Source organism: Prionailurus viverrinus, chromosome C2 (genome assembly GCF_022837055.1).
Source record: "Prionailurus viverrinus isolate Anna chromosome C2, UM_Priviv_1.0, whole genome shotgun sequence".
Lineage (NCBI taxonomy): Eukaryota > Metazoa > Chordata > Mammalia > Carnivora > Felidae > Prionailurus > Prionailurus viverrinus.
Window position 1 is genome coordinate 73,051,637 of NC_062569.1, and position 144,179 is coordinate 73,195,815.

Genomic DNA, 144,179 nt, shown 5'->3' on the forward strand with positions numbered 1-144,179 from the left:
ATTAATTTCATGTCAATGAAAATACGCCCAAAATAGTTACATGATATTTTAGTAGTCTTCAATGAAGCCTAGGGGAAAGAAAAAAAGAAATCAGTAGCTAAAGGCCTAAGTTTGCCAGGAATTGATACAAATGTTTTTTCCTCAATCCCTACCAAAGTGTTATGAGGTAGGAAATATTATTTTCAACAGTTAGTAGGAAATATTATTTTCAACAGTTCAAATTTTAAGGAAAGTAACTTTCTCAATGTCACACTGTTATTAAGTGTCTGTGTGGTTGAGCCCAGGATTGATGGCCTCAGAAACTCAGCCCTTCATGACTTGACCCTACTGCCCATCTGATTGACCTTAATTTCCTTTTGTTTCCTGGTTTACTGTTAACTTCCTGTTTTTATTCTACTTCTTTTTCTTCCTGTACCCCCTCTTTCTTTCTTTTACCATGTTATGAATGGAGAAACACAAGAGAATAAGTATTACTTCATTGTGTTGGGGAAAATGTGTTATGAATATCCTAGGCATTTTACATTATTTATTTTCAAATTCTTTAGGGTATGGTCAAAAGCAGTAGAGTCCTAAAGGATTTTATCAGTGAGGAACTGGTAGGAAATTGATGACATACTCAAATTGGATCATTCAAGTACAGTTTTAAAAAGAGACTATTGGGGTGCCTGGGCGGCTTAGTCTGTTAAGCGCCTGATTCTTGGTCTCGGTTCAGCTGATGATCTCACAGTTTATGAGTTCAAGCCCTGCATTGGGCTCTGGGCTGTCAGTGTGGAGTCTGCTTGGGATTCTCTCTCTCTCTCAATCTCTCTCTCTCTCTCTCTCTCTCTCTCTGTCTCCCTGGCCTCCCCTGCTTGTACTTTCTCTCTCTCTCAAAATAAATAAATAAACTTAAAAAAAATTTTTTTTAAAGAGACTATTGTAGAGGCGCCTGAGTGATTTAGTTGGTTAAGGGTCTGACTCTTGATTTTGGTTCTGGTCATGATCTCACAGTTCATGAGTTCGAGGCCTGCATCAGGCTCTGTGCTGACAACACGGAGCCTGCTTGGGATTCTCTCACTCGCTCTCTCTCTCTGCCCCTCCCCTGTTCTCTCTCTCTCTCTCTCTCTCTCTCAACAAACTAAAAGAGAGAGAGAGAGAGAGAGAGAGAGAGAGAGAGAGAGAGAGAACCTATTGTAAAAGTGCCCCCAGGATATAGGGAAATTACCATATGAGATAGTGCAGTAGGAATTGGGTTCCCTCGCCACTGCAAGGCCTGCAGAGCAAGGGGGATGTGTGGCTTCCAGAACCTGGAGACTAAGAAAGCTCTGTGGAGAGGGTCTGACAGGCACTCTAACTTCAGTCAATAGATGCAAATGTATGTTAGATGGTGGAACCAGTTCCCGAATAGCTCATGGCCCTTCTACCATCTCCTGCGGGGGTTCTCTCTTAGCAGCAAACACTCAAAGCTCAAAGAAAAAAAAAGCCTGTGAGGCAGCCTATGCAGGTCAACCTCCCTGGTTGCTGCTAAAGGTTGCTAATCTAAAGAAAGAGTAGAGAAAGGGTCCAGCAAAGCAAACAGAAAATATCCAGCAAAAGGTCTAAATTGTGGTGAAAAGAGGTAGTGCATCTTCTCTAGCTGGGAGTAATTCCTTGTCTATCAAACGCTTTCATTTTTGCTAATATCAGAAGTAGCTTGCCCTGCTTAATCCCATCAAAATTAATGTAATTTCTTTGTACAAATTGTAATGACATTAAATATTTTATCTATGCCTGATTAATTTATCATTTCTTTCATGCATATCATTGTTCCTAAGTTTTTGCAATGTGTATATTTTATGTATGCTACTGCTGAACCATCAAAAGAGTATGCCTGGGCATCCTACATCAGCTGGCTAGGCCCTGGACAATATTGAGGACTGCTATGGTTCTCAGATACTAGCCTCAGGCAGCCTGTACTACACAATGTTTAAGAACAAGGACTTTGAAGCCAGACACTGCTACCTGCTAGCTGTATGATGTCGGGCAAATTATTTCTGCCTATGCAACCTATTCATAAAATAGGGAGTAACAATACCATCTACCTCAAAAGGTCATTCCAAAGTTTGGATGAATTGACACGTGCAAAGTGATTACAGCAATGCCTGACACATTATAAGTACTGGACAAATGGTACCTTTATAATCTCAAAAATGAACATTTCTGGTCTGACACAAATTGACTGGTTAAAAGGAGACTATGTGTTAGAGTAAAGATAGATTAGTATAAATTACTAATTCAATTCTAAAAGCAACTCAAAGTGACTTTGAGACCACATAAAGAAACATCGAGGCAGAAACCATATTAAATGACCAATCTGCAAGCAAAAACATAATCCCAGAAACCAATTTTGCAGTATGGAGCCTCACATCAAATCTGCTTTATGTTTAGCTGACTGTCATAGTCCCCTTATTCCACAATACTTTATCAAGTATTTTGGAGTCATCCCAAGTGACTGCAAGTCAAATTGTTTTCCCCCTGGATCCTCTTACCTGATCTCATATCTCAAATGTCTTAATGAGCCACTTTCCCTCTCTATGTCTCTGGCTCTGCTCTGATTTCATTTGATGCCACTTTATTTTCCCTGCTTCTGGGGACAATGCCTTTTTCGCCATTCCTGTTCCTACAGTTCTCTACTTAACTTAGCCTAGTTCACACTTAGGGCCCTGGATTATTCTCTCTAGAAACCCATAGCTTTATCAAATTTATTCCTGTCAAACAATTTCTTCCTCATACAAAATGGTTGCTTTTGAGTAGTCATTTTATGTACTTGTCCTTAACTTTCGTAGAACCAAAAATTGAAAGCACAGAAAACATGTTATCATAGGTAAATGAAAAAGTATTATTAGTAATCTAACAAGCTCAATGTTTTCCAAATTATAGGCCATGACTCATTATAGGGTCATAAGCTAAGTTTAGTTGGCAGACTCTAGAATGTTTTTAATTAAACAAAATACAATGAAATAGGATGGGATAAAAAAATAGAATTTAACCATAAAATAAGACTATGCATTCTTTCATGACTTTGTTTTAGTTATTTATGTGGATATATGCTTGGTCACCATGCAAAATGTATTTCTTACTCTGGTTCAAGATGTAAAAACTTCGAAAGCCACTCTAATATGTCTCATTTACTTGTTTATTGCTTTAAAAATGTTCTCAGTCTTAGGCACCTGGCTAGCTCAGTCGCTAGAGCATGCAACTCTTGATCTCAGGGTTATGTATTCAAGTCCCGTGTTGGGTGTAGAGACTACTTAAAAATAAAATCTTTAAAAAATAAAAAGAAATAAAAATTCTCTTAATCTTTTCTATAAGAACATTTTTGTGTTTCCAATTAGATTGTAAGCTGGTTGAGGGAAAGGACTCATATCATTTACCTCTTGTATAACAGCCCCACAATTCAATTGAACCAACATTACTGAAAGCCTTAACACATACAGTATACTAAGTATCCAATAAATATTGACCATCTTGACATCTACATAACTGAAGAAAAATGAAAGCATGCTAGCTGAAAATAAATCTATAAATGAAATATCCAATTATGGTAAGTCTCCAACTTATTTATAGAAGACCCACTACCATTTGTTCAATAGCATTAATTAAATTAAATGAAAAAAATTTGCCAAATACTTTTGCCAGACCAGGCATTTTGTTAAGTGTTTAAGGTAGAGATGTGATTAACATATAGTCCCTGCTCCCAAAGAGTTCATGATCTATAAAGGACATGTATTTTGATGAAAGAAAATGGAATTATAAGTGTTAAGTATTAGGTGTTTTTCTCCCACAACATTCTACTGACATGGGTATCATATTCCCATTAAAAATTTTTTTAATGTTTTTATTTATTTTTGAGACAGAGAGAGACAGAGCATCAGCAGGGGAGGGGCAGAGAGAGAAGGAAACACAGAATCTGAAGCAGGCTCTAGGCTCTGAGCTGTCAGCACAGAGCCCGACACGGGGCTCGAACTCACGGACCGTGAGATCATGACCTGAGCTGAAGTCGGACACTTAACCGACTGAGCCACCCAGGTGCCCCTCATATTCCCATTTTAAAGAAGTGGAAACATGTTTAGAAATGTTAAAGTATTACTGCAATTTTAATCCCTCTGAATTCAAAACTCATGAATTTCTACTAAGATTTTTATGTGACTTATTTTGCCAAATCCCAGGATATGGAGATGCATTTATTAACTAATCAATACATTTTTTGAGTGCCTACTATATGCTTATGTTCTAGAAAGAAGATAAACATGTGGAAATTTAGTATAGAAATTAACTACCAAATTTAAGGAATCCCACAAGGTGGACAAAGTCAGTTGCCAGCGGGATGGACTTTATGAGAACTGCTATAAAAATCAAGTATTACAGAAAACTGCTGTAGAAGTCAAATAATTCAAGTTAGGTCTGGTTACACACAGCATTGCAAAGCATTTCAAAGAAGTCATAGCTCTCATATCACAAAATTGGAATAGCCCTGAGAAACACTGCTTGTATGCCTCCACCAGATCCATTCATTCTAAAATGTGTAAATCTGAACCAAAATGAGAATACCAGCATCAAGTAATTAGGGTTTACTGCAGTAGTTAATTTTCCATAATGTTACAAAACTAACAGTTTCCTCTGTGGCAAGCTTACAATGAAGTCTAAAATAGAGAAGAAATAAAAGCAGAGTTGATCATGAAGAGACAGGTGGTCACACAGAGTAACACCCTACTCTGTCAAACAGTATTTCGTTGTTATAGGATTAGAAATACTTCCATCGGGCAGAGATTCCTTGCTTACTGTATTACATAGTAGGCATTGGTGGCAGCCCTCAGGGTACAAGAGAAAGTTGGAGGAGAGGAGATTTAAACAGCCTTTAGGAGTTTATAAAACACATCTCATTTTCTCAGAATAATCTTGTGTGATAGGTTCTGGCAGAGATCTCAGACAATTTGGCAAGACTGTGAAGCTCCAACCTGATTTTTTTAAATTGGTTCTTTCCTTCAGTGGTATTCATACAAGTGGCTTTATAAATACGTTCTTAAAATAATCAAAAAGTATTTTTACATACTGGATTCCTTGGTAATACCAAAAATCCTTTACGTTTTATCACAAAATAATAATGTGTTGATGATTATTGATGGTGGAATGGGTCTAAACTTTGTCACTGTCTTATTCAGTAGGCTTTGAGACTTCCTGAATAACTTAACATTTTACATTCTTCGTTCTCTTGATTTTAAGTTGACATGTAAGAAAGGCCTAAACTTTTGTGTCAAATGTATGTATTTATACTTTTTTAAAATATACCTAAGCTCCATTCACATTGATTCAAGGGATTAGAATCCCACCTTAGCATCCTTAGTATCCTTAGCATCCTTAACATTTTCCCATTCTTTAAAGTGGGGTTAAAGTTATTCACCTAAGGACCGTCTATTTGTAAAAATTAATTACCTGTCAAATGTCAAGTTACTGAAGGTTTGCGGATGTGTCTTTAAGCATTTTCATTACACAGCCGATCCTTGAACGACATGGGTTTGCATGGCACAGGTCCACTTCTATGTAGATTTTTTTTCAATAAATATATCATAGTACTATAAATGTATTTTCTCTTACTTATGATTTTATAAATAAAATTTTATTTTCTCTAAGAGAGCTTACTTTATTGTAGAATACAATATGTAATGCATACATAAAATATGTGTTAATTGACTGCTTATGTTATCAGTAAGGCTTCCAGTCAACAGCAGGCTGTTTGTAGTTAGGTTTGGGGAAGTCAACGTTATATGCAGATTTTCCAATGTATAAGGAGATCGGCACCACTTACCCCCTTCTTTGTTGCAGGGTAAACTGTAATTCCCATATATTCCAATTATAGATGTATTATGTAATTTCCTACTGTGAGATCTCAGCTTAAACCTCACTTCCTCCAGGAAATAATACATTGCCTCTCCCTATGATTACATTATGATGCCCTGTTTTGTGCTCTAATAGAACCCAGTCCTTTCCCCATCTGGAACCTGTCTTATTCTATTGTAATTCCTTGTTCAGTCACCTTCTTGCCTGATAAACTGAAATCTCTTAGAGAACAATGACTCTAACCATCTTTCTCATACTATTATATCATATGTGTACCTAGGATAACATATAACACAGTAAAAGTCTAATAAATATTTGCAAGGTGAATGGAAAATTAAAGTTGGAACTCTTTCTCCCTTTCATAAAACTTTATTTTCATCATTGAAAATTATTATTTAAAAAAAATAATGTTTTTATTTATTTTTGAGAGAGAGAGAGAAAAAACTAGTGAGGGAGGGGCAGAGAGAGAGGGAGACACGGAACCCAAAGCAGGCTCCAGGCTCCCAGCTGTCAGCACAGAGTCAGTCACCAGGCTCGATCTCGTGAACCATGAGATCATGACCTGGGCTGAGGTGGACGCTTAACCAACTGAGCCACCCAGATGCCCTGAAAATTATTATTTAAAAAAATAATTTTACTAGTAATGCAATCCCCTAAGATTGTGATCAGTTTACTCTTCCTGTAATCCATTTGTATGAACATTTTTGCATGGAAAATGCAATCGTAATAGCAAAACAATCTTAAAGTGCCTCACAACATATTTGCCTAGAAAACTGGTGTTTTTGAATGAGGAGTCATTAAAATGAAATTCTGAGTTATCACACTTGTTGAGTTGTTATGAGTTAATTACATATTATTCTCAAAAAATGTCATCTTACTAAGGACATCCTTTTCCCTAAGAAGATAATTCTTAGTAGAGAAGAAAATGTTTCTATTTTCTAGCCATGGTAGAAAAAGAATTTACAAAGCAAGATCAGAAAAAGGAATAAAATAAATCCATAGACAACTTTCAGAAAATAAAATTGTAATAAAATATCAAGATTCATGGGTGCATTAACAATTTTTTTAACTTCTCAAGCCATTTCCCAAGTGAAGTTGTATATCTTGGTCTTTCTCATGATGAATACCAAGGTTATCTTAGTTTAAAAATATAATGTGAGCTATGAATAATAGTAGTATGGTTTCTATTTTGATATTAAAGTGTATGTACAATGTAATTAGTAAATTAGAGAATTCATACGAAATTGGAGATCCAAGTATTATCTCCTTTTTTCCCCCTTTTCTCCCACTGTTTACTCTGTGGGGAAAGGAGGGGTAATTCACATAATATAAAAAATTTTGCTCAACATATACCCATAAAAAGAATATGAGAGTCAAAGAAATTAACTGTATATATGTATTTTTGCTGTTTATATACTTGATACTTAACAAATGCTTGACATATTGTAGGGGTGCCCAGGTGGCTCAGTTGGTTGGGTGCTTTCAGTTCAGGTCATGGTCTCATGGTTCATGGGATTGAGCCATGTGTTGGGCTCTGGGCTGACAGCACGGATCCTGCTTGGGATTCTCTCTCTCCCTCTCTCTCTACCTCTTGCACACGTGCACATGCACATGCTCTCCACGTGCGCCCCCCCCCCCGCCCAAAGTAAATAAATATTTTTTTAAACCCTATATTGTATATATCCCAGAAATGTTTAATTGATAAATGAAGAACAGTTTTTAAAAGAATTAGTTATTCTTTAAGATCACATTAGACTTTTTAAAAATTCTTAGTCTTCATACAAATGTATTTGCTTACATTGCTTATGCTAACTAAAACATCTAATAATACTTGTCAGAGGAAAAAAAAACTTATTATGGATAAGAACCTAACTTTATTTAGTGAACTAAATCCAATACAACTTCTATATCCCCAGCTTTTATGGTTTCTTAATAGAAATGTGTCATTAGAAGAATTACTGCAACTCCGTTTTCTTAAATCATTAGCTTATTCACAGAGAACAGAATGAAAACTCACCAAAGAAAAACAAACAAAACAGTTAAACCAGGTCAAAAGATTCATCGAATCTAAGACAACCAAAAAAGCTTCTGTTTACCCTCAATTAGAACAGATGTTTTCTTTCCCATTTTTGCTTAACTGAATCTACCTGATTAAATGTTCTTTATATAGAAGTATCTTTTTCTCAACATCACCAAGTATAGATTTAAAGCAAAACAATTTTAATCAAATTCACATTCAGATTATATGGGCTCCAGCCAATTCCTCTTATCATAATTGACCAGAACTGTGGTACTGCTGTGCTTCATAGAGTTTTAGAATAATTTTCTTTGATGCACATTTCATATCATTATGAAGTGATATGGCCTGTTTAAAAATATGTCTTATAAAATCATTTACCTCTCCTGTCTTATTAACTCTTGAGAGTATTGAACAGTAAATATTTGGAAGTTATTTATTTCCATCTTTTTGGCTTTGAAATTTTCTTTATATTGGAAATTAGAGAAAACATAATATTAAGTTTCCATTGTGTTTCAGGAGTGCCTGGGTGGCTTAGTCAGTTAAGTGTCCAACTTTTGATTTCAGCTCAGGTCATGATCTCATGGTTTGTGAGATCGAACACTGCATCGGGCTTCACATTGATAGCACAGAGCCTGCTTGGGATTCTCTTTCTGCCCCTCCTCTGCTCTCTCTCTCAAAATAAATAAATAAACTTAAAAATTTTTCAGTGGTGTTTCAAAGTAGTTTTATTTATCCCAAATATATATATTTAAATATGTATATGTGTCTCTCTGTATATGTGTGTGTATATATACGTGTGTGTGTGTGTATTTTTTTTTTTCCAGTAAGCTGTAGGCCCATTGTGGGGCTTGAACTCATGATCCTGAGATCAAGAGTCACATTCTCTACCACCTGAGTGAGCCAGGCACCCCCCACCAAATATATTTTGAAAGTACTACAAAGTATACATTCTCTGCAGTTATGGAAATTGTAGAGTCAAAATTAGCCAAAGAAGTTAAATCCAAAATACAAAGAATTTTATAGTAAAATTGGAAATGCCTATCATTTTTTTTTGTTTGAAAATCATCTTTAAAATTTTTAGATACAAGCACCTGGGTGACTCAGTCAGTTAAGCATCTAATTTCTTGATTTTTGACTCAGGTCATGATCTCACACTTCATGGGTTCAAGCCCTGCATCACGCTTTTTGCTGACATTGAGGAGCCTTCTTGGGATTCTCTCTCTCCTCTCTCTGCCCCTTCCCCTCCTCTCTCTCTCTCTCTCTCTCTCTCTCTCTCAAAATAAATAAATAAACATTAAAAAACTTTAGATATATCATGTATTCATAAAAGCATATAAAAAGCAGATCTTCTAGAGAACAAAATCAATAATAGGTTGAACTCCATAAACCTATTCGCTTAATAAATAAAGCATTACTAGTATCTTAGAAACCCTTTTTAAACTCCTCTCAGATTGAAAATCTTTCCTTCTCCCATCTCAAGAGGTAACTGCTATCCTGATTTCTCTGTTAATTAGTCCCTTACTTTTCTTTTCTTTTTTTTTTAATGTTTATTTATTTATTTTGAGAGAGGTGGGGGTAAGGGCAGAGAGTAAGAAAGAGAGAGAATCCCAGGCAGGGTCTATGCTGTCAGCACAGAGCCCTACGGAATGTAGGGCTTGAATCCATGAACTATGAGATCATGACTTAAGCTGAAATTAAGAGTTGGGTTCTTAACTAACTGAGCCACCCAGGTGCCCCTGCTTTAGACTTTTTAATAGCAACATTGGAAACAAGAAGATACTTGAGCAATGTATTTCAAATGTCTGAAGGAATATGATTTCAACTTAAAATTTTATAGCCAGCCAAACTATCATCATCTATGAAGTAGGATAAAAATACTTAAGATACAGAAAAATGTAGAAAAATTTACTTCCCCACATTCTTTCTGTGGAAGCAACTGAAGATTATGATCTTTAAAAAAAATGAGATAAACGAGACTCTAATACAGGAGAGCGGTGAAGTGAAACCCTAGGATGTTGGTGAAGGAAGACCTCAGGATGATAGCTATGGGTCTGGTGAAGAGTATAACCAGTTCAGTTTAGAAAAAGTTAAAAAAAAAAAATCCCTGAGAGATACTTTTTTAAGACAAACCTGTTAGAATGGCTTATTGTGAACGAACTTGTTGAAATGACATTTAAACAATTAGTGAAAAGTTCGGGATTGAATTGCTGATAAATAATTAAAACATTAAGCAAGTTAACAAAATAATTTAAAACTCCAAGAAAATTAAAAAAAAAATTTTTTTTTAACGTTTATTTATTTTTGAGACAGAGAGAGACAGAGCGTGAACAGGGGAGGTGCAGAGAGAGAGGGAGACACAGAATCTGAAACAGGCTCCAGGCTCTGAGCTGTCAGCACAGAGCCCGACGCGGGGCTTGAACTCACAGATGGTGAGATCATGACCTGAGCCGAAGTCGGACGCTTAACCGACCGAGCCACCCAGGTGCCCCTCCAGGAAAATTTTAAAGTCATCCTGGGGGTGCCTGGGTGGCTCAGTCGATTAAGTGGCCAACTTGGGCTCAGGTAATGATCTCATGGTTTGTGAGTTTGAGCCCCAAGTCAGGCTCTGTGCTGACAGCCCAGAGCCTGGAGCCTGCTTTGGATTCTGTGTCCCCTTTCTCACTGCCCCTCCCCCTCCTCTCAAAAATAAATAAACATTAAAAAAATTTTTTTAAGTCATCCCAGAAAACTAACTCTTATTTATCTTATGGCTCACCCCCGAGTATATGAATATATATTATATAAGTATAACATATACTATTATTACATAATATAATATACTGATCCAACCTAAATTCCAATAAGACTAAAGTAAAAGGATAACAATAGAAAGTGTGCATGTGCTGTGGCGGTAGTAAAAAGAAAAGACCTAAGGCCTCCTTTTCCACAATGGGAAGTCAATAGCTAATGCCCACATATTATCTGAGATACAGAAGATAGCTAATAAGTTATAAGTGGTTATCTCTGGGAAAGGGGAAATGATTATAAATGAGAGTGGGGCACTGAAGTTTCTAAAATTCGTTGAGAACTAACTGATTCTTTAAATTAGATATAACTTTCAACAAAAAGAAAAACTTACAAGAGAAGATATATAATTTTTCAAAAGAAAGAAAGTGTATCCTATGTGCTTTGCATAGAATCCAGGACTGAAAAGTCTGAGATCTGGTAATACCAGTGAGGACTAAGAAAAGTAGAAGTATGTTCAGAAGGTCAGTAGACAATACCTGGTTCTCAAATTCAGATTCCTGTTCTTGGCTACATTATCAAATCCTTTGTCTACTTCTTTTTTTTTTTTTAAGATTTTATTTTATTTATTTTATTTTTTTATGTTTATTTATTTTTGAGAGAGACTGAGTGTGAGTGAGGGAGGGGCAGAGGGAGGGAGACAGAGTCTGAAACAGGCTCCAGGATCTGAGCTGTCAGCATAGAGCCAGAAGAGGGGCTTGAACTCAGGAACAGCGAGATGATGACCTGAGCCAAAGTTGGATGCTTAACTGACTGAGCCACCCAGGTGTCCCAAGATCTTATTTTTAAGTCTATATCCAACACGAGGCTCAAATCCACAACTCTGAGACCAAGAGTTGCAAGCTCTAGAACTGAGCCAGCTGGGTGCCCCATTCGTCCACTCTTAACCTGACTTCCTCCACCATCTTTTGAGGCAGTTCTTATCATTTAACCCTTGTGCCCATTCCACCTTAATTAGCTTGCTAATGGTACTAAGATATGATAATTTGGCAGTTCAAAACATGAACAGTTAGAAAGACTGAATTTGAATTCTAAGCTGATTGGTTAACATCTCTGAGCTTTGGTTTTCTCTTCTGTGAAATGAAGAATGATAATGGCCACCCCTCTAAGGGCTAATGAGAAAATTAAGTGAAGCAATACATGTAGAAGAGCTGAGTATGGTGTCTGGCATGTAATGAGTGCTCAGTTATTATTATTAAACCCCAGAAGCACTGTTAGAATCAGTACTGATTAGAGTATTAAAATTACCATTTTTGTTAGAATCAGTATTTGATTTTATTTTTAAAAAATATTTATTTATTTTGGGGCACCTGGGTGGCTCAGTCGGTTAAGCATCCAACTCTTGATTTCAGCTCTTGATTAACTGCTCAGGGCTCTATCCCATGAATTGTGAGTTCATGATCTGAACCGAAATCAAGAGTCAGACACTTAACCAACTGAGCCAGCCAGGTGCCTGGAGAATCAGTATTTTAATTTAAGTGTGAGACTCATTTATTTGAAAAGACTAGGGGTTCTTTGTGCAGTTTATTTACTTTTATTTTTATTTAATGTTTATTTATTTTTGAGAGAGAGACAGCATGAGCAGGGGAGGGGCAGAGAGAGAGGGAGACACAGAATCTGAGGCAGGCTCCAGGCGCTGAGACAGAGCCTGACACTGGGCTTGAACTCACAGACTGCGAGATCATGACCTGAGCTGAAGTTGGACGCTCAACCGACTGAGCCACCCAGGTGCCCCTGCTTTTTACCTTCTAAGAAGAAAAGTTCCCTAAAAACAAGGACCATCCATTTATAGATGGTCCATCTATAAATTGCATTCACTCTTATTTTACTTTCTCCTCAAAAGCTTTCCTAGGAAATCTCATCCGCTTTCCTAATCTTAAATGCTAAATATTCACCATAGGCTCCCAAAACTTAATCTCTACCCTACACCTCTACTAAACCTTCACAGAGTGTTTTGAAAACATCTCAAATGCAGTATTTCCTGAACAGAACTTATCTCCCTCCACAAATCTCCCCTTATGTTCTAAATTAATAGCATCATTATGTGCCCAGTTGCCCAGGTAAAAGCTAACATTTATCCTTGAGTCTCTCATTTCTCATCATATATCTAGCTATTAGGTCCCATTGCTTCAACGTTTTAAATGTCTCAATTTTATCTCTTTTTCATCACTCTTATTGCTTTTATTTGGGTTTTATTTATCTCTTATCTAGCTTGCAATAGCCTTTTATCTGGTTTCTGTTTTTACTGTGATTTTTAAATCTATGTTCCTCTCTACTGATAAATTTTTTCTTAAAACCCAAACGTAGTTAAGTGATCACCCTATTTCTGAACTTGTGGTGGCTTGTTCATTATCTGACTCCATCATCGCCATTTATCAAACATCTAAAATATACCTGACATTCTTCTAAGTTCTTTGTATATATTATTTCATTGAATCCTCATATCAATTCTTTTGGAGTAGTCATTTTCATTCCAGTTTTACAAGTGATAAAACCAGGGCACAGAGAGGTTAAATAATTTGCCCAAGGTTGTAGCTAGTTAGTGGCCAAGCTAGCAGTTTGACTCGTGTTTTTACTTTACTTTACATTACATTACACAGCTGCCTTTCAGAAATACAATAATTCCGAACCTCTTAACATGGCTTACAGTATTCGTCCCAATGTTTACTAAATTTTTATTTAGTAAATATTTATTAAATACCAAGTACAGTTGAGTATAAACCAAAAACTTCCTTCAAAGAGCTTACAGGTTGGTAGAAAATAATATGAGTGCAATATGTTTCAATTAAGTGGCATAATACAATGACATAGAAATATTCCCATATTCTAGGGGCGCCTGGGTGGCACAGTCGGTTAAGCGTCCGACTTCAGCCAGGTCACGATCTCGTGGTCCGTGAGTTCGAGCCCCGCGTCAGGCTCTGGGCTGATGGCTCAGAGCCTGGAGCCTGTTTCCGATTCTGTGTCTCCCTCTCTCTCTGCCCCTCCCCCGTTCATGCTGTGTCTCTCTCTGTCCCAAAAATAAATAAACGTTGAAAAAAAAATTAAAAAAAAAAAAAGAAATATTCCCATATTCTATGTGAACAAACTAAAAATCTTTAACTGGACTGAATGTTCCTATTTCACGCAGTTGGTCATTTTTCACATTGTTCTTGGGTTTGGAATGTATCCTTCTTTGACTACATGATAACTCGTGTCTTCAAGGTGCCACTTAATTGCATTCCTCCTTGGAATATCCACTTTACAGGGGCAGAGTTGTAACACAGTATGTTCTGTTGAATCGTCATTGCTTATTTATGGGGCTATTCTCTACCTCAACCCCCAGACTTCACCCACTGCAGAGGCCAATAGCTAAGTAAGTCCAGGCTGTCCTGTGCTTCCGGCCAACCTACGAATTAGAGTTTTCTATGACCTCCTCCTTGGGTTCAATTAATTTGCTAGGGTGGTTCACAGAAGTCTTTACTTAGGTTTACCAGTTTATAATAAAGGAAATTATAAAGGATACAGATGAAGAGGTACATAGTGTGAGGTCAGGAAAGATCATGAGCATGGGAGCTTCTGTCCCTGAGGAACTAGGATGCACCACCCTTCCAGTATGTGGATGTGTCATCAAATCTCCTTATTCAAGAGTTTTTACAGGGTCAGCTGTGTGGCTCAGTTGGTAAAGGATACAACTTTGGCTCAGATTATGCTCTTGCGTGCAGTTCATGAGTTGGAGCACATGGTGCTCTGTGCTGACAACTCAGAGCCTGGAGCCTGCTTTGGATTCTGTCTCCCTCTCTGTCCCTCCCCCGCTTGTGCCCTTGCTTTGTCTCTCCCTCAAAAAATAAATAAACATTAAAAAAAAAAAAAAAAAGAGTTTTTACAGAGCTTTAGTTTCCAGCCACTACACTCTTGTCCTTCCCAGAGGTCAGAGGTGGGGCTGAAAGTTCCAACAGCTCTAATCTCTTAGTCTTTTTGGTGACCAGCCCAATTCTGAGCCAGATAAGGGGTTCCATGCTAAAACACATTAGCATAAACTCAAGAGTGTTCAAAAAGGCTCCATGTGAATAACAAAAGACACTCCCATCACTTAAGAGATTCTAAGGAGGAGAGAGAGACAGAGACAGAGACTGATTAAAGAATTACCTCACAAAACTGTAAAGGCTGGTGAGTCTGAAATCTATAGCTTGGCCAGCAGAATAGAAGTTCTGGTAATTTTGAGTCTAAAGGTCTTATCCCATTCCTTTAATGGGTGTATATTATTTAATTTTATGGATAATTTTGCTCTAATTATTGCTGTATGAAGGGTTAATTTAGCATTGATTTTTATTTCTTACCTTTTTTATTTATTTTTTCTTAATTGTGACCATAAGTTCCTTCCTCCAATAAAAATCCTTATGAACAATCTTGCAACCTTATTGAGTAGATCTGTAGAATAAATTCCTACAAATTGAATTGCTGGCTTAAACGGTATGATTAATTTAAACATTGAGACCATTGAAAAATGTCTCCAGGGGTGCCTGGTTGGCTCAGTCGGTTAAGCAATCGACTTTGGCTCAGGTCATGATCTTGTGGTTCGCGAGTTCAAGTTCCTTGTGGGGCTTTGTGCTAACAGCTTAAGCCTGGAGCTGGATTTGGATTCTGTGTCTCCCTCTCTCTTCCCCCACCCCCCTACTTGTGTTCTCTGTCTCTCAAAATAAATAAATAATCTTAAAAAAAAAAAAAAAGAAAAATGTCTCCAAAGAAGTTGAACCAATTTACACATTTGTGTACCAATATGACTCTTTTCCAAATTTTTTCTAAAATGTTTCATCAAACTTTATTATATATTTATACATATTTATTATTTCTAGAGAGTTATATTATTTATAAGTCATTATTTTTCAGAGATGGAAAAAAGTGGTATCTAGATGTATTTCTTTTGTTGAGAGTTTTACTTGAGTTTAAATATGTATTGACCATTTATATTTAGTTTTTTTTGCTTTTTTTTTTTTTAAATTTTTTTTTCAACGTTTTTTATTTATTTTTGGGACAGAGAGAGACAGAGCATGAACGGGGGAGGGGCAGAGAGAGAGGGAGACACAGGATCGGAAACAGGCTCCAGGCTCTGAGCCATCAGCCCAGAGCCCGACGCGGGGCTCGAACCCACGGACCGCGAGATCGTGACCTGGCTGAAGTCGGACGCTTAACCGACTGCGCCACCCAGGCGCCCCTATATTTAGTTTTATGTCAAGTGTTCATGTCCTTTATCCATTTTTCTTTGGGCTTATTTGTTTCCTTATGATTTGCAAGAGATCTTTGTTTTTTTTTGTTTTTTTTTTTAATTTTTTTTTCAACATTTATTTATTTTTGGGACAGAGAGAGACAGAGCATGAATGGGGGAGGGGCAGAGAGAGAGGGAGACACAGAATCGGAAGCAGGCTCCAGGCTCTGAGCCATCAGCCCAGAGCCTGACGCGGGGCTCGAACTCACGGACCGCGAGATTGTGACCTGGCTGAAGTCGGACGCTTAACCGACTGCGCCACCCAGGCGCCCCAAGAGATCTTTGTTTAGTAAGGAATTCAGTTATTTTCCCCCTCAGGCTATATTTTGACTTTGTTTATGACAAATATTTTCTTTCCATTGAGAAGTTTTAAATGTTCATGTATTCACATTTCCAAGTCTTTCCCCATTGGCTTCTGGATATTTTGTTTTGGCAGAATCAGTCAAACAATAGTTTTTAAACTATGTACTATATTTACCTGTTATTTACCATAATTCCATGGTTATTTTTACCCTTAAGTTTTTGTTTCAACTGGAATTTATTTTGAAGTAGTAGAGTAGAAATGTTAGTAGTCTAGTATCATTGTGTCTTAACATTAATAAAATTTTCTTTCTCACTCACATATAATTTGAACTAGAAAATGACAGAGCTGGGGCACCTGGGTGGCCCAGTTGGTTAAGCATCTGACTTCAGCTCAGATTATCTCATGATTTGTGAGTTTGAGCCCTGCGTAGGGCTCTGTGCCAGCTCAGAGCCTGGAGCCTACTTTTAGATTCTGTTTCTCTCTCTCTGCCCCTCCCCAGCTCAAGCTCTGTCTCTCTGTCTCTGTCAAAACTAAATAAACATTAAAAAAAAAAAAAAAAAAAAAGACAGAGCTGAACTTCAGAAGGGCAATCCACATTCAGAGCCTATGCTCTTGATTTTATTATTTGTAATCTAGTCTTTTTTGCTTTAAATTCAACTTTACATTAGGTTAGGGCCGTGGAGAGGAATGAGATTCAATTTCTGACCTGCAAAATAAAACTTATATGGTGCCTTTCTTCTTTCACTCTAGTTGCCAATATCATAATAAATAAATTGAGGCATTATAATATGAAGACAATTGAACTCGATAGTTAGGTTTAATGTAGTTTTCTTTAATATTTGTCCTTATACTCAATGACTGATAACATATATTGTGATTAAAAAATTAAAAATGCCTGTGGAGCAAAAGCTAAAATATTTTAAACTATGACCCCTGAGTCTTTCATTAGCTATTTATGATATAGGGCACAATTTATCTTGGAAACTATTGGTTGAAATATTAAAAGTTATTTCACACAGTCTTTTTTTTTTTAAGTTTATTTATTTTTGGGGGCTCCTGGGTGGCCCAGTTGGTTGAGCATCCAACTCTTTTTTTTTTAAATTTTTTAATTTTTTAAACTTACATCCAAATTAATTAGCATATAGTGTGACAATGATTTCAGGAATAGATTCCTTAGTGCCCCTTACCCATTTAGCCAATCCCCCCTCCCACAACCCCTCCAGTAACCCTCAGTTTATTCTCTGTATTTACGAGTCTCTTATGTTTTGTCCCCCTCCCTGTTTTTATATTATTTTTGTTTCCCTTCCCTTATGTTCATCTGTTTTGTCTCTTAAAGTCCTCATATGAGTGAAGTCATATGATTTTTGTCTTTCACTGACTAATTTCACTTAGCATAATACCCTCCAGTTCCATCCACATAGTTGCAAATGACAAGATTTCATTCTTTTTGATTGCCGAGTAATACTTCATTGTATATATATACCACATCTTCTTTATCCATTCATCCTTCAGTGGACATTTGGGCTCCTTCCATACTTCGGCTATTGTTGATAGTGCTGCTATAAACATGGGGGTGCATGTGTCCCATTGAAACAGCACACCTGTATCCCTTGGATAAATGCCTAGTAGTGCAATTGCTGAGTCATAGGGTAGTTCTATTTTTAGTTCTTTGAGGAAGCTCCATACTGTTTTCCAGAGTGGATGCACCAGCATGCATTTCCAGAGCATCTAACTCTTGATTTTGGCTCAGGTCATGATCTCATGGTTTGTGAGGTCAAACCCTAGTCAGGTTCTGAGCTGACAGGATGGAGCCTGCTGGGGATTCTCTCTCTCCATCCCTCCCCAGCTCTCTCTCTCTCTTTCTCAAAAATAAGTAAATAAACATTTAAAAAATAATAAAGCTATTTATTTATTTATTTATTTATTTATTTATTTTAGTAATCTCTACACCAACGTGGGGCTTGAACTCATGATCCTAAGATCATGAGTTGCTTGCTCTTCTGACTGAGCCATCCAGGTACCCGTATTTCACAGTTTCTAAATCTTTGTTTCTTTCTTCCTTTCTTGAGAAAGGAAAATTCACAGTCTCAAATTAGTTGGGTTAAAATTATTTTCCAGTGCAGTACCTTGAGAAGATTTAAAATGAATATAGCATGTTTCCATAACACATTTCATTAATACAACTCAAACTAAATATAGTGCCAAAAACTTGATCAAAACTGAAATTCTTAGTGTTTCAGTAGCTGTGTACATACAAAGTCTCATTGGGTGCATACTTAATTCTGTTTTGTAAATGTTTATTTAGGGGCACCTGGGTGGCTCAGTCAGTTGAGTGTCCAACTTCAGCTCAGGTTGTTATCTCATGGTTTGTGAGTTTGAGCCCTGCGATGGGGTTGCTGCTGTTAGCCTGTCAGCACAGAGCCCACTTTGGATCCTCTGTCCTCTTCTTTGGCCCTTCCCAGCTCATGTTCTCTCTCTCAAAATCAATAAACCATTAAAAAAAAATTTTTTTTTAATGGTTCACTTGTTTATTTTGAGAGAGAGAGAGAATGAGAATGGGTGGAGGGAGCCAAGGGGAGGGACAGAGAGAGAAGAGGGAGAGAATCCCAAACAGGCTCCATACTGTTAGCTCAGAGCCTGACCAGGGCTTGACCTCACGAACCATGAGATCATGACCTGAGCTGAAATCAGGATTTGAATGCTTAACCAACTGAGCCACCCAGGCACCCCAATTCTATTTTTTTTAATGTTTATTTATTTCTGAGGGGGAGGAGAGGTAGAGAGAGAGGGAGACAGTTTTTGGTTTTAATTTTTTAAAATGTTTATTTTTGAGAGAGAGAGAGAGAGAGAGAGAGCGAGCATGGCCAGGGTAGGTTGCTGCCTGTGTTCTCTAGGATTTTGATGGTTTCGTATCTCACATGTAGGTCTTTCATCCATATTGAATCTATTTTGGTGTATGGTGTAAGAAAGTGGTCCAGGTTCATTCTTCTGCATGGTGCTGCCCAGTTTACCCAACAGCATTTGTTGAAGAGACTGTGTTTTTTCCATGGGATATTCTTTCCTGCCTTGTTAAAGATTAGTTGACCATATAGTTGTGGGTCCATTTCTGGGTTTTCTATTCTGTTCCATTGATCTATATGTCTGTTTTTGTGCCTATACCATACTGTCTTAATTACTACAGCTTTGTAATATAGCTTGAAATCCAGAATTGTGGTACCTCCAGTTTGTTTTTTTTCCTCTTTCAGGATTGTTTTGACTATTTGGGGCTTTTGCAGTTCCATACTAATTTATAATTTTTAAAATTAGAAATGGTACTACTTGCCAATGTAGAGACTTTGGAAAACAGAAAACAGGAAGAAAATTGATCATTTATGATGCTACTGCTTTAAGATAACCAATGTTAATATTTTGGTAGAAGTCTTTACAATGTATTTTCTTTACAATTTTCTGTACAAAATTGATGATATTTAACACATGATATTTAACAATCTTCTTTTTATTAGTATATTATAAACATTTTCTCATATTAATAAATATTACTCTAAAACTTCATCTCTAATGGCCACAGAGGAGTCCATGGTATAATGCTTGAAAAATGGAAATATTTTTGTGAGAATCAAGTGATTTGCTCATTCCAAAAGATCCAGATATGCAAAAAATACAATAATTATAAAATTTATGGCTATCATAAGTTTCCCTGTGGAAATATACACTAATAATAAACACACACTATATTTTAAATGTGATTATGCATGTTGCCTTTCTTTTCCTTTAATGATTTTTTTTACTTTTACTTTTTTCCAGTTTTATTGAGATATAATTGACATCCTTTCCTTTTCATGACAAACGTCTAAGATGATGAAAATAGATCTATTCAAAATTCTAAACTTTGTGTAATATTTCATTATGAATATAACAAACAGGGTCACTGATGGGGATTTGGAAATGGAAAAGGGAGGACTTCAATCCTAGTCTGCTACTTAGAACTTGTGTGATCTTAGATAAATGTCTTTGCTGTGAATCTCAATTGCTTAATGGAAATCATAGGTCTACCTAGCAGGAGTAGTAAAGTGTTAGCGGCAACGGGTCGGGGGTGGGGGCAAACTCACATGTTTTTAGCATGCAAGTCCTGAAGAGGACCAACTTTTATTCTTCAAAGTTCAGATAATATGGAATGCTTTAGTTTGTCTCCAAATGGAATTTTTGCAGCCCTACCCAAAGTCATTCACACTGAGAAGTAGAAGAAAACAGTGCATAGTTCTCCAGAGTAAATTACATCTAAAGACCAGGTGAGAATGACCAGAAGAAGCTACCATAATGCACATTCCAGACTCCTAGAGCTAGACATCTCAACACCAAGACCCCCTGGCTCCAAGGAATGACACCTGCTTACTCTGAGAGGAGATGTAGATCAGAACTCCATTCTCAACAGGACATGTAGATCAGAACTCCATTCTCAATAACCCCTCCAGCACTCTCTCCCCAAACAAAGATGGGACTCCCTCCTTTCCTTTCTGAGTTTCCTGGATACTCACTCTGTCAATTGCTCTCTCTATATCTTCAGTAAACTGCTCTCACGTCCTGCTGGCTTACATTTGATTTCCATCCTATGTCAAGTCAAGGACCCTTTTGGCTGGTCCTGTGGGACCCCCTCGGGGTCCTTCAACCTGGCCTGCTGGTATCAATATGATCAGCAATTTCAATTCTACATATATTAATGAATACATACATCTATACAATAACTTGTACAGGAATCTTCATTGCAACATTTTTTCCTAATAGACAAAACAATGTAAACAACTCAAACGTCTATCAAAGGATGGATGAATTAATAAAATGATGTTGTATATCCATACAATGGTATACTTGACAGTAAAAAGGAATGGATAGTGATACATGGATGCTACAACATGGATGTAACTTGAAAACACTATATAGGCTAACTGAAAGAACTCAGTCATAAAAGACCATGTACTATATGATTTCATTTATACGAAACGTCTAGATTAAGAAAATCTATAGACAGAAAGTTAGAGATTGCATAGTGTCTGGGACTTGTGTGAAATAGGGGGGTGATTGCCTACAGGTACAGAGATTCTTTTTGGAGGGATGAAAATGCTGTAAAATGGATTGTGGTGATAATTGCACAACTCTGTGAATGTACTAAAATCCATTGAATGGGACACTGTAAATGGATGAAATGTATGGTATGTGAATTATATCTCAATAAAGCTGTTGGAATAAAAAGCAAACTAGGGCATTGAATTTGAAGGATCTTAATAGGATGATATTAAAAAGTGTTGGGCAGATGAAGCCCTTAATAAATGGTGGCCATTACCCATTGATGAATTCAGTTTAATTACAGTGTCCTCACCATAATTAACATTGTAAAAAGGTCATTTTGTACAGTGCAAACAATACTGAACACTTATATATTGTTTTCCTTCTGAACATTTGGAGATGTAGATGCGCCGATGAAAGGTTATGTACATTTAAGACCCCCTGTCCTAGAAAGGCTGGGCCCATGGGCGTTTCTTTGAGAATACAGTGTCAGCAAAGCACCCTTTTTAAAGATTTTTTTCTGTCAGAATGCTAATAAGACACACACATAAAAGAGTCCTAATATTTTTTTCCAACGGCCTTGCTAGGGGAAAATTTTTTAGTATGGTTAAAATAGATACCCAAAATATCTCCGTCATAATGCTTGGTAGAAAGCCATACAAGATGATTCTGCTTTGATCCTTTTCGTGGAAGTTTGCAGGATTTGCGGAAGGGGAAAACATGGTCTCCCGCTCGGAACTAAGTTTCTCCGCCTACTTATAACAATGGGTACTAACCTAAACTCTGCTGCAGGTTGTACACACTTCTGACCCAAAACTAACAGCTTTAGCTTGACATTTAAGCATTTGAAACGTTAACAGGTGGAGGGAGGATTCAGGCGAACTGTCAGGAGGCGTGGAACTGCGGAATTTGAGTCAAGGGAGGGCCATCCGGCTTAAATAAAAACGAGTGAGGTGAAAGAATTCGGAGAACATAGGTACATTTTTATGCTCCCTGCTCGGCCCAAAAGTTGTGCCAGTGGACAATTGGAGCCCCCAAAGTTGCCCTTCCGTAGGTGAGGAAGCTACTCCAGGGCTACCAGCACTTGCAAGAAGTTTAGGGCAGAATGCCCGAGCCCCAAGGAAAGCAGATGCGTGGGGCAGGCGGCGTCAGGGAAGCTCACGCCTGGGCAGCTGGAGGCACCCACTGGCCGGAGCGGGCAAGCCGCGGGCACTGGAGGGCGGGGACATAGGGGCGGGTCAGCAAAGGTCGGGCGATTGTGTCGGGAGGCGAACGGGGGCGTGGGCGGCGGCGGGCGGAGCCCAGGACGAGTGATGTAAGAAAGCGAGGGATCTCACTGGGAGAGTCGGGGTCGTTGCTGTGAGACCCCAGGGGTGTGGGGCGGGGGATCCCAGTCCCCGCCGTGTTTTCCCCGCCCCTCCCCCCGCCTCCTTTACGCCCCTCCCCCCTCCTCCCCTCTGGTTGGAAAGTTTCTAGAATCTCTTCCCAGCGGCCTTTGCGGTTCCAACATGGCGGAGCTGACGGTGGAGGTTCGTGGCTCCAACGGGGCTTTCTACAAGGTACCTACCCTTTTGCCGCTTTGTCGGGTGTTGTGGGGGTTAAGTCAGGTTTGGGAGAATGCTGGTGGTCCTGGAGAGTGAGCTTTGGGGTCGAAAAGGACGGCCAGGCCGAAGCCCGAGGCTCCTGGTTTCCTCGCTTCTCCCCCCTCCACCCGCGGTTTAACGGTCTCGGGGGCCCGGGCTCCGTTATGTTTTGAAACAACACGTCGGACACCTCTTGTGTTTTTCTACTTATGGACCTTCTTCTTGGATGCTAGTGCAGTCCTTGGCGGGCCGGTGAAGAGAAGCCCAGTCGCTGCTCGGCGGCGGGGAGCTTCCCGGGAGTAGGCCTGAGCGCCGGGAGGTTGGGGAGTCGTGAAAGGAGGTGGTGGGATTGTGTGGTCACAGCAGCTCCCCCGCCCCTCGGACTGAGCCGAGCGGGAGCGCGTCGGCCCGCTGCTCCGACCCCTCCCCACCCCTTTGAGGGGGGGTGCGTCGCGGAATCTTAAGAATTCACCTTTGTTTTAGGGTTTTGGGCTAATAAACTTTAGTGTCTGATTGGGAAGCGGGTACCGAATTGAGGGTTAGGATCGAAGGGAAAACAGGAAAACCTTTTAATGTGGCGGGTTGAAATATTTTTGCGGCCTGGGAATTTGGGCGGCGCCTTAGCCCCTCTATTACGGAAGAAAAGGTTAGAGTTAGAGGCTTTAAAGCAAGATTTAAAAAATGAAATCGATAAGGGAGACGGGTGGGGAGGTGACTAGTTTCTTTATATTGCCCAGTGTTTTTGGAAAGAAGTGTTGATTTTTTTTCTTCCCCACGAGGTTTTTTGTTTGTTTGCACTGGGAGATGCATTATTACGGGATCGGGCTGGAAAACAGAAGAGGAATTCGAGAGTAGAGGAATTTAGTGGGGGCTTCCAGTGCAGGGGTCACATAACTGAAAATGAAATCCTTACAATTTAGTTTTGCCAATATAAAGGTCCCTTGTCCCGATTCTTTCTCCAAAAGTATACCACCACAATGTTTCGAGATCAATACAAAATCTCCCCAGCTGTTGTCTGTCAGTCAATCTCACTAAGCCAGGATCTCAAATGTTTGAGAGTCCTGGCTATTTTTATGAAGGGCCTTCTCCTAAAACAGGAGTATTGTGCGTACGCAGAATGCATTCTCCCAGGGTTTCATTTCGGCGTACCTTTCATCCCACAGGATTATGTTTTACTTGATGGTCGTAATTTCCTATTTCAGCGTTGTTTTCCTTTTGTAGTTTACTGATAAGCTGTGTGGATTTGGTTTAACTGTCACGTGGTAATAGCATGGTGGGGAATCGCAGTTGGCGTCTAAAGGATCTCCCTAAGCTTTTTACAAGTTTAAGTAGCCTTAGGTGGTCAACATGAAGTGAAAACTGCCTGGTGGAAAGGAGTCTTTTTGCTTGACTAGATGTATTAGCAGTTAAGATTTAAAACTTGGTGTCAGACAAGACCCAAGTGAAATTTGAGTAGATATTTCATTGACTTCTGTTATTGAAATCTAGTGGTTGCCTTCTCAGACCCTAGATACAATACAGTTGTGACACAGTGCACAAAGAATGGGCTTGCCATACTTCTGTTAAGGGTAGGTAAGGTTCATTGTTTTTTGCCCCCCCCCCCCCCCGAAAAGTTTCAGATTCCTACTCTTTGGTGATACAATTGTGTAATGGAGGTACACTTTTCTTTCCTCTTGGCAAATTGAAAAATAGAAAAAAGATTTTTTGTCTTAAATCATTTCGCAGCATGTAGATGGTAGAACATTTCTTGTTTAGCCAAAGTATTGTGTTGGTTGCTAAATAAGCTGTTTTTCATTTCTTATTTTTATTTTGTAAGATTCATTATGTAAGGTCATCAGTTTACTAAAACTTTAAAGATTGTTTTTTACAGTCTTGAGTTTTTCATAGTTTTTTAAAAATTAAATTCACAATATTCCCATTTTGGAACTCTATAGTATTGTGGATTCTTACTCATACTCTACAGATCTACTTGATTCTACTTAGACTTTGAGTCCAATACTTATTTTTATTTCATAAATAAAGGTGGTTCTTTTGCAGAGGTTGGGAAAGATCCTAGCCACATTGTACCAAAATAATTGCACTTGAACATACAGAATTTTATGTCCTGTCATAATCCACTTGTACTTTGTGGAAGCTGAGATCTTTAGAACTCTGAAAAGAGTGGGAATGGTGAAGTGGAAGGAGCCCTGGATTTGAAGTTAAATAGATGGGAATTCTAGGTCTCTACTTCAGTTTACCATTATCTGCCATTGGACTCGAATAAATCTTGAGTCCGTTTTCTTTTGTGTAAAATGAAGGGTCTGAAGTAGTTCAGATTCCTAATTTTTTTAATCCACAGAATTGCCTACTTGGGGAAAAATTGATTTATGGCACAAGCAATTTAGTATTTTTAAGTATATGAGTTTTTAGGTTAATTTGCATGTGGTAAAATTCACCTATTCTGGTACACAATTACATGAGCTTTGGTAAAATGTTGTGTAACCACCATCAACATTGAAGAGAAAGAAGAGTTCCACTGTGCCCCCCAGTCTTCCTTATGCCTCTTTGTAATCATCCTGTCTTCTCACCCTCAGATCCAAGGGGGTTTTCCTGTCCTCATAGTTTTGCCTTTTCCAGAATGTCCTATAAATAGATTCATACACTATGCTGATTAGTATTTTGAGTCTGGTTTCTTATATTTAGCATAGCAGCAGTTTAATTTTAAGTAAAATTTGTTAATTTAAACAATAATAGTGGTCAGTGAGGGCATTTTGAAAACAAAAGTTGCCTTGGGATAACAACTGTTAACATTTTAGTTTATTGTTTCGTAGTGTTGTTTTTTTTTTTTCTTTTTCAATGTGCAGGTGATTCTGATTTTCCTCCTTTTTTTCCCTTGCCCCCATATACACACACAGCTGTAAATGTTGTAAATCTCAGTAGAAGAATTTCAGAGTCCTGGGTTTAGTAGCCAGTGTCACCATTCCTTGAGGCAGTGTTCTGTAGACCTTTATTAAAAATTTTCTGGTGGAACTGAAACTGCATTTTACAAGTTAATTGGAATCAGTGAAAAGCTGAAGATGTGACCTAAAATTAGGATCGTTTTTTTTTTTCGGTAAAAACCCCAAAAAACAAAACACGTAATATGTTTTGCATCTTGCCTTTTTTTTTTTAAACAAGTGGATCTATAGTTGTTAAAGAGATAAAAATCTTGATACATTAATGGAAGATATGTTAATTAAGTACCTGATAGGGGATATAATTTTATATAAAAATTTGTGTTTATAGCCTTTTCTACCTAGAGTGAGACATCTTAGGGTTTATACTACTGGCCATTTAAGGAGCTTTTCTAAAAAAATATTTAAGATAGAATTTACATTTTATGATTGTTAGCGTATTTATAGAGTTGTGTAAACCTTATCACAACCTTACTTTAGAACATTTCCATTACCATCCAAAAAAAAAACCTTATGCCCATTTGGAGTCATTAAAATGCTTTTTAACTGATTTATTATATAAATGGGCTTTGTAATTGCATTGCAACTTGCATAGCCATGGGCAGAATATCATTTAAATGGAAGTTGAAAGTAACCCCTCAATTCCTAGCTGATGTAAAGGAAAGTTTCCATGGTGTTCCAAGCAAATATGTAATCTCTAAGATGGCTGAATGAAATTTCAGGCCTTCTTTGTAAAATAATTACTTTCAGAGCTCTACAATTTCTGCTTTTACTAATTGACTCCAAATTTCATTTTGTTTTTTAATTGTAAGTTTATTTATTTTGAGAGCGGTGGGGAGGGGCAGAAGAGAGGGAGAGAGAGAATCCCAAGCAGGCTCCCCACTGTCAGCACTGAGCCTGATGCAGGGCCTGAACTCCTGAACCTCGAGATATGACCTGAGCCAAAACCAAGAGTCAGTCGCTCAACGGACTGAGCCACCCAGGGATTCCTTGACTACAAATTTCAAAGCAATGCAGTGTTTCCAAAATTTCCCATTACTTTACCTTAATATTAAAATGAAGTTTGAGAGAGTAAATTAGGCAATAGGTTTATTAACATTAATAAATGTTGTAAAACCTATAGAACTTTAGTAAAGGAGTTTTCTGGGAGTGTACTGATCTTTCAAAGTTAGTTTAGCATATTGGTTTCTTTGCGCAGATTAATAATTTGGGAAAAGATGGTGGCTACTTTTTTTTTTCTTTTTTTTTTTTTTTTAAGTTCATTTATATTTGAGGGAGAGGGGGAGAGAGCGCATCCCAAGCAAGCTCTGTGCTGACAGCACAGAGCCCAGTTTGGGGCTCAGTCTCACAAACTGAGATCATGACTTGAGTTGAAATCGATCAAGGGTCACATGCTAACCCACTGAGCCACTCAGGCTTCCTGGTGGCTGATTAATATTAGGGAAACTGTTAAATTAAAACCCTACATTTCCAGATATTTTAAAGATTTTTAGTTGTACCTTTTTTTATTATTAAATTTAATACATGTACAAATGGGGTATCTACACAGATGTGGAAATTCCAAAGATTGTCCTAGTTGTTTTCAATGTTTTAAAATGTCTTTTTAGGGGCGCTTGGGTGGCTCATAAGTGTCCCGACTTCGGCTCAGGTCATGATCTTATGGTCTGTGGGTTCGAGCCCCACATCGGGCTCTGTGCTGACAGCTCAGAGCCTGGAGCCTGTTTCAGATTCTGTGTCTCCCTCTCTCTCTGACCCTCCCCCATTCATGCTCTGTCTCTCCCTGTCTCATAGATAAACGTTAAAAAAAAAATGTCTTTTTATTAAAATGTAAAAGAACTAAGATTTAACTGGAAAGGCCACTTAATTTTTAAAAATTAAACTTAAATGCTGTCTGTAAAGTTTTGATAAAAGCAGTATGTAGGGGTGCCTTGGTGGCTCAGCTGGTTAAGTGGCTGACTCTTGATTTCAGCTCAGGTCATGATCTCCCTGTTGTGAGTTTGAGCCCTGAGTGGAGCTCTGCTTGGACAGCGCAGAGTCGGCTTGGGATTCTTTCCCTTTCTCTCTCTTCCTGTGTGTCTCTCCCTCCCTCCCTCTCTCTCTCTCTCAAAAATAAACATAAAAAAAGTAGCATGTAAGTATAAAAAACCTGAAAACAGAAAAGCAAAAACTGAAAAAATTTTATCTACCTAGAGATAAATCATCAAGGCCTTGGCTTTATGTATTAAGAGGAAACATATTCTTTTCCATTTTTCATGCACCTGTACATTTTCTGTAACATCAGATTCTTGTGTGGGTTATTTTAAATAATAGTTTACTACAAGTGCCTGTTATTTGCTGGATAGTCTATGAAGCTTATATGTATTTTCTGATTTTTTTTTTTTTGTCTCATAGGCTCCATGAGGCATGTGTTTTTATTCCCATTTTATATATTAGGAAACTGACAATAACCCATAACTTTGTCCAAGACTACACTGTAGCCGAAAAGAGATTTAAATCTAGGGCTTCTCACTTCCGGTGCCTAGTTTAGTGTGATATTAGAGGATCTTCAAAGGAAATCTCAGGGTAGTGAGCTTATAATGTATTTTAATTAGACAAGGCAGACACTTGATAATTCGAGAAGTGAGGTTTTACCACAGTGTTAAGGATGTAGCAAACTAGCTTTTTAAAATTTTTACGTTTTTTATTTTAGAGTGTGTGTGCATGGGTGGGGGGGAGGGGGCAGAAAGGGAGAGAGAACACCCCAAGCAGGGCAGGCTCCATGCTCAGCTTGGAGCCCCACGTGGAGTTTGATCGCACTACCCCAGGACATAAGATCTGAGCCCAAATCAAGAGTCAGATATTCAACCAACTGAGCCACACCCATGTGGCTCATTTTAAAAAAAATTTACTACTTTTTTTTTAAGCAATCTTTACACCTATTGTTGGGCTCAAACTCCTGACCCTGAGATCACCATGCTCTTCTGATGGAGCCAGCCAGGTGTCCCAAACTAGCTTTTTTTTTTTTTTTTTTTTTTTTTTTTTTTTTTAAGTTTATCTTGAGATCTCAGAGTGTGCTAGCGCAGGAGTGAGGGAGGGGCAGGGGGGTTGAGAGAGAATCCCAAGTAGGCTCCACACTGTCAGTGTGGATCCTGATGAGCTTGAACTCACAAACCTTGAGATAGTGACCTGGGCTGAAGTCAGAGACCACCCAGGTGTGCCCCCCCCCCCATTTTGTAAATGTATGTTTATTTTGAGAGAAAGAACTCCAGTGGGGGAAGGAGGGGGGGGGTAGAAAGAACCTCAAGCAGCCTCCACACTGCCAGTGCAGAGCTCAGTGTGGGGCTAGATCTCTTCACCAACCGTGAGCTTATGACCTGAGCCTAAATCAAGAGTTGGATGCTTAACCTACTGAGCCACCCAGGAGCTGCCCTCTTTTTTTAAATAGTGAGAAGAGCAATATTTGTTTCATGAGTGACTCCACTTCTTGTACTAGGTGGTTGTTAAGACCTTTTTTCTTTCTTTCATCTGCAGTATTAGGCAGTTAGATTTAACAGTTTATCAAGTGGTCTCTGCTAGGTTCATTTAGGTCTCATTTAGCTCCTAACAAAGCTACTGTTTATTGGCACTCAGGCTGTCCATCAGACTGCACAGGTACTTTTCATGAACTTATTTCATTTAGTCTTCTTAATCACAGTGAAGGGGAGATAATGTTATCAACACCTGAGGAAATGAGACCAAGTGAATCCAGGTCCATAAAATTAATAGACTGATTCATGGTTCCCACTGGTCTTTCAGACTTCATTAAAGTGTGATTTTTAAAAATACACATAATTTTATCACACATTAAAAAAACCCAAAATGTAACATTAAAAAAAACCCCAGAATTTACTATGGATGCTAATTTCTACAAGTTTGCTGTGCTACAGTACACAAGTTAATAAATTAGAAACATTCACCATCAGGAGCTTTAAAAATCTAACTGTAGGGGCGCCTGGGTGGCGCAGTCGGTTAAGCGTCCGACTTCAGCCAGGTCACGATCTCGCGGTCTGTGAGTTCGAGCCCCATGTCAGGCTCTGGGCTGATGGCTCGGAGCCTGGAGCCTGTTTCCGATTCTGTGTCTCCCTCTCTCTCTGCCCCTCCCCCATTCATGCTCTGTCTCTCTCTGTCCCAAAAATAAATAAACGTTGAAAAAAAAAATTAAAAAAAAAAATCTAACTGTAGTAGCCCTTCAAAAAGCTACAACCTGCATTTAAAAAAAAATTTTTTTTTAACGTTTATTTAACGTTAAAAGAGAGAGATGGAGCATGAATGGGGGAGGGTCAGAGAGAGGGAGACACAGAATCCGAAACAGGTTCCAGGCTTTGAGCCGTCAGCACAGAGCCCAACGTGGGGCTCGAACTCACGGACCACGAGATCATGACCTGAGCCGGCCGCTCAGTCGGCCGCTTAACCGACTGAACCACCCAGGCGCCCCTACAACCTGCATTTTAAAAAATATTTTCTCTACAAAGAATGTTATCAGCTGTATAACAATCTGTACAACTTTTATTGAGCTGCACTTGAGTTCACATTCTTAGAACAGTCGGCTGAGTACACACCCACTCTACACACATCATTACAGGATAGCCAGTTATTCTTTTTTTTTCCTCTTCATCTTCATTTTCTTCCTCTTCATCATCTTTGAGCCTGTTGGCCTGCCAGGGCCTTTCTTTCTTTTCTGCCTCAAAGTGTGATTTTTTTAAAAGTACAAATATATAGCTTAAGAAACTATCATTAATTAGATACAGTTACTAACAAGCTATTAATACATATTAATACAGTTGGAGTCCGGAACTAATTGAGAGGATTCCTGGAGAAATGATTCGATCTGCGCCTTAACATTACAAAAATTTCTTTTCAATATGATAGCCATAAGCCACAGGGCTGAAGTATGTTAGTGCGAATTGAGATGTGCTTTAATTGTAAAATCTATATTGAATTTCAAAGAGTATGAAAAAAAGGTAGGACATCACAATTTTAGAATCTTGATTACATGTAAAAATAGTATTTTGGATATATTGGGGTAAATTTGAAGTTAATTTTGCCTGTTTTTTTTTTTTTTTAACTTTAGTATGGTTACTAGAATCTTTAGATATTTGCCTCAGATTATAATTTATGCTAGACAGTTATGATTTAAATATACTTTCCTCTCCTGGCTTTACATTATTCCTTGTATGAAGTATCTTGGGAAATATTTTAAATGCTTCCTATATGCATATAAAGTTGACCTTTTAACAACATGGGTTTGAACTGTGTGTGTCCACTTACATATGTAAATATTTTTGTTGTGATTTTCTTAACATTTTTCTCTAGCTTTACTGTAACAAGAGTATATATAACATAAAACGTATTAATAGACTAATTGGTAAGGCTTTTGGTCAATAGTAGTCTATTAGTATTAAGTTTGGGGGAATCAGATAATACACATGGTGGGTACCCCTATCTCTTGGTTGTTCAAGGGCCAACTGCATGAAACTTACTATTCACATTTTCTTATTCACATTCAAATTTTCTTACGACGTGGCACCTCTGGGTAATCTGGCCACATAGTGTTGAATATTAAAAGGCTTTAGAACATTCTTTGGTGGATGTTTAGGCAATAATAGATTTTTGATAGCCCTGTTAAATTTCCTAGTACCAAGTCTTAAATACCTTGAGCAAAACAAAATGAAGCAACACAAAGGGTTGCTTTGTTGATCTGAATGTGTATATTTAAATGTACAATTCTTAGGGGTCTGAATGTGTATATTTAAATGTACAATTCTTTGGGGCGCCTGGGTGGCTCAGTAGGTTAAGCCTCCAACTTCCGCTCAGGTCATGAACTCATGGTTCGTGGGTTCAAGCCCCACCTCTGGTTCTGTGCTGATAGCTCAGAACCTGGAGCCTGCTTCAGATTCTTTGTCTCCCTCCTTCTCTGTCCCTCCCCTGCTTGCACTCTCGCTCTCTGTCTCAAAAATAAATAAACATTAAAAAAATTTTTTTAAATGTAGAATTATTTTATTTGTCCTTATATTAAAAGATGCTGAAAGCTGTGGCAAAATTTGGCCAACATTAAATCTCAGTTAATTATCAGTTGTTTTAACTTGTCTCCTTTAAGCCCCAGCATTTTTTGCTTAGCCTTTTTGGGAGAATGAGTAGCAGTCTCCCCCAGTAATAATTTATGAAGTTTGTAGTTATTGTTGGCAGAAGCACATGCATTCCTTGTGATCTCTTCAGGGTCAAGAATTTCTCTCAGGCTTCTGTATCTCCACCTTTCTTAACATTAGCTAATTAATAATAGTAAAACTTTTCTTCTTTCTTTCCCGTTTTGTAACCTTTTGCTTTTATAGTTTTTCAGGTGGTAGGATATTTTCAAGTCTTAAATTTTCCAGTGACTTGAGAATGTGTATTTAGTACATAGTAGACCTTCCTTATGTGTTTGTTGAATGAACAAGTGATTCAGTCATTCTTGGCTTCAAGACATTCTTTGATTTGTTTTTAAACTTAGGCAATAATAGCATATACACAAAATTGACTTCATCATTTCTGATTTTGATTCTTCAACTTAAAATTTTTTGGGGGGGAGGCATCTGGTTAGCTTTGAAGAGCATGCAATTCTTGATATCAGGGTCTTGAGTTAAAGCCCCATGTTGGGTGTAGAGATTACTTGAATATTAAAACTTTTTTTTTTTTAACGTTTATTTATTTTTGAGACAGACAGAGCATGAACGGGGGAGGGGCAGAGAGAGAGGGAGACAGAATCGGAAGCAGGCTCCAGGCTCTGAGCCATCAGCCCAGAGCCCGATGCGGGGCTCGAACTCACGGACTGCGAGATCGTGACCCGGGCCGAAGTCGGACGCTCAACCAACTGAGCCATCCAGGCGCCCCGAATATTAAACTTTTTTAAGGCTTACGTATTGATCCTTGTTGAGTTCTGATGTTATCACTGAATTTTATGGATACATAGAACTATAGGGAACTTCAACTCTTTGCAACTGGAAAGGTCACAATAGTTTTGGGTGGCCATGTGGAACCAGTAAGTGATTCCATTTTCTTCTCTTTTTTTATTTTTTTTTTCATTTATTTTTTGAGAGACCTAGAGAGACAGAGCCCAAGTTGGGGAGGGGCAGAGAGAGGAGACACAGAATCCGATGCAGGCTGCAGGCTCTGAGCTGTCAGCACAGAGCCCGGTGCTGGACTCGAACTCACAAATCATGAGATCGCGACCTGAGCCGAAGTCGGATGCTTAACTGAGCCACGCAGGTGCCTCAAGTAATTCCATTTTCAAGGAGAACTGTTGGGTATTATAAATTTGTGAAATTAACAATCCAAGAACATTGTGGTATGTAAGCATTAGTAGGTATTTATGCATCCTTAGGAAATTCTCATATTGTCATTTTTTAAAATTTTTATTTTTTTTAAGATTTATTTTTTTTATTTATTTATTTTTTTTAATGTTTATTTTTGAGAGAGGGAGTCAGAGCATGAATAGAGGATGGGCAGATAGAGAGGGAGACACAGAATCCAAAGCAGGCTCCAGGCTCCAAGCTGTCAGCACAGAACCCAACACGGGGCTCGAACTCAGAAACCACGAGATTGCAACCTGAGCCAAAGTCATTGAGCCACCCAGGTGCCTCATTGTCATTTTTTTTTTTTTTTTTTTTTAATTCAGAACTCTTAAGTGCTCAATACTAAGGAATGCTGGAGGTTTACCTGAAATAATTTTTTCCATGGTAAAATTTACCCCATTATCCACTAATTTAATGTATAACGTATTTAGTAAATTTGCAGACTTTTATCTGTAGAACATGTATCCATTGATTTGAAATGATGTCCATTTCTAGATTTACTTATGTAGGTTTAAAAAAAAAAAACATTTTTTTTATGTTTAATTTTGAGAGAGTGAGAGTGAGAGCCGGGGAGGGGCAGAGAGAGAGGGAGACACAGAATCTGAAGCAGGCTCCAGGCTCTCAGCTGTCAGCACAGACCCTGATGTGGGGCTTGAACCCTCGAACTGTGAGGTTATGACCTGAGCTGAAGTCGGGCACTTAACCAAATGAGTCACCCCGATGCCCCTTCAAAAAAATACTGTTTGAAGTTAAATTTGATTGCAGTATCAGTCTTGAATGGTTGTGCCTGATACTGGAATCAAATTACACTTCAGATCTTTTAGGTGTTGTAAGCATCAAACTAGTTAATTAGAATGCAGAATTGAGATCTCTAGAGATGGAAAAATTAAAAAGGTGTATAAATGTGCTGTATGGAAAAAGTGCTGGTTGACAAAGTGTTTTAAGATATGTTTCAACTCTTTAAAGAATATTTATACATATGTATACATATACATATGTATAATTATACACCCATTCATTAAGTATTCATGAACTTGCTTTAAGTTTTTTTCCTTGCTTCCATTTGCCACTTAATCTCCTCTCATTCACACTCCATTTTAGGTAGCATAACCGGAGCGTATCGTACTAGATTTTTCTCTACTCCTATAATGGTGCATAGATAAATATCCATACACGAATGTAGGTTTGTTTTTTTTGTTTTGTTTTTTTTTAGTATTGCTCTATGTAAGTATGATCTATTTTGGCTGTTTTCACTTGGAGTGTAATTTATTTTTAAATGGTCATATAATGTTCCATGGCAAGAATTATGAAATCCAGCCATTCCCCAGTTAATAGACACTCACTTTGTTCTCACATTTTTGCTACTCCACATGTTTCCATTGGATAAGTTTCAAAGAATGGGATAGCTTGGTGGAAGAGAGCTTTTTTAACTTTAATAAATGTTAACATTACTTGCCACAGGGCTTGACCCTTTGTATTTCCTCTGTCAGTAAATGTAAATGCTTTTCATTACATCCTTGCCAGAAAATTGGTTCTATAATCTTTAATTTTGGCCAGTCTCTGTTGGACCTAAAGGATTATCATATCGGAACTTTGATTTGCAGATTTCTATGTGAGAATTTTAATGTTTTGTTGGCCATTTGGATCTGCTTTTCTGTAAATTGTTCGATGTTTGCCCATATTCCTGTTGTGCCTTTTGTCACTTTTTGAGATCTCTTAGGATTCATTTATTGTTAAGAGTGTCCCCTTCTCATTTAATTCTTGTTGACTTTTTGGTATCTCTGGGTTGTAGAGAAGTTTTATGTTTTACATACTGAACTATTTTTTTCCTCGACAGAAACCAGAGTTTCTAGTCCTGGCTAAACACAGCCTGTGTCAGGTTTATACATATAATTTCCTAAATTCTTTTGTGGTGTTTTCATTTATTTTATCTTAATTATAAGACTTATGTTTGAATATTCATAGGCAAATGTGTTAGTACCATGTATTAAAAAATCATCTGTTGTTTTAAAGGTTTTTTGTTTTGTTTTTGCATGTGTGGGAATTATGAGGAGGATGTCCAGCATCCAGGAGAGCTGGGTCTCATTCAGGGTTGATAGAACATCCTGAGAATTGCTGCAGAAAGTCTTCTGGAGTGCTCTGGGAAGACCGTAACGAGTCCTTGAAGGAGGATGTGTGACATGTTTTTGGCAAAAATGCAGCCACCTAGGAGTCTTACCCTTACCTTACTGCCCTGGGCCCTCTTGTTTTACCAATCACATAGTAAGTAGTGTATCTGCGACCCAGTCTTTAACAGCTAAAGCACTGGGGGCACCTGGCTGGCTCAGTTGGAAGAGCATAGGACTCTTGGTCTCAGGGTCGTGAGTTCAAGTCCCATGTTGGGTGTAGAGATTACTTAGAAATAAAAAAATCTTAAAAAAACAAACCCAAAACAGTGAAACCATTGCACTCTAGTCTTTTTAGCAAGAATGTTTTCCCCCTTCCTTAATGAGGTCTTTTTATATCTGTTACCTGAATATATAGTCCAGAAACATAAAATGTTTAAATGTGAACTATTATATTACTTGACATAAAAGCACTGGGAGGAAGGTTTTTAGATGGTATTTTTTTAGGGAGAGGAGTAGTTTTAAGTACTTCTGGCACACCTTTGAGTGCGTGGGAATACCTTGATTTAAGAAGCTTTGATTCCTTCAGCTTACAAATTGAGACATAAAAAATTACTTAGATGATGACCTGTATTTGGGAACCTATTATCTAAGTCAGTTATAATCTGATAGAGTTTCTCATCTGAATTATATAGAAGCACTATTTTCTTTAATTTTTCCGAGGTTAGTGCATAGCTTGTACCATTCTAGATGCATGGGAGAGAAGTTCATCACACATGGTAATGCTTAGTGAATGGATTGTATGTATTCTCTTAATACCCTGGTTGAGAAATACTGTGTGCTATATTCAGTTGCCTTATTTTTACCCTTGTAAAATGGATCATAACATGTAGAGTGCAGAGCAGGACAAGAGATGATTCTGATTGTTGACATGTTGGTTTGAGGTAGGAGAGTGAGCTAGCAGCAGAGATGACCTGTACAGTTGAAATTGGGGTTTAGAGTCCAAGGAATAGGTTACTTTTCTGTACACAGATTTGGTAAGTTCGTGGGAGATATGTACAATTTCATTGTATCTAAAGTGGTATCAGTTCTAAGTGGCATTAAGAAATATTGCCAGTTAATCTTAGTGGATGTTGATGTTTATTGAAAGATTATTTATTAAAGTTTATTTATTTTGAGAGAGTGGGGGAGAGGCAGAGAATTCCAAGCAGGCTCTGCGCTGTCAGTGTAGAGCCCCGTGCATGGCTTGAACTCATGAAACGTGAGATCATGAACTGAGCCGAAATCAAGAGTTGGACACTTAACTGAGCCACCAGGCACCCCTTTATTTATTTTTCAGTATTTTATTTTTAAAGTAATCTCTGCACTTAACGTGGAGCTCAAACTTACAACCCCGAAAGAGTTGCATGCTCAAGACTGAGTGGGCCAGGGCCTCCTGAAGGGTTTCTTCAACATTTGAATGCATAAAATGGAAGGAGTAAGCAAATTAAATTGGTTAAAGTATCTTCACATTCAGGTGGTTGTGTTTCTACTTACAGTATCTTCCTCAGTGCCAAAGAGAGCATTGATGTTGCAAGCATACTTTAAAAAGAACTCTCCTGTATTAACTCCAGGATTTTCTTGCAAGAATTTTCGTCCACTCTGTAAGTTTTGGTGTTGGTGTTTTCTTGATTTTATCAGAAGGTGTCAACAGAACTACCTTCTGGTAAGAAACCTTAATCCTTGCTTTTGTTGGTTTGCTGAATGAAATGCCAAGAGGTTGCAGTCAAGTGCCACAGAAAATTGCAGGCAAACCGAGTTTGAGGGTGTTCAGTGACATTTATATCCTGGCTGCCATGTGGCTATCTGCTGTTCTCTTAAGATGCCATCAATTTTAAGATGTATCCTGATTTCAGAGAGATTAAATTAGAAGTGAAGAGCTAGGAAGGTAGACTGGGGCCAGACAATCAGTAAATAAGTAGGTAATTGATCGAGGGATAACAAGTGATCATCAAATCCATGGGGGTAGTTTTTGGGGGTGGTGGTGGCAGAGGAAGACCTGAGGTGAATTTTTATATGCTGTCAACTTTTCCTTTCTCATGGGTTTTGTTTTCATAATCCTATTTATGCACAGCAGTAACTTTTACTGATGTAGCTGGGGAAATGGAGAGTTAGCACAGAGGAAACAAAGGATCTAAGAAACTGAGCCCAGTGCCTTTAATACATAATTTTTTAATCCACTTAATTTTTAGAAATACAGTATTTTGTCACAAATTTGCTTATAATTAAGCCATCAGCTGTGATGTTTTAACACATTGGAAAAGGCATCCAGAAATACAGAATTAAAAAATTTTTTTTTAATTTTGGGAGAGCCCCAGTTTGGGGGGGGGGGGCACAGAGACAGGAGCCAGAGGATCTAAAGCGGGCTCTGTGCTAACAGGCTGACAGTAACGAACCTGATGTGGAGCCATCCAGTTGCCCCTAGAAGATGAGTTTTTAAATTCAGCATTTACAGCCTCCTATGGAGTGAATTTGGGGGCTGTGTGCATGTGGTTTCAGCTTCCCTTTTGCAAAAATGAAGGATCTGGAAGGGCTATAAAAGAAAAATACATTTTTTTTTTTTAGGTAAACTTTATGCCCAATGTGTGGCTTGAACTCAAGGTTCCAAGGTCCAGGTGTGCTCTACTACTGAGCCAGTTAGGCGCCCTGGTAGAAATTTTATCTTCAGGATTATTAGTTAACTTTTCCACAGACAGGGTCCCTGATTCATCTGTCCTGATATTTGACTGTATTTATAATCTCATTCTTCCCATTCCTGAAGTAATTCATACCATGTTTTTTTCTGTTTAATCAGTAGGATTCACCCCCTACACCCTCCCATGACTACCTTCATCAAGTTGAAAACTTTTTCAGCTGTAGTGTTTTCTGCCTTTTAGGTAGATAATTCTGTGCACCTTGTTCTTTCCACAGACAATTTACGCTCTCACCTCAAAATTGCTAAATACATTATGCAAATATTAAAAAAAAATGAGGTTACTGTTTATATTCTGATATGGAAGGATCTGCAAGATAGAAAGGAGAAAAGGGAAGTTCATAGGAATTGACAGTAAACATAAGATTTTAAAGAGGATTTGTATATTATTGAAATTACAACTTTTTCTGTGATTACCCCTTCATATAGTTCATACCCATTGTTACTTTTGCTTATTAGCTTTGTTCAGCTTTTAGCTCACTTGACACTTATAAATTGGGAATTTAACTCTGCTGTGTTCCATCCTCTTCTACTCTTTTCATGTGATGATTGTTTACCTATTTTAGCTTTTAGGTATTATAAACTTGTCAAACTTTTTGTGGCTTTTGGGTTTTGTTTATTTGGTTAGAAAGGCCTTCCTTACTCTGAAGTTAAAAGTAACTTGTGGTTTGGGATCTTTATTGATTTAAAACACTTTGAGTCTTTCATCCATTCCATTTTTGGTGAAAACATCAATTTCATTTTTTTTCCAATAATTATCCAGGTGTCCCAGTACCATTTAAAAACAATCCATTCCTCCCTCTAATTGTAATTTCCTAAGTGACTTGGACCTTTCTGGAATCTGTTTTCCTTTAAAATGTGTTTTCTTTTGTCTTGGTTATTGTAGCTTTAAAATAAGCTTTACTATTTGGTAGGCATGGGGTGCCTGGCTGGCTGAGTCCACAGAACATCTGACTTTTGATCTTGGTCGTGAGTTTGATGAGCCCCACGTTGGGTGTAGTGATTACTTAAAACTTAAAATATTTGATTGGGATAGTGTGTTATCTTTACTTCCTACTCCCACTTGTTTCCTTTTTGAGTGTTTCCTTTCTTTCTTTTTTTTTTAAACAGACTTTGGTGTAATTTTATTAATATTAGCCCCTTTTCCCCCAATGGAATCACCAACTCTCAGTATTTTAGTGGGGTCTCATAGAAGGGCATATTGAAAATTTTACAATATCAAGATCTCCTATCAAAGAATGTGATAGGATTTACATTTTCCTGAGTATTCTAGTTATGTTCATTAGTTGAATTTCAAATATCTGTACATTTATGTTGTTTTAACTGTGGAGGCATACCTAAGATTATATTTTTTCATTGCTACTGCTATTAGAATTTTTTTGTCTTTTATTTTCCAGCTGTTTTTTGCTTTATCTAATGCTTGAATTGTTGAAATTTAAAGAAAAATTTATTTTTGAAAAATCACTTCAGGCAGTTCTATAGCTCAGGGATTCTTGCTGTTCATCGTGTCCCTTATCTCAATTTTATACATGGTTCATGACATTCTTAGGTTTTTACTATGTAATGTTCTATTTGTTGTTTTACTATGTAATGTTCTATTTGTTGTTGGGGATAGCATTTTAAAGATACATATGTTTTTAATTTTTTTAAGTTTTTTTTTTTTTTTTTAAGTTTATTTTGAGAGTTGAGAGAGTGAGCAAGCATGAACAAGGGAAGGGCAGAGAGAGAGAATCCCAGGCAGGCTCTGCGCTGACAGTGTCCTGAAATAGGCTTCGAATTCAAAAACATCATGACCTGAGCTGAAATCAAGAGTTGGATGGTTAACCGACTGAGCCACCCAAGTGCCCCTAAAGATATTTCATCACATTTTAGATGTGGTATACTGCCTTGTTGCTTATTAATGCTATTTTAAATTACAGTTAATAGTGTTACATACAATCATATAAAGAGACCATTTTGTAATGATGAATCTTCCATGTTTGCATATCTATGGGAAGAAAAGAAAGAAATCTCAAAGGTTTTGTTCTGAGAAATATGGGTCCTGGGCCAGATGAATAGTGAATAGGAAGAGAGAAACAAATCCCCAAAGGTTGGACTACAATACAAGGTGGACAGAAGTTGTGAAGACTTAGTCATAAAGGCCCCTACTGCTTTGTGCAGAGAAATGTGACCTTTGTAATTCAGTGTCCCCTGACTCCCAAGATTTTGGCAAAGACCCAACCCTGCCATTTTGGGTCTTGAGTGTATAGGGACCTAGCATCATCATTCTGGTGACTTTGAATGTACAGAAATAATTTCAGGAGTGTGGACTGAGTCCTGAATTAAATGGACAAAGTTTCATAGAGATCTGGCCATTAGAGGTACCTTATCCTTAGAATCTAGAGTTTGGGGATTAGAACATGTTTCCTAACTGTTCATCACAGCCCAAATACATTTTAAGAACCGGGTTTTAAATTCTTTTTTTTTTTTTTTTTTAACCGGTTTATTTTGAGTGAAAGAGAGCCAGTAGGGGAGGGACAGAAAGAGGGAGAGAGAGAATCCCAAGCAGGCTCCTTGCCAGACTCGGGGCTCAATCTCGTAAACAGGAGATCAGTGACCTGAGCCGATCAGTGACCTGAACTGAAATCCAGAGTAGGATGTAACTGACTGAGCCACCCAGGTACCTCCTGGGTGTCCAATTCTTAATCTGCTTAATCTCATGATTGAGGGGTATTAAGTAATTAGAATAGGTGTCTAGAGTTGTATTTTCTCTTAAAGTTTGTGGAAAATGTGCATCCAAATAAAGCTGGTGTTGGTGATGGAAGTAAAGGGGATGGGGCTGGAAAGAGATGAATAAGCATTGAATTTTAGATAGGATAAAAAAAGATTTTTACTGTAACGAAGGGTAGAATTTCCCCAGTGGCTTGAAGTTCTTATTTGAACGAATTCACTGTGTAAACTATACAGAAATCTTAAGTGTTACTTAGTGAAACATTCTAGACTCTGAAAGTGGTTTGTGAAGGACCAGAAAACTAGTGAAAGTTGGAAATATGACTCATTTCTGATGGCAAGATGTGTTTTATTGTCATATTCGTGAACTTGGAAATTCAGTTTCTGAAGTATTCCTTACAGATGTTATGGGTATTAATAAAGAGGTTTGTTGGTAATGTAACTATGAAAGTGATGACCAAAATTATTGCTGAAAGTGGATGTGTGGCTGAACCTACTAGAAATAAAGAAACTGGCTAGGCTGTCATTATAGCATGGTCAGATAATCAGAAGTGGAATGTTAGCTCTTAATATTAATTAATTAATTAATTTATGTTTATTTTTGAGAGAGAGAGAGACAGAGCGTGAGCAGGGGAGGGGCAGAGAGAGAGGGAGACAGAATCTGAAGCAGGCTCCAGGCTCTGAGTTGTCATCACAGAACCCGATGTGGGGCTTGAACTCAGACTGTGAGATCGTGACCTGAGCCAAAGTCGACGCTTAACCGACTGAGCCACCCAGGCGCCCCTAGCTCTTAATTTTTAACTTTGAGGAAGAAAGGAATAAAAAGATCTCCAGAATTGCATGGCTGGAGCTTCTATAACACTCTTAAAAGGAATGTATTCTGAATTTTAGGCCTCATATGAGGATATTTGCATTGAAATGTCCCAAAGTACACAAAGCAGGTAATAGACGTTTGAAGCTGGAGTGAGAATCAGGGCCAAATACAAAATGATGCAGTTAATTGAGTAGCAAACGTGAGAAGAGTGCACTGACCTTAGATTTATTAGTTACCTACATTCTGTGATAGGTGAGTCTGCATTATTAAGGAAAATGTTTTTGTATTAAGCCACATCTGTTACTCTCTCCTTTTTAAAGAATTTCTGTCTGTAGTTCCAAAAGTTTTCTGTAGTACTGATCTTCTTGCTTTTCGGTTTTTCCACTGCCAGTTTGTTTCAGTGTTGGGTTTGCTAATTTGCTTAGAATTATGTCTGATGTAGTAAGTATTCAATGTTAGTAATTGTTGGTTTGATTTTAAATAACTGACATTTCCTCTTCTGTTTTGTAAATTTCTAAAGTTTTGTTGTAATGTTTTCTCTTTATTGTCTTTATTCTTGTGTCAGTTTACGCCTTAAAATTCCTTTAGTACTATTTAATGGACTTTGGGAGGAAGATGAGGTCAACAGGATATGTTCATTCCTGCTTTGCTTTAAGCAGGTACTGCAAGTGTGTTCTTTATTTAGCTAGTTTTTTAGTGGACATTATGGAGTTTAGTGTGATAAAAATGTTTTAGAAAATTATTTACTGAATACCTTGTGGTTCAAAGTGTGTGTGTAAGCATTTGACTAAGGCTGAGAACTTTGCAGTTCTGTGTGACAGTAATATAAAGTATCATTTAATGTCAGTTGTAATCATACAAGTGCCAAGGACTGCTTTCCCAAGGTGTACAGTCGTGGAGCAAGCGCTTGAACCATTATTCTACACCTAAGTCCTTTGCTTTCTTGAATGTCCTCGGACAGTTTCTTTCAGTTGCATCAGTCAGATGACGATAGATTAAAAATACTCAACTAGAAAATGACTCCTGATTTTTATTAAGAATCTTTATATTCATCCCAAAATGGTTTTGCGACAATGTATTTACTGTAGCCCCCTGTTTTTTTTTTTTAAGTGAAGGAAGATGGGAAGTTAGGAAAAAATGAAATTAAATTAATGGGAGATTAGTATTCAGAATGAAGTCATGCTTTTTACTAACAGTTGATTATAATTTAATATTTATAATCATAATTTCACCAAGTACTATGGTGACTATTAAATGTTTTAAATTCTCATAATTCCATTCTGTGCCCCAAATGGGGCTTGAACTCATGACCCTGAGATCAAGAGTCACATGCTCTACTGACAGAGCCAGCAAGGCACCCCAGTATAACCTTTGATTGAATATTGATATGCTTTTGATAATGTTTTTGTTTTTCACAGGGATTTATTAAAGATGTTCATGAAGACTCCCTCACAGTTGTTTTTGAGAACAAGTAAGTTATTTTTTTTAAATCGATACAGACCTTGATTTTAACGATTGGTTGTGCTAAACTGGTGTTTGCTTTTGGATATTCCTGTTGCCAGTGAAAGTGATTTTGCTCTTGGGTGGGGATCTTTGGTTGTTTGATCATCTTATCCGTTCAAGTAATTCTAGTTTTGGTGACTTTTCACCATTTTTCTGCCCACAGTGTACTTGTCACTTTTTCATGACTTTCTTTTTTTTTCCAAAACAGGTGAACAGGAATCCGTATTTTTTGTAAAAATAGGTGGCACAAATGGGATTATGCAATGCTTAATTCTTAAAATCCAAGAATGTTGAAATGATGTAGAAGGCCTTTCACATGGCTACTGGTAGTCAGAGTTGAGTATTGGGCTGCTTTTAATTTAAGCTGGATATTAATAAGGAGTAATAATCAGTTTTATAACTGTTGTAAGATCTAGGTCATGTAGTTTTAAAACTTGGTTAGGAAGAGCTATAAAGGAGCATTGTATAATTAAAGGTCAGAAAAGAAATCTTCAACTTCCACTTTTTAAAAGGTAGCTGCCCAGCAGCTGTTGTCATGTAGAAACAAGTGTTGGAATGATTTCTGCCTTTAGCAGCTGCCATTTAGACTGTAATGGTGAAAAGAAAGCACTCAAAAATATTCCTTATCTCCTGATGTTTTGCACAGCATTTGCACCTGGAAGCTATAGGAATTCATGTGCTGATGTACCTCCCAGGCATATGAATGACGTATTAGAACTTAGAGTAGGAATATCCACACAAAAAATGTGAGTTAAGCAACAGCTAAATTTTTAGTTTGAGAGAGCACACGTGCGTGTGTGCAAGTCAGAGGGGCAGAGAGAGGGGGGGAAAGCGAGAATCCCAAGCAGGCTCCACTCCCTCAGCCTGGGGGTTGAACTAATGAACTGTGAGATCATGACCTGAGCCCAAATCAAGACTCAGACACTTAACGGATTGAGCCACCCAGGCACCTCCTAAATTTGTTCTAATACAGTATTTGCTACAAAGATTGAAAGTAAACTTTTCCCAGGTTTTAAGATTGTTGTATGAATTCATTGCAGAAAACATAAATTCTGTGTAAGAAAATCTTTTATAATTCAGGCATGACAAATAATTGAGTAATTTTCTGTGTTTCTGTGAACATGTACACATTATGCAGCTAATATTTTATAATCTCTGAAATTCTGTTCCTTGATAGATCATTTACTTGTAAAATTGAGAGAAGTTGATTGCACTGCCGTTTATTGGCAGCAGTGTAGATGTGACATTATTTTGAGTCTAAATTACTACTATGAACTTAGCCTATTTCATTTTTAGGATAACGTATGTATTCCCTTAGGATGAGTAATTTGGATGGTGATACATAATTACTATTAATGTTAATTTAGAAACTTCAACAGTCTTGCAAAGTCTGTTTTACCTCAACAAACTCATTACTTGGGAAAATAATATGAACGAAGCTTGTTTTTCCTTAGGGAAAGCTAAATGATTAACTTGAAAAATATACACCTCTAAGCATAGACTGTATAGTTTCCATATTAGGGGCTTATAGAATAATCTATTCTAAAATTGTTAATTATTTTTCTGATCCTTCAGCTGGCAGCCAGAACGCCAGGTTCCATTTAATGAAGTTAGATTACCACCACCGCCTGATATAAAAAAAGAAATTAGTGAAGGAGACGAAGTAGAGGTACGTATTTTAAGTTTTATTTTCTTGTGCTTTTTTTTTGTTTTGTTTTAAATATCCTTGTAGGAAAGTCTCTTTAGCTGATAGAGAATAAATATAATTCCTCTTCTCTATTCTTCGTATTGTTAATTGGCTGTGTAATATAGTAGTGCTTAAGTTTTGGAACCAGAACAGGGATTCATTGTCTCAGCTTTACCATTTTTACCTTTGTGGCCTTAATTTTTTTTTACCACTAAAATGAAAATAATTTGGGAATTAAACATGGTAGTACATTTGTATTGGTTTGTATAAAATCTGACACAACTGTGTGGTGTTGGTTGCTGTTTTCCTTCTTTTTGCTAATTACTTGAAAATTCTCTTGTGCTTTTTTTTTTAGTGTCTTTGTAATAGGTATCCTTTAATATGGTGAACGTTAATATCGTTGGTACATAACTGTGAAATTTTGTATTTAGCATATTGCTTTGTTGAATATTTTAGAAATGTCCAGAAAATTTTAAAAGTACAGAAAAACACAAAGGACTAAACAGGAATTGCTGCTGAGAGAACAAAACTGCCGTTAACCATTTTTGTCATTCCCAGGCTCGCTCTCACCTATTCTTAAAAATAAAAGTGGGATCATATAGTATTGCTTCTTTGTATATAGCTTTTTTTTTTTTTTTTACACTTAGTAGATTTTAGATGTCTGTCTGAAGTATGTTTGTGTTGGTTAATATGCCTGATGTTATGTAAAATGAAACTTGGAAATACTTGTCAAATAGAGGTGTTACGAGTTTGTTGGAGATAGAAATTTGTGATTTTCAAGAAATTGACATAATTCCTTCAAGTGCTCTAATACGCTGAATATATTTCTCACAGGGAGTTGGTTTGATAATACCGAAAGAATTTTCAGGTTTCCTTTGTACCTAGTTTATGTAGGGGGGGGGTAGGGAAACCAGAGGTATAGGAGAACCTATACAGATGAAATAGCTGTCTAAATGTTTTTATAAGCACTTACCAGTACCTACTCTGTGCCAGACAATGGTCTGAGCACTTTGCACATGAATTCATTTAGTTATTTGCCTTTTTTTCCTGTAATTTTTAATGGTAAATTTTGAGTTCCCATTAACTGTAGGTGTTATATACCAGGAAACCAAAGAATTATGGCACTCCTGACAGCCTGAAAGCATTTCCATTCTAATATTCAGCCTAGATTTTAATTACTTGCTCTAAGTTTGTGGGGGCACTCTTGTTTTTGGTAAATCAAGGCATGTTGTAACTTAATTGTGTCTGGGCACCATGAGCCTGCTCCCTAATGGTATAATGGTATAGGTTTCACTTCACTCACTTTTTTCTTTTATAGTTCACTTCCAGCAAAAGTGGGTACTAAGAACTTTTTTATAAGGAGATCTGTAATTGTAGTCTTGGTGTGTGTATTTGTGTCCTTTAGGGAAATGTCATAGATGGTATGGGATAACACAGGGAAACAAAGTGGCAAAGTGATTGCTAAAAATTAAGGAATGTGAAGTAGGTTACTGGTGGGTAGTACTATGAACTGGTAGTGGTGATGCTGCTAATTACTACTGTACCTGTTCGCTTGGACTTCAGTGAAAAAATGTTTTTCTCAATACTGTATCCTTTCCTAATTATCCATCCCTAATTAGGAATGGTAAAAGAGCTTGATTTATTTTCAGTTTTCAAATTTTATTTCTGTTTTAGAAGTTCTTCCTTCTGGAATTCTGGTAATTAGGAAAAGCAAGGAATGACTTCATTTTTCGAAATGTTCTAGAATTAGGAATGTGTGGTGGTTGATTCTGAGATTAGTGCTTTTCATACGTTTTGAATTGTTGGTCAGATACTCATTGATAGTGTAAAGGCTCAGATTTAAGGAAAAACTTGGTGGTGTGCTCACAATGTTGTTACATTGCGCTTTCCCCCGTCTCAGACTTAAAAGTTCCTATCCAGTTCTGGACGTCTTTTTGGCTTGCCTCCCCAGCAGTATACAAAATACTGGTGTAGGAGATGGAATGAATTGGAAATTGATGATTGCAGAGTATTTTATTTCACATTGTGTTTTATGGTTCAGTTGGTGAAATTTGCTTCTTAAATTGTGAGACTCATTATCTGAAATTAAGATGTTCTTGTCATTTTTTCCACTTTTGAAAAATTTGAAAATTTATGTAAAGTTAAAATTGATATTCTACCCATGGATTTATTGGCTCCCCCCCCCTTTTTTTTTTTTTTTGCTATCATTAGTTAGGAATCTGTCTACATGACCTGGAATGTTTAGGAATTGTGGTTATTGGTGCTTTATATTTTGAACCAATTTTTTGAAAACTCCACTGTTTTTTTTTAATTTTTAATTAAAAAAATTTTAATTTTAGTGTAGTTAACATACAGTGTTACATTAGTTTAGGTGTACAACATAGTGATTGAATAGTTCCATGTATTACTTGGTGCTCATCAAGATGAGTGTACTCTTTATTCCTTTCACCTATTTCACCCATCCCCTCTGGTAACCATCTGTTCTCTATAAGAATTTGTATTTTGGTTTATCCTCCTTTTTTTTCCTTTCTTTTGTTTTATTCCACATATGAGTGAAATGATACGGCATTTGTCTTTCTCTGACTGGCTTATTTTGCTTAATGTTATACCCTTTACCTTCGTCCATGTCACTGTAAATGGCAAGATTTCATTCTTTTTGTGGCTGAATTGTATTCCATTGTATATGTTCTGTGTGTGTGTACTACGTCTTCTTTATTCATCAGTTGATGCACATTTAGTTTGATACATTTTGATGCTTCCATAGTTTGACTATTGTAAATAATGCTGCAGTCAACATAAGGGTGCATGTATCCCTTCAAATTGGTGTTTTTGTATTTTTTAGGTAAATACCCAGTGTTGTGAATAGTAGGTTGTAAGATAGTTCTATTTTTAATTTAAATTTAAGTAAAGTGTAATATAAGAAATGAAATGATACAGAATTATATAAAGTGAAAAGCAGACCTTCCCTCTTAGTGTGGGTGTGCTTGTCTGTTCACCATATCTTAATTATCATTTACCAGAGTTGTGTTTCTCTTCAGCTTTTTTATTTACATTTATAAATAATGTTTTCTTTTAAGTTACAGAAATTGGGAATACATTATATTTGTGATTTCTGTGTTCAGTTAGGATATAATTGGACCTTTTCATGTCTGCATATACAGATTTACCTCATTCTTTCTAAGCACCCCATCATATTTATTAAGATAGGTGTATCATAATTAGAAGACACTGAAATTGCTAAATTGGAGGCATGTATATTTCAAATTTTGATGGTACCAAAATGTACCAATTTTGTCTTCCAAAATGCATTTTTGGGGGCGCCTGGGTGGCGCAGTCGGTTAAGCGTCTGACTTCAGCCAGGTCACGATCTCGAGGTCCGTGAGTTCGAGCCCCGTGTCGGGCTCTGGGCTGATGGCTCAGCCTGGAGCCTGTTTCCGATTCTGTGTCTCCCTCTCTCTCTGCCCCTCCCCCATTCATGCTCTGTCTCTCTCTGTCCCAAAAATAAATAAACGTTGAAAAAAAAAAATCAAAATGCATTTTTGATTTACCACTTACACATTGACTAACACATAAAGGTGTTTGTTTCCTCATAGATTGGCCGGCTGGGTTGTTATTAATTGTAAAGTTTTATAAACTTGATAACAGGAAGGGGATGTCTTTTGAGTGTTCATTTCTTTGATCACTAGTGATATGGAGCTTCTTTTAAATTTATTGGCTTTTAGCCCTTTGTTCTATGAATTGTGTGAGTTTTTTTGTCCATGTAGATTTTGATAATAGAACATTTTTGTATTTTATGTAGGTTTTTGTGGTATATGTGCAGTCAAATGCTCTACCCCTGAGCTATACCCCCATTTTTGTGTTATATGTTGTACTTTCTCCCAGTCAGTTAAAAAGTGTATTTAATGCCTTTTGCCACAAAGTTACAATTTATTCCAATCTGCCAATTTTTTTTGGTGTGGCCTTCAAGATACTTTTAGTATTTTTTAGTATTTCTACAGGTATGGTCTGTTCTTTTTTTTTTTATTAAGGAGTGTTTTAATTTAACTTCTCTAACTTAGTACACAGTATATTTTAGTATATTGATATATTTAAATCATCAGCCACTGTTTCTGCTAGTCACATATCATAAAGCAGTAATAATAGCTGATGCTTGTATAGCACTAACATGTGTAATATATGAATAATTGGTTTTTTAAACAGATTATCTCAGTTTGACATAACAGTCTCTTTAGGGCCTCTTCTAAATGCTGTGAATACTTTATTAAATCTTTCCTGGGTCGTATAGCCTGAAGGTTGGGAAGCTGAGAACCAGTTTCAGTTTTTGTCTTAAGTGTTATTCTCTAATATATTAATTATGCTGTATTCACAGGGTGTTGTCAGTTGTGTGCCAGACTTGCAACTCCTGTTCTTTTGCACCTTTGGGAACCTTTCCTTTTTGCAGAAGGGAAAGATCACTTTGATTTGGCTGTCAGTAATGAATTAGAACAAAAATGATCCAGGAGAGAGCTTTTTGTGGAGCTTTTCAGGCATTTGTTTAAAGTTCAGCCATCTGAAATTTTCATTCTTGTCAATCAGGAATGGCTGAATATTGACAATTTCATATGATTTACTCTAAAATATTTCTGTTATAAAAATGTTAGTAGGCTACTTGAGGATTTACCTTTCCAGTCAACCTGAGGCTGACGTGGAATTAGAGAATGTAAATTAATGTCATTGGTCCAGTGTTGTCAAGAAAACACTATATGATTTATAATAGAAAGATGATTTTGAGAGGTCTACAATTCCAAGCTTTATTTTTAAGCCCTCTTTGTCACTTTCTTTTTTGACTTTTAAGAAGCGGTGACATAGGTTTTAAAATCCTTACAGCATTTAATACAATTAAATTTTTCATTAAGTGATTGTTTGCTTGTTTGATTTTGCTAACTTAGGATTGCTAAGAAAATGCTCAGCTTGTGAAGTTGGAGGTAATGAGAAAACAGATTTTTTTTTTTTAGAATTCCTTAAGATGGCTATATAATGTGAGATATTGGAAGTGCAGTAGAAAATGTTTTTCCCCCGGTGATTTTACATGTGAAGTTTGTCTTTATTATAGATACCTGCCTTGTTCAGTAAGTTAATACGTGAGCTCACACAAACACATTACATAGAAAGTCTGACATCTGAGGCTAGTGTATCATTTTACAAGGTTTTTAAAGTTTTCTTCTTGGGTTTAACATATTTGATTAAAAAAACCTTTGTTTCTCTTTCTTTCTTTCTTTCTTTCTTTCTTTCTTTCTTTCTTTCTTTCTTTCTTTTGAATTGTGATGCTTTTTGTTTGAGATAAGAATTCGCACATTTTTGTTCTTGTAGCATAGGACTTTTCTCTCATTTTATGGCAGATTGTCAGGCTTTGTTAATACTTTAATAAATGTTGAGATAGAGGCCTTGAGAGAAAGTAGGTAAAGGTAATAAGAATACTTTGAGATAGGACACTCCCTTACCTTAAAATTCTTTAAATTCAGTATTTTAGGGGTGCCTATGTGTCTCAATTGGTTAAGCATCTGACTCTTGATTTCAGCTCAGGCCATGATCTCACAGTTTGTGAGCTTAAGCCCTATATCAAGCTCTGTTCTGACAGTGTGGAGCCTGCTCCAGATTCTCCCTCTCTCTCTGCCCCTCCCCCCTTTCTTGCATGTGTGCACGTTCTCTCTCTCTCCCTCTCAAAGATAAATAAAAATGTAAAACAATTAAAAAAAATAAGTATTTGACTTATACAAAAGATGCAAGATATGTGTAGTTTCCATTGTACCTTTATTTAAAACTATTTTTTTAATTTTTTTTTGGGAGAGAGAGCAAGAGCCAGGGAGGGACAGAGAGAGAGACAGACAGACAGACACAGAATCTGAAGCAGGCTCCAGGCTCTGAGCTGTCAGCACAGAGCCCAGCGTGGGGCTTGATCCCATGAACAGTGAGATCATGACCTGAGCTGAAGTTGGACTGACTTAACGGAAGGTTAACTGACTGAGCCATCCAGGCACCCCTCTGTGGTACCTTTAAAAAATGTCTCCGTTTGATTCTTGGAACCAGTCTGAAAATTTTACCTATTTGTAGTCTTTCTTATAATACCAAGTCTGTTGTTAGTCTTAGTGCTTGGGAAGTGTTCTTAAATGTGCTTCTTAAAGAAGAGGTGAACACACTCATCTTTATTATGTGGGAAATGGATATTTTCCAAGACTTAACTCATTTGTTAAAAGTATCAGCAACATAGATGAGAAAATACTATTGTATAGGTAGATAAGTCACATTAGTGTGTTCTAGATGTTAAGCTTGTTTTTCTAATGTACATATTCCATTTTTTCATAATAGATTATGATTGTAATGAGATAGCGGATACAGAGGAATAGTACTCAACAGATACATCTCAGTTATAAAACCAGCTGCTGTGATTAAATATTCAGTTTAGTGGTTAATATTATTTAGAAATTTTCTTTATAATTCGGTGAAATTAATAAACATTCTTTATTTCTGGTGTTCATATTATCTTTATTTGGTTGTGACTTTGAAAGGGATAGTTGAACGTTACTATCTTGAATGAACAGTTGATTACGTTAGGATCCAGACTGAATTCCATTTAAATAATAGTTTGGTAGTGTGCTAGAATTTGGAGACCATTTTGTAATAAGATTTGACTTGGAGTTGTTTGGTAGCAAGAACCCTGAAATAGATTTTTGGAATTTGAGTCTTCATATTCTATCCTTCACTACATGAAACTGGACTTTTTCAGCTTGAGTACTGTTGTGTGTTTAGGTCTGTCACAGGTGCTTTTTGATCTGCCTTTTTTTTTTAAAGATCTTCCTTGGATTTGAAGAAAGAGAATATTAAAAACAATGAGGGCCATCGCTTGAGAGTGTGATTTGCTCCCTTGGAATAGTTTGGGAATTTAAAGTCTGAATAAAGGGAATTTCTATGAGGTGCTTCTACTCCAATGATGTAGTCATAAATATAGTAGTCAACATCTGAGACATAGTATAGTAGGTCACAATAACAATGCTGGGTCAGTAAAGTGATTTTTTTTATTGTATGGAATACACTCTTCATTTTATAAAGAATGTGATTGGACCCACTGCACTCAGGTGGAGCCAAATTCATACTGTTTGATTCAAGCTTCAGGGACTTGGATTTAGTTGGCTTTATGTGAGTTGAGTGGCTTTGTCTTTCAGCGGTAAACTTACTAATGAAGCTTACAGAGGTAGATGTTAAGTATAGAATGGAATCCAGCATTTTAATGTTCATGAGAGATAAAGCCTCAAGGCAGTTCAGAATGGTTTATTCTCTCTTTTGGAGGTAAACTCAAATAGGAAGCCAGATTCCTAGAAGATTGTGTTTTGGTGAAAACAGAATTAGAACAAGGGGATTAGGTAGATTAAAGACCTATTTTTGTCAGCAAACTTTTGAGGCACCCATTCACTAGATCACCAAGAGATACTCCAGTCTGCTTAGCTGAACTGCCTTTCCGAGATAGTACTTGGCATGGACACTTTCCCTCTGGTTCTTAGGGTTTTCTTGTAATCTGCAGCGTTTTGGGGAAAATGGTCATCACTTCCATTTGGGTCCAGTGGGCCATTAAAACAATTTTTTTTTAAGTCATTTCACATATAATTTCACAGAAGTTAATAATAAAAGGATGCTGAAAGTCAACATTAAGGATTTTAATGAGCATTTAAAAGATAGCAAATTCAACTTTTTTTTGATGTTTATTTACTTGAGAGAGAGAGCACGAGAGAGTGCACGGTGGAGAGGCAGGGGGGGAGAGGCAGAGAGAACTATAGAGATACAGAATCTGAAGGAGTCTCCAGGCTCTGAGCAGTCAGCACAGAACCCGATGCAGGGGTTGAATTCAGGAGTGGTGAGATCATGCCCTGAGCTGAAGTCAGACACTCATCCGACTGAGCCATCCACGCACCCCAGCAAATTCAGCTTTTTATTTCGTATTTTTTGGTTTTGATAATACATCTACCTAAAGTGAGAACAGGTCCCTATTGCTCATCAGCTCATGCATATGAACCCAGAATAAATTCATCTTACAGATACTAATGTCAAATTTAAAACACATCTAGTAAGTTCTGGTTTATCATTTCATTCTAGTTCATCTTATACTTGAATTATAATTATAATTATATAATTGTAATTATCAGAATCCAATACTCTAAGAATATTTTGGAACTTTTAGTAGCTTCTAATTTTATTGAACAGACCATAGTCATCTTTGTGCTACAGTTATACCATTTTCATATTTAACCGATTGCATTGACTAATCCATTGAATTTTTTCATGTCTTCATCATCTGTTTCTTTCTCGTTATCTTTGCATGCACAGCTGTTTTGGCATTTTTCCATTTATGAATTGTATGGTGTACATTTTGGTGTGCAAACAAAAGATGAAAGAATATGGCATATGGTCACATGTCCTTTTAGAAAAACAGAATGGTCCCCAGTCTTGTCTCAGGATTTTGTATGATGAAGTCCAATTTGAATGATTAACTGGATGAGAATACTAAATTTCCTTTTTCTCCTTAGAAGTGTATTGTTTGAGAATATTCATCTAGGTTGTTGTCATCTAAGGGCTTCATATTGGGGAGATTCTGCTTGTAATTTCACATTCATCATTTGAATCTAGGGTGCTATCTGCATCAGTCCTGATTCCTCTGAAGTTATGAAAGTTCTTCCTCTGTAAATTTTGTCTTTACAGTTATGGGTGGGAAATTAAAAATTCTGAATTCTTAACTGTTCAGTGAAAACCAAAGGCAGACTGCAAGAATGGTGTCTCCAGTCTTTTTATACTTTATTCTTGAAAGACTATGCAGTAAAACTACAGGGTGATGCAGTAGTAACACTATATTTCACTGTTGTGTTCTTTCAGGTGATACCATCATTCTTTTCTTTAGACTTTTTTAAAGCACAATTGGAAATAACTGATGAATGATGGTGAAGTAGTAAAGTGTTTCAAGATCCAGAAGAAACAGGATCACTAGATTTCCCCAGAGAGGTTCCATTGGATACATACAATAATTGCAAGATAGAATGAGTTTTGTTTTACTCTAAAGAAAGTAAAATTTATTTTTTGGAGACCTATAAGAAAGGATAAAAGTTGTGATGAAGTAGATTTGCTCATAAAAAATGTACAGGTAAAGTTAAGTCCACTGGAGCCTGACTGGTATATAGGTCTTCCTTTTTTCTGATCATGGTGCACTGTGAAGTTGATCATGAGGTTTTGACTTATTTGCATTCCCAGTATTCCCCCACTTCAAGATTACTCTCAGATCACCTCAGTGAAGCTTCAGGCTTTCCAACAGTATTTGCATGTTTAATAGTTTGCATTTAACCCACATATGGGTGTTATCATTGGTAGGTTTTCTCTACAGAGGCATCCTTAGTTCATATAATCAAGACTTTTGTGGGGTACTTCTTGGTCATCTGTTCCTCCAGCCTCCCCCCTCCACCCCCTGATTTCCACGTATTGAAAATGATATATCAAACAAGATGCTGTATCATAATAACTCTAATCCCTAATGGAAACTTCTCTAATGTGTTATGTTAACAAACTACTTGATAATTACAAATACAGAGCATATAAGGTGATTTTGTTGTTGTTGTTGTTGCATAGGATGCTTGTAAGATACTTATGTACCCTGCTTAGAGGTACTAAATTTAGAATTTATTGTTCAGGTGAACCATTTGTGCATTTGATTCAGGTTCTTCAGCAAGGAATCTAAATACCGTATCCTTGAAGGAATTTTAAAATTGGGTTTCTTTTTGAAAACAGCTCTTGATTTCAACATTATTAAAATTTTTTAAAAATGTTTTTATTTATTTTTGAGCTAGAGTGTGAGTGAGGGAGGGGCAGAGAGAGAGGGAGACACAGAATCCAAAGCAGCCTCCAGGCTCTGAGCTGTGAGCACAGAGCCTGACGCAGGGCTCAAACTCACAGACTGTGAGATCATGACCTGAGCTGAAGTCAGACGCCCAACCGACTGAGACACCCAGGCGCCCCTGATTTCAACATTTTAAAAATAGTTATCAGATTTCAAATACATCTTTAATAAGTTCTAGCTTATCCTTGTGTCTGATACTTGCATCACCACAACACAGTGCTTACAGATGAACAGTATTGACAGAAACTGAAAGAACTCTGTTTCACACTGTGTTAAACTGTCTTGTAAGAAGAATTCTTCAACGTTTATTTATTTTTGGGACAGAGAGAGACAGAGCATGAACGGGGGAGGGGCAGAGAGAGAGGGAGACACAGAATCGGAAACAGGCTCCAGGCTCTGAGCCATCAGCCCAGAGCCCGACGCGGGGCTCGAACTCCCGGACCGCGAGATCGTGACCTGGCTGAAGTCGGACGCCTAACCGACTGCGCCACCCAGGCGCCCCAAGAATTCTTTAAAATACTTATGTTTAGGAAACTCACAAATTTGGAATTAGATTTCCAAGGAGCCAAATGGCCCAAAAAAGGGTTCATTTTTGTTTTTCAGTAGTAAAATTTAACTGTACATGACTCTTTTATTAAATTATTTGTAGCACACTAGTTTCAGTACAGTGACATTTTTGATTCTGGAGTTTCATGGGATTTCGCATTTAAAATAAGTCATTGTTGGGGCACCTGGGTGGCGCAGTCGGTTAAGCGTCCGACTTCAGCCAGGTCACGATCTTGCGGTCCGTGAGTTCGAGCCCCGCGTCGGGCTCTGGGCTGATGGCTCAGAGCCTGGAGCCTGTTTCCGATTCTGTGTCTCCCTCTCTCTCTGCCCCTCCCCCGTTCATGCTCTGTCTCTCTCTGTCCCAAAAATAAATAAAAAACGTTGAAAAAAAAAAATTAAAAAAAAAATAAAATAAGTCATTGTTTATAATGTTGAAGTCTTTCAGAATGAAGGATTCTTCATTCAAAAAAGATAAGGACCTTTTTTTCCCCCTCTTCTTAGGTGTATTCAAGAGCAAATGACCAAGAACCATGTGGATGGTGGTTGGCTAAAGTTCGAATGATGAAAGGAGAGGTAAGTAATGTTAACACTTGCATTGTGACTAGTTTCTAGGGAAATAACCTCAACTCTTGGTTTCTGTAAATGCTACTTCAACTCTTAGTTTTGTTTCTAAATGCCTACTTTATAAATAGTTCATCATACATTTAAAAAGTTCATCAGACTATTAATTTTTATTTGTTTTCTGAACTTGCAAACATCAAAGCTGCTCTCCAGGGGTGCACTTCAGACATGTGAGGACACCAAGGTTCATGCTTGTAAGAACATATAATCTAGTTTTAAGGCAAATCAGATTGACGTAACTAAGCTGTACTTAGTATTTGTGCCACAAGGGGGAGGGTCTACTGGTTAAGCTGAGCAAGGCAATTAGAATTTCATTTAAAGCTCATTATTTTTGTTCAGATGGGATTTTAAAAGTATTTTGATGTCTTTTAGTTTTATGTCATTGAATATGCTGCTTGTGATGCCACTTACAATGAAATAGTCACATTTGAACGACTTCGGCCTGTCAATCAAAATAAAACTGTCAAAAAAAATACCTTCTTTAAATGCACAGTGGATGTTCCTGAGGATTTGAGAGAGGCGTGAGTAGTTTTGTTTACTACTGAATTGCTTTGTGAATTAAGAGGATTTTTTAGTGCTACAAAAATCTTTTTTTCCCAAATACCCAATCAGAAACTTCTGATAGAAAATCTTTTTAATAAACAAAAGTTTTAATGGGTAGTGTCGAAATGAAAAACTTAGTTTGTGTTATAATTGCCTTCTGAATTTAATCTATTATTTAAGTCTTAAATATGAATTCCTCTCTAGGTGTGCTAATGAAAATGCACATAAAGATTTTAAGAAAGCAGTAGGAGCATGCAGAATTTTTTACCATCCAGAAACCACACAGCTAATGATACTGGTAAGATAATTCCATATTTTAAGGTAGTCAATGGATATTTCCGGATTTTATAATTAAGTATTTCAAAAGATAAAAGCTAACTTGGTACAATAGTGAATTTATTAATCCATGTGGGAGAAAAATTTTTACAGCTATAAAATGTTAAATTCTTTTGTGGAATTAGGAAAAAATACGACATTCTTAACAACATGAAATTATTAACGTGTGGGATCCTGGATCCTTCTGTCTCTACCAATCATAATTTGAATAGCAGAACTAAATAATATGGGAATTCAGAAAAGAGTAAGATTACTCGTGGAAGAGGGTATGGTGGGTGAGGAGAGAAGTGTAGTAGTTGAGAATCAAGGAAGGCTTTATGTGGAAGCCCTTTGTATTATCTTGAAAAATAAGATTTTTTGAGTGATTAATTTGTTTGTTGATAGTCTGCCAGTGAAGCAACTGTGAAGAGAGTAAACATTTTAAGTGACATGCATTTGCGAAGTATTCGTACGAAGTTGATGCTTATGTCCAGAAATGAAGAGGCCACTAAGCATTTAGAAGTAAGTGGGTTTACTTAAAAGATTTTTTGTGTGTCCCACTTAGTTTCATAAGTATATTATTCATAAGTATATGGAGTTCCTGGCTCAAACTACTTGACTGTTAGGTAAGGCAACTTGGGACCTGTTCTGTGGCTAATACCAGGAGTCATTGTGTCTATAGAACAATTGTTTTTTGTTACTTTCCCCAAATATAGCCTTCTGTTTGCTAAATGCCTGTTGAGTTTTTTGTTACAACTGAGATAACAGGTGCTAACTTAGAAACACATTAGGGATGTCCAGTAGAAAACTGTATTGCTAGTTTTTCTTTATTCTGTCCTTACCGTTTTTTAGTGACCTGTCAGCTATCAGTCATAACACACTTCCATTAGTAAGTAGTTCAGTTTAATAACTCTTATGTAAGAGGAGAGGAGGACACATAGCATGTAGTTTTAAAAAGAGCCTGTTGTTGGCTTTTCTATCTTATCCTAAGGTACTCCTCTCTTTTCACCTACTCTTCACTGGCCCACTGTAGGAGAACCCAACATACTTTCAAATCTTTTAGAAATTGACGTTTGTTTAGGACAAATTTGTGCATACCCTTATTAATTTAAAAGTTCCAAATAAGGATATGTGACTGTGTTGTGAAAAATGAATCCTCTGAATTGGGGAACTCGTTGTATCAGTAATTCCAGAACATTGTTTTAGAATTACTATTTTCTGTGATCATGACTAAATAGGCTGATCAAACTCTTTTTTCCCCCTATTACATGATGCCAAATGAGTATCCTTTATATATTTTTTCTTAGTTCTTTTTTTTAATTATGGTAAGATCCAACATAAAATTTACCATCTTAGCCATTTTTATTTTTTTTTAGTTTATTTATTTTGAGAGAGAGCCTGAGTGGAGGAGGGGTGGCAACAGAGGGAGAGAGAGAATCCCTAGGAGCTTGAACCCACAAACCATGAGATCATGACCTGAGCTGAAATCAAGAGTTGGATGCTCAACCAACTGACTGAGCCACCCAGGCACGCCTCATTTTAACCATTTTTAAGTGTGCAGTTCAGGAGTGTGAAGTATGTTCACATTGTTAATCAACCAGTTTCCTGAACTTTTCATTTTGCAGAACTGAAACTATACCCATTAAACAACTTCCGTATCCCCTTCCTCCCAACCTCAGGCAACCACCATTCTACTTTTTGTTGCTATAAATTTAACTACTCTAGAAACCATGTAACTGGAATCATACAGTATTAGTTTTTTTGTTAACTGGCTCATGTCATTTAGCACAATGTTCTCAGTCCACATTGTAGCATGTGTTAGAATTTCCTTCTTTTTTTTTTCTTTGAGAGACAGAGAGAGAGCATGAGCAGGGGAGGGGCAGAGAGAGGGAGACAGAGAATCTGAAGCAGGCTCCAGGCTCTGAGCTGTCAGCACAGAGCCTGATGTGGGGCTTGAACTCACAAATTGTGAGATCATGACCTTAGCCGAAGTTGGGACGCTTAGCACCCAGGCACTCCTAGAATTTCCATTTGAAGACTGAATCATTTTGTATGCATATATCATTTTGTTTATCTGTTCATTCAGTTGACATTTGGTTTACTTCTACTTCTTGACTGTTATGAGTAATGCTGCAAACCGATGTGTAAAAAACTACTTTTAATCTTTTGTAATAAGTTCTAACATACCTCTTTTACTAGTGCACAAAACAACTTGCGGCAGCTTTTCATGAGGAATTTGTTGTGAGAGAAGATCTAATGGGCCTGGCAATAGGAACACATGGTAGTAACATACAGCAAGCTAGGAAGGTTCCTGGAGTTACAGCTATTGAGCTAGATGAAGATACTGGCACATTCAGAATCTATGGAGAGGTAAGCTATTGTCTGACCCCACCTTGGGTAACTTAGAGCATAACTATTGTTTGATTGCATTTTCTCTGGAATTTCAGTTTCCCAGTGATAAAATACTTAAAAATCAGTCAGCCCAAGTAATCATTACATGCATGGAGGTGGGTTAAAGAGGATATTGTGTTATATGGGGCAATGAGAGATTTACTGAGTATTTAATATGTACTGTTTTCTGAAGTTTCTTAACCCAACTGCCTCTGATTTTAACTCCCGATTTATGTGCATTATAAATAATGCACTTTGTTTTGAGGGCTTCCTACATGTCAGGCGCTGGTATTTATAAATAGCATGTAGTAGAGGAGCCTTTTTCTTTTTCTTTTTTTTAAAATTTTTTTAGCGTTTATTTTTGGGAGAGAGTGCAAACGAGGGAGGGGCAGAGAGAGAGGGAGAGACAGAATCTGAAGCAGGCTCCAGGCTCTAAGCTGTCAGCACAGAGCCCGATGCAGTGCTTGGACCCACAAACTGCAAGATCATGACCTGAGCCCAAGTCAGATGCTTAACTGACTGAGCCACCCAGGTGCCCCAGGAATTTTAATGATCATAATCAGTAGGTGCTTTTTAAAAAATATGTCTGCACAAAAATAGCTTTTTAAATAATTTCTTATGTTGAGAATGAAAAAACTGCACAGACAGTATAGACAGTGTGAACAATTTGGTTATTTTAAACTTCATTTGTTATGAGAGCGTATGAGTGTGAGACGGGTGGGGGAGCAGAGAGAGAGGTTGAGAGAATCCCTGGCAGTCTCCGTGCTATCAGTGCAGAGCCCAGTAATGGGCTCGATCTCACGAAGTATGAGATGATGACCTGAGCTGAAATCAGGAGTTGGATGCTTAACCCACTGAGCCACCCAGGTGCTGCCCCATGAACAATTTGTTTTTAGCATTCACCTGAAGAAATTGAATATGCGAGTGTAGAACAAATACATTTAGGATAAGGTTAAAATTTGGCTAACATGATAAGTAAGTTTAACTCTTGCTGTTTTATTAGGAGTTTAAAAGGGCTTAGAAGAGATTTTTTTTTTTTAAAGAGATGTTCTAATACACTTTTTCCTAGGCTTTTTATAATTCTTTTTTTTTCTTAAGTACTTCATGAATTTCTTGACTTAAAATGTCACATTGATGGGCTGAGCAGAATCTTGTACTAGAGCATAATAATTCAGAACTTCTCATTTCTTTGTTTTTATTTTGGGTTGGGGTTTTCTTCAGAATTCTTTTTTATGTTTATTTTTTCTTCGTTCTGCAGAGTGCTGATGCTGTAAAAAAGGCTAGAGGTTTCTTGGAATTTGTGGAGGATTTTATTCAGGTTCCTAGGAATCTTGTTGGTAGGTACTTCTAACTATTAAGTAAGTTAAATGTTAGTAATTATATACAGTGATTTAATGGAGATTTAATGTTTCTGATAACCATATTTTATAGTTACGGGAACATTTGATAGGGGTACTTTTCATTTTTTAGTAACATTGTGTGTGTCTTGTATCTCATTATCCTATTAAAAAAGTAAAGGAGTTTTCTTCTGTACAGAGTGACTCACTGATAAGATCCATGATTTTTATAACAGTTTGTCATTAAGTTTTTTAAAAGCCGTTTCATCCCTTGGGCTTTATCTTCTTATTCACTTAATGCCTTTTTATCATTCATATGTCCATCAAAGTTGTCATCGTAATTTTTGAGAAGGTGTTTGTGATATTTCTTTTGTTTAGTGCAGAAGAAAAAGTAAGAGTGGACTAACAATAGGGTAATAAACTTCTACACAGTCGGCCCTGAATAAATAATAATTGGTTGTTGCAAAGGCATAGAATAAGGTAAGAAGTCACGGGCAGGAGAAAAGGATGGTGATTGTGATAGGAGGGGAGTTTTCACTACTAAGTTTCTGACACCATTAATGAAAATTATTGTACCCATGGCTTATTAAGATAGTGACAAAACTTTGAGATTCCTCCCTCGCCCCCAAATTTTGAGTTTGAAGCTGTAAAGGAGCTTTATAGTTTGGGATGATTGTTTAATAGCTTTGGTATTAAATCCTCTACATCTGTGCTAACTGTCCTTTTTAAATGCTATTTAGGACAAATGGGGAAATTTTTGTCCTGTATTAAATAGTGATTATCCTAAACGTTTAATACAAAAATAAGCATTCACAGAAAGCAGAGATGTTTAGAGGAGGGGCTTGAGTTTTTGTCCACTGTTGTGGTTTCTTGACGTTACTGAAACAGAGCCCCTTGGGCTTCATTTATATTTAATTAGGCCTGTTATGCCTTTAGGAAATGATTTCTTGCTATAGGTGTTCTATTTTTCAAATACTGTTAAAAAAAAATTAGCTGGAGAAAATATTTAAAAAGATGTTTGTTTTGACCAGTAACAAGTTAATATACCCTGGGACAAAAGTCTACAGCACAATAACTTGGGCAGTTTTCTTTGTTTTCAACTATCTGTTTGCTTCTAGCTCTGCCTAAGCATTTGGATAGGTATGACATACTGCTGATTAAGTTAATTCCATTTTATTTGTTTTTATTCACTGTAGATTGAACTGAAAAGATGAGTTTAGATGTTAAAATTGAGTCTAAGCTTGAAGGGTTTTGTATAATTCTAATAAACAATACACAAAATATAATCAGATGTTTATTGTCAAATGAAATCACCTTCAAAAAGCTGCTTTTGAAAATGATTCCCTGTTTTGTTTAAATCACAATTATTGACATCCATCAGCACTAACATTGTGGTTAGAACATAATTTAACTTTGGTTTCTTCACTTGTAAAAATGATTTGGCTATGAGTGTGTGCATGGGAATCAGGGTTTTTTCCAACCCAACAAGTATGTAGAAGATAGCCTTGGTCTTCTAGAATTTGTGGTAGTGTTAATTTTGAGTAAAAATTCCTGATATTTCAGAAATAACAAAATTGGATATATTTGTAGTTCTCTGGTTCTTTTGTTTATTCATTTATCTGTGCAATGATATGAGTATGTGTCATGTCTCTTTTTTTACTCTGTCTTGGTTGGCTTTGGTGATTTGGATTCTTTGGGACTCTTCAGAAAATATATATTAGCAGCAGCTCTTACATTAGTGAACTGTTACATTAGTGAAATACTCAGATAGTGTAAAGATTTCTTCATTGTTGTGTATAATAATGCTACGTTTTGCTTCAAAATGTGTTATGGGTGAAGCAGTCTTTTGAAAAATAGTAAATTCTTAGTCAAAGTGAAAAAGAAAAAGTGGACTGAGGAGTAGAAGGGAATGAGGACTTCTTGGTGGGTAAGTTCAAGAGAATTTCCTTATACATTCAGGTTCCAAGAATTCTAGACCCTGATCATTCCCACCCCTCCTAAGTCAAAAAGAAAAATACTATGTGGTCATTGATTTAAAGTGAATTGAAACCTTTCGCCTCCTGGAAGCCTTCCTTAATCACTTCTTTACTCTGTCCCTTCAGCATTTATGCTCAGTGCTCAATTTATACTACAGGTCTGCTTCAGTTTGTCAATATGCTTTGGAATTTAAACTGTGGAAATGATCAGTTAAAATATTGACGGTCTCTGGTGGGACTAAATAAAACTTGCAGGTAGGTCCCTGCCACAGACCCCAGAAGGGTGATGGATGTACACTCACCAGTGGTATAGTTCATAGAAGGAAGGGGCAATGAATGATTCTGGGGGAGGGATTATGATATATCAATCTGATTTTTGTTTTTTCGAAAAGACATTTGCTTATTTTTAGCAGGGTCAAGGATGGAGTTGCTGCTTGAGCTTCACTGTGTTAACAATGAAGGTTGCTTTTATATACTGCTGCTAGGGCTGCTCAGAGAAGATCTACATCATGTGAATCCCTTGTCCTACTGTATTTTTTCTTTTTTACCTGTTCAGTTGCTGCTGCTTTTAAATTTAGGGTTATTAATGGGGAAGGAGGGTTGAGAATAGGAATAGAAAAATCCTGTAATGGTGTCTTTGCTGTATTGACCCACTTACTGTTGCTGTTGTTCCCATTTATTCTTTAATGGAAACTGTTCTCAAGCATGCAATAGGAAAATTTTCTATTTTAACTCTTTTCAACCAAAATGAATTTATTGTAGAAATAGATTGCTTGATTTAGTTAAAAAAAAAAAAAAACTGGGGGGATTTGGACTTAGTAACTTTTATAAGGAGTGTACACATCTGTTTCATACAGGGAAGGTTACCTGAATATTTACTTCTGTTACCAGGTAACACTGTCCAGTATTGCTTTGGTATTTTGACTTTGCTGTCTTTGTAACTAGCAATTTCCTAAGGGGTAGAGAATCTTCCTTCCCCCCCTTTTAGTTTCTGTTTTCGTTATTGGATACTCAATAACTGCTGTTTGACACATTACATGTTAAGTGTGGAGAAGGTAAATAATTTGGAATTTGTGTCTGTATACAGTATTTCATACCTAGGAAGATAGCATACCATGTACATGCTATGTGTATTTGTATAGCTGTGAAATACTTAAAAACTTGGTGAAAAATGTTACAGACATTTCATTGAAGAGAATATTCATTTTAAAAGTATGTTCAAATTATAGGTGTGTTTTGGATGAGTAGCAACTTGAATATGAAAGCAAGATTGAATTTGTTAACTTAAAAATAATATATAATAAACAAATTGTTATGATTAATGCCAAAATAAAAGTGTTTCTTTTGCCTTTATTTGTATATCTAAGCTTTTGGAATGGGTTGCATTGATATTTTAAAAATACTGAAAAATGACATAGAACATGTTTAGTCTTTGAAAATATCTTAACATGTGAGCAGTATTGTCAATCCTAGTTAACTATAGCCTTAGGAATTGTAAAGAGAAGGGAAGTTTCAGACCAAGGATAAAAATTTCTCAGTAGTTTTCAGGATGAATATATTGAGATTAAGAAGATGGAACTATGCTTGGTTTTTAAAAATTTGATAGCAAGTCAAATTATTTGGGAGATAGTGTTGGAAGGATAGCAGTACTGATTTTTAACTTGTTGCTATCTTTTTTCTCTTATTAAAGGAAAAGTAATTGGAAAAAATGGCAAAGTTATTCAGGAAATAGTGGACAAATCTGGTGTGGTTCGGGTGAGAATTGAAGGAGACAATGAAAATAAACTACCTAGAGAAGATGTAAGTATTCAAAATGTATTTGGTTTGAGCTTTGCCTGTTTTTCTTCCTTCCTTCCTTCCTTCCTTCCTTCCTTTCCTTTCCTTTCCTTTCCTTTCCTTTTTCCTTTCCTTTCCTTTCCTTTCTTTTCTTTTCTTTCTCTCTCCACCCCCCCCCCCTTCTTTCCTTTCTTCTTTCTTTCACCATGTTCTGTTCTTGGCTGACTTACGATGTTATTTTATATTTTGGAAATCATTTTGGTGAGTTGTATGTAGTGATGTACTTCCACTCTGATAACAGTTGGGTTTTTTTCTTTTAAAAAATTTTTGTCCCTTACTGTATTGCTTTACGTACTTAGAAAATAAGTCATCTTTCAACGTGGGCTTTGGGATCTCATTTGGTTTCTTAGTACTTCAGTAAAAAACCCCATTTTTGATAAAAAGACTTCAATTTGATAATTTCAACAGTTATTTTTTGTATAACAAAAAGGATAGAGGATAACAAGAGGATAGAGCTGTAAAATTTGATACTCTGACAAAAGTTTGTTTTAAAGGAATTCTTAGTAAATAACTGTGTACTTGACCCTTTTTGGAATCTGAAAGCCCTGATTTCTTAATTGAAATCTTTAAGGTTTTATGTTGCTATTCTTTTAAAAAAAAATTTTTTTTTTATTTTTTAATGTTTATTTTTGAGAAAGAGACAGAGTATGAGTGGGGGAGGGGCAGAGAGAGAGAGGGAGAAACAGACTCTGAAGCAAGCTTCAGGCTCTGAGCTGTTAGCAAAGAGCCTGACATGGGGCTCATATCCACGAACCCTGAGATCATGACCTGAGCTGAAGTCAGATGCTCAATCAATTGAGCCACCCAGGCGCCCCTGTGTTGCTATTCTGACAACAACTTTCTGAAATTTCTTGTTCAGTCCCTTCTCACATGTTAATGTTTTGTCTATACTGCACTTCCTTACTTCTCATCCATCCCTTTAAGGATCTCTTAACTGGGTGGCTCCAGTGTCTTAAACTTTGTATGCTTGTGAATATAAGGCAAGCATTTTCTTCCAAATTATCTCCTAGAAAGCAGCTTTAGTTTTGCAGAATAGATTATTGCTTGAAGAGTTTGTTAGCCTGTTGGGAAAAACCACCTCTTTAAAAAAACAAAAACAACCGTAGTCAAAGGAGTCCTTATGTGTTGGATGTTGTAAAGATGCCTACTGAAGAGCCATTTCCTTTATTCCCTTTAATTATAATGTAGAGGCAAAAAAAAAAAAAAAGAAAAACACATGACTTAGAGAAATGAGTAGTTGGTGGCTCAAATTGGTTTCATGCCTACACTGCTTCCAAAGTTGCTTTAAATTTCAAGTAAATTTTACTTTTTAAGCAACCCTACCTCCCATTGCCTTTGAGAGGGGGATTAAAATCAAGGTCATAGTATTGGAATTTGCACTTTCCCCCTTTATATTTAATGTATAAAATAATCCATTTGGCATACAACCACTGCCTAAAAATTGGTTTGACTATCAAGATGTGTATTGGTTAGGGCCATTATAGGACTCCAGTGTAAATTTCTTAGTTTTATCTACTTACTTATCTGTTCTTCTCTTAGCTTGACTTACCTCTAGTTGCTTTCTTTTTTTTTTTTTTTTTTTAATTTTTTTTCAACTTTTTTTTTTTTTTTTATTTTTGGGACAGAGAGAGACAGAGCATGAACGGGGGAGGGGCAGAGAGAGAGGGAGACACAGAATCGGAAACAGGCTCCAGGCTCTGAGCCATCAGCCCAGAGCCTGACGCGGGGCTCGAACTCACGGACCGCGAGATCGTGACCTGGCTGAAGTCAGGCGCTTAACTGACTGCGCCACCCAGGCGCCCCTAGTTGCTTTCTAGTATTTAACATTTTCTTGTGGGGCACCTGACTGGCTCAGTCGATACATCAAGCAACTCTTAATCTCAGGGTCAAGAGTCCAAGCCGCATGTTGGGTGTGGAGCCTACTTAAAAAAAGAAAAAAAGAAAAATCTTGTTGCAGGCTGACTCTTTTAGGTCTTTCTTCATAAATAAGAACTTCCCCGTACTATATACTGTTTGTAGTTTTGGTCAGTGTCACTCCTATTTCTGTGCCAGGGTTAAGAAACTTATATGCTTACAGAAACCAAGCAGATTATTAAATGATGAAGCAGGTTGGGTTATACAAGACCGGGGATAGGGGAGTACACGGTCCATTTCTATAAAAGAAACAGATGCTGCTTAGCTTTTATCTGGTTGCCATGTGGGAATGTATGTGTTATGTGTTGCTATATCTTTGGTATTAAGAGAAGCTAGAAACCTATAATAATGTGTAAAATTTAAAAATTTTCAAAACATTGCATTTTAAGTCAAATCTTAAGGTTGACTTCACTTACTTAAGGTTGGCATTCACTTGGGGCTACCATTTCATAAGCTAAATCCCGTGGCCAACTCTGTTTATAGCTTGTTTACTCTGAAGTCCTTGGTGACCCACCTTTAGCCTGAGAGGGTCTTTTTCTATCTCTATCATAGCAATTATTATCTGTATAATTGAGTATTTAATGGTTTTTCTCTCAATCTTCTGTTTATTATCTTAACCTCACCAAGCCACATTATGGACTCTGAATCAAGAAATGAAATCTGAATTCTCATATTCTCTACTCTAGCCCAATGAATTGTATAGGGTTAGGTGCTTGATAAATATTTTATATCAATTTTTAACATTGGGTTTGAGGGGTGCCTGGCTGGCTCAGTCAGTAGAGCATGTGACTCTTGATCTCAGGGTCCTGAGTTGAAGCCCCATGTTGGTGGATTTGAGTTTTTCACTGAAAAATAAATAATATTTATATACAAGTTAGACTAGCACAGAAGGGTATAGTGTGAAAAACAAATGAGTGTCTATGTTCTGTCCATATCTCTCCTCTCTCCATTGTGTCTAATAGATTTTAGATGGTTGTTGGTTGCCTTTTTTATGTCTTTGTTTTGCTACTAAAAACAGTGCTGCAGCAAACATCCTTTACAACTGGAGAGTAAATTCCTGGAAGTGGATTTCTTAGATCAAAGGGTAAAAGATACTTAAATTTTTAGATCTTCTTAGTTTCCCTACGCACCACACATTCCTTCTACCAGTGTAGGAATTATGTCTATTTTCCACATACTTGCCACCAGTTTGTTTGTTTGTTTGTTTGTTCTATAAATGTGGTCTCCAAGCTCAGTGTGGAGCCCAAGAGTCCGCTGAGACACCCAGGCACCCCTAGAGCTTTTGTGTTTTAAGGAAGCTAGTCTTTTGTCTTTTCATATTTGTAGTAAATATTCTTTCTTTCTCCTTGATACCCCCCCCCCCCCGTAAATTTTTTATGCTGTTGGGATTTTTTAAGACTTTTGTTTTATGACTTAAGACATTTGATTTTGCCGTGTTTGGCAAGGTCTTTCCTACATGTAGGTAATTCAGAAATTCATTTGTATTTCATTTGCAGGGTTTTTTTAAGTATGTAAATTTTTCACTCCAGTGGATTTGTGTGTGTGTGTGTGTGTGTATTAGGAACAGGGATCCTGCTTTATTTTTCCCATGTGCTAGTTGGTAGTCTCAGTGCCATCTATTAAATATAAGTGATCAGTTACTAGTATTTTTAAAAAATCAAGAAATTTCACTGAAAAAACTCTTAGAAATCTGTATATTTAGTAATAATCATTTACTCTTCAGATTTTTTATTGTGGCTTTATAGTAGTCATTAAAATATTTTGTAGTATATGTGCCTTTAAGGTTGTGTTTCTGCCTGTCCTTTGGAGGTAGCTAACTGGTGATAGCATCTCATCTTCAGGGTCAAGGCATTGTATTTCTCTTAATTCCTTCCAGATCATCTGTCTGGAATGACTTTCTCTTCTTTACTTACTTGGTAAATTCTATTTGTTTTTAACATTTACTTTAATAATATTCTTAGGAATTCCCAAAGTTTCCATATCTGGGGTGGTGGCATAGTCCATATTCTACTTTAATATTCTTGTGTTTTTTATTGATATCACTAATATTACATAATAAGATTATTGCAGAAATGTTTAGTATCTTTTCTGAGATTGTGATTGCCTTTAGAATAGGGACTTTGTTTTATTTGTCCATTTTTCTTAGTATAGATTCTGGCAAGTAACATGTAGTTGTTATTTGGAGTTAGGTGACTGGATATGAAATTGGCTGACTGATTTGCTAATTATATGACTTTGGGCAAATTGCTTTCTCAACTGTAAAAGTGGACTATTTTTTTAATTGGAGTATTAAAGTTACTTTTTTTTTTTAATTTTTTTTTTTTTCAACGTTTTTATTTTATTTTTGGGACAGAGAGAGACAGAGCATGAACGGGGGAGGGGCAGAGAGAGAGGGAGACACAGAATTGGAAACAGGCTCCAGGCTCCGAGCCATCAGCCCAGAGCCCGACGCGGGGCTCGAACTCACGGAGCGCGAGATCGTGACCTGGCTGAAGTCGGACGCTTAACCGACTGCGCCACCCAGGCGCCCCTAAAGTTACTTTTTAATATTAAGATACAGATGTAGAATAAATAATATACTCCCAGAAATATAGTATGTGCTTAAAATGTTTTAGATTCCACCCCTCCCTCTGCCCTCCGCCCCCCCCCCCCCCTTATTAATTCACTTTGCACTCTCTTATATCTGCTTGTGAATTCCAGAGGACAGGGTCAAGACTTCCGTACTTCCTAAGCTTGTTATATTCCCTTTTTTCAGGCTCTCTTAGCCAATCTGTTTAAATAGCTGTTAGGAACTAATTTGTAGAATCAAAATAAGGCAAGGCACTGAAACTGATTGGGTGAGTGTATTTAGGCTTTACTTATTTTCCTTAGCCATTAAGAAGCTGGAAGTGTACTACTTCATAAATTCAGCAAAGTTAATCCTGTGATTTGCTTTAATAGTGGTGACTAAATATTTGCTCATATTAGTAATTCCTTTATATTGTGTAAATGTATTCCTTAGGTGACACTTGTGTTAATGGTCAGGAAGCACTCCCTCCAATACACAGACATTAACGGTTTTGTTATGTGCCCTTGTCAGGGATAATCTAGGTGATGTACTTTACCATTTTAAAGCCATCACCACCAAGGTGAGATATCTAGTCTGTAAATTCATACCAGTTCAAGGAAAATGTCTTTAAAAGGTGGTTTGTATACAGAGAAAGATTGAATTAGAAATTAGAAAATCTGATATAAACTGGTATTTTAAAAGTAAAAATTTAAAATTTTAAATCACTGTTTTAGAAAAGTTTTCCAAATTATACATTGGTATGTCACATTTATACTAGAACTTTGTTAAAATATTAAATACTGAAGACATTGTGTTTTCTTACAGGGTATGGTTCCATTTGTATTTGTTGGCACTAAAGAAAGCATTGGAAATGTGCAAGTTCTTTTAGAGTACCATATTGCTTATCTAAAGGTTTGTATGCTGTTCCACATTCATGTCATTGTTGCTTCACATGTTAAACTAAAGGTTACATCAATTTTATATTCATGTTAAATTTCAATTCTTTATTTTAAAATAATTTAATCAAGCTTCAGATTTACCCTGTTTTTCTACATGAGAATTTAAAAGTAAAAAGTCCTTTAAAAATTTTAAAAATTTAAAGTCCCATAATGATGGGCTTTATGCACGTTGTTTCTCTTTTTTCTGAACTGTTATATTTCTTTCCTTACTCTTTAGGAAATGATCATGCTTGTGTTCCTATAATGTGACTGTCATCACTTTATGTATCTACCTGTGCTACACTGAAACCATTTTATTTTACCTTGATGTTTTAGGTGCAAATAGGGCAGAGAACTGGGAGTGAAAGTGTGCTTTCTTGGTAACTTTGGTGTTCTCTGAATCAGATGCACTACCCTGTAGACCTCATTTGATCTTAACCATTGTTTCTAATATAATCTATTTGAGTTGATAAAGAGCAAGGGTTTTAGGAAAATGCCCCATAAGTTACTAAAAGTTACAATTGTTATTTTTTTACTTTTATTACTAAGTTTCTCTTGTAAAACCTTCAACAGCTCTGTCTCTAGTAGTAGTGGGTTTTTCTTTTAGTCACTCATATCACTGCTGCTATGTTAATATTTTGAAAGCACATCTGATACCATTCTTTTGAAACTCATCTCTAGAAATCTTAGTTCAGTCTGGCATTTTATGTTCATGCTTTATCTTCTAGTACTCTACTACCTTTTAGTCAAGAGCTTTGTCAAGTTACCTTACCTTCACATCTTGTAATGACCTTAGTTTCTGAATGACCAAGTCTCCTGGTACCTCTAGGCCACAACTTGGGTGTCACTGTTTTGATGGAAAAGTAGGTTAATAGTCCCTCTTATACATGGCACCTGTATCCCACTTAGCAGAGTTTTAATTTCTTGAGGGGTGAGTCTGGTAATATTGTGTAATTATTAGCTATTTAACAGTTTATGCATACATGCATTATTACATACAGGAACTAAAACTCCCAGTGAGAATACTGCCCTAGCATAAGAAACATTTTTTCTACCTTGTAACCACCAACAAATAGTTTAATGCTTGTCCGTTAAACATACCCTTGAACATGGAGAGTCCTTGTCTTTTTTAATATTGTATGCCTGTAACACTTAGCGTAGTTGGTGCTCAGTAAGGTATTTAATAAATGTTTAATGAATTGAGTCAGCAAATGACCTTGTGAATTGTTATTTATTAAGTACACAGTTGTATTTTACCAAATAATTGGTCACGATCATAGTTTCTTTCATTGGTAGGGAGTAGTATAGCTTCATTTTTTTTTTTTTTAAGATGGTGGGGCGCCTGGGTGGCGCAGTCGGTTAAGCGTCCGACTTCAGCCAGGTCACGATCTCGCGGTCCGTGAGTTCGAGCCCCGCGTCGGGCTCTGGGCTGATGGCTCAGAGCCTGGAGCCTGTTTCCGATACTGTGTCTCCCTCTCTCTCTGCCCCTCCCCCGTTCATGCTCTGTCTCTCTCTGTCCCAAAAATAAATAAACGTTGAAAAAAAAAAAATTTTTTTAAGATGGTAAAAATGATACAACATAGAAGAATATTTACCTTTTTTGTTTTACTCATAGGAAGTAGAACAGCTAAGAATGGAACGCCTACAGATTGATGAACAGCTACGACAGATTGGTATGGGTTTCAGACCTTCTTCCACCAGAGGGCCTGAAAAGGAAAAAGGATATGCCACTGATGAAAGTACCGTCTCTTCTGTACAAGGTTCTAGGTCTTATAGTGGAAGAGGCAGAGGTCGTCGGGGCCCTAATTACACCTCCGGTTATGGTAAAAAAAACAATTTTTTTTTTTTTTTTTTAACTTTTTGATTTAGTTAGTTCTTCACTCTGTTTTGGCATGGAGGGCAGGAGAGTGTTCCAAGTCATATGTCTTTATAGTAATGACTGTAAAAGGTATATGATGTTCAAGGAGCTATGTAATGAGATCAAACATGTTTTTTGTTAGGTTGGCAGTTCATGATCATGTTTATTCTAAATATATATGGAATTGTTGTACACATATTTATATATAGAATGTAAACATATCAAACCTACTAATGGTGATGATACTGCTAGGAATCATTTTTTTTTTTAATCCTCTTTTGCCTACCCTCCAGGAGAAGTAAAAATGAAATACTATGCTAATTAGTGTGCTAAGGTTGTATGTAGCACATCTGTACTAGCTTTTTAAAATATACTTAATAGCTCTGTTGGCAGTTGTGAATATAAATCTCTCACATCTGCCAATATTTTGTCCAAAGAACATTTCACTAAAATGAGGGCTTTTTAAAAGCCAGAACCAAATCAATACTTCATAGATGAACATTTTTCTAAAATGTATTTCATTGTGAGGATGGGGCCCTAACCGATGTATGAAGGGGCCAGTGGATGGTGGTGGTCAACAATTTTCTAATCCTAAATTTTCACTTATTCTTCTTCAGCTTCGGAGTTCCATTTTTCTGCATTTGGACTTGGATCTTAGCAGTGACCTGATTTGTCTTCCCTTGTTTTCTTCCCTTTCTCTTTTCCTTCTCTTTTCTCCATTCCTCTGTTCATCCTAACTGCTTTAGGAAAATATTTCATAAGCCTTTTCCAAAATAGAAGGCATTTAGAGAAAGTGGGAATACATAAAAGCTTACAGTGTGCAGATTCCACATCTGATCTCATGTCTGAAGACTCATCTAATGCCAACATTATATTAAATCTGTACTTTGATTTGCTGTAGACTTGAAAGGTTAATTATCCCTTTCCTTTCTTATATTTCCATGTTCTAATTTCTTGATATTTTTTATTATTTAAAGTTAACTCTGTATTGAGAGCTGAAAAGCAAAATTCCAGGAACATGTTTTAGCATGTGAAGATCTGAGAATTGTGAAGTACTACTGTATTCTTGAAAATACATTTAATACAGAAGACAGATAATGAGTGATTAAAGAGAAAATAAGTATATTGAATGATTCTAGAGCCACAAATTACTAGTACAGATAATTAGATTTGGCTTTTTTTTGGATGATGAGGATGGTGAATTCATTGAAGACTTTTATAAGCCTTTGGGAAGTCAACTTACTGAGGCCAGTCTTTTGCAAAATACCTTTGTTGAAAGTGATAATAAGTTTTTATGATTAGATAATAAGTTTTTATGAGTGGTAGAGGGAATATCCTCTGGATTGAAGAAAGTTATGCAAGTTGTTCAGTAGATGGCACTCTTACCTCTGAGACTTTGCAGACTAGTAGTATCATTGCGCTTGTTGAAATAGCTATTGAATTTTAGTGGGCTTGAGAGAAAACCATTTGAATTTGGTTATAGATGTTCTCTTGTCTACTTAATACCAGGATTTTTAGGTGATAATATATATACACACACACACATATACGTGTGTGTGTGTGTGTGTGTGTCAGTCATGTAAGAAACTTGTTCTAGTAGCACTGAAGTTGGTATATACCTTAGAATGGATGATGTTTTAAAACTACAATTGGCAACATTTTCTTTAGTGGCACACAAAATATGTCTTTCAGTGAATGGATGGCATATTGGAGTTGATAAAACATGGTACTTTTGCTGTTAAGCAGTCATGATCATTGAAAAGGATGTAAAGCATCTTCATAAGAGTTTTTAGAAGTTTTGGAGAGGGGAAAATATGATGTAAAGTTCTGTTAAAAATAAGTATTTGGAGTCATGAAAAAATGGATTACTTTGAATCATTTTTAAAGCCCAGTGTAAATCATTTTTTTTTGATTCATTAACTTCTATTTTACAAAATTAAAAGAATGGTTGCAGTGATTTCAACACAGTTTTCTGTTGATGCTTTAACACATTTCAAATTTAAAGGCTTTTAACACTGATGTATTAAGAGTTTTCTAGGTCAGAAGTCAGACATGAGTCTCAGTGGGCTAAAATTGTCAGCAGGACTGTATGTTCATCCTTTCTTGAGGCTCCAGGTTAGAATCTGTTCCCTTGATATTTCCAGCTTCTGACCCCCTCTTTGTCTGTTTTGTAAAGCCAGTGACTGTAGAGTTCTGCTGCTCTGTCTCTGGTTCTCTGTAGCTGAGATCCACTCGTTTAGTTTGGCCTCACCTGGATAATCTCCCCACCTCAGTATCCTTAACCTTATCACATCTGCAAAGTTCTTTTTGCCATCCCAGAAACGTTTAAGCTTTATTTAATATGAATAAAGCAAAAGCACTAGCCAATTCATTAGTCATTTTTGTTTTTGACTTCGGTATCTGTCTTATCTACTGAAATGTATTTATGATTTAGACCACTCCCCCTTAAGTCTTTTGAATACTATATTTTTTTATTACTATAATTTATTGTCAAATTGGCTTTTATACAACACCCAGTGCTCATCCTAACAAGTGCCCTCCTCAGTGCCCAGCACTCTTTTTCCCCTCTTCCCCACCCATCCACCTTCAGTTTGTTCTCTGTATTTAAGAGTCTCTTGTGGTTTGCTGCCCTCCCTCTCTGTAACTATTTTTTCCCCCTTCCCTCTCCCCATGGACTTCTGTTAAGTTTCTCAAGATCCGCATATAAGTGAAAACATGTATCTGTCCTTCTCTGACTTGTTTCACTTAGCATAATACCCTCCAGTTCTATCCATGTTGCTGCAAATGGCCAGATTTCATTCTTTCTCATTTCCAAGTAGTATTCCATTGTATATATAAACTACATCTTCTTTATCCATTCATCACTTGATGGACATTTAGGCTCCTTCCATAATTTAGCTATTGTTGAAAGTGCTGCTGTAAACATTGGGGTACATGTGCCCCTATGTATCAGCACTCCTGTGAATATTAGATTTAGGTTAAACTTTAGTAGGAATTCCCTTGCTTGTGACATTGAGTTAAATACACTGTATTTCTAGAGAGACTTCAATAGGGACTTTGTAAAAATTTAAAAAACGAGATTACTTATCTTCAGATTTTGGTAATGTTTTCAGGCAGTGCATAGGTTTGTCAATAAATTCAGATACATTCCAAAGGATGTTTTCACTACTCATGAAATGATAAATTGCCCTTACTCCAACAAAACCGTGACATCAGTTAATAAATTCTTTTTTGTCATTTGGATAAATAAGTGTTTGGGAGAGACATTCTCTTTTGTGAGATTCTCGTTCCTAATAAACACACTTGAGTGTAAATACTAGAAACTTGCTGTATTTTTTATAAAAGTTCCAACTAAGTCATTCTTATATCATTGACTGGTTACATCCATATTTAATGTCAAGTGGAGAAAAAAAGATGAATGTTGAAGAATTTTCTTTAAAGGAGAAAGGAAATTGTTAGGCCTCTTCATTTGTTAAGTTTTATTGTGGGTACCTTACTGTTGTGCATCTGAAGAATTCTTACATTTTACTTCCATCATCAAATGACTGGGGTTTAACTCTAGGGAACTTGTGGTTTATCATGGAATCACTTTTATTTGGGAGATGAGCAAATGAATATCAAAGTCATGCAGCAGATTGCTTTAACAGAGAATTGTTGTGCACATTGTTAGGTGTGGGAGGGCATTTAGAGGTAGAAGAAAGCTCTACCATAGGCCAAGGGAGATGTAAATCCAAAGGGAAAAAAATAGAAAACTACACATGACAGCATTGCATGATAGATACATGTTACTTTTAAGGAAATAAGAGGAGGGGAGGAGTCTTTTCAGTTAAATTGGTCTGAAACTACAAATTGAACTGGGCTCTCAAGGAGAGATCTATTTGGATATTTGATATAAAAGGGAGGGATGGAAGTGGCATCCCAGAATTAACAAAGAATAGAAGTGGAAATGAGTATTGTAGTGATTGAGTCATCTAAATCTAACACATAATTGTGATATAATGATAATGATATTGCAGGCTTTTATAGAATCTTTGCAATGTTTAAATTTTTAAAAGATCACTATTAAAATAGGTCACTGGAACCTTAGAAATCGTCTGTAAACTCTTAGAGTCATGATAAATTTTTCTGTCAGGTTAAAGTCGTCTTCTCAGTAACATTCTTAAAATTTATTCTGTAATTTCAAATAGTGTATTCTAATTTAAGCCACTGTTCGTAAAATGTAATTGTTTTATGTACAACCACTAAAGATACACTCACAATTTATAAGACACTATCAATTATGAGAAACACTGTGATTTCAGAGATGTTAAAGTGTGAAATAGTGTGCTTCCTAGAATCAATAAAATAATGGTAGAATACCATTGTACAATTAAACTATTCGTTTTTCTGAATATGATTAAATTTGCTTTAAAATATAATAGCGGTTATTTCATTATACTAAAACCTAAAAGTGGGCAAGTTTTTTTTTTTTTTTTTTGATTATTTCCAGATACTAACTGCATTTGCATTATCTATGTAATGTTTTGTGTCTTTGCTGTAATACTATATTGGCTGTATTTCTGCACATCTAAACCAGTTTTTTTTTTTTTTGCTTGTTTTAATATTTATTTTCTGTATTCATGGAAACAAATCTCTGCTAAGTATAATTACCAAGTTATAGTATATCTAAACCAATTTTTAATCTCCCACTAGTAGATCTTATATTATTAGTATAATATTATATTTGATTATTACTTAGTAAATTTCACATTAATTTTAATTTAGCTTCCTTTGAATCAGCCAATTAATAGGGTGATTAAAATAATTTGTAGGAAATAATTTTGGAAAGTTTCACTCCTTATTTTCCCTTTTTTAAAAATATCAAGAATCTAATTGGCTTATGTTCTCTTTCCCAAGGTACAAACTCTGAGCTGTCTAACCCCTCTGAAACAGAATCTGAGCGTAAAGACGAGCTGAGTGATTGGTCATTGGCAGGAGAAGATGATCGAGAGAGCCGACATCAGCGTGACAGTAGGAGACGCCCAGGAGGAAGAGGGAGAAGTGTTTCAGGGGGTCGAGGTCGTGGTGGACCACGTGGTGGCAAATCCTCCATCAGTTCTGGTAGTCTTTTATATACTATGTCAGCATCCTTATTTTGTAAACAGTATAACCTTGTACAAGTTAATTCATTCCCCAAGTGTCTTCTCGCTGAGGAAGGTAGTGGAGCATATGATAAGGAGAAACCTTGGAGAGTGTTTCTCAGTGAAGGTTTAGCTAGAATTTTCCAGTCAGAAATTTTGGTTGGCTGATTCTGTTTCAGTGGTCAAAGATTTCTCTAGTTTTGGGGGGCTTACATAATTAATTAGAATGTTTTTTTTTTCCCGCTAGAATTTTTGGGTTCTATATTTCTGTTTGCCAGACCCAGAAAATTCTAATGCAAAGAGAGATCTAAGTTATGTAATACTAAATATTCTTAATGTTGAAAATCAACTGAGAACTTTTGCTGCACTATGTACGATTTTGGGAACAGGGAAGAATTGTGAAATTTAAAAATTTTTGTGTTGTTTGAGGAATTGAGCTGTATAGAAGACTGAGAACTGAGATGCATGAGCACCTTTGTCTTTTTCTTCCTTCCCTTTTTTTTTTTTTTTTTTTTTGGTAGGAGTTGCGAGAATGTTTTTGGTTAGTTTAATGGGCTGGGGGACAGAATCATTAGAGATGTGTGAACTAGATTATGTCATAGATACAGCCTTAACGTATCTTTATTGTATACCACTTTAAGAAAACCATGTTTTCTTAATGTATATATATACCTCGTGAAAGTTTATATGGTATTTTAAATGTTATAGAACATACATATATATAATTAAATATATACCAGACTTGCTTACCAACAACAAAAAACTGGAACAAATCACACAATTTTTAAAAGGTACTCCGGTTCCAGTGATCTTCTTTGAGCCCTAAGTTTATTTTACAGGCTTTTAGGGAAATACTTTTATATTTTACTACATTGCTCACTATTACCAAGGTTTGTAAAATTGTAGTATGCTGAATTGCACAATAAATGTACTTTACCTAGTGCTTATGATTAATGGATAAACTTAGTGTCTTTTGCAAAGATGCTAGCTTGCTAGCTGTTACGGAAACTTAGAAAGGAAAAATCGTGATTAGGTGAATTTCTTCTATAATTTGATTGGTGGAGGCAATAAATGCACATAGGTAAGATGGGTATTTTTTTCCTTATGATTATATCTTAAAACTTTCCCTTTCTCACCCTCACCCTACTTTACCCCACCTTCATTCTTTGTTTCTGGAGATGGGAGTACTAGTCAACTTTATATTTTCCTATAACCAGTTAGAATTTGAACCTTCTTAGTTTGATTTTTTTTGTATAGACTTGTTTTGATTGCTTCAGTTTAGTAACATTTCTATTATGCCATGGAATGCAGGTGTTGTGATTTACTTGGGTATAGCACATTAACATTAGCACAAAGAAGCAGCTGACTCCTTGAACTTGGTAAAGGGGACAAAATTGTGTATTTATGTCTCTCCACTTTTCATTTCTCTAGCTTCTGGGTAGGACTAGCTAAGTATGTGAATGTCAAAAATAGCAAGTAATAATATACTGTTTTCTAATACATGTTCAAAACAAGTCAAAGAGAAGTGGTAGGAAGGTGAGGGTGTTTGCTCATCTTCTGCTTTAATTTTTCATTGCCATTTAAAGTTCTTCATATTACTTTCCAGGAAAAATAGTCATACAGGAAACATTTTTTTTGAATATGGAATATAGGGGGAGAATTGTAGATGTAGTTCAATATAGATCAAAGCATTTCTAATGACTGCAGCTCTCTTAAACGAATATTTCTTGCCTCTGACATGCATATAGTGCTCAAAGATCCAGACAGCAATCCATACAGCTTACTTGATAATACAGAATCTGATCAGACTGCAGACACTGATGCCAGCGAATCTCATCACAGTACTAACCGTCGTAGGCGGTCTCGTAGACGAAGGACTGATGAAGATGCTGTTCTGATGGATGGGATGACTGAATCTGATACAGCTTCAGTTAACGAAAATGGGCTAGGTATGTAAGCACTTAGGGAAAAGATTGTCTATTGTTAATGTATGATGCTTTTTTCAAAAGACAAAAACAAAACCAAACCCAAACTTAATGCAATTCACATACTGAAGTTTTCTTAGTGTTTACTTCAATTCAAACAAGGTAGATAGCTTTGTATCTGTCTGAAATGTCTGGTTTTCAGATTTATATAGCCAAATTATTTGAAACTTGAAAGTGTTTATTAAAAGTGCCCTTTGATGCCATTAAATCAATATAAATATTCAAACTGCAAGGCACTTAATACTCTTACTGTTCATAAACCAAAATTGGGCTTTCTGCTTGCTTCTTTAGAAATTATTATGATGACATTAGTGAAGGTATGTATATTGAGTAGGCATTAACTTTCAAAGGGCTAAAATGTTATTAACTTTGCTAAAAACTAAATTGTATTGGAAAGGAAGACTTTATTCCTGAATCATGGTAATTTAAATTAAGTCTTTCAGTTTGTTCAATTAAGAGTTAAAACCCTCTTACTTTCCAGATGGTAATTCCATTTTTAATCTATTTGAAATGGTTAAAACTACAAAATTATTTTCCTGTCAGTAATGTATGTCGTTTTATCTTCCCTGTTTAATTAAAAGGTTCTCTCTCGCTTTTCTTAAATCTTTGAAGGAAAGAAGTTTTTTTTTATTTTGTTTTTTGTTTTTGTCAGAATAGTTCATGGTAAACTTTGCAATTACAGATGATAGTGAAAAAAAACCCCAGCGACGCAATCGTAGCCGCAGGCGTCGTTTCAGGGGTCAGGCAGAAGATAGACAGCCAGGTAACTTTTGAGTGGACCTGTTGACAACACCAGGTCACAAGCATGAAAAAAATGTCATGTGTCTGCTTTCTAAATATATTATACTTACATGTACACATGTGTGCATATACATTCAAGATGTGCATTACATAAATTGTTTTCTCAACTAATAAGACTACTAAAATGCATTCTTCCTTCACTTCGTAAATGTTTAGTAACCTGTCTAATTGAACTAATGTTGTGTTTTAATTTTTTTACATGGAAATACTATTGAGAAGACCATTATTTTGTCCACTTGGCAGATTCTTCATACTTGAATTGGGGCCTGCCATCCCAGGGACTATGTTGTAGATTGTGGTTGAGGTTGATTGGCAAAACTGGGCAACTTTTGCATGGTGCTGCTCACTATATCTGGATTCAGCACCTCATTTTTGTGGGAATTGTAAATACCCACAGTTAAAAAAAAGCATAAATGAGAAAAATACTTGAAAGTGTCTTTTTTCTAATAAGAGGAATGCATGTTATGTTTTGTTTGTTTACTGTAGTGTGATGCCTTTTCCCTTACACCTACTAACTATTCAAATTAATAGTACTTACTTAGTTTTAGAATGTTAATTTAAGTAGACATAATTTTTAGTAACTTCAAAGAAACTTGTTTGCTGTGTCTATATTATTTTGAACATAATTCCGTTTTCTGTGTACAGAGAATCACGTGTATATTCACAATGAAGAAAATGTGTGCACCAAAAATAAACCCCTTTTGAACTAATCATTTTCTGCATTCTTTACAAAAGCAAATTTTTGGGTGTGTATTCCCCAAATACAGAATGTAAATTCAAGTATCTTTAATATTTTAGGTTTAGTGGTTGCAGAGACATTTGGGAAAACTGGTTTTAAAGGTGTTAGTTCCATTCTTGAAGAAAAGTCCGTGTTTTAAAGGTAGTTGTAAATTTAAAAGGAATTTAATATTGTCAAAATAGAAAGTTTCCACCAAGTTTTTTTTTATTGTTTTCCTTTCTCTTCTCTCTGTAGTGTTAGAAATATTCTTTAGATCAAGCGATCATATTTATTTTGTTCTTTAAAGTTGGCACAGTGGTGAATACAGTACTTTCTGGCCATAGTTTATAAATAAGAAAATTCAAGCTACATTGTGGGTTTAACATATAACATAATTTTTTAACTAGATGGTGGTTTATTAAGTCAGTGGACATCAAAAACATAGTGGTGTTAAGGAAGAGGCAGATTTTTCTGTATGATATTAATTGAAAATTGAGTAGTTTGGGGTGTCCAGTAATATGGTTTGTGTTCTATAGTGCATTTATTCCTATTTTACTCTGTTCTTTGGATTGCCACTTTTCCTAGAAATTCTTGTTCCCTAGCCTGCCTTTCCGCCGCCTCCCCCTAAAAAACTGTTAAAAGCCCCCCCCCCCAGCCCCCCAAGATAGGATTAATGGAACAGGCACATCATTTTCTCCTTGCCCCTGGCAGTGCTTCTAGGAAAGTAGCCTCCTAAAATGTCAACATTCCCTTATATAATTTAATTTATTCTCATTTGCTCAAGATTTCTTGTTTTTAGTATAAATTAAGCAGTGAATATTCCTTACTAATAAGAATGTGATTATAACACTTGTGTCAAGTTGGTTTACTTAGACCACTTAGAAAATTCTACAGTCCAAATTATGCTGCACAAATTGCCTATCTTTTTTTCTAATTATTAATTAATCTTCATTGACCTTTTAAGTGGCTAGTATTGTAAAGACTAGCTATAAACAGGTTTTGAGTCAATTGAGTTTGTTTTTAGTTGTACCTCCCTTTATGGGGGAGGGGCACTGGTAAGTTTTTACCTTTCCAGCTATGTGCCTCTAATGTTGATACCCATATCAAAAAAGTATATTATTCTGTGTGTGTGCATAGTGGATGAAGGGTTCTAACAATTGTCACATACTCAAAGTTAGCAATATGTCTGTCTATGCAGAAGGGTTTCCAAGTAGCTGAGTTCTTCCGGGTGCCACTAAGGGTTGAACTATGGAAACAGAATGAATTCATGAAGGTGTTACACAAACTAGAATCATTTCTAGAATGTTTTTGCCACCATATATGTGTACATAATAATGAAATGGACTTGATAGTATTCCTCTTCTTAATTGTGGAAACTATTACTAAATGTTTTTATAAATTAACAGTGGATTTAAATGATTTTAAAAGCTTCAAAATGAGCACAGTGAGTTTCTTACAATTTGGAAGACAAGAGGCAGTTTTAGACAGGAAACGTCTTTTATTTAGTGCTGTTTCTAATAAATGATTTGCATTCTGAATTAAGTGGTTTTTTGAGATTTAAAAAGATTAGTAGTTTCAGAACGTTCTTGGATCTTATAAAAGGATTATGTTAATTTGTGATCACAAAAAAAGTGAATTGTAAATACCATCCAGCTTTCTTATTTTATCAAAATGATTTATTTTCATATAATTTGAAACTAATGGACTGACCATTTCTCCCCTAGTGACTTTAAATAAATAATTTAAAATTTACTTGAAGTTTTCATTCTTTACATAAACCTGCTCTCATCCTGTAATTTAAAATACCTTGTATTTCACATAATCAGAGATTTTCGTCACCAGTTTCTGGGAGAAAATAATTCTTTGAAAGAGAGCAATCATTTTGACATTTCTTCAAATCAGTAAATTCTAAGCTATAAAGTCCTAAAGAGAAAGGGTTGAGGTGTAAAGTGAGGCCAGAGTACCTGTAGAACAGAGATCATTTTTTTCCACTTGGGTTGGCAGAAGGGTGTTAGCTTCTGTTAGTCTTTTTCTTATGTCACTATTGCCATCCACTTCCTTGCAAACACACATAACACTTCAGTTAGTCCCTTGAAAGATTATTGAAGCAGGGAAGGGATTGTTACAGAATTAATGGCGGCCCTTTTCCCCACCAGAATTAATGTCCACGTTTTTAGGGTGATGGTCTGCCATCTTTAGTTTGCTTGTAGTTTTTTATTTTAGATCACTCACAATGGTTTCTAGTGTGAAATGTTAAAAGAAGGACTGTAAAATACCACACTTGGATATCTTGTACTTAAAAAAAAAACAAAAAAACAAAAACAACTAATATATGAGTACATCTTTTATATCTCTGGTGAAGTATAGCACACCGTGATTTGCACCAAATGTGCCCCATTTTTTCCCCACTGAGAATTGCAAACACTGGGCTGAGAATGCTGCATTTCCTATTCTTGGTTGTGGATTTCTATATCAAACTTTATCCCAACCGTGGAGTCAACCAGAAGCAATGGCTGGATTCTTAAGAAAGCTGACTTAAATCTAGGCTTCCTTGATCTCCAGCTTGGAATTTTCTATTGTCAGCACTAAATCACAGGCACATTTTTCAAGCTTTGTTTTTGGTTGGAGGTGGTACCCAGCTTAAAATTTTGAAATTGGGTTACCCACCGTCAGTTTATTTTAAAAGTAAAATTACTCTTTATCCATAAATAAACTTTAGAAATATTTTTTCAACACCTGTAATTTTTTTCTCATCTTCAACAGTCACAGTTGCAGATTATATTTCTAGAGCTGAGTCTCAGAGCAGACAAAGAAACATCCCAAGGGAAACTTTGGCTAAAAACAAGAAAGAAATGGTAAGGAGAATTTAACCTGTAGGTTTTGTTGGTTTGGTTTTTGTTTCTGTTTTTTTTTTTGTTTTTGTTTTTGTTTTTTATTATTTTATTATTTTATTATTTTTTTTGGTATGGTTTAGCTTTATGTTTACTTCTTATCTTATTGTATGATCACTTGTTTCCCCAACTAGACAAATAATATTTTAAAGACTACTCTTTGTTTTGTTCTTGGCCCCAGGTAACTGAAGATATGCATGCTTGAGCCTGGAATACTTTTCATTTAGAATTCCAAATAGCATTTGTAAAATTCATTCTATCCAAAGATATTGGACAGAGACTATTGGCTTAATTTGGGGAGCAGTAGGCTATATATATCTCTTCTCAGTGATAGCTATAGACCTCTTTAAGTGTCAAGTCTTTTAAATGCTTTAACAGATGTGAAATGTAAAGGTGAGTAAAATAGGCATTATTTGCTTAGGGTATTAACCTTATATCTTTTACATGGTGAGCTTTCCAGTGGTTAAAATTAAATTAGGTTCAAGTTTTCAGTAAACAAGTCCAGATTCTTCCTGTTGTTAAGGACTGCTAGGTACTAGAGATAGAGTTGAAAGACCAGTAGAGGTGGAATACATTGGTATATGCTTTGAAACTTTTAAGAACATTTTAATTCTTTGATCCAATGTCGTATGTGAAACTGAAATGATTTATTAGCTAATGTTTATATAGCTGTTTTCCTCCTCAGCTATAGATTTCATTTATAAAGAAGTTGAAAAAGTTGTCTCCCTTTGGCAGGCAAAAGATGTGATTGAAGAGCATGGTCCTTCAGAAAAGGCAATAAATGGCCCAACTAGTGCTTCTGGCGATGAAATTTCTAAGCTACAGCGTACTCCAGGAGAAGAAAAGATTAATACCTTAAAAGAAGAAAACACTCAAGAAGCAGCAGTCCTGAATGGTGTTTCATAAACTGAAGAAGTTCCTAGTTTACAGTTCTTTTACATTACATTTTACAATAGTGCTTGTACAAGCTTGCCAAAGATAGAATATGGATCGCCAGTCTTTACATCGCACTTTCAGTTCCTCCATTTGGAATTCAGAAAGGGGAGGGATCCTGAAGAAATCATATGTTAAACATACTTTGACACCTACTGTGTTATAAAATATATCATCAGATGTGCCTTGAGAATAGTATATGTAACATTAAAAAAAGTTGCTGGCTATAGGAAATGTTATTTTGTTTTCAAAATATGGCAGAGATGGGGGGAGGAGGGTGGGGTGGGATCCCTAACGTAATATTCTTTATGAAAGCATTAGCTGCTTTTGTTACATTTTTAATAATATGCAACCACTTCTTCACCTGAGGAAAACTAGAATGAAATGCAGTCTAAAATATTTTGCACTGAATTGTAATTCTTCATTAGTTTAGTCTGGAAACTGGTCTGTTTTAATGTGTTTTTTAAATGCTGTATGTTGAGGAAAATCTGCAGACCACTGGAATACATTTGTTAAACTCTCATCTGCAGGGACACTGGGTGATATTGGCAGTGACTGTTCTACATTGAGGCTTTGTTTGGTTTATTTATTAAAGTGTACAGTATTTAAAAATCAAACATAGCTTTAGTTAAAACACTAAGCTGAATTAGTCATGTCCATTTCAGAGATAACCTGAACTACTGAAAAGATCAATTTCCAGGTTTATTCTGTATAAAAGTACATGTTAGTCTTCAGTAGAGTATCTTTTCCTTTTTTTCTTTTTCTTTTCCTTTTTTTCTTTTTCTTTTTTCCTTTTTTTTTTTTTTTTGATTTTGGTTGTTTGATGTGCAATATGTTTTTGTATGCAGGTAGTAAATAAACTTTGATCTTCCATTTGCTGATTTTTAACTTTCTACTTTTTATACCAGTATACTTTTTATAGCATAGTAGTTGGAACTAGTAATAGGCCTAGAATAGTTATCCTAATTGCTTTTAAAAAAGCATTACTTGCTCATAAATAGTATAAAAATATTAATTGATGAGTTAATTATTTTGTAATGAAACCTCTGAAAGCTTAAAATTTAGTCTGTTAGAATAGATTGGCTTAGGGAATTGGTCATACATTTAATAATTAGGAAAAGTTTTATAATCTACTCAAAGGCAACTTTTGGAAGGCAGTGGGATAAAATGCAGAATTTTACTTTGGCCTTTGATAATTTACTAAAAAATATTTTTATAAATCAGAATGGTGAGCAATTTTTAAGAGGTAGACCATGAACTTGGTTTTTGATTCTCAAGGAAATAATTTTGAAGATTGTCAAACTAATGATTGTATTTTTTGTATATATTTTAGCCACATTACTTAATTTTAGGAAGATGAAGACTTCACATAAAGTGTTTCAAAGAGTAATAATGATATAATTATGCAGATAATTGTGAGGTCATATCAGATAATTGTGGATTTACTGGAGGATTTTTTTCTATAGTGGTATATATATAGACCACTGAGCAAGAAAGACAGCCCTTTCTGTCACTTGATGTTTGAAAGTGTTTTTTATGTGCATAATTTGTGTTAATTTGTTATGTGCATAAAACTGTTAAGTGGTTTTAGTTAATTTATAATGGCTGAAAGACATTTCAAGGTATTGCTAAAAATGTAATAATTGTCAGGTCAGTGTACATATAACCCTAGACCTCACGTTTATTATCACTGAGGTTAACATGTGATGGCATTAACTGCATTTCCCTAAAATCCTAATAATAGAATTTATAAGTAAGGTGTGGTATGAATAGTGCAATCCTTGGATTTTGAATAACAGTATCAAATCATATCCTGAGTTTTAAAAAAAACTTAACCCACAGATGTCTTTTTTAACCATCAAAAGAAGTAAAACTGTTGGCCTTTTAATTCTTGTCTAGAGTAACAGGGTTACAGATTAATTACAAGTTAAGAGAATTTTCATTAATCCCCAAAGTGGTAAATACGATGTAAAGAAAAAAATGATTTTTCATTTTCTTCCATGTACAATAGATTCACTAAGATTCTTCTGCCATAAAGATTGTTTCACTGAGAAGGTAACCTAAAACCATCTTAGAAAGTGGGTATTGTACAAGCAGTTGTTCAGAATAACCACATTCTAGGAAATTAGTATCAAGATTTCATTATTTACAAGTGACTAAACCCAGCATCTTCTGTACTGCAGAACCATGAGTCTTTTCTTGGGTAAATACCGTATACTCTGATTCAAAAAAGCCTATTCCCCAAAGGCGGTAGCTGTTGGTGATTAGGTAGCCCACCAGATTATTTGAGAGGGATGTATGTTTTTTTGGCTACTACACCAGTTAAGTGAGATGTTGCTCTGGGAAAACTTACTGCTAAGTTAGGCCATGCTAAAAGACACTCAACAGAAAAGCCCAAATGTCTTGTGCAATCCCCATATTTCAGTATACTTATGTGAAATCACATCTGGAAGCTTATTAAGATTATGTGGGGATAAAAATCTTTTCCTGAAACTTTGGCAAGCCTAGGATCTTGGGTTTGGCATTACCTTTTCATTATTTTTTAAAGATTTTAAGTAATGTCTACATTGGACGTGTGGCTCAAATTCACAATCCTGAGATGGAGTTGCATACTCTACCAACTGAGTGAGCCAAGCGCCCATGGAATCACCTTTTTAAAGCCTTCAGTGGGCCTAAAACTTGCAAAATGGTGTGTATGGGTCTTTGTTGATAGATCAATCACCTTTGGTAAAACAGTCACCTTTGGTAAAATTGTACTAAGAATACACCAATTTTTAAGTCGTTTTGTGTATTTTAATGTGGAGTTAAGAGAAGCAGGACATCGAACTGTTCGTGAAAACCTCAGACATTCTTTAGAACAAGACTGAGGGAAGTTGCCTAAATAGTTGTGCAAAACAAATACAGGTACACGTAGGGAAGTAAAATATCTAAGAGCAGAAACACTAATAAGTTACTGAGGAAGAGGCAAAAGTAGCTGGTATTTTATTGTTTTCTGGATCTCCATGTCAGCCATTCTTTAGTAGCCTGGATCCATCACCTCGATGCTAACATCGGGTATTTTTGTAGCTGTTATTTGCTAGAAATCTGATTTGTAATTTGAGAGAGGTCTCTGCGGAGTTGGCATATTAACAGTGTTGCACTTTGATTGGATAATAATACCAGATACAACTTCACACAGATTTGCATTTTCTTGAGGTTGAAATCAACCTAGTTTTCTCATAGGCTATGCCTACAATAAAGCTTTTAATCTAAGGAAGGACAGATGAATGGAAAACCTGATTGTAATGCATTAAGCCCTGTACTGGTGATTATTGGAGAGTAAAGGTAAATTACTTTTACACTTGGATTTTCTAGAAGGCTTTAAGGAATTTGGATTGAACTGGATCTCTGTGTTTGGCATTATTCCAAAAGATAAAAGGATGGTGTGAATCCTCACTGAGTTTCCTACCTCTGCTATTATGGTTTGGATCACCTATACCTTTTTTCTTTTGAGAGAGTGCACACGCAGGCAGGGGAGGGGCAGAGAGAGAGAATCCCAAGCAGGCTCTGCTCTTGGGATCATGACCTGAGCTGAATTGAAAATCAAGGGACTCTCAATGGACCAAGCCACTCAGGGGCCCCTCCCAGGATCCCCTATGTTTTTTATAAGGACATCTGGTATAGTGAATTTGGGGACTCCTTTTTTAAACTTTATTAGAAAGCTTTCTTGAATGGATAGTAGTCACAACCTTTGATAGCATTTGGGTTTTATTTCAGAAACTCAAACAGTCTGCTATGTATAGTTAAATTTTGGCAAGTGGTAGTAATTTGAAGTTGCACTCGTTGAAAGTCCAATATGTTGAAATATAGGAGATTGCCACAGTTGACCATTTTTGACCTACAAACGTGGCATTTTCTTATGTATGATTTTTTAAGTATGATCATTTTACTCTAGAAATCAACCAAGAGTCTAATCATCCTGAAAACCCCTTAGTGGTGAGAGATGTACATACACTCAGAAATATATTGTTTTTTAAAAGGTTATCAGCGGATCACGTTATAAAGAATCATCTGTACCTTCTATATTACTACTTCAAGTACTGAAATAAGGTGTAGACTATCATGTAGCTTTCTCTTTAAGAGGATCTCCACCAATACATTTGGTTTGCGTATTACTTCTTTGGTAATTTGAAAATTGCAGGTATAGGTTTATAGAATTGGGAGTTTCTGTGTACTTAAACCAGACATTTCCAACTATGCCATGTGCAGTCTAAAGATAGCAAAAAGCAAGGGCAAGATTATTTTTCACTGATCTCAGTCCTAAAGCCCCACTATTCCCTAGTATACTAGTTAATAACTTGCCAAATTTGTTTCAGTGATTGGTAAATTTTTCTTGGGGTGAAATTACAGGGGTATTCTGTGAATAATTTTGTAACTTTTTTACTTGCATTGTCAAAAGTAGTTGCTCATTTTTAAATTTAGAGAGTATTGCAAAAAATTTCCCACAGTTTTTGTGGATAAACCAATTTATATTGCCTTGGAGCTTGTGTCAACCTGTTTGAGCTTCATTTTCAACCTGCCCATTTTCAGGTTGTAAAGAAGAATGTAAACATTACTTTTGACATGCCATTAATTGCACTTGTACTAAGGTAACAGCAAGTGTTAACATATTTATATTAGACCTTAACACTGGATTGTAGACATTGTCTTTTGGTCAGGAAAAACTAGTAACACTGGATAGAAGCTCCTTCTATATTCTGTTGCTAAGGCAACACTTGGCTTTGGCTGTTAAAGCAGAGATACACAGTACTCAACAGTGCCAAGAGCAAAAGGAGCTTAGGTCATTGATGTTTCCTGGTACTCAAGGTTACTTTCAGTCCAAGATTCTTTTTTATAACCAAAAACCCACTCTAACATTTTAAACAGTGTTTTTGTACTTTATCTCAAATTTAGATATTTTTTCTATCCTGTTCTCCCATTGAAACAACTGTTTCAATTCTAGCCTGAGTGTTGAAAGGTAAACGTGACTTGTCAACTCTTTGAAGCATTCTGCCTGAGTGAATTTTTTAAATAATTTCTGACGCAGGGTTTAAGGTAAGGTGTACATTTTCAGTACGCTGAATATAACTGTAGTGTGGCACAGTTAACATGCTTAGGGTTTTACCCCTGTATTAAAGATGCTAGTTACCTACTTTTTACTTCTAGCTGCCTTATGCCCTTTTTTGCTTCGATTCTAGAGTAAGGATAGCAGAGAAAACCATATAATCAATCTTCTAGAATTAGAATACATATGTATGAATATTCCACCTATTTTCACACAAGTTCTTGAATGGTTTGGGTGTTCTGGGATACTGATTTTGTAGAACTGGAATTTTCTTTAAGTTTATTTTGAGAAAGAGAGCACAAGTGGGGGAGGGTCAGAGAGAAGTAGAACCAGAATCCCAAGCAAGACTGCAGTATCAGTGCAGAGCCTGATGCGGGGCTTGAACTCAAAAATGGTGAAACCATGACCTCAGTTGAGATCAAGACTTGGACGCTTAACCAACTGCGCCACCCAAGCATCCCAATTTTTTTCCCCCCATAGGTATTTCCATCATTTGGAAAATAAGAGAGGGAAAAGGTTTAACTTTGAGAACCACTTATTATACCCTACTTTCCTCACCAACAAAGCATTTTTTATAAAGCAGCATAGGACTCATAATGTCAACTCTGAGGCAGTCAAGGCAAAATTAGGGTAACTAAATCTCTGGTATTCCAGATATTCCTATGTCCCAGTGTTGTGTTCATACCTCTACTTCCCCCCCACCCCACCCTTAAAAAACCATTTGAGTACCTACTGATAAAAAGGCCCCAAGCTGAAAGTGTAAGGACAAAGTCCCAGACCCAAATTTCCTTACCACTAAGGCAAATAACCCTGGGTTTTCAAATATGTGAAGGGTACCACAGTGCAGAGGTTAACAAAGCATGGAACTTTAGGTTTGAGAAAGATCAGCCTTCTCATTCAGAATGCTGTTTTGGGTAAATTACTTAATCTCACTATTGTTTCCTTGTGAAACGCTTAAATGCTTACTTGTCTAGCACACTGTTAAAGTAGTCAACGTTAACATTACACATCAAGTATTTCATAAAAAAAAAAAAACATTAAAGAGGAAGGCTCTTTTACACAGATCATACTTGAATCAATTACCCTCTATGATCTGGAAGCCCTCTCTCAAGTGACCTTTCCCCAAGAAAAATGGTAGGAGTGCTTAATAGCCTATAATGAAATGTGGATTCTTCCATTTAAGGTAAGCCTAGAGGAAATAAAACTGATTACTGTGAAAGAAAAACATGCTTTGTTGTGCTCAGTGTTATTTTAAAGCATTTTTCATTGTCTTAATATTTGCCTTTAAACAGGTGTGCTATTTGTATTACACACCTAAAAATATACCTACTACATGACATTTTCCCTTTCAAGGTTCATGCTTGACTGCCTGTGGGCATATTAACACTCTATTTGTCTTTCAAAAATTTGTTTTTAGTTTTAATTGATATCTCTTAAAGCTCTTGTTCAAGAAACTTGATTAGTCGAAAAGACTGAAATAAAAGGTTAGTAAGCCAAAATACAGTTGGTCTTCTTCATTAGATTCCTTATTTGCAAATTCACCTACTTGGTAAAATTTGTAACCCCAAAATCAACATGTGTAGGTACTTTTCCTAGTCATTCGTGGCCATAAAGAGTAGTGAAAATTTAATCACCCAGTGCCCAAAGTGAAGCTTGCCTTGTTTCATTTATACTGTAAACAAGTATGCCTTCTGTGGTCCATTTAATGCCAAGTTCTTCACATTTTTGTCCTTATTGATGGCTTTCCTGTTTAACTGTCCTCAAGCCTAGTGAAGTGCTGCCTAGCATTCCTAAACACAAGGCTGCGCTATGCTGACAGGAGCCATATTGTTGACTACAAGTTTAATGTTAATGAATCAACAACATGAATAAGATGTCTTTAAATAGAAGCACACATAAAACAAGGTTATATATTGACTGGTTGATAAAAATGGGACCCAGAAGTTCAGAGGTATTAACAAATGGTTCGGTGTTTGTTAAATTCAGTGTTTCAGTAACTTCTAGAACATAACTACTTTGAATCACAACTACCTTCATACCTCTTTACTAAAAAAGACTTCTCATATGTAACACCCATGGCTGCTGTAAACTGGTGCTTTCTCATACTCTAAATCTTAACAAGTGGACTCGATCAGATTTTAAACAAGGAAACAGGATGGGAAATAAACCTAGAGCAGGTCTAACCCAACTCTGAAGCGCAGGTAAACACATTCCAACACTAAATATGATTGCCTTCCACCATTTTGACCTTGAAGGTCTTGTGTTCTCCATTGACAATTAGGAACTTTAAGATGACTTAAAGGTTTAGATGACGGGTACTATAAATTACCATTTTAGAGCTAAAGATAGTATTTCCAGTGGTAGCCACAGACTACTTATTTACTTCATATGTTTTATACAGGTCTTGTGGTTAAGATCCCTAGGTTTGAGGTTTAGGCCAATAGCCATTTTACCCTCAAATATCATTTAAATAGGAGTATAAATTCTCCAGTAGTCCAAGCTGAGTATTTTGATAACTGAGAGCATTTCACTTCAGTTTTACTAATTATGGTTAACCTTGGTTATAGCAAATGCAAAACTTTATTATGCATATATATATATATATTCCATTTAAGTGGCTAGTTCAATACAATGTAATTATTTTCTTGATTAAAAACAAGACCTATATTCTAACATCTTACAGTGGTATAGTTTTTAACGTATGAAATCTAAATTGTCAATAATATAGTTAGATATATTTCTTAGGTCAAAGATGTACCTAAATTCATTTTTAAAATTTAAGGTTACAAGCAGTGGGGTCAGTTTTCTGAACTGTGAACAGCCTTTTCTCACAATAAGATGAATCCCTCCTATAACAAACCTGTGTGAATTCATGCCATCCTAACACCCCACTGTTTCTGTTTTTGTTTTTTGAGAATGCATGTGTGCACGTGTGTGAGCCTGGGAGAGGGAGAGAGAGAATCTTAAGCAGACTTCATGCCCAGTGCAGAGTCCTATGTGGGGCTTGATCTCACAGCTGTGAGATCATGACCTGAGCTGAAGTCAGATGCTTAACAGACTGAGCCATCCATGTGCCCCTATCCCCGCTGTACTTTAATTACCAGTTTATCAGCATCCCATTAGATTGGGAGCCCTTTCAAAGTCAGGCTGTCACATTCATTTTGCCTTGAAGTGGGTAAGAAATTACTTGCTAAATGAATAATGAAAAATATTTCTATTCAGATGGTATGCATTTATCCATAATTACTGAGTGTTAAATCTCCAAATATTTTATCATCTGATTTAAAATCCTCAAATTCAAAGAAACTTATACCCAAGCTTTGGTTTAGCTTGCGCTAAATCATTTTTAAAATTTGTAGCTTTGAGGCCTTTTATTATAAAAAGCTAGCACGCATATACATAAACTAACAAGAACTTAAAATTCACACATTTACTTCATTTTTTAGCTTGACCTTCTAGTAAATCTTTAGCTTCATTGATTTTGGCTGCTATATAAGGAGATCCTCCTATAGGAAGAAAGAAAAAAGGAATAGTTATTTTATTAAAAAAATTTTTTTTTAATATTTATTTTTGAGAGAGAGAAACACAGCCAGAGTGGGGGAGGGGGAGAGAGAGAGGGAGACACAGAATCAGAAGCAGGCTCCAGGTTCTGAGGTGTCAGCACAGAGCCCAACGCGGGGCTCAAACCCACGAACCGCAAAATCATGAGCTGAAGTCAGCTGCTTAATCGACTGAGCTACCCAGGCACCCCAAAAGGAATAGTTATAATATGGCTTCTTAATTTCTGCTTGGTGAAAACCTATTCTCTTCAAGGATCCCTATGCTCATCTGATAGGTGGAATTAGCAGAAAATAATGAGGACACTGCAACCAGATCACCAAATGTACGGTAATATGTATGATCAAGAGTAAACGAAATCACATGAGGAATATTTCCACAAAAATGGCACCTTTAAAAACTTAAACTTGACAAATAGGATTAAAAACACCTCCACATGTGACCTTGAAATGGTGTATGTTACCTATTAATGATGATTATAAGTTGTAAATGAACATGAATTTATGGTACTATGTTATTTTGAAAACATGATGTTCTCAGAGGTTTCTGAGCTTTGTTGGAAAGACCCCACTATGATTTGCACCCTTTTCTATCCTTCACAGTTTTTCTCTTTTCATGTTACTAATTGTGCCTTCATGATGTTATCTGCAGGTGCTTTCCTACTATTCTGCTGGAGCAATGATTCTCAAAGTGTGATTCTCAGACCAGCAAGCATCAGCATCCCAGTAAGAAGCTTGGTAGAAATGCAATGTTACAGGCACCATACTATACTTAATGAATCAGAAGCCCCCCCAGTTAATGCAAGCTAAATTTCGTTAAAGGAGGCTACTACAGTCAGATAAAAACAATCACAACCAAGTTTAAACTCAAAACACTCTTAATGAAAGGCCTATCGTACGAAAGTAAAAAGATTTGTGCACTGGAACATGTATTTTGTGGTCTCTATTTTGGTATTCCTAAATAATTATTTGCTTTCTTTGAACACAGCCAAGGCTGCTTAGACATGTATCAGAGAGAAATATATCCTATAGGTTTCTAACTAGGAAACCTATAGTTCAAAGGTCTAAATGGATAGAAAAAATTAAATTTTTAGTTTAACTGAAACTTAACATTTCCTTTAAGAATATGTCCCCCCCCCCAAAAAAAAACAGTAGTATTAATAGTATTTAGAAGTCACATTTTATCACTACTTAAGATCTGAAAACATTGTTAATGCTTACCCCTACTTTCAAATGACATGGTCATTATTCTATAAATTTTTTCACTCAGGATTTATTCTTTTAAGACACCGGAAAACGGATCCAGCCTGGGCAACAGTGCTTACACACAGATTTAAGCATTTCCCTTGTAATAGCCAAGAATTAAATATGAAATTATTCCACTAGTAACAACTAGTCACTTTAAAACATGTGTAAGAATTTAACAGGTACTTACCCTTGTCTGGGTGATTTAAAAGCATAATTCGTCTATGGGCATCTCTTATTTTTCCTTTATTGGCAGTAGGGCTAATTTAAAAAGGAAAAGGTATAGTTTACTTCAGACTATGTCTGGATCACATCAAAAAATTGTATATAAAAGCCAATTAAAGACGCTGTGAAACTGGAGTCAAGTCATCAAAACAATATGAGAAGTGGTTTAGGAACTTCTTTCATATCACATAAGGAAGATGAATATTCTGAATCAAGGAACTAAACCGCTCCTTAGAAAAATAAGACATTCTTAAAAAATTAGTTGAACTTGATAATCCTAAAAACCCTTTTACTGAAAGGTAAAACATGTTTAAGTATCTGGAAATGAAGGCAGAATTTCACCACAAAAAAAAAAAAAATGTGTTCTAGAGAACAACACTGAGCACTGCAATTATCTGTTTAAAAGCCTTTCAATGAATTGAGTGCTTATGTACCAGAGTGCCTTCTCAATGGACTTGTAGGGAGTGTTTAGATCTTAAAAATGTATACAACTATTATAACTCTTAACAAAAGATCTTTTTGTTTGCTCATAGCTCTAGAATTGTAGAAAAATATTACAAATATTAGAAATTATTTACCTTACGCCTAGTATTAATGCTGCTTCTCGTTTTGTCATTTTAGGTTCAAACCCACCTCTATAATAGCCACCACTGAAAGCCTGAAAGAGGAAATGCATTTGTAAAAATGGGTTATTAGAATAAACTGAATGTTTATTAAAGTTCATAACTGAAAAACTGGAAGTTTAATTTTGATAACTGTTCCTAGAAACAGCAGAAAAATTAAGACTTTTCAGAGAATTTTAACTGCAACTCCTATGGTATTTTAGCTTTGTAAGTAGCAGCAAATACTTTAATGATTGTTAAACATCCATATTTTTTTTTTTTCCCCCAGAAAAACTGTCTTAAAAATGTAAGACAAAACAACAGTGCCTCAAAGCCAGTTCTGGGAATAACAGGAAGATTATTCCAAGTTAGCTGTGTTACAGATAAAAATTTGATGTAAGAATATGATTATATGTTTTAGAAAAACAAGTGCCTCAAGAAAAGGATTTGGAGATGTTTTCAGATGAGTGAGTCAAGGGTATTTTGAGGGTCAAGGCAACTACTAAAACAAGACTAAGTATCGAGAAAATTATGCTACCAGCTCTTCTGACCTTGTTATGTCAGAGATCATATTGGTAAAGCCCACCATCACTCTATTCTCTCACATTCAATCACAACAATAAAAATAAATACTCAACAGGCTGCCACAGCCAATTTCATTCTGAACTGTGACCATGGAAGGTGTGACATTCATATCCAGTCATACTCTATAGCCTACTTAATTCCAGTGATATCCAAGTATCTATTAGAGAATGCCAGGGCCACACAGTTAAGAATGGATCCCTTCAGATTCCTAGATTCCTGTGTTTTTGTGATGTAGAGCAGATGAGGGAAGGCAAGAATTTGTGGACAAATGATGCTGGAGTTAATAGTATCTACACAATGAAGTAGAATTGATTTTCATGGTACCAGAATTGTGTTAATCCCTCAGCCCCAATTCTGTCACACAAAACATTTTGATTTTTTTTCAGGGTAACAACATTACAAAGCTCAGAACCCTTCTTGCAGGAAGCAAGAGAAGGGGCCCAAAGTAATCTCTTAAGAGCTTCATGGATGTTTGGAAATTTACCCTCTTCAAATGTGACTCTGGGCTTCATAACACAGCAAAGAATTAGCAAAAATGTTTAGTAAGTCTTACAGATTTTGGTAGACTTTGAAAAACTTGTTTTACTTGAGGCTCCATATGTTTCATGGCTTGCAAAACATAACGGCCTAAAAACAAAAGCAACAAAATAATTAAAAAGCCTCCAACTTTCCCTGCTTCATTTCCACTTCCAAACCATAAACAAACCTGCAAATCCTGCAGCAGCAATGGTCAGTCCAACTGCTACCACTGTACTGGCCTGGTAAGGGGAAGCAGAGTAAATATTTACTTCTTTTAATTATCACCCTTCCCTATGGTACCCATTCTCCCATTCCACCTCATCACAAGTTTTATTTCAAAGGGAGAAACAACTTTTAGGATGAAAATATCCTACCCAATGGCCCTTTAAAAGGACTTTTATGTCCAATTCATTGTAGAGATACTGGATTTTCACTGTGAAAGGGAAGGGCGAGCCGACTTGCATATTTACCTTTACAGCAGTGAAAAAAATGATTTCCCTCCCTTTGAAAACGTCTTTTGCATCTCCGGGCAAATGAGGCCACATTCAAGTTCAATCAAGAATAATGGAAATAAAATTTCTGCTAGAGAAAGAACCGTTTAAGGTCACTGTAGAATTCTGATAACGCATCTCAACGTCAAATGTGGACTTCACTAGACTCGCTTTTCAGAGTGCCTTCGGCACTGGGGCGTCTCTCGACCACAGAACCGACGCCCAAATGTGTTCAGGAACCGAGAAGAGATGTATCGGCAAGAGCCAAGGAAAAAGAGCAGAGTAGAGAAGGTACTGTTAGGATGTTTGCGGAAGGGCAGATCTAATCAAACGCGTTTCCACTAATCTCTCAGCCTCGGAGACAATGGACCAGGGACTGCACCGCCCCCCCCCCCCTGCACAAAGGCCATAGTAGAACACAAAGGCCCTAGAGAGCTGTGCCAGCAGCTCTGTGTCCTACAGGGTGCGACTCTTCGGGGCCCTACATCTTCAGAGTCTCACTGGGGAGACAACCTCGGCTCCCCTCCTCCCAGGTCACGAGTTGAGATTGTGGCCTGGGCCCGAAATCGCCCAGGGGACCAGAAAACCGCACTCACCATGGCTCTGGCTCGGCTCCCCGGCCTCCACCGAGAGCGCGGTTCATTCCAGACCAAATGCCGCAGCCACAAAATTTCACGCCCCTACCAGAGAACGACGCGGACACGAGCAGGCACAAATCGCTCAGACACAGGTGCCCAGGAAATACGGCAGTGGCGGCCGCAAATTAGGCCGGAAAACTGTCGTAAAAGGGGACCGCCGCGGGCCGTAGGGGAAAGGTCGCTCAAGCAGTGGGCAGGTGCGGAATACGGCTTCAGATTGGCTGATGGGTGGGCGGATGGCCTCCTTACTGGGCTCAAAGCTGGGGCTTTTCTGTGTTTTGCCCTTTGCTACCTGGCCGGAGGTATTTGGAAATTCCTGTGGGGAAAGGTATTGGTGCAACAGGGCGTGAACAAATACTGTGTAGCCTTACTCAGAACGTTTTTCCTCCCTTCTCAGTACATGCATTCACCGTTTATTTCGTTTATGATTGTCGAGGGTAATGAATATTCTTAAATGTGCAGTAACAGTTCCACCTGAAGCCAAATAAATATGTAGCAAGCCAGTATAGCAAACGAGAATATGTCCCAGAAAACTAAAACAACAAACCACACTGTGTTTCAGGGGTGCTCGGTAGCATTCTCATATTTAAAAGAATTTTAATTTGTGACTTGATGGGACCTTGTGGGAATATTTGGGGTTTGTTTTGTGAAGTGGGATTACCACTTTAAATACAGTTAGTATTCTGATCATGGGATCCCCAAATCCCCACAACCCCTCAAAAAGTAGGGGTGGTTTTGCCATTACAAGGCATCAGCTTCATATAGCCCTACATATATGCTTGGGAAGAGAAAAGTAACGGAGACATTAATCGAAGTTTTACAGTGTTTGGATGATCAAGTAAGTTTGGAGTTACTTTCCACTTAGAATTTACAAAGTATTAAAAATTTGCTTACATTGCAAGGAAATTTGCTTTGATTAGCTGGTTGCATATTAGACATGTATGCAAATTTGTTGGCCTTGTTTTCCCTTTCTGTAAAAAGATTCGCTATTTGGATCTTTAAGAATTCTTCTAACCCTGATATTTTTGTAATGTCATTTCTTGTGAACAAAATTTCTTGTTATGTAATATGTAAAGAATTTCTTATTATGTATATTTTTGTATGTACAAACTGCAGCATACAGCTTGCTTGAGGAACAGGTTAACGTACAGAAGCCCAGTCTCAGGAAACCAAGGATAGGTAACACAGAGAGACACTTGAAGTTGAAGTGGACAGGGCTCTGTTTTTGGAGGCAAATCAAAGTAGATGTGCAACCTAGTTCTGTCATTAGTTGTAGGACTTTGGATACGTTATTTGTGACTCTGAGTTTTCTCATTTGTTTTTATTTTTTTTTTTTAATTTTTTTTTTCAACGTTTATTTATTTTTGGGACAGAGAGAGACAGAGCATGAACGGGGGAGGGGCAGAGAGAGAGGGAGACACAGAATCGGAAACAGGCTCCAGGCTCTGAGCCATCAGCCCAGAGCCCGACGCGGGGCTCGAACTCACGGACCGCGAGATCGTGACCCGGCTGAAGTCGGACGCTTAACCGACTGCGCCACCCAGGCGCCCCTGAGTTTTCTCATTTGTAAAACAAGGGTAATGATGCACACCTCACCGAATTATGTACATGGTATGTTCTGCATGTAATTATTACTCAGTGTATTGGCCATTATTATTATGAGGCATGTTGAAGTACAAGTTGATGTGCAGAGCCTTCCCAATTCTCAGGATATCTCACCTCACTCATAGATATAAGTCTGGTAATCTTTTCACACTAAGGGCATGGAAAGAACCTTTAAAATTAATCTTTTGAAATTTCCAGCAACTGAAGAATGGATAATCATTCCTTGCTTCTTCTAACTTCTAATGACCGCCAGCATTCCTTGACTTGTGACTGCATCACTTCGATCTTCAGGGAAGGTCAGTATCTTGAAATCTCTCTCTACTCTGTCTTCAGATTGACTTTATGTATAGAATCTCCTCTTCCTCCCTTTTAAAGGATGCAACAGTTGCATTTAGGGCCCAATCCTATAATCGAGGATAATATCTGCATCTCAAAATCCTTATTCATAGCTGCAGAGATGTTGCCATATAAGGTATTGTTTACAGGTTCCTGATTTTACGACCTGATATCTTGGGGGCCATTATTTTGTCTACTACAGAGAGTAAGAGAAGACAAAAGAGGGAGCTTGTAGGGACAAGAGAATGAGAAAGGACTCTGGTCAATTTTTTTTTTTTCCCCAAATTTGCTAGTCAGGTAAGTAACTTCTTGGGGAAGAATAAGTGAGAGATGAGAGTGGATAAAGTGTTCTTGCATTGTGCCTTTCAAATACTTTGAGACTATGATCTCTTAGTAAGAGATACATTTTACATTACAGAGAATACATACAAATACATACTTGAACACACACACATATGCACACACAAATACGCACTGAATTTAATGTGTGTGTGTGTGTATGTATGTATCTATTTATTTGTTTATTTTAATGACTGACACATTTTTTAAAATGCTTGAAAGGCACACATAGTTTAGGGCATACAACAGAAAAAGCAGGTAAAGGATGTTCTCCAGTATAGAAGCTCCTATACCAGAGACTTATGGTAATAGGTCTGAACTATTCAAACCTCTTAATTAGGAATATGAAAAAAATCTATGAGAAGAAACAAGTCCTATCTAATTTGGGGCATAGATCAGCAACCTCATCAGGTTAGGAAGACTTGACATTGCTGAGTCACTTTCTGCATTGATGCAATATTAGCTTCTTCACCTTTCCTTCTCAGCAATCAGTTTATACTCTGGGACAGCTCAGTGGAGTAGCTCATTAATATGGACCAATATTAGAGCTCTGAATCTAAATTGCTCTGTTCTATTGCTAATAGGAATCCAAATATCAGTGGGACCATAAGTGGGTACAGCCATGAATTCCCATGAGCACTTAACCTCCAAACGAAAAGGACACTTTCAAATTAGTTAAAATGTTATGCACAATCATGGGGCGCCTGGGTGACTCAGTCACTTAAGCATCTGACTCTTGATTTTGGCTGAGGTCATGATCTTATGGTTTTTGTTTTTTGTTTTTTTGTTTTTTTGTCTTTTTTTTTGTTTTTGATCTTATGGTTCTTAGATTGAGCTTTGCATTGGCTCTGTCAGCGAGGAGGCTACTTGGGATTCTCTCTCCCCCTCTCTTTCTGCCCCTCCCCCACTCATGCTCGCTCACTCATGCTCCCCCCTTCTCTTTCTCCCTCTCTCTCTCTCTCTCTCTCTCTCAAAATAAATAAATAAACTTAAAGAAAATGTTATGCACAATCAAAAGTGATTGTTAGAGATGATCTCTCAGGGCAATGTAACCTACCATTTCTTCTGGATCTATATCAAAAACAGTAAATGACTCTACTAGAACCTGAAAGAAAATGGCATAGGACATGAGAAACTATGGAAATACCTAGAATACTGGTAGAGCTGCAAACATCTTCAGAGAAAAGCCTCCTTATTGACCATTTTGTAAAACACACTACTCCATTCAGAGCTGAGTAATTTGCTGAAACCAGAGGTGATTCAGGAAACTGGGTAGTCTCCTGATTTCTGCCAGTCCAAAGCAAACTGCTCTGTGTTTCCTGCATCCTGAACCCTTAAATAACTGCTCTGTGAAGTTAACAATGTCTGAATTCTAATTTGCATTTCTTATTCTAAGATAATGTTGGCAGAATAGTTTGTGCTTTTACTTTTTGTCCTCTCAGAGAACACTTGACTTCAGAGTTTATTTTCCAAGCATTGGAAAAAAGCAAGTTTTCTCACAGATTGCTGAATGATAGTTTGTCTTGCCAATGGCTAAAAATTCTGATAACCAAGAGACAAATTTACTAAGACACGATGTATTACAGATGCTTTCTTGCAATTTTGAGGTACAGCCTTCTGAGACTCCATATTCAATCCGCTGGGTTCCAAACGGATCAAAAATGATTCAGTTCAGGGGCGCCTGGGTGGCGCAGTCGGTTAAGCGTCCGACTTCAGCCAGGTCACGATCTCGCGGTCCGTGAGTTCGAGCCGCGTCGGGCTCTGGGCTGATGGCTCAGAGCCTGGAGCCTGTTTCCGATTCTGTGTCTCCCTCTCTCTCTGCCCCTCCCCCGTTCATGCTCTGTCTCTCTCTGTCCCAAAAATAAATAAACGTTGAAAAAAAAATTAAAAAAAAAAATGATTCAGTTCAATAGGAAATAGATGTTAAGTGCTTCAGTCAGTTCTAAGGTAACCAAGTTGGAGAAAAATTATTAAAACTGTATGACTGGATCTGGTCTTAGACTTTTAGATAAGTTTACTTTAAAATAATAGGATTGTTGCAGGAGACAAGGAAACAACTTCTGGTCAGTTCTATGTCAGAAATCCTGGATGGATTTGAGAAAAAGGCATACTTAGAGACAATGCATACGGGCTTCATCTTATTCTCTTGTGGAGGCTGAATGGGTGAGAGGATGAGACCACCTTTCTGAAGTAAAAGAAACCTCTTCCTTTAAGACCCAAATCCTTTCTGCCTGGACTTGGATCAGTTCTGTGACCTTTTCTTTTGCCACAATGTCTGCTTTCCTAGGGCCCTGGAAGGCAGTGCCCTGGTGGTTCTTTAGGTATTCAACCGAGATTCAAGTTCCTTCTTTTTGATACATAAATCATTTCATCTGATGAAGCTTTTCAGTGTGTTCCTTGGTCTTTGTCATCAGCTCCCATCACACTTGAGCAAGCTTTTCCTACCACATCTTCTTTTGCATTCAGTAATTCCTTTCAAAGTTTCTTGATCTTTAGCTCTCCAAGCGTTGTATTCACAGAAACCGTCTGAAGGACTTCTAGGTATATCATACCGCCAAACTTTCCGATCGTTAGTTGACAAACTATTTCTTCTATTCTGCTTATAGTTTTACCATCTCTCTCTTTTTGGATAAGCTGTTTATACCTCTCCCGACATTCTTTGTTAAGTTTTCCTGTACCTGGAATCCTTCACCTGGGCCTGCAGATGCTGCCTGTTCCACTTTAGGGAGCCTTTTCATCTTGAGTCTTCATTTACTGTTGCTTAAAACTAGGAGCATTTCCTCATCATATTGAAATCTCTTTTCTGGAACTTCTCCTGTGTGTATCTGGGGCATTTGGGGACTAGGAATATGCTGGGATATGTGGGGAAGAATCGACTGAATGCTCTTCAGTTCTTGTACCAGGCACTGTATTTCTTTGATGACAGCCACTTTAAGGTCTTAAAGAGAGAGGATGCACTTGTTCATGTGCATTTTCTTTGAATGGGCCATGGAGTCTGGGTGTCCCAGTTTCTCTTTCTTCTTGACAGTGTTTATTCTCATGTGCTCAGGTATCTTATAGTCTGAGGCTGTCTTCAGATTGAAGTCTGCCGTGTTACAACTGGGCCTCTTTGATGGTTTGAGCATCTTTGGGATCGTCATAGTCATCATAAGATTTACTGTTGTATGGTTTCTTCCATTCTTTTTTTTCACTGCTGAATCTTAAATTGGGCCCTTTCAGTTTTTATATATTTCCTCCTTTTCTCAATTTGATTTTCCACTATGATTTCACTTAGGGTTTTATGCCGATATTTCTTCCTTTTTTCTGTAATCGATTCTTCCAGCACACTAATAATCCCACCTGTATGTTTCTGGCCACCCTTTCTTCCAGCTCCCTTTTTCAAACCTCTCCAATTTACTTGTTCTTCTCTTTGATTGACTTACTCATTTGGACTTGGAGTACTTAGAGGGCTTCACAAACCTATAGGAAGATACTTGTGATCTCTTTGTATGGCATGAACCACAATAGCATCACTTGCTTTTTTTTCTTAATTTTTTTTTTAATGTTTATTCATTTTTGAGAGAGAGAGAGAGAGAGAGAGAGAGAGACAGAGTGCAAACATGGAAGGGCAGAGAGAAAGGAGACAGAATCTGAAGCAGGCTCCGGGCTTTGAGTTGTAAGCATAGAACCTGATGTGGGGCTTAAACCCACAAACTGCAGGATCCCAACCTGAGCTGAGGTCGGATGCTTAATCAGCTGAGCCACCCAGGCTCCCCAACAGTATCACTTTACAATGAATCATGAAATCTGTTCTGTAGCTTCATGAAGCCAAGTTGATGTTTCTCTTCTTCCGAAGCAAATTCCTTTCCCACTTGTTGAATTTTATAAGCTGTCAATCTTGGCATGAATTTTGGAATCTAGATCAAAATCTGTTCATTTAAATTATGTATGCTTTGGTAATTTTTTTTTAAATTTTGTTTGTTTGTTTGCGAGAGAGAAGGAGAGAGAGAAAGAATGTTAGGCAGGCTCCGTGCTTAGTGCAGAGCCTGGCACGGGGCTCAATCCCATGACCCTAAGATCATGACCTGGGCCAAAATCAAGAGTCAGATGCTCAAATGACTGAGCCACTTAGATGCCTTGCTTTGGTAATTATTCATTCATTTCTAGGAGTTTCCAAATTTTTTTCCTCAAAGCTTTGAGTTGTTCTTTCTTCCCACCTTTATTTCTTTCACTTCTTTCATTAACTTATCATGTTCTCTTTTTCTTCTGGCGTTCTCAATACCGTAGGCTTTGGGATCTTCAATATCTTCTGTAATTGGCTCTGCTTCAGTTCCAAACCTGAGCAACAGCACTTGGGCTTTGATGGCTTTCTTTAGCTCAAATTCAGAAAAAATGGTGAAAGCAAAAATATTATTATCTATTCCAGTAGTCACCAAGAAATGGTCATCAAGCTAGGATAGATGCCTTTAATCCATCCATGCATATTGTCATGCATATTGAAGTGCCAGTAGTCCACCATAGTTGTCAATGAAGGATTTTTCTGATTTAGGATATAGACTTGAATTGCTCTGTTTTGAGCAATTTGCATTGCATTTGCATTCCAAAAAACATCATATCTTGGTTAATGCTGAAAGTGATAGTTTGGATGGTATTATCCTCTGTATCTTCAAGAAGATGAAAATCAACAAGTTCATGTTTCTTTTCTGTGATATCACTACTTTTGTCATATGGGGGGAACTCACAATGATATAGAAAACCAGAATCATACCCTCCCAAAAAAGCCTAGAACTTCCCTGGCTCAGAGTAAAATCCATAGAGGATGTGACAGGGAATTGATGGAATAAAGATTTCAGGTAATGGTTTCTCTTCCTCCTTTTTGCCCTGGAAATCCTTTTCTCCATCTTCTCTCATCTCTGCTGCTGTCGGTTTCCTCCTCTCTTTCATTTCTTTCTCTTCTGGCTCCTTTTATTTATTTCTCTTTTCTGTTTCTGTTAATCACAGAATCTTAGATTTGACACCTGAGGAATGGAAACATTTTATGCACATGTCTTTGATTTCATAGGAAACTACATCACTATCTTCCCCTTCCTCCTTAATGGTTGGAAATAGAGTTTCAAGAGCATAGCCGTTTCACAGATAATCAGTAAAGTACTTTCAGGATGGGAGGTCAAAGACCATATTAACTGGCAAACAGGTCCAAGAATAGTAACATAATCGATTAGCTTATAATCTTTTTCTACCTCAAAGAAGACAGTTTGCTGTTTATTCCCTGTAGCTAGAATTTCTCCATCATGTTCATAAGGTAAAACAGTGACACAAGCAATATAGGATTTGAAAAACCATTTCAAATGAATATCTTCATTTGAAATTTTCTTCCTTTCTGCAAAATTGTGAGGCCTTTTGGATCACAGAGTTCAAGAATTTGAACAACTCCATCTTTAAATACTAAAATAATATGTCTTCCAGTGTAGCTTACCAGTTGGGTACCCAAGCCAGGGCAATACCTCTTTGAATTTCATCTGAGCCAAAGATGTTTTGCTAGCAAAATCCTAGATTACAAAAGAGCAGTTCAAGGAAGTAGTGGTCATGAGATAAGTGAGGGGTGAGATAGCCAAGGCTTCAGTAGCTCCCAAATGGAAGGAGAAAAAACATTCTGAGTCCTAGTTTGAACTAAAATTTGAACTAAAATTCAAATTTGAGTTTGAATTTTATGTGTATTTAAATTGAATTTAATTGAAATGAATGTTTTTGAGACAATATTTATCCTTACTTCATGAGATGTATACTGGTCATTTCTGTTTCTTAGAAAAAAATGCTTGGAAAACCCATGAAGTTTACAGCCCATTAATTGGTCATGATAGGAAGTATGGAAAGCATAGCTCCATAAAATTCCACACTTGGAAATATGATACCAGGCAAATAAGATTGTTTTTCCTTAAAACCTATGTGCTAGACATTGGGCTATATTCTTTATGTAGATTATTTCACTTTACTTCATGACAATAATACTTATTTCTGTTTTGCAGATGAGGATATTTTGCCAGATATATTGTTTTTCCCTACAGATCCCTTCTCTGTCATTTTCCATTCTGCTCTATATCCCAGAGGAACGCACGAAGTTAGGACGCTCTCTTGTATTCTGGCTTGGGGTTCATTTATGTCCATGATCAGAAGATGAGAAGGTAGGAGGACAGTCAGTTAATGATGTTCATTTCTCCATCTTCATACCTAGTGGTTGCCACAGGCTGACTGAGTTTGTCCACTGAAGAATACAGTTTCTGTCATATGTGTGTGTTTGCATGTGAACATATGTGTGTTATTCCCACTCCTTGCTCCTTCAAGTCTAAGGGTAGTAGTGACTACTACTACTAATAAGGCCCCAGTGGCCTTATTCGACGCAGACACTTTGGCCATCATTTTGAGTTTCTCTTAATCCTGTTGATACCTTTGTAAATAGTTCCTTTATTAAATTCTCCCCAGTTACTCCATTTGGCTATGCTTTCTGTCTGTCTCTAACATGGGTGGTGACTGTTCTAAGAAGCTACTGAAATAATTCAAGTAGGAGATGATGGTAGCAGTGGAAATGGAAAGGAGGGCTGGACTCCTGCTTATGTTTTGAAGAAAGAACTGATAGATTTTGCTGATGGAGGAAATGTAGTGTGTGAGAAAAAGAAAGGAGTCAACAGTGACTCCAAAAGTGTAGGCTTGAGCAGCTGGAAGGATTGAGTTGCCACTGGATGGGACCAGAAAGACTTCAGGAAGAACAAGCTGGGGAACTTTTTTCATGTTAAATTTGAATTTAGATATCAATTAGGTATATAAAGAATGTTTTCACATAGGCTTTTGGATGTATAAGTCTGATGTCAAGAGAGAGGTCTGGGAGTCATCAGCCCAGAGATAGTCTTCAAGGCCAAGGAACAGATGAAATCATTGATTGCCTAAGTGGAGAGAGAAAGAAGAGGAATAAGGGCTGTTTTGTGGATCCTCTGTGTTTGGAATTCAGGGAGATGAGGAAGAACCAGAAAGTTAGACTCTAAAGGGTGACCAGAAACCAGGTGAGTGTGGTATCCTGGAAGTCAAATGAAGAAAGTGTTGAGTGGAGAAGTGTGTAAAATGCTGCTAATAGTCAAATGAAACAACAACTGAGAATTGACTGCTAGAGATCACTGGTGATATGAGAAGAGCTTCTCGGGGCGCCTGGGTGGCGCAGTCGGTTAAGCGTCCGACTTCAGCCAGGTCACGATCTCGCGGTCCGTGAGTTCGAGCCCCGCATCGGGCTCTGGGCTGATGGCTCAGAGCCTGGAGCCTGTTTCAGATTCTGTGTCTCCCTCTCTCTCTGCCCCTCCCCTGTTCATGCTCTGTCTCTCTCTGTCCCAAAAATAAATAAACATTGAGAAGAGCTTCTGTGCTGTGATGGGGACAGAAGAATAGAGATAGGGATTATAAGACATCTCTTTCAAAGAATTTTGCTGAGAAAGGAATTGGAGAAAGAGGACAGTTCCCAGAGGGAGAAGTAGTGTAAGGAGGGGTTTTTGTTTTTTTAAGATGGAAGAAATAAAAGTATGTTTATCTGCTGTAGGAATGACCTTATAGAGGGGGAAATTTGACAAAATTCATTGAATTACATATTTTAACCATATAGTTAATTAATATTTTAATTCAATTATTTTAACTGAATCTAATAATTTTGATGAAATTAAATTATATAATTTAAGAACGAGAAGAAAGTGTAGAGACCATTTTTTCTCCAACAGCTTTGCTTTATACAGGGCCTCGGAGTGGTTGACTGACTTCTAAAGCGCTGACACAGTTCAGTAACTGCCCACCCTTATTGTCCACACTCCAGGTGTGTGTAATGTTAGGGTCATGAGATGAGAGGGTCACAGAATTACCTTTTCCTGTCTTTCCTGACCACTGTTTTTTAGGAACTATCTCAGATCTGGATTAATGGAGTCTTAAGTTCCTGACTAACAACCATTTAGCCTAGGGAATCTTATGTAGGCAGCTGCTCACATAATGCTATATGTAAAACTGAACAGTGCTCAGTATATATTTTCTTCCTTTCCTTCTTCATTCCACCTCCACTTATCCTATTCCTGCCCTCCTTTCCTCCACTGATCCTGCCATGACCTGACAATCTACCATTGGGAATTCATCTTGTTGTTCCCTGTTTGGATCTGAATACTGAGCTGTGATCAACAGCTCCTCTGTGAAGTATTTTAAGAGATACTTTTGGGGTTATAACTAGTAAGAGGAATACTTTAATTGGAGTACAGAAAGAAAGGAAGAAAGAAGAGATTTAGAACAAGTGGGACCAAAGACTGCCCAGGTAGGAACCATTCAAAGACCTAGGGTAATGGGGAAGTGGAGGGGTTGCTATGAAGCCAGAAAGGAGGGCCCAAGGTCCAGATACTGTTTACTCTAGTCAGCCTCATCTGCATCCAGTCAGCTGAGCCTGCCCTGCCCTGTGGCTATTATAAAATAATTTATAACTATGTCTCCTGTGATTTTTGCTTCCCTTTTCTCAAGCTGTTTCATTTTTTCCTTACTGCATCTTAGTCTGACTTCCTGATTTACTTTTTAATTACCAGAACTGTTCTCCTTATTTGGTCCAGAGCATGAGTGGAGGGCCAGTCAGAAAAATGAAATGTATTTGACCAGGGTGACAGCCTTAGGGGGCATGTATTTGTAGATAAAGACTCTGCTCTCAGTCTGTGAGGAAGGAAAATTGAGGCACTCAGAATTTCAGGGGACTTGGAAATTGGGGTAGCCTAGGTGCCTTTTTCCAAACGGAGATTTCCCAATCAACCCTCCATTTCATTCCATCTTTGCATGTCTTTTTCTGTTGTGTTTCTCAGTTCTTTTTCCCCCTTCCCCAGCCAGGGTTCCACGTGTATGTAGTAGCTTTATGCATTGAGTAAATTGAGCCCTCCCTGCTGAGCTGTCAGCAAATGGAACTGACCAGCAGAACAGTCTGTGTAAGTGCATCTTGTGCCCGGGCCAGACAGACAAGCACAATTATTTGATTGCAGGAGATTGCCACTAAATGAGGGTGAAATAGTGGGTCTTCGACTTGTTGGTGAATATTATTAATAATATAGTGTCATGAATTAATAACATAGTGTCATGTGAAACAAAAGCTACACTGGAGGGTCTGTCTGAAGTCCCATTTTAAATCACATTTTCAGGGAGGTAGATGGTGGAGGAGATGAGATGTAATAAAACAAGGTGTCTTTAGGCACCCGTTTGGGAGTTTCAGTTTGACGTAGGCTGAAGTTAAGGGGATACATGTTGCATTCGTAAGTTATTTGGTGGCCAGAATGAAGCATGGGATTCATTCCTGGCTAATTGTCATAAGCATCTCATTGCTATAGTGCTCTACTGTGAAACAAATCATCTTCTAGAGTCCTTGAAGAGAGGCCATTGCAAAAACCCCATGAAATTCTTCCTGGCAACTGTGATGTCCTTGGTGACTACATAGTCAACTTCTTTAGCCCACCCACCACACAATCATTCCAGACTCTTCCACTTCTCCCTTCATAAACCTCATAGTCCTGCCAAATAAGATTTGTCACCATTATTCTCCAGATGTGCACTCAATTCCACTGCCCCTGGGTTTTTATTCAAGCGATTCTCTCTGTTCCAAGTGCCCTTTCCCCATCCCATATCTCTGTCCATCAGTTAAAGGCCCAGATCCAGTGTGCCTGCGGTGAAGCTTTCTTTTGTTTATTCTTCTTTGTTCATTGTGAACAGGTGTCCATAAACTTTATGTAAAGTAACAGATAGTAAAATTTAGGCTGTCCAGGCCATATGTAATCTATTTATTCTTCTATCAAAATGTGAAAACTACCTTTTTAGCTTGTGGACCTTGACAAAAACAACCCACAGGATGAATTTGGCTCATGGCACTGAGCTAGTCCATGGTCTAAAGTGATCTCTTTTCTCTAAACTGTACAATTTTGTTTTACACATGCCGCTTACCTCATCTAGCCTTGTATAGAAATTATTGGTATACAAGTATTTTCTCTATTGAACTGAAGATTCTTGTGAGTTGAAATCATGTCTCATATACTTTACTCCTTACAAGATCTGTTATCATATCTATTATCATATAGAAAGTGCTCAAAGGATATTTGTAAAATGAAAGAACTTATTACTTACAGTATCTTCTATCAAGAACATAATTTATTTTCCACTCTCCTAAGCCCTACCAAGCCCTTCACTTTCTGACAGGTAAGTCTTCTACCTCTACTTTGAACCTGGATCCGAACCTGGATCCCTCAATAAGGCCATTGTGCACCACAAATACAACTGGTATTCAGACATTGAATATTGCTTTCATTTATTAAATATTGTACTCATTGAGCACTTACTGTATTCACTGAACACTCAGAGCAGAGCTCTGAGAAAAAAATCTATGGTGAGACAGATGAAAACCTCAGCCTCTGTGGTGCTTTTGCAGTCTAGGCTGGGAAGCATGATCTTAGTATGATCTTTCCTCCTGACATGTTTTAATTTCACTCTTCTGTTTTTCAGATCATGACTTAATAATAATATATGCTATTTGGTTTACCAGGATGCAAGAAATAATAAAAACTATCATAGTAGAAGCTGACATTTATTATGTACTTGAGACAGTTATAGATACCCTTTATAATGCATGTAACCATAAGGACATTAGGGAATTTATCTGTAAGCAATTTATCCATAAGGAAGTTAATGAAGCAATTAACAACATTTAGTTATTACATTGTCACTCTGGATAAGCTGGTGATCACAGCTGTCACTTAACCAGGTTATAGGAGATAAAACAGTCCACTAGAGGCAATATGTTGATCATCAGCTAAAGTAAGCAACATCAGTTAGCATAGGCACATAGTGCTTAATAAGCGGCTCTTGGTTTAAAAACATAACTTAGCCAGTACGTGAAGGACTAGAGATTTTATTTAAGGTCTGTTTGCGTCCTAAGCCTGATCTTTCCAGTATAATCAAAACAATGTTGGCTCATGTTGAAGTTCATTCTGAGCACATATTTGCACTGATAGGAACAACAGTGAAGCAGAACATAAAAACAAACAAAAATAACTGCACATACAATTTGTTGAAAGAAATTAAGATATTTTCGGCGGTCTCTGAAGAAAATATTTTAAGAGGGACTAAGACGTAATAGAAGAATTTCTTTAAGGTCTTGTGTCCTTATTGTCTCTTTCTTACTGTCTGCCTCACACAAAATCTATTGAGAGACAAAGCTCTAAGCGCTCCCAGTTCCCCTCAATGCTGTTTGCTCAGCTCTTTTTCCCCTTGCCATCACTCCTCAATCCATTTTATTCCCTTTTCCAGTTACTCTCTACCCATTCAAGGTTTTCCCATTCCTTTGTATTCTCTCCCTCCCCACAGTCCACACTGTGGTAAGTCAAATTCTAAGATAGTTCCCAAGATTCCGAGGCACTGGTGTTCATCCATAGCATGATTTATCCCTGTGGGTGTGGGCTGGACCTGTGGACATGGTGGGCTCATTGCTCTTGATTAGATTACATAATATGGCAAAGGTGATTTGATAGTCATTCCTGTGGTTATATTACTTTATGTAAGAAACTGTCATAGCAGACTGGAAGATTCTCCCACTTGCTTTGAAGAAGTAAGCCATCATGTTTCAAAAGGCCTGTGGCTAGGACCTGAAGGTGGCTTCTGGGAGCTGAGAACAACTTCTAGGAGCTGACAGCCAATAAGAAAATGAGTCCTTAGTTTACACCTGCAAGAACTGAATTCTGTCAATAACTGCACTGAGTTGGGAAGAGGCCCCTAAGCCTCAGGTGAGATTGCAGCCTGAGTTGACAACTTGGTTTCAGCCATGTGAGACCCTGAGAAGAGAATTTAACTGCAGTGTTTCTTTCTTATCCTCTTTTGGATTAGTCAAGTGTTTTGTTTTTTGAATTCTGTTTCTGCTCTTCCATTACTTGTTAGTTACACACTCTTTTACTGTTATTGTGGTGGCTACTCTTAATAGTAAAACATGGCTTTTCGACTTACTAGAATCTAATATACATTAATACTTCTGTGATTTCTTAAAAGACTTTTTCCCCTTTCTGCCTTCTGTGTTATTTTCATATATTTTAATTATACATGCATTTTAAATGCTGAAAACCTTATTTTTATTTTATACAGTCAGTATTCACTAAGATTTACCCCTATAGTTATCATCTCTGTTGTTCTTTATTCTTTTTGTTTTTCTTTTCTTCATTTCCATGCCTCTGTCTGTGATCATATTCCCTCCACCTGAAGAAATACTTCCAGTAGTTCTTTATTGCAGGCCTGTTGGTGACCTACAATTTTTGTTTACTCAGAAATATCTTTGTTTTGTTTATTAAAGGGTATATTCTCTATATAGCTGTAGATTAATAGCTAATTTCTTTTATAACTTTAAATAAGCCATTTCATTAGCCATGGTTCCCATTGTATTCTGGTGAGAAGAAAGGTCTCTCAGTATAGTTTTGTACCTCTATCATTTTTTGGAGGGGTGTGCTTTTAAGTTTTTATCTTTATCTTTTTTTCCCTCAGCAATTTAATTATAATATACCTACATGTGGGTTTTTTTTAATGTTTATTTATTTCTGAGACAGACAGAGCATGAGTGGGGGAGGGGCAGAGAAAGAGGGAGACAGAATCAGAAGCAGGCTCTAAGCTCTGAGCTGTCAGCACAGAGCCCGATGCGGGGCTCGAACTCACAGACTGCGAGATCATGACCTGAGCCGAAGTTGGACGCTCAACCGACTGAGCCACCCAGGTGCCCCAGATGTGGATTTTTTTTTAATTTACATTTCTTGGGAATAGTTTTTCTTCATGAACCTATGGATTTTTGTTTTCGGTTTGAAAAATTCTCAGTCATATTTCCTCAGGTATTATTTTTACCCTGTTTTCAGTTTTCTCTTTTTCTGAAACCTCAGTTAGATAACGTGTAAAAAATTCTTACTGCATCTGTTTTCTTTTATTCTGTGAATTTGTTATCCATGACTGAATAACAAACCACCCCAAAATTTATAGCTTAAAGCAACAAACATTAGTTATAATGCAGTTTCTTTAGATCAAGAATTATAGAGCAATCATCGTTCTGGCTCAGGCTCTCTCATGAGGTTGCAGTTGAGATGTTGGTTAGAGCCATACTCATCTAAAGGTTTTTATGTGGCTAAAGGGAATTCTTTCAAAATGGCTTGCTCACATGGCTCTTGAAAGGAGGCCACATTTCCTTACCACGTGGATAGTATATTTCATAAGGCTGTTGCATGTCTCATGATAGGGTATCTGGCTATCCCCAGATTAAGTGAAATGAGAGAGAATGCAAGGAAGAGATTGTAATGCCTTCTATGACCTAATTTTGGAAGTTCTACACTGTTACTTCCACCATATTCCATTTGTTAGAAGTAAATTATTAAGTCCAGCCCACAGTCTAGAGGAGAGGAATTAAACTCTAACTTTTGAGAGGACGAATGTCAAATATATATTGTGGATATATCTTAAGATATATTGTGGATATATGGAATATATAAGATATATTATGGATATTTCTTAAAACCACCAAACTCTGAATTCTGTTTTGTGCATCCTTTTCTATTTCTGTGCTTCCTTATTAAAGGTTTTTTTTTTTTTTCCTGATCTTTCAGTTTATAGATTCCCTCATTAGCTAAGTTTAATATGCTGCTAAACACAGCAGTTGGGTTCCTAATTTTGGTTCCTTTTCAATTTTAGAATTTCTGTTTGGCTATTTATAAACTTTCTGGTCACTGGGTATAGTTTTAGCTCACTGACAAAATTTTTAATCTCTTCAATGAAAAAAAAAAGCATAGCTATTTTAAGTTCATGTATGATCAAATCTAGAGCTGTTTGTTGTTTATACTTATTCTTGTTTGTTGTCCTGACTTCTCTTGTATTTGCTTATACTTCATTTTCTGCCCGATATTTCATTTAAAAATTGTTTGTAGAAATTAGTTGGAACTTGAGAAATGTTACATTTTCCATAAGGGATTTTTTTCTCCCTTTTCCAAATGTCTACAAACACCTACTTATGTAATTACTTTAATCCAACTAATATTTTCTGAACCACTCAGATAACTAACTTGAAGCTGGGTTTCATTCTGGTTCTCTCAACTCAACAGAGAATGCTCTTTGGGAGTGCTAATACAAAGATGGATGGTTTACTGGAGCTCTTATCATTGGGAAGGCTGGAATCAATTTTGTCATCCTTGCTGCATAAACCTGTCAAAAAACGCTCTATAGTATCTCAGTCACCTCACCCAAAATTGGCAAATGCCACCAGTCAAGGCAAAAGAGGCCAATGTTTGGCTAAACTCTCTGAATCTCTGACTTCTCTAATATTTCAGATAAATTATTCTTTAATCTTGTTAGCTGTCCTGACTTATCCAAGTCAATGTTTTATGTATGTTATCTATTCTTTCCAGTTTGCCTTTTTTCAGAGGATGATCTGAATTACTTTGGCCACCATCACTGAAATCCAAAGTCTCCTTGTTCTTTATAGCAATATAAAAAAAACTAGCAAGATCTGACTATAAATAAATAAAGGATCTTAACAAAGAATATGAAGAAATTGCATTTTTTTCCTTTGTTGCAAAAATATTGTTCATCTGCTGGGAATGGACATAGAAAATCTTGCATACCTTGCTTGAAAGCACAAATCATGGTTATTCCATTTACTTCCAATGAAGAGGAACATAGTTGAAGAGATCTCTTCATATAGTTTTCATATAGTCTCATGTATCTAATTTTCTTTGGGAGCTCTTATAACATAGATTATAAATGTAATGGACAAGCTGATGTGACATTTTGAATTTAGTTGATAAAGAGGGAGGAAAGAAGAGGAAAAGAGAGAAAGAGAGAGAGGAGGGAGTAGAGAGAAAAGAGAGAACAGACTAGTTTACAGTGATATTACTATAAGTCTAAAACAGATTTATATGTAGGCTTGTGAGATAAACTGTCACAGGGTTTAATTGCATAAGGATTGTGGTTGGATGTTGACGGGGTTTTGGAGTGTTGGGGGTCCAGAGCCAATGTCCAAGAAAGAATTATTGAGATATCTTTGGTGCAAAAAGGTGATTTTATTAAAGCATGGGACAGGACCCATGGGCAGTAAGATCTGCACTGGATGGTTGTGAAGAGTGACTGCTTATATACTGTGGAGTTGGGGGAAGTAAGTCAAGAGAAGTTTCTTTCTTTCTTTTTTTTTTTTTAAGAAAAAAAATATATTTTTTTCAAGAATAGAACTTAGTAATTCATCACTTACATGTAACACCCAGTGCTCATCCCAACTAGTGGCCTCCTTAATGCCCCTCACCCTTTAGCCCTTCCCCCTGCTTAACACCCCACCAGCAGCCCTCAGTTTGTTCTCTATATTTAGGAGTCACTTATGGTTTGCCTCCCTCTCTGTTTTTATATTATTTTTGCTTCCCTTCCCTTATTTTCATCTGTTTTGTATCTTATGAGTGAAGTCATATGATATTTGTCATTTTTTGACTGATTTATTTTGCTTACCATAATACACTCTAGTTTCATCGACATTGTTGCAAATGGCAAGATTTCATTCTTTTTGAGTGCTGAGTAATTTTCCATTGTATATACCACATCTTTTTTATCCATTCATCAGTTGATGGACATTTGGGCTATTTCCATACTTTGGCTATTGTCGATAGTGCTCCTATAAACATTGGGTTGCATGTGTCCCTTCAAATCAGCATTTATGTATCCTTTGGATAAATACCTAGTAGTGCAATTGTTGGGTCATAGGGTAGTGAGGTGGTATCTCATGGTGGTTGTGATTTGTATTTCCTGATGATGAGTGATGTTGTGCATTTTTTTCATGTGTCTGTTAACCATCTGGATTTCTTTCTTGGAAAAGTCATGTCTTTTGCCCATTTCTTCACTGGATTTTTGTTGTTGTTTTTGTTGTTAGGTATTGAGTTTGAGAAGTTCTGTATAGATATTGGATACTAACCCTTTATCTATCTGATACATCATTTGCAAATATCTTTTCCCATTCTTTTGGTGCCTTTTAGTTTTGCTGATTGTTTCCTTCCCTGTGCTGAAGCTTTTTATCTTGATGAAGTCCCAGTCTTTCATTTTTAAGAGGAAGTTTCTTAAAGGGATTTCCATATGCTAAAGAAGACTCACAGATTACTGGAGGCCTAGCCATTGTCAGGCTAGGGTTGTTTTACCTCTAGCAAAGCATTCTCATTAAGATAGTAGGGAGTTCCTGGAGGTAAGGCTGTTGATAAGATATTTGTAAACTGATGGAGACTCTGTCAGTTTAACCACTCATTTTCTGTCCTTTCCTTTGTTCTTGGGCTACCAGGAGTGCCTGGGGAATGTCACAAAAATCCCACCTGGGGGTGGGAGGTTGCTAGCTTGTGTTTTGTCCTCAGCTTGCTTTATGCTCCCTCATCAGATGTGACTGGAAATGGGGAGGAGGAGACCTTGGTACTTTAGATTGAGCCTGAGCCTTGTGGAGAGAGAAACTTTAGGCAGAAGCTGAAGTTGTTGCCTTAATGATGGGCTTATTGAAATGAGGGCACCAGCAAAGCTGTCCTAATTCCCAGGAACAAGTGAGATACAGAAGGACCATGAGAGGATTTGTTACTGGGAACTCTGTGGGAATCAAGTGCCATTTAAGTATTTTGGTGCTGTGACAATGAGACATCTAATGAAAGTTCAATAGGCAACTGAATTATGGAGTATGAGTTAGAATTTGGTATGGAAAAATCAAATTTGGCAGTCATTAGCCTAGAGGTGAGATCAATATCCTTAGAACAAGGATATTGTTAAAAATAGTGATTCTATATAAATTATAAAAAGTTCTATTTTTTAAGATTTTATTTTAGACAGAGAGAGTACAAGCCCGGGGGGGCGGGTGCTGAGAGAGAGAGAGAGAGAGAGAGAGAGAGAGAGAATGAATCTTAAGCAGGCTCCATGCTCAGCACAGAGCCTGATGAGGGGGTTGATCTCATGACCCTGGGATCATGGCTTGAGCCAAAATCAAGAGTTAGATGCTCAACTGACTGAGCCATCCAGATGCCCCTAAAGATTGTATTTTTAAGTAATCTCTACACCCAATGTGGGGCTTGAACTCACAACCTTGAGGTTGGGAGTCACTTGCTTCACTCACTGAGCCGGCCAGGTGCTCCCCAAATTCTATTGTGTTTTTTTTTTTTTTTTTTTTTAATTTTTTTAATTTTTTTAATTTTTATTTTATTTTATTTTTTTTATTTTTATTTTTTTTTTTTATTTATTTTTTATTTTTTTTATTTTTTTATTTTTTTTAATTTTTTTTTTTTAATTTTTTTTTTTTCAACGTTTATTTATTTTTGGGACAGAGAGAGACAGAGCATGAACGGGCGAGGGGCAGAGAGAGAGGGAGACACAGAATCGGAAACAGGCTCCAGGCTCTGAGCCATCAGCCCAGAGCCCGACGCGGGGCTCGAACCCACGGACCGTAAGATCGTGACCTGGCTGAAGTCGGACGCTTAACCGACTGCGCCACCCAGGCGCCCCAAATTCTATTGTTTTAATGACACAATTCATTTATGCTTGCATTTCTTTATTTTTGACATATCCTTTAGATGAGATGCTTAGATCATTCAAAATTGAAGGGTTTTATAAAAGGAAAAAAAGAATAGTGAGGCAATGATATCACTGAAAGGAATCTGTCAGCAGAGTAGGATTAGCTTGTAGGGAAGGGGCTTAGTGACTGTTAAGCAAATGAAAAGAAAAATGGAATTAAGAACAGAATCATTCATTCTCCATACACTGAAATATAGTTTGTAATAAATTAACTGCCATAGTTAGAAAGACATATGGGCTCAGTCTCAAATACCAGACAGCATTCATTAGACAGAATCGAGGATAAATTTGGAGTTGAATGATTTCTGTGAACTTCTTTCCTCAGGTCACCTTTCAGACAGTTGAGAATTCACTACCTGGGGCACTAGGAAGTCTGTTTCCCTCTTGTTCTCCTGTCTTCTTTCCATTTACCCCTCCCCCTACCAGGCTCTGGCTTGCCCTGGATCTTCACCATCTCCACACTGGAGACCTGTCAAACAAACAAACCTTTCCTGTTGCAGTTAATTTATTGTTATGGTAAATCATCTTCTTTTCATTTGGTGTGAGCATGGGGTAGGATGAGAGAGAGAATCCTGTTCCGCCCTTCTGGTGAAGATCAGGTGGGACAAAGGTAGGAAGGGGACAGAGTTTCCAGTCTTATATGTGAGTGATGAAAATATTACTGTTTACACAGAAATACAGTAGCCAGGAAATGGGCCATGTATTAGAGAAGGCTTTTAAATGTTATAAATGCTATTTTTAAATTATCGAGTGTAGTCACTGAAGGGAAGGGTGTAGAGATATGCAGAATTAAACTTCTTTTTTAATTTTTATTTATTTTATTTAAAAAAATATTTTCTTCTCCTCCTCCTTCTCCTCCTCCTCCTTCTCCTCCTCCTCCTTCTCCTCCTCCTCCTTCTCCTCCTCCTCCTCCTCCTCCTCCTCCTCCTCCTCCTCCTTCTCCTTCTCCTTCTCCTTCTCCTTCTCCTTCTCCTTCTCCTTCTCCAAGACCATACAAGCAGGGAAGAGGGGCCTGAGGGAGGGATAGAGAATCTTAAGCAGGCTCCAGGCTCAGTGCAGAGCTCAACACAGAGCTCAATTCCAGGACCCATGACCTGAGCAGGAACCAAGAGTCAGATGCTCAACTGGAGCCACCCAGATGCCCCTAGCTTCTTTCTATTAGTAGGCATTTACAGCTATAAAGTTTCGTCTGAGCCATGCTTTGACTCAGTTCCACACTGTTAGAAGTTGTATTTTTGTTTTCATTAATCTCACAGTATTTTCTAATTTCCTTTCTGATTTCTTTTGACCCATTGGTTATTTTGGAATGTGTTGTTTAATTTCCCCAATTTCCTTCTGTTATTGATTTCTAGTTTCACTCCATTGTCATCAGAGAATACACTTTGCATGATTTCAGTTCCCAAATTAATAAGAATTGTTTTATGTCCTAAAATATCATCTGTTTTAGAGAATATTCCATGTGCACTTGAGTGGCATATGTATTTTTCTGTTACAGAGCATTCTGTAGATGTCTGTTAGGTGTAGTTGGTTTATAGTGTTGTCAATTAGTGCTGTTGAATTAACTATTTCTTTCTTTAATTCTGTCAGTTTTTTATTCCTGCATTTTGAAGCTCTGTTAGATGCATATATGTTTATAAATTTATATCTTCTTGGTTCACATTTTTTATCATTATAAAATGTCATTCTTTATCTCTACTACAATTTTTTGAATTTTTTTATTATTTACAATAATAAATTATTATATACAAAAATTATAATAATACAAAATTACAATTTTTTATTTTTGAGAGAGAGAGAGGACGTGCATGTGAATGGGGGAGGGGCAGAAAGAGAGGCAGGCACAGAGTCAGTCCAGAGCCCAATGTGGGGCTTGAAGCCATGAACTGTAAGATCCTGACGTGAGCTGAAGCTGAGTAGGATGCTTAACCAACTGAGCCACCCAGGTGCCCCTCTAGTAACAATTTTTGTCTTAAATTCTGTTTTGTCTGATGTTAATATCACTACTCTAGCTCTTTTCATTTCTTTTCACGTGGTATATCTTTTTCCATTTTCTTTTAACCTATTTGTGTTTTCGAATTTGAAGTGTGTCTATTGTATAAAGCATATAGCTTCATCATGTTTCTTTGTTCATTAATGTCTCCCTTTTAATTGGAGAGTTTAATCTGTTTACATTTAATACAACTACTAATACGGTAGGAATTACACATTTTGCTGTTTTTAACATATCTTATGTCTTTTTTTTTGATCCTCCAGTTCTCCATTACTCCTTTCTTTTGTGTTAAATAAATCTTTTCTTTCTCTCTTTTTCTTTTCTTTTCTTTCTTTCTTTCTTTCTTTCTTTCTTTCTTTCTTTCTTTCCTTCTTTTCTTGCAATAAGAACCAAGTTTTCTATTTGTTCATTTCTTGCATTTAAAATATTCTTCAATGACATCCTTGGCCTGAACTCTTTACCATAGTCCTTAGCCACCACACAACTGCTTTACAGGGTCTTCTTTGTCAATTTTACTGAGGCCTACCCATTCCCCTAGCTTCTTGTTGTCATCAGCCTTAATCAGGTTGATTTGGTGTTCAGCACAAAGGGCCTCCACCAACTTGGCATACATAGGCTCATCACAGTTGGATGCAAGCACACAAAGATGGGCTTGGCGCTTATTAAGCTTTTGGCAGCTTTGCGAATTCCATGTACTAGGCCATGTACTCTCATCATGGATGAGAGTGGTCTTCAGCAACTCAGTATTTACACCTCCAACAGCAATGCCTTCCTCAGCCATGGTGGCAGATTATGGGTGGAGCTGAATCTTTAAAAAAAAACAACTTTTTTTTTAATGCTTATTTTTGAGAGAGAGAGAGAGACAGAGCATGAGCAGGGGAGAGGCAGAGAGAGGGAGACACAGAATCCAAAGCAGGCTCCACGCTCTGAGCTGTCAGCATGGAGCCCAATGCGAGGCTCAAACTCACAAACTGTGAGATCACAACCTGAGCTGAATTTGGACAGTTAACTGACTGAGCCACCCAGGCACCCATGTAGAGCTGAATCTTGACTGCACCTGAGCCTCTGCCTCCACGCAACTGGGTGGCCACAAGGAAAGAGCAGATATTTTCTACTATAGAAAATATCAGTTGTCAGTTCTTTTGCTATGTATCTTAGATTGCTTTAGGGATTACCATTAACCTCTTAATTTATAACAATCTGGTTTCAATTAACACCAACTTAATTTCGGCAGTATACAAAACTTTGCTCCTCTATAGATCCATTCCACCCACCCTCATATGCTGTTATGTCACAAATTACATCTTTATAATTTATTTGCCTGCCAAAGTAGATTTATAATTATTGAATTATGCAGCTGTCATTTATATTTGATGGAAAATAAATTAAAAACAAAAAACACATTTATACCATTTTTTATATTTACCTATGTAGTTACATTTATTGGTGCTCTTTATTTTATCACTGTCTAGTATCCTTTTATTTCAGTCTGAAAAAGTTCCTTTGGTATTAATTGTAGGGCAGATCTGCTAGAGAAGAACTATCTTACTTTTTTTATTATCTGGGAATGTCTTAATTTCTCCTTCATTTTTGAGGGTTAATTTTGCTGGATATAGAATTCTTGGTTGATAGTTTAAATTTTTTAGCACTTTGAATATGTCTTCCCACTTCCTTCTGGCCTCCATGGTTTCTGATGGGGAATTAGCAATTAATGTTATTGCGAATCCCTTGTATATGATGAGGCATTTCCTTCTTGCTTATTGATAACGACAGATCTTTTGAGTAGGGCCTTATAGGAACAAGACAGATCAAATACTGACTCCTTTTTGGAACTGAGCCTCTGAAAGAGCTCTAGGTCTGTTTTGCTCTCTCCAGTACCTAAATGTGGATTGTTGTTTTTTCAAAGCTGCTGAATAGCTAGGAAGCAGGAGATGAGAGTAGGGTAAGTTAAAATGCCACAAAGTTCACTCTTCTAACCAATATCTAATAGTTTTTCTTGACTAAATAAATTCTGACAATTTTTGCAAGTTTTTTCATTGATTTTATGGAGGATTGAACTTTCAGAGTTTCTTATCCTGCCAGTTTTGCTGACATCTATGGGTAATATTTACTTAATCATGACATATTATCTTCTTAATCAAATTTTGAATTCAAACTTGCTAATATATTATTTTTGCTTGGGAATTTTTTTTTCCTTTTCTTTTTTTTTTACATTTATTATTTTTGACAGACAGAGAGAGACAGAGCACAGTGGGGGAGGGGCAGAGAGAGACTAAGACACAGAATCCAAAGCAGGCTCCAGGCTCTGAGCTGTCAGCACAGGGTGCTGGGCTCGAACTCACAAACCCCGAGATCGTGACCTGAGCTGAAGTCGGATGCTCTACCAACTGAGCCACTCAGGTGCCCTGGAAGTTTTCTATCTTTTTATGAAGGCTGTAAAATTTAAATTACTTAATAATTGTTACTTGTTGACTTTATAGAAGATTAACAAGTAAAGCTCTTTGGGCCTGGTTTCTTTTTTCCTTCTCTCTCCCTCTCATGCATTGGTAAAAACTGGGATGTAGAACTTTGCCACTTCAGTTTATTCCATTCAGTTTGTTTACTTCATTTTGAGTCAATTGTTAATTGACTCTTTTTTAAAGAGTTAATTTTTGTTTTTTCAAAAAACATTTATTTATTTTGAGAGAGAGAGAGAGAGCACTCACACATGTGTGTGAGTGGAGCAGGGGCAGAGAGAGGAAGAGAGGGAAGAGAGAATCTCCTGAGAGCACAGAGCCTGATGCAGGGCTTGAACCCACTAACTATGAGATCATGACATGAGCTGAAATCAAGAGTTGGATGCTTAACTGACTGAGCCACCCAGGTTCTTCTGTTAATTTTTCTTTTATAACAATCAAACACTTCATCTAAATTTTTTAATGAGAAAAATTTTTGTTATGTTTTATTTTATATTTGAGAGAGAGAGACAGGGATATATATAGAGAGATACAGCACAAGCAGGGGAGGGGCAGAGAAATGGACACAGAATATGAAGCAGGCTCCAGGCTCCTAGCTGTCAGCCCAGAACCCGACGCAGGGCTTGAACCCAAGAGCAGTGAGATTGTGATCTGAGCTGAAGTCGGATGCTTAACTGACTGAGCCATCAAGCCTCCCCTCATCAAAATTTTTTAATATTTTAGTGTTTTTTTTTTTTTTTTGTAGTCTCTCTGCCCAATGTGGGGCTTGAATTCATGACCCTCAGATCCAGAGACACATGCTGCACTGACTGAGCCAGCCAGGTGCCCCTTTAATATCTTAGTTTCGATTTGAACATAACAGCAATCTTTAGAGTACTTGTATCTCTGAGGATATATGACAATGTTCCTAAGGGTCTACCGGCCATAAACTTTTGATCAGAATGCAAGAAGAGCGTAGCTTTTATCCACTCCAAACCTTGGTTTATTGTTCCAAAGTTTCACAATCCCAGTGTATCAAACAAGAGATAAGTTTGAAATATTTGGCTCTCCAAAGACTACTTCAATCAGGGCATACTTTTAAAATGTTTTTTTTTTGTTCCTCTTAATTCTTGCTTTTTCCTAAAAGGACAGTTTCTTTCTCTGCTTCCCATGATTTTTTTCTTCCATGCTGTAGATTTTGCTTAAATATATGATGATTTTTATCTGCCTATTCTTGGTTTGGAAATGAAGGAAAATGAAGATTGACTGGGAGCTCTGTGTGAGGACCATCCATTGTGTTGGAGGACCCTGAATATTAAGATTGAGAAAACATCATTATGGGGCAGCATCCACAAAATACTAGCAAACTGAATTCAACAGCACATTAAAAGGATTATATCCCATCATCATGAAGGATTTATCCCTGAGATGCAAGGATAGTTCAACATCCATAAATCAAGTGCGATACACATTAACAGAATGAAGGATAAAAGTCATATAAGTATCTCCATAGATGTAGGAAAAGCATTTGATAGAATTCAGTATCCTTTCATGGTAAAAACTCAAACTGGGTATAGAGGAGATATACCTTAATGTAATAAACAGCCCATATATGACAAGCCCACAGCAACACCCATATTAACAGCCCTGGCTTTTTCCAACGGATCATTCAGTTTCTTGAGAACAATTTCAGTGACAGAATGGTGGCACTGGAAGTGGGGTATAGTCCATCAAAGAATCTCATGAATCTCCCTATTTTTATTATTATTTTTTTTATTGTTCAGTTTTAAGAATTCTTGGTATGTGTTAGATAACAGTCTTCTTTCCAATATATATTTTGTTGATATTTTCTCTAAGTCTTGGACTTCTCTTTTCACTCTTTTACCAGCGGCTTTCACAGAGCAGAAGTTTTCCTGCTGGTGTTCTCTCCCTCTCTCTCAAAATAAAGAAATAAACTTAAGAAAAATCATTGTCTGCTAATATTAATGTCCAGAGTATCCTGAGGTCACACTTTCCTGTCCTTCTGTTTGAGTATAAATAATGTTTATTCTATTTTTTGATATGTTAAGTGATTTTGTATTGTATCCTGGACATTGTGAAAAATACTGGAGACTATGGAGACTGAATTTTATTATGTTAAAAAAATTTTGTTTAAATTATTTTTTTTTCAACGTGGTTTTTTTTTTTTTTTTTTTTTTTTTTGGGACAGAGAGAGACAGAGCATGAACGGGGGAGGGGCAGAGAGAGAGGGAGACACAGAATCGGAAACAGGCTCCAGGCTCCAGGCTCCGAGCCATCAGCCCAGAGCCTGATGCGGGGCTCGAACTCACGGGCCGCGAGATCGTGACCTGGCTGAAGTCGGACGCTTAACCGACTGTGCCACCCAGGCACCCCTGTTTAAATTATTTTTTAATTAAAAACTTTTTTTTTTTTTTTTTTTTTTTTACTTATGACCCTCTTCGCCCTTTTCTCTTACCCTCTCTCTGCCTCTGGCAACTACTAATATGTTTTTTTGTATCTATGATCTTGTTTTTTTTTGTTTTTTAAAGATGGCAAATAAAAGATTATGCAGTATTTGGCTTTCTCTAACTTATTTTACTTAGCATAAAATCCTCAAGTCTTGAGGTTCATCCATATTGTTGCAAATGAAAAAGATTCATTCCTTGTTAAGGCTGAATAATATTCCATGGTATATATACCACAATTTTATTATCCATTCATCTATCATTGGACACTTAGATTGTTTCCATATCTTTTCTGTTGGAAAGAGTGCTGCAGTGGGCATAGGGATGCCTATTATCTTTTCAAATTGGTGTTTTCATTTTTCATATATATTCCTGTAAATACCTGGAAGTGGAATTGCTGGATCGTATGATAATTCTATTTTTTTAATGTTTACTTATTTATTTTGAGAGAGAGAGAGCATGAACAGGGGAAGGGCAGAGAGAGAGGGAGAGGGAGAGAATCCCAAGCAGGCTCTGTGCTGTCAGTGCAGAGCCCAAAGCAGGGCTTGAATCCACAAACTGTGAGATCATGACCTGAGTTGAAATCAAAAGTCAGATGCTTAATCAACTGAGCCACCCAAGTACCCTGATAATTATATTTTTAATTTTGTGAGAAACCTCCAAACTGTTTTCCATAGTGGCTGTATCAATTTTCAGTCCGGCTAAGAGTGTGCAAGTTTTCTCTTTTCTCCATATCTTCACCAAAACTTGTTATTTATCTTTTTGATACTAGCCATTCTGACAGGTGTGAGGTAATATCTCATTGTGGTTTTGATTTTCATTTTCTGGAAGATTAATGATGTTGAGCATCTTTTCATGTGCTTGTTGGCCATTTGTATGTCTTTGGAAAAATGTCTATTCAGATCTTCTCCCCATTTTTAAATAGAATTATTTGTTTTCACTATTGGGTTGTTACCATTCTTTATATATTTTGAATATTAACCCCTTACAAGATATATGATTTGCAAATATCTTTTCCCATCCAGTAGGTTACCTTTTTGTCTTGTTGATTATTTTCTTATGTTGTGCAGAAGCTTTTTAGTTTGATATAGTCCTACTTGCTAATTTTTGCTTTTGTTTTTATTTTTGGTGTCGGATTCAAAAAATCATTGCCAAAATTTATGTTAAGAAGCTTACCACCTGGGGTACCTGGGTGGCTCAGTTGGTTAAGCATCCAAATCTTGATTTCAGTTCAGGTCATCATCTCACAGTTTTGTGAGTTTGAGCACCCTGTTGGGCTTTGTGCTGTCCCTGCAGAACCTGCTTGGGATTACCTCTCTCTCTCTCTCTCTGCCCCTCCCCTGTTCATGTACTCACTGTCTCTCTCAAAATAAATAAATAAACTTTAAAAAATATTAAAAAAAAAGAAGCTTACCATCTATGTTTTCTTCTAGAACTTTTATAATTTCAGGTGTTACATTCATATCTTTAACCCATTTGAGTTAATTTTTGTGTATGGTATATGAAAGTCCAGTTTCATTCTTTTGCATGTGACTGTCTAGTTTTCCCAGCACTGTTTATTGATCTGCCCTTTCTCCATTATATATTCTTGGATCCTTTCTTGTAATTGTATTGACCAAATATGCATGTGTTTATTTCTGGGCTCACTATTCTGTTGATTAATCTGTCTGCTTATTTATTTATTTATTTATTTATTTATTTATTTATTTATTTTTAATTTTATTTTCAACGTTTATTTATTTTTGTGACAGAGAGTGACAGAGCATGAACGGGGGAGGGGCAGAGAGAGAGGGAGACACAGAATCGGAAACAGGCTCCAGGCTCTGAGCCACCAGCCCAGAGCCTGATGTGGGGCTCGAACTCTCGGACCGCGAGATCGTGACCTGGCTGAAGTCGGACGCTTAACCGACTGCGCCACCCAGGCGCCCCTAATCTGTCTGCTTTTATTCCAGTAATTATACTGTTTTAATTATTATAGCTCTGTAATAGAGTTTGAAATCAAGGAGTGTGACATCTCTAGCTTTGTTCATTTTTCTCAAGATTGCTTTGGGAATTTGGGGCCTTTTGTGGCTCCATACAAATTTTAAGATTGTTTTTTCTATTTCTGTGAAAAATACCATTGGAATGTTGATAAGGATTGCGTTGAGTCTGTGGATTGCTTTGGGTAGTATGGACATTTAAAAAGTATTTATTATTATAATCCATGATCAAAAATTATTTTTCCATTTTTTGTATCTTCAATTTCTTACATTAATGTCTCATAGTTTTCACTACACAAGTCTTTCACTTCCTTACTTAAATTTATTTCTAGGTATTTTATTCTTTTTGATGCAATTCTAAATGGATTGTTTTTCAAATTTCTCATTTCTGATAGTCTGTTATTAGTGTATAGAAATACAACAGATTTTTGTGTAATGGTTTTGTATCTTACAACATTACTGAATTCATTTATTCTAATAACTTCATAAAATTCATAAAACATAAACCCCAACATTTTAACCATTTTATTTATTTATTTATTTTTAAAGTTTATTTGTTTTGAGAGAGAAAGCATGTGATGTGGGGATGGGGAGCAGAGAGAAAGTAGGAGAGAGAATCCTAAGTAGGCTTCATGCTGTCAGCACGGAGCCTGACTTGGGGCTTGAATTCACAAACCATGAGATCATGACCTGAGCCAAAACTAAGAGTTGGACGCTTAACTGACTGAACCACCCAGGTGCCCTTAACCATTTAAAAGTTTACAATTTACTGGCATTTAGTGTATTCATAATATTAATTGTCACCACTATCTAGTTTCAGAACATTTTCATCTTCTAGAAGGGAACCTGTGTCAGTTGGTTACTCGCTTCTCATTCTCCCCTGCCCCCATCCTCTGGAAATCACTAATCTGCATTCTTTCTTATGGATTTGCCGACTCTGTTTTTCATGTAAGTCAAATAATGAATATGTAGTCTTTTGTGTCTAGCTTCTTTCACTTAGCATTATGTTTTCGTGGTTAATCCATGTTGTAGTATGTCTATGAGTATTTCACTCCTTTTTATGGCTGTATAATATTCCATTATATGGATATGCCACATTTTGTTTATCCACTCACCAGTTGATGGACATTTGGGTTGTTTCTATCTTATGGCTATTGTGAATAGAACTGCTAGAATCATTAATGTACAAGTTTTTGTTTGAACACCTATTTTCAATTCTTTTGGATATGTACCTAGGATTGGAATTATTGGGTTACATGTTAATTCTCTGCTTACATTTTTGAGTAAATCCTAACCTCTTCTCCAAAAGAACTGCATAATTTTATATTCCCACCACTCTTCAGGCCTGAGAAAGCTCTAAATTATGTGGGTGTAAATAGGGAGTAGAGAAGCCCCTGAGGTGACACCTCAGTGAGCTATCAGATAGAACAAAAACACAACTACAGTTCTTTAAGGACAAGGTTCATATTGTTCACCTTTGTCACCAGAAAGCTGCATCAGGAATCTGGGCCACTATCTTCATGGTTGCCACCTGATCTGGGTGGGGTGGGGATTTTAGGTAAATAAATGCTACAGTCCTCTCTTACCAAAACTCAGTAGTTTCTTTCTTTATTATGTGTTCTTCTGGATGTTTTAAGTCTTTTATTATATCCAGAGTTCAGAAAAAGTTTATTCTGACTTTTTTTTTTTGTCAGCTTGTTGATTGCTTTAAGAGGGATGAAGGTTTGGGGTTCTCCATTCTGCCATTTGCAGTAATGTCACTCGTTATTTTTTTTGAAGATACTGATTTGGTTTGTCAGTTTGGCTCAGCTCAAACTGAAAATTTGGTCTTTTCTATAAGAGAGCAATAGCTGAAGTTTCATTTTAGCTCCTCTAGCCTTATCTAGGCTGATTGCAATTTGGCCTTTGCAAACATGGTTCAAGAGTTAGCCAGAGATTTGAGCAGAGATTATAGACAGAATCTAGGACACTCTTTTCTGGCTCTCTTCTTTCTGGGATGTCCTTTCTTCCCAGATGTGATTATCTTGGAGTCTTTCCTTAACGTGTTGAGTTCATAAGACTGTATGTTTCTATCTAATTTTTAGTGTCCCAAATGTCATGTACTTGGTCCTTAGCTGTGTGCTCTTTAAATAATTTAAGAGGAGTACCTAAGGTGAAGTTTCAGGCACCGTCTAGTAGGAGAAGTTATATTAAGGATTTGGTATCCACATTAGTCTTCTAGATATGCCATAACAAAATACCCTGGAATGGGTAGTTTAAACAGCAGAAATTTATTTCTCACTGTTTGGAAACCTGGAAGTCCAAGACCAGGGTGTCAGCAGGTTTGGTTTTTCCTCCTGGTTGCAGATGGCCACCTTTTTGGTGTATCCTCACATGGCCTTTTCTCTGGGTATGCATAGAGACCCCTGATGTTTCTCCTTTTTTTATAGTGATGCCAGTTTTATTGGATGACGGCCCCACCTGTGTGACCTCATTTATCCTTAATTACCTCTTTATTTTTTTGTTAAAATTTTTAAAAATATTTATTTAATTTTGAGAGACTGAGAGAGAGAGAGAGAGAGAGAGAGAGAGAGAGAGAGGGAGGGAGGGGGAGACAAAGAGAGAGGGGTCACAGAATCCAAAGCAGGCTCCAGGCTCTGAGTTGTCAGCACAGAACCTGACTCGGGGCTTGAACCTATGAACTGTGAGATCATAACATGAACCAAAGTTGGACTAAACTACTCAGATGCCCCCTTAATTACCTCTTTAAAGGTCCTATCTCCAAATGCAGTCATAGTGAGGGTTAGGACGACAACATAAATTTGGAGGGACACATTTCAGTCCATAGCAGCATCTTAGTCTCATGATATCACTGAGATCAAAGAGAGGTGTGCTTTTCCTCTGAGGAAGGCATGTAAACTTTAAAAATAAAAAAGAAAGAAAAATTCAAAATCAGCTTCCCAAGAGAATACTTGAATTGTGGTGTCACTATCCACTCCTGGATGGGTGAGTGACAATTGAATACCAGAGCATTCCTTTACTTTCCTGCTAGTGAAAAAGCTTCTCTTACAGAACCAATCATCTCAATATTTCCAACTAATCACAAGTCTTTATTTATTTATTTATTTATTTATTTATTTATTCATTCATTCATTCATTCATTCACTCACTCACTCACTCACTCCAGTTAGTTAATACACATTAGTTTCAGGTATACAATACAGTGATTCACCAATTCTGTATATCACTCAGTACTCATCATGATAAGTGTACTCTTTATCTCTTTCATCTGTTGCACTCATCCCCCAACCCATCTCCCCTCTGGTAACCATCAGTTTGTTCTCTGTAGTTAAGAGTCTGTTCTTTGTTTTTTCTCTCTCTTTTGTTCATTTGTTTTTTTCCATAAATTCACATATGAGTGAAATCACATGATATTTGTCTTTTACTGACTGATATTTCACTTAGCATTATACTCTGTAGCTCCATTCATGTCATTGCAAATGCCAAGATTTCATTCTTTTTTGTGGCTAAATAATATTCCATCACATATGTATACCACATCTTCTTTACTCATCTATTGATGGACACTTGGACTGCTTCCATAATTTGACTATTGCAAATAATGCTGCAATAAACATAGGGGTCCATGTATCCCTTTGAATTAGTGTTCTTGTATTTTTTTTTTGAGTAAATAATGTAATGGTATTAGTAGTGGATGGTAGGTATTTCTAAATTTTTGAGGAACCTACATACTGTTTTCTACAGTGCTGCACCACTTTGCATTCCCACTGACAGTGCATGAATGTTCCTTTTTCTCCACATCCTCGTCAACACTTGTTGTTTCTTGTGTTGTTGATTTTATCCATTCTGATAGGTGTGAAGTGATATCTCATTGTAGTTTTGATTTACATTTCCTGATGATGAGTGATGTTGAGGATCTTTTTATGTGTCTGTTGGCTATCTGTATGTTTTCTTTGGAGAAATGTCTATTGTTTTCTGCCCATTTTTGGAAAGTGTTTATTTTTGAGAGAGAGAGAGAGAGAATGTAAGTGGGGGAGGGGCAAAGAGAGAGGGAGACACAGAACCCAAAGCAGGCTCCAGGCTCTGAGCTGTCAGCAGAGAGCCCAGTGTGGGGCTTGAACTTACAAGGTGTGAGATCATGACCTGGGCTCAAGTCGGACGCTTAACCGACTGTGCCACTAAGGCACCCCAATCTTCTGCCCATTTTTAATTGGATTGTTTGTTTTTTGGGTGTTGAGTTATATCAGTTCTCTCTATATTTTTTTTACTAACCCTTTATCTGATATGTTATTTGCAAATATCTTCTCCCATTCCTGAGGTTGCCTTTTAGTTTAGTTGATTCCTTCACTTTGCTGAAGCTTTTCTTTTGATATAGTCCCAATAGTTTATTTTTGCTTTTGTTTCCCTTGCCTCAGAAGACATATCTAGAAAGAAGTTACTAAGGCTGATGTCAGAGAAATTACTGCCTGTATTCTCTTCTAGGATTTTTATGTTTTCAGGTGTGACCTTTAGGTGTTTAATCCATTTTGAGTTCATTTTTGTGTATAGTGAGGAGTGGTCCAATTTCATTCTTTTTTTTGCACATAGCTGTCCAATTTTCCCAACACCATTTGTTGAAGAGACTGTCTTTTTCACATTGGATATTCCTCTTTCCTTTATTAAAGATTAATTGATCATATAACTGTGAGTTTATTTTTGGGTTTTCTATTCTATTCCATTGATCCATGTGTCTTTTTTTGTGCCATTGCCATACTATTTTGATTACTACAGCTTTGTAATATAACTTGATGTCAGAAATGTGATACCTCATTTTTCTTCCTCAATATTTCTCCGAGTATTTGGGTTCTTTTGTGGTTCCATGTAAATTTTAGGATTGTTTGTTCTTATTGTGTGAAAAATGCTGTTGGTATTTCTTTTTTTTTTTTTTTTTTTTTTTTTTTTTAGAAAACATATTTTATTTTATTTTTTTTTTATGAAATTTATTGACAAATTGGTTTCCATACAACACCCAGTGCTCATCCCAAAAGGTGCCCTCCTCAATACCCATCACCCACCCTCTCCTCCCTCCCACCCCCCATGAACCCTCAGTTTGTTCTCAGTTTTTAACAGTCTCTTATGCTTTGGCTCTCTCCCACTCTAACCTCTTTTTTTTTTTTTCCTTCCCCTCCCCCATGGGTTCCTGTTAAGTTTCTCAGGATCCACATAAGAGTGAAACCATATGGTATCTGTCTTTCTCTGTATGGCTTATTTCACTTAGCATCACACTCTCCAGTTCCATCCACGTTGCTACAAAAGGCCATATTTCATTTTTTCTCATTGCCACGTAATATTCCATTGTGTATATAAACCACAATTTCTTTATCCATTCATCAGTTGATGGACATTTAGGCTCTTTCCATAATTTGGCTATTGTTGAGAGTGCTGCTATGAACATTGGGGTACAAGTGGCCCTATGCATCAGTGCTCCTGTATCCCTTGGATAAATTCCTAGCAGTGCTATTGCTGGGTCATAGGGTAGGTCTATTTTTAATTTTCTGAGGAACCTCCACACTGCTTTCCAGAGCGGCTGCACCAATTTGCATTCCCACCAACAGTGCAAGAGGGTTCCCGTTTCTCCACATCCTCTCCAGCATCTATAGTCTCCTGATTTGTTCATTTTGGCCACTCTGACTGGCGTGAGGTGATACCTGAGTGTGGTTTTGATTTGTATTTCCCTGATAAGGAGCGACGCTGAACATCTTTTCATGTGCCTGTTGGCCATCCGGATGTCTTCTTTAGAGAAGTGTCTATTCATGTTTTCTGCCCATTTCTTCACTGGGTTATTTGTTTTTCGGGTGTGGAGTTTGGTGAGCTCTTTATAGATTTTGGATACTAGCCCTTTGTCTGATATGTCATTTGCGAATATCTTTTCCCATTCCGTTGGTTACCTTTTAGTTTTGTTGGTTGTTTCCTTTGCTGTGCAGAAGCTTTTTATCTTCATAAGGTCCCAGTAATTCACTTTTGCTTTTAATTCCCTTGCCTTTGGGGATGTGTCGAGTAAGAGATTGCTATGGCTGAGGTCAGAGAGGTCTTTTCCTGCTTTCTCCTCTAAGGTTTTGATGGTTTCCTGTCTCACATTTAGGTCCTTTATCCATTTTGAGTTTATTTTTGTGAATGGTGTGAGAAAGTGGTCTAGTTTCAACCTTCTGCATGTTGCTGTCCAGTTCTCCCAGCACCATTTGTTAAAGAGGCTGTCTTTTTTCCATTGGATGTTCTTTCCTGCTTTGTCAAAGATTAGTTGGCCATATGTTTGTGGGTCTAGTTCTGGGGTTTCTATTCTATTCCATTGGTCTGTGTGTCTGTTTTTGTGCCAGCTGTTGGTATTTCGATAGGGATAGCATTAAATGTGTATATTGCTTTGGGTTAGTATAGACATTTTAACAATATTCGTTCTTTCAATCTGTGAACATGAAATGTCTTTCCATTTGTTTGTGTCTTATTCAATTTCTTTCATCAGTGTTTTATAGTTTTCTGAGTACAGGTCTTTTACCTCTTTAAGTTTTCTTCTAGGTATTTTATTATTTTTGGTGCGGTTGTAAATGGGATTGTTTTCTTAATTTCTCTCTCTCATGCTTACAATATTCGTATATAAGTGTAACATATTTATGTACATTTACTTTGTATCCTGTGACTTCACTGAATTCATTTATTAGTTTAGCAGTTTCTGGGTGGAATCTTTCAAGTTTTCTATATATATTATCATGTTGTCTGCAAATAGTGAAACTTCTACTTCTTCCTTACAAATTTGGATGGCTTTTATTCCTTTCTCTTTTCTGATTGCTGTGGCTAGGACTTCCAGTACTATGTTGAATCAGAGAGTGTGAGTGGACATCCTTGTCTTGTTCCTGATGTTAGGGGAAAAGCTCTGTTTTTCTTCATCAAGTATGAGGTTAGCTGTGGGTTTTTCATACATGGCTTTTATTATGTTGAGGTATGTACCCTCTATACCTACCTTGTTGACGGTTTTTATTGTGAATATATGTTGTACTTTGTCAAATGCTTTTCCTGCATTTTTTGAACAGATCATATAGTTCTTATCCTTTTGCTTATTGATGTGATGTATCATATTGATTGATTTATGAATACTGAGCCACTCTTGAATCCTAGGAATAAATCCCACTTGATTGTGTGAGATGTCTTTAAAATATGTTGTTGAATCAGGTTTGCTAGTATTTTGTTGAGGATTTTTGCCTCTATGTTCATTAGAGATACTTGGCTTGTGGTTCTCTTTTGTGGTGTCTGTATCTCATTTTGGTATCAGGGTCATGCTGGCCTCATAGAATGAATTTGGAAATTTTTCTTCCTCTTCTGTTTTTTTGAATGGTTTGAGAAGAATAGGTTTTAACTCTTCTTTAAATGTCTGGTAGAATTTGCCTGTGAGGCCATCAGGTTCTGGACTTTTGCTTTTGGGGAGTTTTTTGATTACTAATTCAATCTTTTAATGTTTGTTTATTTTTGAGAGAGAGGGAGAGAGAGTGTGAGCGAGTGCAGGGGAGGGGCAGAGAGAAGGGGACATAGGATCCAAAGCAGGGTCCGTGCTGACAGCAGAGAGCCTGATCTGGGTTCAAACTCACAAACCATGAAATCATGACCTGAGCTGAAGTTGGATGCTTAACCGACTGGCCACCCATGCATCCTACTAACTCAATTTTATTGTTGGTAATGAATCTGTTCAAATTTTCCATTTTTTCCTACTTTAGTTTTGGTAGGTTATATGTTTCTAGGAATTTATCCATTTCTTCCAGGGTATCCCAATCTGTTGGCATATGATTTTTTGTGATACTCTCTTACAATCCTTTGTATTTCTGTGATATTGGTTGTTATTTCTCCTCTTACAGTTCTGATTTTATTCGAGTCCTGTCTCTTTCTTTTTTTGTTTTCATGAGTCTTGCTAGAAGTTTATCAATTTTGTTGATCTTTTTGAGAACCAGTTCCTGCTTTCATTGATCTGTTCTATTGTTTTTTTTAGCGTCTATATTATTTATTTATTTATTTATTTATTTATTTATTTATTTATAAATTTAAAAAAATGTTTGAGAGAGAGAAAAGCCAGTAAGAAACTGGCTTTCACATGATGGTAACCAGGAACTCATCTTTAATATTAAATTCTAGGGACACCTGAGTGACTCAGTCAGTTAGGCGTTTGACTTCAGCCCTGTGTTCGGCTCTGTGCTAACAGCTCAGAGTCTGGAGCCTGCCTCAGATTCTGTGTCTCTCTCTCTCTGTGCCCCTTCCCTGCTTGCACTCTCTCTCTCTCTGAAAAATAAATAAACATTTTAAAAAAATTAATATTAAATTCTAGGCCTGCTTCAAAGATTTGAGAGTCCCCTTAATGGGGCCTTGTTGGTTCACTTTTGTGCCAAGTCATGGAGATCCTATTTCTTTAGCCAAATATTGGGACTCATGATTCTGATAATGGGATACAAAAATTGGGATTGAGATCATTTCAGCAAATCTAGGATATACGATATAGTATGTGGTAGCCTATAAGGATAGGCCTAAGATGCCTGGCAAAGAAAACCAGCGCATCTACTGGCTGAATTGTTCCTAAAGAGAAACTCCTGTGGGAATGGGTTGATGCTGGATTTTCTGCAAGTTTTCAGAACAGCTTCAGCAAGAAATCAGAAGGTTCTGGTTCAGTTAGGATCTTGATTAAATGGAATTGATTATAATATCCATGGGATGTCCACAGCTTCCAATGTACTTTCTGAAACCCATGACCAGTATGAACTTTGTTTTTCATCCTGTTTGCTAAAACCTTTTAAGCAAACTAAATGAATCTTTCTTTTGATTGTGTTTCTAACTGAATTACCATCTGCTATTTGGAAATCATAATTAGTTTTGAAATTTACATTTAAATATAAATTGTGCACTATCACACTGATTGGTCTGAGTCTAGGATAAGGAGTACAGAATTATTCTTATAGTTTGGTCTTATTATTCACTCCAATGCTTCATCTATTACATGGAATCCCAAATGTATCTTAAAAACCCTGATTGGTGTATAGAGGCTTCAAGTGCTTATTATTCTTTCCTTAGCTTCTCATATTTTCAGCATCTCATTCATTTAAGACACGGTTTTAATTTCCATGGCCACTGTGGCTTTTCTGGGCTCTCTTAAAGGAAAACTGCCAAGGTTGATAGGTTCAAATTTGACTTTTCTTTGTAAGTGCATTTATACATTGCCAGGATCTTCCTGCTTTTTAACATACTTTTGATTTTAATGGTTGATGCACTGCCAGTTGACTCAAGGACCAAGCAATTACAATAATGTCAGCCTTCAAATCTGATTGTATAAATCCAGAACAGTATGCTGCTTTTCTTTGTACTTAAGGAATGTAACAAGAACAGTGCCCAGGAATCAATTTAAGAACAATAGGCTGTTGAGTTAAAGCATCATTGTGATTAAGAGGTATTTTTACAATGCTTGGCATTTTTCAGTAGATGCAATGATTAGATCTAGGTTCTCAGCCCATTCCTACCATGACTTATTAGTTGATGTTGGACAAGTCACTCTAATTCCTCTGAGCTTCCTCATTTGTAAAATGAATGTTGGACTGGATATTACTTTTCCAGATTATTTCAGATTCTTAAAATTTATGATTAATAAAATTATTCTGCTGAATACTTTTCAAGTTATTCTCACCTTTACTAATGAAAACGGAGCCACAGTGGTATTAGAACTCAGGGTTATATAATAAGGCTTTTATGAAATGGATTTGAATTCCTACCTTTTTTTTTTTTTAATTTTTTTTTTCAACGTTTATTTATTTTTGGGACAGAGAGAGACAGAGCATGAACGGGGGAGGGGCAGAGAGAGAGGGAGACACAGAATCGGAAACAGGCTCCAGGCTCTGAGCCATCAGCCCAGAGCCTGACGCGGGGCTCGAACTCACAGACCACGAGATCGTGACCTGGCTGAAGTCGGACGCTTAACCGACTGCGCCACACAGGCGCCCCGAATTCCTACCTTTTTTAATTCCTAATTTTTGATCCACACATATACTACTTTATAGGTTTTAAAACTTGAGTAATATAAAGACAACTGTTAGAGGAAAAAGTATTTTAGATTTATGATACTGACTTAAATAATTGTGAAGTATGTAAAAGTTTAAGAATCTAAAATTAGGCATGCATTTCTTATGTTTGTAGCTTCTACAAAATTGAAGGGAATCAATAAATTAAGCATAAACAAGCAAAAATTTTAATTTAATACATTGGATGATGTTGTTTGCTGAAACCAAATCATCTGTTGAAAGTTGTGTTTGATACTGTCTGTTATGGGGTAAGTTTGTTTTAATTTGGCATATCTAATTAATAGTGCCCAGCCATGACTCAACTGTTTAACCAATTTCTTTTATTCATTTGTACAGCAAACTGAGATATTATTTGGTCTCAAGTAAGTGCAAGCATATCATTTACTTACTTAATCTACCTTTCCCTTTTTCTCTTTAGCTTTAAAAAAAATTTTTTTTTAATCTTTATTTTTGAGAGAGAGACAGAGATAGAGACAGAGTGTGAGCAGGGGAAGGGCAGAGAGAGAGGGAGACACAAGAATCCAAAGCAGGCTCCAGGCTCTGAGCTGTCAGCACAGAGCCCGACACTGGGCTCGAACCCACAAACTGTGAGATCATGACCTGAGCCAAAGTCAGATGCTCAACTGACTGAGCCACCCAGGAGCCTCTCTTTAGCTTTTAACAATAGAAACAGGACACCTTAGTGCCAGTGTGAACATGACACAAACATGTGTAATGGATTTATGTGGCAGAAATTAGTTATGAGTTGATTTGTTCATTAGTAATTCACGTGTCAGATACTTACATGTTTCAGACCCTGTTTTAGGCACTGGGGATAAATAGTGAATAAAAAAGAAAAAAAAAAGCTCAGCCCTCAGAGAGCTTGTATTCTACTAGGAGTATAATATAGATTTGAAATATTAATTTTAGATTATTATAAATCAGACATAAACATATTGCTATAAGGAACTTGTTGACTTTTGGGAATAAGTCTATGGTGCACATTTCTAAGAGGTCAGTGGATCCATATTTGAGAAAAATTGCTTTTTTTAGTTTCTTCCTTTCACATTATGAACTTCTGTGATACATTTGAAAATAGAAAAGCTTATCCAGTTCTCAACTTTTAATAAAATTTTAATTTGAAAGAAGTTGCAACCTGGACCATACTGCCCAGTGAGCTAAGTTAAGGCAGGTGGCAACATGGAAAGAGCATTTGTTCAGGGATCAGAAGACTGGAATCTTGCCTTGTTCTGATATTAGCAGATTGTTGTGACATTGAGGAAGGCATTTAATTCCTCTGAACCTCAGTTTCCTCCTCTTCAAAATTGCAGGGGCACCCTCGTCATTCATTCTTTCCTTTTTTGGGAACTATAACCCTTTGAGAACCAAATAATTACTATGAAGCATATCCATACTAAATGGCTTATTCACACAGAATTTTGCTTCTGGACATCATGGGAGATACCTGTGTCTGTTGCCTAGTATCAATTCTCCCTCTTAGTAGTAATTGTATTCTGCATTTCTTTGGTAAACTCCCACTATGTAATTTTTAGCCATATGTTATGGGTGAGATTACTCTAGCAAAGCCATATGATCAGGTTCAGGGTGGACATGTAGCCATGTTAGAGCTAGTATGATTTAAGAAGACATTTGTCAGAACTTCTGGGAATAAGATTTTCATACTCTGTTTGGTGTATTCAAATAATAACCATTAAGTGGACCAGTTAGAAGATGAAACTGACCTTCAGAAAAAAAAATGAAGCAGAATCAAAGGATGAGTGTTGGTGACATTAATGAAACCTGAAGATACCCCTAAAATCTTCTTCTCTTGGAGATTTTTCACTTATAAGAGCCAACAAATAACGTTTCTTTCTGTTTAAACCCTTTTAAGTTGAGTTCTTGGTCATTTGCAACCTAAAACATGTTACAATACGGGCATTTAGATTATTTTCAAAATATTGGCTCTTATAAATAATGCTATAATAAATATGCTCACATTGTTAACTATTTGAAATATCTTTATTTCTTTAGTGTTAATTCCTAAAAGCAGAAGTCATACTAATTTTTCAGCATGATTGTCTGGTTCTGTTTTCTGAATCATGTATGGTAGAACTGATTCAATTAAAAATTGATGTAGATTGAATGGTTTATTTCCTTGAATCAATGACAGTGTAACATTTTTTTCTTTACAACCCGGGAACCAATCCATGATTATGCACTACACCTTGTTGTTATAATTCTATAGTTTCCTGTAATAGTTCCTTAATCCTTCTTTTTCTTTCATGTTGTTATTTTTGGAACATACCTGCTGATTTTGTTTTTAAGTTTATTTATTTATTTTGAGAGAGTGAGAGCACATGCACATGTGAGCAGGGAAGGGACAGAGAGAGAGGGAGAGAGAGAATTCCAGGCTGGGCTTGATCCCACAACCATGAGATCATGACCTGAGCCAAAATCAAGATTCAGATGCTTAACCTAACTGAGCCCCTCAGGCACCCCTACCTGCCAGTTGTTTTACAGACTCTCAGTTGGGTTTGACTGTTGTTTCCTCATAAGTAAATCTAGATTATGAATTTTTGATAGGAAAATTATATAAGCGACATTGTATCCACCTTAGTGCATCATATCAGGAGGTACCTGATGTCAGTTGTCCTATTATTGGTAATATTAATCATTTTTACCTTTGAAATTAGTAACTGATATGCGTTTCTCTGATATTGTGTATCTTTTTCTCCTTAAAGTCTCTCTCAATAGTTATAACATCCTTTTCTGATTCTTGCCTGAATTTATTATTTTTATGATGATTGTAAAATGGAATTTCCTAACTCCGCCATTCTTTTTACATTTATTAATTGATATTCTGCAGTTATAAAGAGCTTTTCCTTTTTTCCTATTCATTTGTTCATTCACTTATACTCACTATCAGTATGTACTCTTTCATTCTTATTTTCTTAAGTGGTTTATCATTGTTTATCATTTTTTAAAATAAACTTTTTATTTTGGAATAATTTAAGTATATAGAAAAATAGAAAAGTTAGTATAGGGAGAATTCCTATATACCCCTCTCACAGTTTCCCCTCATGTTAGCATCTTATGTGAACATGATATATTTATCAAAATTAAAAAACTTAACTTTGGAATATGCTATTAGCTAGATTAGAGACTTTATTTGCCTTTCATGAGTTTTTTCAGTAATATTCTTTTTCTGTTCCAGAATTCATCCTGGAATACCACAGTTCATTTAGCCTATATGGTTCCTTAGTTTCCTTGGATCTGTGATAGTTTCTCAGTCTTTCATTGTTTTCATAACCTCGACAGTTTTGAAGATTACTGGTCAGGTACTTTGTAGATGTGAGATGTACCTCACTTTGGGTATGTTTAATATTTTCTCATTATTAGACTGGGGTTATGGGTTTTGGGGAAGAATACCACAGGGATATTCTTCTCATTGCATTATATTAGGTGGTACATGATATTAACTTGCCTTATCACTGATGATTTTAAATTTGATCACTTGGTTAAGATAGTATCTGCCAGATATCTCTGTTTTCCCCTTTCTTTATTTTTTGGAAGCTAGACACTATTCTTTTGAAGGTATCCCACACTCAGAGGGATTTAGTTTTTTATTTTTTATTTTTTAATGTGTATTTATTTATTTTAAGAGAGCATGAGTATGAGCAGGAAAGAAGCAGAGAGAGAGGGAGAGAGGGAATCCCAAGCAGGGTCAGTGCTGTCAGTGTGGAGCCTGAGGTGGGGTTTGATCTCACGAGATCATGAGATTATGACCTGAGCCAAAATCAAGAGTTAGACATTTAACTGACTGAGCCACCCAGGCACCCCACTCAAAGGGATTTAAATTAAGTTCTACTTCTTAAAGTGGGGGATATCTACATATATTGTTTAGAGTTCATGTGTAATGAAAATTTGTTCCTTTGCTCCCATATATTTATTTATTAAATCATTTATATCAGTATTAACTCATGCCTACTTATTTTATACTTTGGGGTATAATTCAATACTATGTTATTAATTTTGAAGTTCAAATTATTCCTGTTTCAGCCATTTATACTTCTTTCAGTTTGGCTTCTGAGTCTTTTTTTACATGTTCCTTTCTGGCTCAGCAGTTTCTTACTTTCAGGGCATCACAAAAACAATTCAACACTGCAAAAACAAACAATCCAATTAAAAAATGGATAGAGGACCTGAATAGACATTTTTCTAAAAAACACATACAGATAGCCAACAGATGCATGAAAAGATGCCCAAACTCTATTCATCATCAGAGAAATGCAAATAAAAACCACAATGAGCTGTCACATCACACCTGTTAGAATGGCTAAACTCAAAAACACAAGAAACAAGTGTTGGTGAGCATGTAGAGGAAAGGAACTCTCATTCACTGTTGGTGGGAATATAAATTGGTGCAGCCACTTGGAAAACAGTAAGGAGGTTCCTCAAAAAATTAAAGACAGAATACTATATGATCCAGTATACATATAATTACATAATTGGGTATTTAGCTAGGGAAAACAACAACACTAACTAAAAAAGATATATGCACTCCTATGTTTATTGGAGCATTATTTATAATAGCCAAGACATGGAAGCAACCTAAGTATCCATTAGTAGATGAATAGAAAAGAAAAATGTGGTGTTGGGGTACCTGGGTGGCTCAGTTGGTTAAGCGTCCGACTTCAGCCCAGGTCGTGATCTCATAGTTCGTGAGTTTAAGCCCCACGTCGGGCTCTGTGCTGACGGTTTGGAGCCTGGAGCCTGCTTCGGATTCTGTGTCTCCCTCTTTCTACCCCTTCCCTGCTCGTGTTCTGTCTCTCTCTCTCTCTCTCTCTCTCTCTCTCTCTCTTTCTCAAAAATAAACATTAAAAAAATTAAAAAAAAAAGAAAAATGTGGTGTACACACACACACACACACACACACACACACACACACACACACACACCATGGAATATTAAACAGCCATAAAAAAGGATGAGATTGAGACCTAGAGGGTATTATGCTGAGTGGAATAAGTCAGACTAAGAAGGACAAATACCATATGATTCCATTCATAAATTGAATCTAAAAAATGAATAAAAAACAGAAAACAGACTTAATAAATACAGAGAATAAACTGATGCTTGCCAAAGGGGAGGTGAGTGGGAAGTTGGGCAAAATGGGTGAAGGGGAGTGGGAGACAGGCCTCCAGTTATGGAATAGGTAAGTCACGGGAATAAAAAGCAGACTATAAGGAATATAGTCAATGATATTGTAATAGTAGTGTAATGGGGCAGATGGTAGTTATACTTGTGGGGAACATAGTGTAATGTATAAACTTGTCAAATCACTAAGTTGTATACCTGAAACTAATGTAACATTGTGTGTCAACTATACTCAAATAAAAATGGTCCAGACTAATTTTGTAATTTCCCTCTCTAGCCCTTAGAATCAGCTATTTCTCCAGATATTATTTTTGATTTAAAAAATTTCCAAGATTTTCCTGTGAGAACATTTTTTAAGCAGGCTTCTTGGTTATTTTAACATGTCCCATCAATTTTTGAGCAATTTTAACTTTATTGCACAATGAGATGTTCCAGTCTCATCTTATTTTTTTGCCTCTGCTGAGGAATCTGCCATTTCTCTAAAGAGTTCTGGTTCATTTCATATGGGAATGATATTTAGAAACCAAGATCTAGGCAGTGGTATGTTAATTGCTATTAGGGACTTATCACTTTTTGGATCTCTGCAGATGGATCTAGGTTGATGGCAGCTAGGTTGATGGCTCATCTAAGCGTTATCTCATTCCATATTTATATCGTTCTTTTCCAACAGTGAGAACTATGGTTCCCAATAACTTCAATATTTACTCACTTGGTCACTTCTATAATACATAAAATATAGTTTCAGAATTATTATCTTCGTATCACTATGATGAAAACTAAATAGAGTTCAAGATTGTTGATCTTTTTATCTTAATCCTTAAGTATACAGTCTATGTATTGTATTAGTCAGAGTTTCCTAGAGAAACAGGTTCATATATATTATGAAGAATTATCTGATGCAGTAATGGAAGCTGAATAGTTCTATGGTCTGTCATATACAAGCTGGAGACCCAGGAAAGCCAGTGGTGTAATTCAGTTCAAGTCTGAGGGACCAAGAACCAGGGGAGCCAGTGGTGTAAATCCCAGTCTAAAGGCCAGAGAAGCTGAGATGTACCAGCTAAACAATGATGCAGGAAAAAAGGGGATAATTCCTTTTTCTTTGCCTTTTGTTCTATTCAGGCCATCAAGAGTTTGAATGATGAGAAGGGCAATCTACTTTACTGAGTCCATGGACTCAAATGCTAATCTCATCTAGAAATACTCTTACAGACATGCCCAGAAACAGTTTAGTCTGAGCACCTCCTTGTCAGTCAAGTTGACATATAAAATTAACCATCACAATTGTGTTCTAAAACAGGGGTCAACAAACTTTTTCTGTAGAGGGCCAGATAATAATCATTTTAGGCATTGTGGGCCATATAATCTCTGCCACAACTACTAAACTCTGCCACTGTGGTGGGGATTCAGCCATAAAAAATAAGTAGCAAAAGGACATGGCTGTATTCCAATAAAACTTTATGTGTAAAAAGCAGGCAGTGATCTAGATTTGGCCAGTGATCTAGATTAGTTACTTCATTCTGAAGTTACTTGGATTATTTTTTTTTTTCTTTTTCAATACATTTTGTCTTTAGATTGAGGACACATAGTCCTAGTTCTTTGGTTTCTTTCTTTTTGCTTTTTGAGGTTGTATTATTTATTTCAAATGGAATTAGATTGTTTTTTCTCTTTACAGTGAATTTTAGAGTTTGGCTCCTTAGTTCTTGTTGATTTAATTTTATTTATGATTAGTAGACATTTTTATATTCTTCAGAATTTATTTTATACACTGGGAAAACCACTTTTTTTAGGTGGAATAACTTTAGGTTTTCTAATTTATGAAAATGAATACAAGTGTAACCAGAGAAGTTAAGGAGATTGCCCTGACACTGTGCTAGGTGCTTTACATGCATAATCTTATTTAATGATCATCATAGTATTACCACATTTCATTGATTCTAAGATTCCATAGGTTATAAAATGTGCTCTTTTTCATTTCATGTTAAAATGCTAGAATGATGAAAGACAATAGTACGTAGGTACTATTATTTCTCTTATTTTAAAGGTGAATAAATTGAATCAGAATGGTTATTTGCCTAAGAATGTATAGCTGGTAAGTGGCAGTTTCAGGAAACAAACCCAGATCTTTCCCCACTAGATGTTTTTTTTATTGCCTTTCTCTCCCTTTTCCCTTCTTTCCCTTTCCTTTTTCCTTTCTTAAAAAAAAAAAAACCAAAACAACCAAACAGTTAAAAAAAATTTTTTTTAATGTTGATTTTTGAGAGAATGAGACAGAGTGTGAGCGGGGGAGGGCCAGAGAGAGGGAGACACAGAATTGGAAGCAAGCTCCAGGCTCTGAGCTGTCAGCACAGAGCCTGACTCGGGACTTGAACCATGAACTGTGAGAACATGACCTGAGCTGAAGCCAGATGCCCAACCGACTGAGCCACCCAGGCGCCCCCAAAAACCAAACAGTTTAAATATTTGTTACCTTGGCTTACCATCTTTGTCCCAGTTTGGCTTCTCTGACTGCCCTGATTACTCATCAAACTGCCTTTTTTCTATCATCTCAGTTTATTGGAAACCCCCCTTTTCAGGAATATTTACCTCAAATACTAGAAGCGTGTGAAGGTTTTCCCATCATCATGACATGCTTGGAATGTACCACTCATATATTTTATTATTCATTTTCTGTAATATCAAAATTAATTTTTGATAATTCTTATAGATCATTTTGTTTAACCAAAAAAGCCCTTTTATGTGTTGCCCACATCAACATAATTTATTTTAACTTACAAGTTTCTAGGGAGACAAAATTGGCCTGGATGGTTTGGGACAGTATTATGTATATGTTTTGAGATGATAAAGGGATGATATACTTGCGGGATAAATATAGGAAGATTAATTGTCTATAATTGAATCACATCATGAATATACCTGTATATTGTCACATATTGAAATACCAATACTAATAGTATTACTACTACTAAAAATAATAATATGAAATAACAAAGAAATAATAAAGATTTATTGAATGTTTCCTATATTGAGGCACATTTCAAGTGTTTTATGTGTATTAATACATTTAAGCTAATTTTATTCTGAAATTCTGTAAGTAAGTACAATTATTATTCCCATTTTACAAATGAGATAAATGAGTCACATAGAAGACCAGTAAATTACCTAGGGTCACACACCTATTAAGAGGCAGAGCTAGAGTAAGTAAGATACTCAAGTACTGGTTTAAGTATTTGAAATTACTTCAGCTCAGTGAGGATATATAGTACACTGAAGATATATATAGTTTCATATAGAGAAATAAAGTCACAAAATAAATTTATTTCCAGGATATTATTTATTCTAAAACTTCCCTGCTGAGTAAGTGATGGCTATCAGTGCTTCCTGGGGCTGGGGTCAGGCTCTGAAGTTGTATGAGA

The 144,179-nt window shown here is 36.7% G+C and overlaps 2 protein-coding genes and 2 pseudogenes across 10 annotated transcripts; 1 reads left to right on the forward strand and 3 right to left on the reverse strand.

Annotated features, from left to right (window-relative positions):
- Nucleotides 1-22,645: 22,645 nt before the first annotated feature.
- FXR1 (FMR1 autosomal homolog 1) lies at nt 22,646-84,735 on the forward strand. Of its 6 annotated transcripts, XM_047874235.1 has the most exons (18): nt 22,659-22,826; nt 42,907-42,959; nt 44,567-44,660; nt 55,636-55,707; nt 56,128-56,276; nt 56,503-56,596; nt 57,019-57,135; nt 58,813-58,983; nt 60,263-60,341; nt 64,008-64,117; nt 69,441-69,527; nt 71,169-71,226; nt 71,314-71,376; nt 76,308-76,511; nt 78,280-78,480; nt 79,199-79,279; nt 82,799-82,890; nt 83,662-84,735. In XM_047874235.1, exons 1-18 carry the CDS (start codon nt 22,776-22,778, stop codon nt 83,830-83,832), a joined length of 1,947 nt encoding a protein of 648 aa, XP_047730191.1. In that variant the 5' UTR covers nt 22,659-22,775; the 3' UTR covers nt 83,833-84,735. The 6 variants fall into 6 exon arrangements, with proteins under 6 accessions (XP_047730188.1, XP_047730189.1, XP_047730191.1 ...); XM_047874233.1 differs by lacking the exons at nt 82,799-82,890; nt 83,662-84,735 and adding an exon at nt 80,116-80,210 and having other exon boundaries at nt 22,654-22,826; XM_047874231.1 differs by lacking the exon at nt 79,199-79,279 and having other exon boundaries at nt 22,677-22,826.
- Nucleotides 84,736-92,266: 7,531 nt separating this feature from the next.
- DNAJC19 (DnaJ heat shock protein family (Hsp40) member C19) lies at nt 92,267-96,932 on the reverse strand. 4 transcript variants are annotated; one of them, XM_047874238.1, is made up of 7 exons: nt 96,763-96,932; nt 96,146-96,254; nt 95,863-95,914; nt 95,710-95,783; nt 94,548-94,627; nt 93,935-94,005; nt 92,267-92,448 (listed from the first exon to the last, which is right to left on the reverse strand). In XM_047874238.1, exons 2-7 carry the CDS (start codon nt 96,218-96,220, stop codon nt 92,378-92,380), a joined length of 423 nt encoding a protein of 140 aa, XP_047730194.1. In that variant the 5' UTR covers nt 96,221-96,254; nt 96,763-96,932; the 3' UTR covers nt 92,267-92,377. The 4 variants fall into 4 exon arrangements, with proteins under 4 accessions (XP_047730194.1, XP_047730193.1, XP_047730192.1 ...); XM_047874237.1 differs by having other exon boundaries at nt 96,146-96,257; XM_047874236.1 differs by having other exon boundaries at nt 96,146-96,366; nt 96,763-96,931.
- Nucleotides 96,933-103,191: 6,259 nt separating this feature from the next.
- LOC125174469 (cilia- and flagella-associated protein 44-like) lies at nt 103,192-109,049 on the reverse strand (annotated as a pseudogene).
- A 10,032-nt stretch (nt 109,050-119,081) lies between these two features.
- Nucleotides 119,082-119,456, reverse strand: LOC125174654 (40S ribosomal protein S12-like; annotated as a pseudogene).
- Between the last annotated feature and the right edge of the window lie 24,723 nt (nt 119,457-144,179).

Coding starts and splice junctions, on each gene's coding strand:
- FXR1 (XM_047874230.1), top strand. CDS start 22,776: ATGGCGGAGCTGACGGTGGAGGTTCGTGGCTCCAACGGGGCTTTCTAC. Junction 56,597..57,018: donor CCACACAGCTAATGATACTG/GTAAGATAATTC, acceptor GTTTGTTGATAG/TCTGCCAGTGAAGCAACTGT. Junction 58,984..60,262: donor CATTCAGAATCTATGGAGAG/GTAAGCTATTGT, acceptor TTCGTTCTGCAG/AGTGCTGATGCTGTAAAAAA.
- DNAJC19 (XM_047874238.1), bottom strand. CDS start 96,220: ATGTGGCCTCATTTGCCCGGAGATGCAAAAGACGTTTTCAAAGGGAGG. Junction 95,784..95,862: donor TGCTGCTGCAGGATTTGCAG/GTTTGTTTATGG, acceptor TTTTGTTTTTAG/GCCGTTATGTTTTGCAAGCC. Junction 94,628..95,709: donor TTCAAAGTCTACCAAAATCT/GTAAGACTTACT, acceptor TTCCTCTTTCAG/GCTTTCAGTGGTGGCTATTA.